The sequence below is a fragment of the Dromiciops gliroides genome, chromosome 6 (assembly GCF_019393635.1).
Source record: "Dromiciops gliroides isolate mDroGli1 chromosome 6, mDroGli1.pri, whole genome shotgun sequence".
Lineage (NCBI taxonomy): Eukaryota > Metazoa > Chordata > Mammalia > Microbiotheria > Microbiotheriidae > Dromiciops > Dromiciops gliroides.
In genome coordinates, this window is record NC_057866.1 from 145,551,737 (window position 1) to 145,695,915 (window position 144,179).

At 36.6% G+C, this 144,179-nt stretch overlaps 1 protein-coding gene and 1 long non-coding RNA gene across 6 annotated transcripts; one reads left to right on the forward strand and one right to left on the reverse strand.

Moving 5' to 3' along the window:
- Positions 1 to 6,147: 6,147 nt before the first annotated feature.
- On the reverse strand, positions 6,148 to 34,543 carry LOC122730719. 3 transcript variants are annotated; one of them, XR_006353532.1, is made up of 6 exons: positions 34,119 to 34,543; positions 28,059 to 28,110; positions 25,407 to 25,536; positions 18,137 to 18,344; positions 17,599 to 17,803; positions 6,148 to 8,163 (listed from the first exon to the last, which is right to left on the reverse strand). It is a non-coding gene; the product is annotated as an uncharacterized LOC122730719 (long non-coding RNA). The 3 variants fall into 3 exon arrangements; XR_006353531.1 differs by lacking the exon at positions 18,137 to 18,344 and having other exon boundaries at positions 6,148 to 7,222; positions 7,945 to 8,163; positions 34,119 to 34,537; XR_006353530.1 differs by lacking the exon at positions 18,137 to 18,344 and having other exon boundaries at positions 34,119 to 34,528.
- A 2,533-nt stretch (positions 34,544 to 37,076) lies between these two features.
- PCDH10 (protocadherin 10) lies at positions 37,077 to 117,682 on the forward strand. 3 transcript variants are annotated; one of them, XM_043970009.1, is made up of 5 exons: positions 37,077 to 40,647; positions 42,349 to 42,407; positions 43,007 to 43,113; positions 52,697 to 53,002; positions 117,552 to 117,682. In XM_043970009.1, exons 1-5 carry the CDS (start codon positions 37,999 to 38,001, stop codon positions 117,638 to 117,640), a joined length of 3,210 nt encoding a protein of 1,069 aa, XP_043825944.1. In that variant the 5' UTR covers positions 37,077 to 37,998; the 3' UTR covers positions 117,641 to 117,682. The 3 variants fall into 3 exon arrangements, with proteins under 3 accessions (XP_043825944.1, XP_043825946.1, XP_043825945.1); XM_043970011.1 differs by lacking the exon at positions 117,552 to 117,682 and adding an exon at positions 90,827 to 93,968; XM_043970010.1 differs by lacking the exon at positions 117,552 to 117,682 and adding an exon at positions 63,562 to 63,797.
- Positions 117,683 to 144,179: the final 26,497 nt, after the last annotated feature.

Sequence of the window (144,179 nt, forward strand, 5' to 3'; positions counted from 1 at the left end):
GGTGGTAATCTGCCACTGTCTTTGGCTGGGTACAAGGGGATTGGGGCAGGGCGCAGCTGTATGTACTCTGCTTGGCCTTGCCAGTTGCTTTTCCCCCCCTCTACTTCTGTGGTTCCCACCCCCCCACCCCCGCCCAGCCACACAGTGGAGGGATCCCTACTACTGGTACTCTCCTCGGTAGCTTTCTCAGGGGTTTTGGACAGAGTTGGATTCCTTATATAGCCCTTTTAGGTGGAGCTGCCGCCTTCTCTCTGAGTCACTGCTGCAATTGCTGCTGCTACTGTGATGGCTTTCACCAGCTTAGCCTTTGGCTAATTTGGAGGCTACCTTGACAGTTTTACCTGGTTTAGCTGGGGTGTTAACCGCTATCTTAGCTGTGGCGCAGGCTGGGGCTTTAATTGGTCTTTCCTTTCTGTGTTTTTGGTAGCTTCATCCTCAGCGTCAGGGTTGGAGTCGGTCAGATTCAGAGATGGAGCTTTCAGCTTTCTTAGGCTGGGCTGTTTGGGGAAAGTTTGGCTGCCACGGCTCCCTTCTGGGCAGGCTTCTTCTGGCTTTTGTTGTCTTCAGTGCTGGAATCCTCACAGCCACTATTCCTCCTATTCCTCTCTGCTGCTTTGGCAGGAATGGTTGATTTCCCAGACTGAGGGGAAGCACCAAGTGGCTCGATAGCTTTTGTCTAGAGGCTCTTTGGTCACTCCTTTGACTATCATCAGCAGAAACACTTGATTTCTTAGCCTTCTTTGTCACTGTTAGGCTGCAACTTCTGCCTTTGATTCTTGGAAAGCCTTTTGAGCTAGAAACATTAGATATCAAACAGGGAGGTTACAATGGGGTCTAGTTGGGAAGTTCCTGTAGTCTTAGCAAACTGGCTAGCTACCTCCAGAAACCATTTGTGGCACAAGATACTGAGCACAAAGGGGATTATCACTGGGTACTACATATGGGTAACACTTCCTGCTCTTCCATCCTCTAGGTTTGAAAGCATCACTGGTGTAACTTAGAGCTAGTACTATTTTTTTAAAAATCAATTATTGCCTAGAAGGAAGTTACTTGGAAGCCTAAATAAATTCAAGACCCAACCATCCAAGTTACTGCACAGAGAAGAATGGAAGCTTTTTAAGTACTAACGCTATTTTTTCATTTTTTCTTTGAAAAAGAAGAGTGAAGCTGAGAAGAAATGTCAAAAAATTGAGTATGTAACATATAATTGATAAGAATATTTTGACCCCATACATCCCAAATCTAATTTTTGATGGAGTGGTCTTGTATTTACCTAAGATTAGGTGAAAATGAGCTGTTTCATTCAATATTTTTTTTTTTTTTTGCGGGGCAATGGGGGTTAAGTGACTTGCCCGGGGTCACACAGCTAGTAAGTGTCAAGTTTCTGAGGCTGGATTTGAACTCAGGTACTCCTGAATCCAGGGCCAGTGCTTTATCCACTGTGCCACCTAGCTGCCCCCATTCAATAAAATTTGATGAAAGTTTTTATAACTTTTAATTATACAAAATTAATTTTTAAATTTAATTTAAAAAACTGCTCCTCTGAAATGCATTTCCCTTTACAAACCGATCATATTAAACGTTAGCCCAATTTCTCATAACTTTTGCTCTAAACACTAATATTACATTGTGATCCTGGATTTCAAGTCTAGCGATCAGTGTTTAAATATTGGTTCTGTCATTTGTCACTTATGTAGCAATCCATGAACAAATTATTTTGTCACTTCCATATTAGTAAATGCTGTGGGAGAAAATGGACTAGGGGACAGTGAGAGACTCAATGATTTCTAAATTCCTGTGTAGGTGTTTCTGTGGTATGTGGAAGGAGGAACCCCCATGCTATTGAAATGATATGGGGTTGTCAGGCCACTCACTGAATGTTTAGAATGCTATATCTGATGGCTATGCTTATGTTTTCATTCTCATACTCTGCTTTCACTTCTCTCTTCCCACTTTGTTCCTTCTAATCTGCTCTTTATTGTAATACAGGAAAATGAAGGTTACTATAGGGAACTAGATCTGATGACTGTAATTCAAGAGAGATATTAGATTAGTTCTTCACCCTAAAGAGCTGAACTAGGAACATTGGGGGGAAATTGCAGAGGCAAATCTAAAACTGATTAATGGAACATACAAATAATCAGAGCTATTCCAAATTAAAAGAAGCTGGCTAAAGATATGGTGGGTTCCCTCTCACCAGAGATTTTCAAGCAAAGCCTGGGTGATTAACTATTTTTTTGATATTTTATAAAAGGAATTTTCCTTCAAATTCAGGTTATACTAGATCTTTTCACACACTGTGGTCCAGGGGTCTCCTTAGACTTTTCAGGAGGGGTCTGCGAAGTCCAAACTATTTTAGATAATATTAATATGCCCACATTTCTTTTTTTTTCCTTTTTCTTTTTTTTTTTTTGGCCAGGCAATGAGGGTTAAGTGACTTACCCAGGGTCACGCAGCTAGTGTCAAGTGTCTGAGGCCGGATTTGAACTCAGGTCCTCCTGAATCCAGGGCAAAGTGCATTATCCACTGAGCCACTAGCTGCCTCCATGTCCACATTTCTAATACAGTAAATATTAGTTGATCAAACCCACATGAATAAAAACTCTTTTGGTCGAACCCTCAATTATTTTTAAGAGCTTAAAGGGATCTTGAGACCAAAAAGATTGAAAACTGCTTTGAAGTCCTTTCCAGTTTTGGGGGCTGTGATTCTATGTTGCCCATGAAACTTGTAATGAGTAAGGTTTGAAAGTAGAGGAAGTGGCAGAGTTGATGGTGGTGAAGGTAGGATTCAGTTCTTTTGGAGGTAAAGTTCTTTCCCTGCAAGTCCATAAAAACCCCTGGGTAATGTGGAAAGATACCACTAAAAGCATATAAGGAGATTGTATCTGTTTGGTTAAGCTTCAATCAATATGGAAGGTTGTTCTCCTTTGTTTTCAAATAGAACCAATGACAACATGGGGTGATGTCTTGACTTTCACATGAATCCGATTTAAGTGAGGCAGAGTTGAACAGAGTTGTCAGCCTCTCTCTCTCCTAGAGTTCTCAAAGTCCAGTGACAAGACAAATGTCAGAATGAATGGCAATGGCCTGTGATGCAGTAGTTAACCTTGGCCTCTTTGATGTCTGACCAAGCTCAAAGTGCTCCACAGTACCTGCTTTAGCCACCTTCATAGGAATTAGGACAAATCATTCTCATCTGCCCCTTCCCTGGGAAGCCCTCACATGCTTGGGGTAGGTATGGCTCCTACTTCACAGATAAGTTTGAGGCCTGTCAGTTACCCTCAACTTAGTTTAGTCCATCTGCCCCAGATAGTTTTACCTGAGTGTTACTGCTGTGCATACTACAGCTAAATGAGCCACAGGTGAGAGCTGGGGGAGAGGTGGATACCAAAGGTGGATGAGCAGCCCTGAAAAGGGCTCAGCAAACCCTTATACCAGAAGTGCTAGGCTTCCTTGAACATCCCGTATACCTCAATATGGGGAGCCTATTCTTCTTACACTTTTATTCAGTGATCTTTGGTTCCTCAAGTTGAAAAGAAACTTCAGTTGTGCGGGGGAAGAATGGGGAATTATAGTGTCTTTCTTAGTGCGTTAACTTGGGTGCAGAAAGATCCTTTTCACCTACACAAGGTCATTTTATTTACAGCTCTATATTAATAGGGTCTGGTCTGAAAGTTCTTTCTAGGTGTAAAGTAGGACGAATTTTATGATAGCTATTTCCTACTAGATTATAAGGTCATTGAAGTCAGGTTTAACATAATAACTTAAACATAGTAGGAGTTAAATCAGTATTTTTTCAATTGAATTCATTTTTCCATTTACTTCCATATTTTGTTTTGTATCCTGGATGGTTGATGTTAAAAACTGGCTGTGATTTAAGTGAGATGTGTAAAGAGTTCCTGAGATATTGATTTTTCTAGCTAAGGGTTTTAACACCTTTGTTTGCAGAGATTTGGGGGAAGGGTAGATATAGCCATCTATTATAACATCTATTTTTTTTTAACTAGATGGGGGCAGCTAGGTGGCTCAGTGGATAGAGCACCGGCCCTGAAGTCAGGAGGACCTGAGTTCAAATTCGGCCTCAGACACTTGACACTTACTAGCTGCGTGACCCTGGGCAAGTCACTTAACCCCAATTCCAGGACTGATTGACACTGGAACTTTAGCCTACTCTAATTTTCAACCTGGGCGGGTTTACCTTTCCTTAAGAAAGTCCTTTAAAAACAAAGCACTCACCATATTAATGAAGAATTCACTACAGACAACCTATTTGCACTGCCCTACTGCACCTCAGAACTTCCAAGCTCAAGAGATCCACCAGCCTCAGCCTTCCAGGTAGCTGGGATTACAGATGTGTACCATCATACCTACGTATAACATCTATTTTAATCTAGATGACAAGATGCTTTCTGGGATTGAAGAAAGTGATTGTTTAGCAAACATAGCAAGAGTTGACTTATTTAATGAACAGAGTAGAGAAATAATACATGGATGTCCAGCTGCATCAACTTGAGTAGTTTTCCCATACCCCAGAAATACAGAATTATATATACAGAATAAGTGAATCTCAGGCTATAAGGGCTTTGAGATACCATTTAACCCTCCTACCCCTCCCTGAATAAGAATATTCTCTGAATCATACCTGGCAAATGATCATTTAGCTTTTTCTTGAGATGACTCAGTTAAGGAGAACCTACCATCTCTAAAGAGAAGTCCATTATACTTTTGGTAGTTAAAATCAGTTGGAAAGCTTTCCCTACATTGTCCAGAAAGTATCATTGTGGGGGCCAGTTTGTCCCTTCTCTGTCTGTCTCTCTCCTTCTATCTTTCTCTCTCCCTCCCTCCCTCTGTTCCTCTTCCTTCCTCCCTCTCCTTTTTTCTCTCTCCCTCTCCCTTTTCTCTCCTACCCTCCCTTCATCTCTCTCCCCCTTTCTCTCTTGCCATCTCTCTCTTTCTCAGACAGACACACACACACACACATACATACCTCCCTCCCTCTTTCCCGCATTGTTTACTTCCTGCCTACTACCTACGGAATTAAGCCTAAATTCCACAAACTTTCCCAACATATGGAAATCACATTGGCATAATGGGAATTTTTTTTTTGGCCTATACAAATGCATATTCAAATTCTGTCTCTGTCTTGACTTTTTTTTTTTTTAGTCACCTGGAACAAATCACTTATTCTCCATGGCCTTCAGTTTCCTTGTCTATAAAATGAAGAGTTTGGACTGGTTGGCTTCTAATGCTCTGTATCTGATTTTTTTCCATTGCCCCACCCCACAACTACTTCCCCACTGATATAACTTTGCTCTAGTCAAATTAGACTACTGTCCTCCCTAATGCATCCCATGCTTGCCCTTCTCAGTGCCTTTGCTCATTGTTTCCTCCCCCCTAGAGTATTGTCCTTCACTATCTTTATTTGTCAAAATCCACTCTATCATGGTCTGTCTTAAATGCTACCTCCTTACACAGAGTAGCCCCTGAATAAATCATCAGTTAAATGCTGAGATTCTAGAAGATAAAGGTTTGAAGGCAAAATAAGGTATGATGATTTTTTTAAATAGAAAAATTCTTTGGCATATTCTTTTTCAACAATGTCTCAAGTAGAACAAGTGGTGAATTTAGGACTGTAGCTAATTAAGAGCTCAGATACATCAATAGGGAAATGTGAAATGCCCCTTCTATGACTATTTATGTCTGAATAGAACCACTGATGAATTATTTTAGTCTGGAGATGTTTCAGCAAGATTCATAAACACTAAGTTTATAGGAAGGACAAATTAACAGACCCACAAAAAAACATGTTTTCAAGACATTATATTGAGGTGGTATAAACATACCTTTGCTGAATCACTACATTTAATTTTTCTCTCCTCTAGCAATCCATTTTAATATTGTCAACTGTGACTTGATCAGATTTTTCACTATTAAAATGAAAATATTCAATAAATCTGAACATTCAATGTTCAGTTTGATAATACACTCTTTGATTCCCCATGGAAGATGAGAAGACTTGGTATATTTTTTGGCACTGGCTCATAGAATTAATTCCTCAGAATTCTGTTCCCATATAAGCAAGGGAAAGCTACAAAATGCAGATCTGATCCCTGCCATTATAATCAGGCCTCATAGCAAGGTGGGGGAAACAGGATGGAAATCCAATGAAGCAGTTATATCACAGATGTAAAAACAATAAGGTCTCAGCTTCAACCCCTTGTAGAATCAACTCAATTTTTATTTAGCCTGTTATCTAGTAATGCTTATTTATGCAAAGAAAAAAGGTTACAATACATTAACAAATAGTTCTCTGGTTATCATTAATTATACATGCCAGGAAGTTGTAAGTATCATTTTATTTTAAAAGTAAGTTCATTGCCTTCAACAGTTGAATAGCCCCTTTCCATTTGAGTGTAAAAGGCTTATTTCTTAAAAATTACCTCAACTTAAATCAACAAACATTTATTAACCACATACTAAGTGCCAGGGACTATTTTTTTAGCATTAGGGATACAATGACAAAAACAAAACAATCTCTGCTGTCAAGGATGTAGTATTCTACCAGTATCTCTTCTGATTGACACAGTACAGTGGAAATAGCAGTAGCTTTAGAGATAGGGGACTTGTGTTCAAATTCTACTGGAATCACTTATTACCTACGTGATATTGGATAAGTAATTAGCCTGGATAGGTCTCAATTTCCTCAGCTGTGAAATGAGGGGAGGGGGGAGTTATTTAGATAATATGATCTCTAAAGTCTCTTGTAGTCCTAAACTTAAGATCTGTAACTCTGGGTCTCAATTTAATCCTTTAAATGTAACCCCAGTCTTAAAGCCTTTTGGTAAGGGATTTTCTTCTTCTTCTTCTTCTTCTTTTTTTGCAGGGCAATGAGGGTTAAGTGACTTGCCTAGGGTCACACAGCTAGTAAGTGTCAAGTGTCTGAGGCTGGATTTGAACTCAGGTCTTCCTGAATCCAGGGCCAATGCTTTATCCACTGTGCCATCTAGCTGCCCTGATTCTCTCCTTTTTACATGGAGATCAATGTCCCCAGATTCTGTAAAGGGTGGGGTGGAGTTGGAAAGAGAGAGGAGAGGTCTTAAGTTCTTTCTTCCTTAGTCAGTCTTCACAATGCTTGATGTTTCATGCTCCGCAGTTGGTTCAGGTACTTCTGGCTTCCAGCTTGGAGAGGAAATATAGAAGCTGCCTACCCCACTTTAGCATGCTGAAAGAAAAGATTTTGGGAAGACATGAAAGGACTTAGCAGTCTTCATCATGTCCCTCTCCCCAGTTTATTACTCTAGAGACTTCTGGAAACTTCTTACTCCACTTTGTATCTGCTGCTCTGCCTGATTTCAATTCTAAGGAACAAGATCCTCCTCCCAGGATAAGCTCATTACTTCTAATCTTATCACCTTGCTGCTAACTCATGCCTTAATTGATGCCACCTTTCTCTACACCTTCTACCCTCTTTATAGGATGGTAAACATGGGAAGGTAGAATCCTACTGTACTTAACCCTTGTCAGATCAATAGGTACAAGTTGCAAAGAAACAGATTGAAAGGAAAAAAATTCCTAACAATTTAAATATGTATATATGCATATATATATGTATGTGTGTATGCATGCATGCATGTATATCACCCAAAGTAAAATGGGTTATATCAGGAGGCTGCATGTTTCTCCTCACTATAGATCTTCAAGCAAAGGTTGAATGGCCATTTGTTTGTTATATAATAAAGGAATTTCCTCTAAGGGTAGAGGTTGGCTTAAATGGCCTCTGAGGACATTAGTAACTCTGAGATTCTGTAATATTACTTCATTTTAACTTCTAAACTGGATTCTAGGCATAGAATGTCCTTGTTCTATAATTTACCAATAACTTTTCTTTCCTAAAGGCATATGCATTCTCTGTTAAACTGGTAGAGAATTGTGATTACTCTTTACCTCACCATGAAACCCCTACGATTTTTCACTGAAGCTTCTCACATGCCTAATTTTAAGATCATGCAAGAGAACTAGAAACCATAGATGCAAGTTGTCAAGCAACAGAATTGGGATATTTGTAGGGAAGAACTTCCTGTTGAAATCCTAACGTTGAGCAGGTTTCCTTGGGAGGTGGTAGGTTCTTGATCACTGGAGATTTTCAAATGAGGCTTGGTGTTCCTTGATAGAGAAAATGCAAAAGTAGCTTTTTAAAAAAATCCTCTAATTATCAATGTCAAGTAAAATAAGAAGCAAAGGACCAAGATTGTAAAAGATACTTATCACTATTAAGTGTCTGAGGCTAGATTTAAACTCAGGAAGATGAGTCTTCCTGACTTCAGGCCTGTGACTCTATCCACTGTGCAACCTAGCTGTCCTATTTAGTGAATACAATACAGTAAATATGATTTATTAAATTTTAAATGTAATTTGTATTTTATAAGGTAAAAATGTAACCATTAAAAAATAAAACTATTTCAAAATGTTAAAAAAACCACATTCTTAACTATGGAAAAACAGATGGAAGGTTAGATTTATCTTTCAAACCCTTCTCAAATTATCAGGTACATATATGTGTGTTTACATGTTTTATTCTACCAATAGAATATAAACTCCTTGAAGGCAATGTGGTATAGTAGAGAAGAGATCAGACTTAGAATCAAGAAGATCTGAGTTCAGTTCTCAATGCAGACCCTTATTAGCTATGCTACCTTGAACAAGCCATTTCTCTTTGAGTCTCAGGTTCTTTACTGGCAGTTAAGAGATAGAACTTAAAACCCTCTAAGATCCTTTTTCATTCTAAATGTGTTATCCAAAAAAGCAAGGACTGGGGTTTTTTTTTTCCCTTTTATATCTAGCACTGTTTATTTTTTTTTCTTTTCTTTTGTGGAGCTGTGATGTTGTAAGGAATTCTCAGTATAAAAAGCCCCTACACTGATGAAAATCAGCCACTCATCTGTGGCTTGTGATCCTATATAGTTTATTGGGGACACTGAGAAGTTATGACTTTTCTATGATTATACTTCAAGTAAGCAGAGGCAGGCCTTGAAACCATGTCTTCTAGACTAAAAGACCAGCGCACTACCCACTTTTGCCATGAAGTTTTCTAGCCTCATGCACAGGAAGCACTTTAAAAATGCTTGTTAGATTGAATATGAATAAGTAGATTTCAGTATATTACCAATGACTTAAATGTAAGAAGTGTTGCAAAATAGATAATAATAATAGTCATGATGATCATGATTTTAATGGATTTAAACCTAGAGTCACAATGACCTAGTTCAAATATAGTTTAAGGGGCAGGTAGATGGCACAGTGGATAAAGCACCAGCCCTGGATTCAGGAGGAGCTGAGTTCAGATCGGGCCTCAGACACTTGACACTAGCTAGCTACGTCAAGCCTGAGCAAGTCACTTAACCCTCATTGCCCCAGAAAAAACAACCAAACAAAAACAAACACCCCAATATAGTTTTAAATACTTGCTAGCTGTGTGACCATGGGTAAATCATTTAACCTTTCTCTGCCTCACTTTCTTGACCTGTAAAATGGGGCTAATAATGGCACTTACTTTCAGAGGTTTTGTGAGGATTGAACGAGATAATATTTGTGAATGGTTCTGAAAACATCAAAGAGATATAGTTATCATTATCATCATCTAAGACATCATTCTGATAAAGAAGCAGGGCCAGGCACGTAATAAAAGTGAGAGACAACAGGTAGTATGAGTGCTACATTATTACCTCCTAGAAAGCAGAAAGAGCTAGAGGAAGACTTTGGGGCATCAGGCAAATCTTCAGAATTTATACAATATATAGACATGAATTGCATAGAATATACAGACATGGATGGCTTTTATATGTATTGTTGGAAGGAATGCCCATATCACTGAGATCATAGGTCCACTGAAGTATTGAAGTCTTTAATTATAGTAAAAAGGTCAATGACAAATCTAAAATTGAACCTATATAATACAATAAAAGTTTCTGAGTGTAGTGAAACCTCTTAAGGACATATAAATTTAATGTAGAATTTCAGGAAGAATTAGTGAAAACAAGAGTTTCAAGAGTACTTCTATTTGTTTTTTTGTTTTGTTTTTTAGTGAGGCAATTGGGGTTAAGTGACTTGCCTAGGGTCACACAGCTAGTAAGTGTTAAGTGTCTGATGCCGGATTTGAACTCAGGTCCTCCTGACTCCAGGGCCGGTGCTCTATCCATTGAGCCATCTAGCTGCCCCTAGAGTACTTCTATTAAAAGAAGTTTGTTATATACTGCTAGAAACTATCTGCATACTAATGATCTCCTACATTGATATTTCTGTAAGAAAAAAAAAGACAAAAGGAAGAAAGGATGGAAAGGAAGGAAGGAAGGAAGGAAGGAAGGAAGGAAGGAAGGAAGGAAGGAAGGAAGGAAGGAAGGAAGGAAGGAAGGAAAGAAGGAAGGAAGGATGGAATGAAGGAAAGAAGGAAGGAAGGAAGGAAGGAGGGAAGGGAAGGGAAGAAGGAAAGGACAGAAGGAAGGAAGGAGGGAAGGGAAGAGAAGAAGGAAAGGACAGAAGGAAGGAAGGTCAGAAGGATGGAAGGAAGGAAGGTGTAACGATTGGAATGACGCCACCTGCTGGAGACTTCCTGTAGAAGAGTTCAGCCCATGAAGCGAAGGTCTTTGAGGGCAAGACCAGGAGTCTTTTCTTTGGTGTCAGGAAGTGATGTTGGCTAGTGGGAGGAAGAAGGAAGAGACTGGCGCTCTGTCTGGGGCTCTTTCCTTTGGACTCTGGTGGAGAGCAGAGCTAGAAATGTGCTCTCCCTTTAATAGATAGGAATGTAGGCCTTTCTCTCTCTCTTTACCAAATTCTTATTCTCCTTAATAAATGCTTAAAAGCCTAACTCTTGCTAAAGCTTATAATTTATTGGTGACCACTCATTAGATATTTTAGACAGACTAGTTATAATTTTAGCCCTTAACAAAGGAAAGAGAATGGGGGCAGCTAGGTGGCACAGTGGATAAAGCACTGGCCTTGGATGCAGGAAGACCCGAGTTCGATTCTGGCTTCAGACATTTGACACTTACTAGCTGTGTGACCCTGGGCAAGTCACTTAATCTACATTGCCCTGCAAAAAAAAAAAGAAAGAAAGAAAGAAAAAAAGAAGAAAAGAAAAGAAAAGAAAAAGAAAGAAAGAGAATGGATGAATGGATGTCTCGAGGGAGAGAGGGAAAACCAAGAACAAGAAATTAGATCTATCACAAAGATGGTGTATCATTTCAGCCACAAACCATGCCAACAGCTTTCCTAAAATGTATCTACATGGAGGTTTATTCTTCCCTTTCCTCATTGTTAGTCTTTTTTTCACATGGCCAGTAGCTCCACCTGGGTCAAGGTATCCACCACTTTTCCCCTTCAACTGCATACAAGCCCACTGCTCCTGACATCTACATGCCCAAATATTTAGTGTTAATCTTCTTCCTTACTCTTCGCCCCGAATCGTTTCCACAAGGCTCCGTGTTATATAAACTCAGCCACTCATCAGTAGGTGATGGCACTAAACTGACTTCTATAAAGAACACATTCTAGGAAAAACACTGGGAGCTGTGCATTCTGCTACCTCTGCAGGAGCTGGGATTAACGTTTATGTCTGTAAACTTCTTTTGTACAGCATCCGCATTTCTCCACAAATATCTGTTGAACAAAAAAATAATTAGTTTGAGGGAGGTAAACTCGACTTTAAGAATAATCCTGGGGCAGCTAGGTGACACAGCAGATAAAGCACTGGCCCTGGATTCAGGAGGACCCGAGTTCAAATGTGGCCTCAGACCCTTGACACTTACTAGCTGTGTGACCCTGGGCAAATCACTTAATCCTCACTGCCAGGCAAAAACAAAACAAAACAAAACAAAAACAGAATAATCCTAATTTTTAAGCCATTTTCAATTTTACAAAGCAATTTGTTCACAACCATGCTTTGTGGTTGTGTAAAGTATTGTCTTTATAGATGAGTAAACTGAGGCTTAGAGAGCTAAAATGATCTGGCCAGAACCACATCATTAATGAGTAATAGAGCCAGGGTTTGAATTTATCCATGTTGATTTCAGGTCCAGTGTTTTTTCTGTTGTATAGTGTCTCCTCTTTTATATTTCTTGGTGGGGTAAAATCTACTTGGGGGGGCACGGCTAGGTGGCGCAGTGGATAAAGCACCGGCCCTGGATTCAGGAGTACCTGAGTTCAAATCCGGCCTCATACACTTGACACTTACCAGCTGTGTGACCCTGGGCAAGTCACTTAACCCCCATTGACCCGGAAAAAAAAAATCTACTTAGGGAGTAAGGTATGAGAACCACCTTGGGTGGCAGCTAGCATTCTGAAAGTTGTTATCATTGTTTCCAGCTCTAGCACTAACATTTTGGGAAGGGTACTGATGAATTGGAGGGATCAACCAACATGGTGAGATTACTGGAAACCTTGTCATGTAAGGATCACTTGAAAGAACTTAGATATTTAGCTTGGAGAAGTCTTCAAAGAAACTTGACAGATATCTGTGAAAGCCTGTCTTGTGAAAGAGGGATTCAACTTGTTCCCATTGACCCTAGAAGGCAGAGCCAGGAGTACTGGTTAAAGATGGAAAAGAAGCAGCGTTCAGAGGTGATATAAGGACAATCATTCTAATAATTAAAGTCATCCAAAAATGTAATGAGCTGCCACCGGAGGCAGTGGTTTTCATATAATTAGAAATATTCAAGTGCAGGGTAGGTGACCATTCAGAAACTGATTTATTCAACAAATTTTTTTTCAGCATCTGATATTTTTAAATAACTATATTAACTACCTGAGACTCAAAGATATTTAGGCTTGCGGCAAGGAAAAAACTTCTAGAAATTTGCATTGTCCATAAATATAACAGCCTCTGTCAAGGAAAAGGTAGGCTGCCCTATAGCTGAGGTCTTTGAGCAAAATCTGCCTGACCCCTTTTCAGGTGTATTGTAGTGGGAATTCTTGTTGAGGTATAGGTTGACGTTGAAGTAGACGACTTTTGAGGTCCCTGCCCATTCTGGAATTCTGTGATTCTGAGAGAGAGAGAGAGAGACAGAGAGAAACAGCGACAGAGAGAGTGAGGGAGCCAGAGACAGAGAGACATACAGAAAAAGAGACAGAGAGATAGACAGAAAAGAGAGCCAGACAGAGACAAACACAGAAACAGACGCAGAGACAGAAACAGAGACAGACACAGAAAGGCAGATTGACAGACTGACAGAGACACATACACAGAGAAAGAAACAGAGAGACAGAGGGAGAGAGAGAAATGCTCCTTATCTTCAAATTTATATCCTCTTGACCACTTCTAGTTGGGGATATTGTAGAAAAGAATCATATTCAAGCAGAAGGTGGGCTAGATAACCTCTGAGGTCTCTATAAGACTAGAGTCTGTGATTTTGCCTTTCCACTTGCAACTGCCCAATACACTATCCCAAATTTCCAGTGGACAGATAGTTTCAGAGAAGAGATATACCTAGGCCTTTTTACACATGGTACAAGTGCCAGGTGTTGGGAAGGGGGTTAGGCACATCTGAGATGTGACTTCCAGTTAGAAAAGGCATACCTTGTGGGCATCACAAGGTTTTGAACCTACTGAAGAAGAAAATGCCTCAGGACAAAGTCATTTTTGCTACTTCCCTGGAAGTAGCAAGTGTGGTCATCATGTTTTATATTTTCTGCACTGGGGCAATGCCCCAGACACTCATCCCTTTTAATAGCCCTATCCCTTCATAATGTATCTCCTTTGAAGGATTTCATCACTCGGGAAAAGGGAGAGTGATTCAATGTGTATAATAACTAAATGTACTATGCTCTTCTTTTCTCTCCAGTATGTTTTCCCACAAAGATTTAAGGCTTTTTTGTTTGTTTTTTTCTGTCTATTGGTTTTCTGAGATCCTAAAGTAGCAATGGATGGACTAAAGACCTCCAAGAATTCTGGGCAGCTGGTCCTCCTTTAGGGATCTCACCAAACCATAAATTGAAGTTGTGTGTTTCCCCAGACACATTCTTAAATGCTGCTTGTTACCTCTGCCAAAACCCCCAAAAGCTATCCTCTATCAGCTGAGAATCTCCATCCAGCCACAATGAAGTTTTAAAAGCTTCCCTCTCCTCAGTCTGCCTGAAGCCAGAGCCACTTCCGTGGTCCTGCAGTGAAACCAAACCCTTCTGCTGAACTGTCTACTAGGAAGACTTTCAATTTAGTGGTTAATGGGAAATCTGCTTTAAATGGTGTTGCACTCCAGGACTGCCCAGCACAAAACAAAAGAAAACCAAAAGAGCTGAAGTTTCTGTTTTTTCTTTCAATGATGCAACAGCAACCACAACTTAACCTTTGAGAAAAAGCCCAAACAGTCTGAGGCACACACAAAATTTGTTCAAGTTTGACTTGCCTCCCAAAAAGATAGCAAATAAATTCTGCAAAAAGATAGCAAATAAATCAGAAGAATGCCAGATGTCAACAGCAACAGTTCAGAAGTCCTCAAAGTATATGGTGAATCCACTTACTAGTTATAGCCTTGGGAAGAATTTGAGCACTGGGTAGTTTGACAATGCTTCGTCCATTTATATTCTGTGAAGCAGGGAGCACCAACCTCTGGCATCTCCTACTAAGGTGGGACATGAAATGATCTTGCCCTTCTTAGGTCAACTAGACAGACAGACACACATGCACACAGAACCAGCTGGGAACTATGGATGTTTGTTCTTTAGGGGTTGTCTCTGGAGCCCAGCAGGGTAACACCAATAGGCTAAATTCTACAGGTCAGAGGCCATACTGAGCAAAAAAGAGGAACTCAAAGAGGCAGGAGGGGGTTTAAGTTTACAATCCTAAGAATTAGCTTCCAAGCTGTTCCATCTTTTAATAGGTTCATTCCTCCCTCCTACCATTTTAGCATCTACAGCTTCTCTAAAAATTCCAATTATTTCCACTCTTCCTTCCATGACACCCTGTATCACTAACCCATTTGGTTGTACAGATGGTGGCTCTCCATAATATACTCCTAATTTTGTTTAGGGGATCAACCATTAGCATATTTGGTGGATAATCTTTGTTTTTCATTTTCCCTGACCTTGAGATGACAAGAAATTGTTGAGCCAAAATGACTTTGAATGGTGTAGGTAGGTATTATAGGGGCATGAACTCTGAGAAGGAATTATGCTATACCCCAGAATAGCTGACTAGGTATCACAATGGATAATAATTCCATTAATTCTTTTTTTTGTAGGGGGCAATAAGGGTTAAGTGACTTGCCCAGGGTCACACAGCTAGTAAGTGTCAGTCCATTAATTCTTTTTTTTTTTTTTGTGAGTTATTTGGGGTTAAATGACTTGCCTAGGGTCACACAGCTAGTAAGTGTCAAGTGTCTGAGGCCAGATTTGAACTCAGGTCCTCCTGAATCAAAGGCCAGTGCTTTATCCACTGTGCCACCTAGCTGCCCTGGTCCATTAATTCTTAAGAATAATTCTGAATGGGGAGGGAGGAGAGCCAGTTCAGACTAGCAGCTCTGATATCTACTAGTAGTGCTACCATGTGCAAGTCACTGAAACTCTCTGAGGTTTAGTTTCCTCATAAATAGAGAAGGAATAATATTACTAGCACCACTTCTTTTACTGGATTGTTGTGAGAAGAGTTCATGGTGTGAGATTTAAAATTGGATACAAGAGCATTAAATTCCCTTTTAACCTTTCCCTTATTTATCTCCCAGACCAGTAAGTGGAAGAAGCCTCTGATCTCTAGTTAGAGCTTTTATTGTTTGGAAATTACAAGGTGATGTTGATTAGAGAGATAGGAAAGTAGAAATACAAACAGTCTTAAATCTAAGCTTAGTCTATATTCTGTATAGAACTCACCAAAAACCCAAGGCCACCTCTGAGGCTGAGAGCCGCATCAAGCACGTGCTGTTATGGAGAACCGGGCTGAGTTGAACCTGAGTCAGCGTCTGTGTGTCCAGAGCCAGCCAGCAGACAAGGAGAGTGGAAAAAAGAGCTCACTTCCGTTCTCTCCTTGCCTTTTAAGCTCGCACCCAGGAAGTGGAGTGCCTAGCAGACGGAGGTGGAATGCTTAACAAATGCGCGGCCGTCATGGTCTCCTTCCTGAAAGGGTGGTCCTTCAAAAACTGGCGTACTTTTGACCACATTCCCCCCTTTACTTCCTCAAGAAATGGAACGTTTCCTTGATGGAACAGTAAAAAAATAACAGAATATAATAACTATTGCTAACTAATAATATGTTAACAAAAATATAGAAAAGGAAGAGAGGAAAGTTTTGTCCAGAGGGGCGGTTTTTTGTCCTCATGAACTGACACTTGACTTTGGTCTTGCAAAGGGAGGACCTCTGCAGAGAGTACATGTTACAGATGGCATATAATAACAGAAAGGAGATAGTAAAAACTAACAAAACAAAACAATTCATATAAAGTCTCTGAGTTCTCTTGTCTTCTTGAAGTGGTAAGATGTCATCAGGAGGAAACTGGATTCTGGTCTGGAAAACTGGATTCTGGACTCTGGTCTGGATTCTGGTCTGGAAAAACTGATTTCTGGACTCTGGTCTGGAAAGCTGGATTCTCTTCTTTAACTGTTTGAATTGCTGCATTTTTACTAAATCTTAGCATAGCATTGTCAATGATCAAATTAATAAATTCCATTACAATGGTAAGCTATATAGCACAACCTCTCAAAGCTCAAGGTAACTTTCTAAATCTATAAACTGCTGAGAAGGTACCAGCTTGCATTAAAAGAGAGAGGTTCCTCATCTAGGAATTTTCTATATCAACAAAAGCACATGACCATATAAAATCCCCAAGATTTAATAGCTTAAAAGTACACTAAGGGGGCAGCTAGGTGGTGCAGTGGATAGAGCACCGGCCCTGTAGTCAGGAGGATCTGAGTTCAAATCCGGCCTCAGACACTTAACACTTACTAGCTGTGTGACCCTGGGCAAGTCACTTAACCCCAATTGCCTCACTAAAAAAAAAAAGTACACTAAGACTATTGGGAGACTGAATATAAATATGAATTTTCATTATGTGCATGTTATTATTGAATCATTATGGTGTTGTGGAACGGATAATGGCTTGGGAGTCAGGATGCCTGGGTTCTACTATGAATGTTGATTGTGGCTTTGGGCAAGTTATGTCACCTCTCTGGTTCTTGGTTTCTTTACCACTGGGATAAAGTGTTGGACTATGTGACCATTCATTTATTCATAATTTTCTGCCTATTCCAGGTGAATGTAAACTCTTCATAGGTAGAAACTTTCATTTTTTTCTTTGTATCTGCCATACACAATATTTTGTACCCATTTGCTTAAATGTTTGTTAGGACTGAATAATTCCCCTCACTTATTTTTAGAAGCTAAATATATCCAAAATGTCTGGGGGGAGAACATGAGTAGAGTTGCATGGGTAGATATGCTAATACATGTGGGTAGATATGATCATATAACATATCATATGATCTACCATCATTATAATTTTTCTATGTAATAGATTTTCATAGTATCCCAATTGGAGACCATCTATGTGGATGCTTTGGTAATGTTTCTAGATTCCAGGAACTATCAATAGATGTTTGTTTAATTGAATTGTGCCTACTTACACTATAGAGATGAGCCTCCTTTCATTCCAAGGCCCAAAACTAGAGTCTTCACTCACAGACTTTCCTTTTAACCTTGTGTCCATTTGTTGTGAGTTTTTCTTTTGCATTTCCCTGTATTCTCTCATCCTGAAGGCACCAAAGGGTCAAGAAACATGCGGTTTGTGCAGCCAGGAGTGTAAAAGTAAGCTTTTATCAACCAGGATCTCTGGGGAGAAAAAAAAAAATCTGAATGTGCATGGGATTTACTTTTATGTTTAATATACACTGTTAACATTTATATCATCACTTTGTCTAGACAATCAACAAAATAATAAATCAAGCTCTGATTTGTAGCATTTGCTTATTTCTGAGGTGTAAATAATCACAATGAAAATTTAACAATTGGCTGTCCAAGCCAGTTCAGACTTACTCTATAACATCCGTGTGTAGCCCTAACATTAACATGTCAAGACCTCAAAAAGATAAGGTTGTAAAAACAAAGGCAGATAATTGCCTTGCTGCAAACACCACAGAAGAGAATGTGAAATGGAAAGCTCACCTGTGTTTTAACATGAACAGTGAGAGTGCAGTGTAGTTTGAATGTTCATGTGGTTCAGGAAAGGAACAGGAGTGATATCTGAATGGTTATTGAGGTCTCCTAGTGATCACTGGACTCAAGGTGTAGCCTGGTGATTTTCCATAAAGCAAAAACTGAGTCTACCCGAAGCACTTGTTAGCTCTCTTCTTTAAATGGCCTATGGTGGTTGCTGTTGGGTAGGAGAGAGAACTAGATAGGAACAGGGTCTAAGACATTTTCGTAAAATACTGAAATGTTTTGACATTCTTTGTATTTTCAACCCTAGACTAAATGAAATGATATGACTAAGTGCTATGTATAATCCAAACTGATCTGATACTTCCATAGACAACACGATCTAGAAGCCTTGGTGTTTATAGCACCACTTGGTGGCTTGTGCAGAGATTGCACGCTGAGTAACTTTTAGCCCCAACAATCTTCTTTTCCACTTCTAATGTCCATTCAAAATAGCTGTTCCTGTGTAAGGGAAGATGCCTACAGGGAATTATTGTACCTCATATCACATTTGTAGAAGTTTGTTTAGAAGAATTCATAAACTGAAACAGTCCCAATTTCTTAGGCTAGTTAACGGTTGTAAAAATGAGTTGCTGTTTTGTGAATGTTTTATATATCAGTGTATTCATGATCTTATCAATGATGGTGATATCAGTATCAAAGAAGATCATAGCCTCTTGAAAGCTTCTTATTTTGGAAGAGTCTTTTCCATATCTTCCAATAAATTTTTCACAGAGGATTATATAACACCTGGAGAGTCTTCTTCAGGTTTGCATGTCCCTGTATAATAATAAGACTATCCATCTTTTTATCCTTTGTTCTAAATATATGAACAATCCTCACTTTTCCTGGTCACGCTTGCCCTTATTGATACCTTTTCCCTATTTTTCTTGAGGTCAAATTGCAAAAAAGTTATAGCCTACTTAATGTCTACTATGCCTCTTTCCATTACACAAGCCAAAAGGTATTAAATAAGAGGTATTTCTATTTTAATTTAACATTTGGGGTTTTATTCCAAGATAACTTTTGAAGGTACAGGTAACATTTTAAATATACACAATATGATTGATACTTCTAACTTGAAACAAAATGGTGAACCATAAGTTTTCAAGTGTGCCCCTTTTCTGTGATGGGAGTAACTCAGCTCTTGTGGTTTACAAGAGCAATTTATTCATTCAATGGATATTTTAAAATGTTTACAATACACAAAGAATTGTGCTAGAAACTATGGTATGGAGTGGAATAAAGAAGTATAAATCAGGAGTTAACCCCTACCAGTCTTCAGTCTAGTTGAAAAGCTAAAACCTGATTAGATGTGATACAAACAAATACATTAAATAGGCTATCTCAAGTGAGGCAGTATGGCATAGTAGGAGATGAAATGCTAGGCTTAGCATCAAGAAGACAGTTTCAAATCTTTCCACCGATTGCTTATGGATTATGTCAGCCTAGGTTATTCACTAAACATCTATGTTCCTCAGGTACCTTTCTAGGATTCATCAACTAATTCAGAGATAGTTTGTAATTTACAGTGGCTGAGGGAATTCCCACACTCTAAGTTTCCCTACACTGATGGAATACCAGATTTTTCATGTATTTTCATTATCTCAAGTGGTACTGAGAAAACAACAAACTGATTTTGATCAAAAAGCCTGACCCCAAAATGAGTTTGAAATTTAGCAATATATGAAAATGTACCTTCCTTACCAGAGTTATGACTATAGGGTTCAATTCAAGGAGGAATCAAGGAGCCATGGAATCAATAACAACCCCCTCTCCTTCTTTTACTATAATTTCCCAGTTACTTTCCTGAGTTAATACTCAGTTGTAAAATTAAGTCACATCAACACAACAAACTCAAGAAACCTTGCCTTCTTTTTCAATGATAATAACTATGATACCATGCTCCTGTCATGGCTAGAGGGACATTAAAGGTCATTCAGGAAAACTTCTAGTTAGCCAACTTCTGATGTTCAATCTGAGTAACTGAAGCGTGTGTGTGTCTCTCTGTGTGTATGCACAGAATTTTAGTGATCACTCTGTTACCACTTGAAACATTTTAACCTCGAGTGATTATTTCTGATTTGAGCTATTAAATCTGGCCTACCTTTAAGGTTTTATTTCCATATAAGCAAGAACCTATCAAGTCAGAGAAAAGAACAATAAACATTTCTAGATTATTTTCAGTTGCAACTAGAATTGTCATGAGATCCCAAAAGTGCAGATTAGTTTATTAACATGACTGGAATTCCAAGTGGTTTAAGATGGAGCTTTGGGATTTAAAGTGATTTGAGAACCTAGTGTCTACATACCCTAAAGTTCTTATTTTTACAAGAGGTAAAGTCTAACTTTACTAATGGCTACTCATATACAGAGATAGGGAAGCACAAAGCTGTGAAACATCTAAGGGCAATACCACTTGCCCTAATTTTCCCTGTTGAATTTTTGGCCAGAGGATCCTTGTATACCCATTTTCTGATCCTTTGAAATCTGTTCTCCCAAATTCTAAGAGGCATTTCAGAATGTGACAGTGTTTCTCTCTTCTCTATCTTAAATTCTAAGATGGAGCAGCCAATTCTCCACAAGGTTCTTATAATTTTTATTTCAGTGATCAGTACCTCCTTCTTGGTGAGAATCAGGTCTTGGAGAAAAGTTCTCTTTGCTTGCTCCATCTTTCAAAGGATAAAATTACCATAAAAGCAAGCCAAGAAATGATTAGTGGCTCTGCATTTGGCAGAGACAGAGCTTCAGCAGATGTCCAGATAATTGTAGATCCCATGACTACTATATCATGCCTCTATGTCAGGCTTGGGAGCTGTTTCTTAAACTCTTCATCTATTTTCCTCTTTCAGTTCAGGTGAATTTTCAAGTTTGGTAAGTGTCAATCTAGCCATTATCAAGCTAGCATGCCTCTCTTCAAATGAGAACATTTTTACACAGGGATAAAGACCTGGATTCTAGAAGGCAAAAATACATTACAAATCAGGTCATTTCTGCTTGATTACCTAATGTAGCACCATCTTTTCTTAACTTTTTCTTGCTTCTTCAGCTATGTGTATATGCCATGCTTTGCTGAATTAGGTTATCAATTAATGATCTAGAACATTTCCAATGCAGCCCAAGGACTGTGGTAATCCTGAAAAATCCAATTAGGAACTATACAGTGTTATTTCTTTTTGTGAATTTTTGGATCCTATAATTTGTGCTTATATGCATAATTTGACTTTTCATTATATAATTTTTAGGCATAATTCTCTTAAATGCAATACTTTCATATTGGATATTATGGCTTTAGAGAACAGTGATGCTACTTGTAAATTTCTCAGGAAATTAAAATGACATACCATCTTTGATTTAAAATCAGAAAATTCCATATTTTGTACTGGTTAGAAATCATGAAATGTTTGAAAGATTAATGCTTAAAATGAGAGAGAATGAGTATATGAAGGAGAAACTAGCATGAATCCTGGCCATCTTTGAAGAATTACAATGTCTCCACACCATTTTGCATCAGCTGTAACATACCTAAATTAAAAGGTCTCAAGGGTTTATTAAATATAAACACTAAACAAATCTCATTCATTAATTACACTTCATCAAGAACTTTTCCTATCATAAATATATCCATCCATTCATTCATTTAGTGCCACTCATTTTTAGGGAAAATATATTTTTAAATCCTTAAATAAAAATTTAAAAGGTTAAAAAGGGAATAGGGTGTTTATGACAGAAAATAAAGTTCTTAAATTAGGTAGGAGACTATCTCTTTCCACCTGATAATGCAGACCATAGTTTCAGCCCTCAACTTGTTAAAATATATGCATACACATATGTATGTATATATATATGTGTGTGTATGTATGTGTGTGTATATATACACACATATACATATAAGTACAGAATACATATACTAGACAGATATAAGGATCAATTTTACAAATTCTAGCTTAATAAATTAAAATTCCACTGAGGAAATAGTAAGATATAATATTCAACACTACTGGTACCAGATGATTTTGATATTCTTAATTTTCTATATTCTTTAGTTATTCTATTTTGACTAAGACTATGACACCATAGGTAACTGCTACCTACTTCATCCTCTATGCCACAAGGCATCATACAGAATACTGGAGTTAGAGTTAGGAAAAAATGGGTTCAAATCCTACCTTTTACTCTGACTAGTTGTGTGACCATGTAATTTAACCTCTTTGAGTCTCGATTTCCTTTTATGTAAACTGAGGATAATTAAGAAAAATAATAAAATTTAACAATAACAACAGTTAATGATGATAATGGTGGTGGTGATTTTTTGTCAGGCTCAAATGAGATAATGCATGGAAATAAATTTTTCCACCTTTAAAGAACACTATAAATGTCTATGGTCATTTATAATATATTGCTTGGGGCAGGGGGAGGAGTAAAAGACATGTAACCAGATAAAAGCATTAACTTCTAGGATGATCAGCAAAGGCTTCCTGTAGGAGGTGGCATATGAGTTGAATTTTGAATTACAGTGGGGATTCTCTGAATCAGAGGGAGAAAGGACAGCCTTCTAGGCATGGAATGGTGAAGGTATGCAGTAGGAAAATTATTTATATTTGCATATATTTAAATGACTGAGATCAAGGGTATGTTTTCACATGTCATTTAATTTTTCAAATCAGTTTAACTGAATAACTATCTTAAGCAAAAAATGTGTTAGCTTTGTATTCCTAGCAACCAGCACAGCACCTAGCATATAGTTGGTGTTTAACAAATGTTTTGTTTGTCAATGGATTAATTAAAATAAGGCTAAAAAAGGCAGATTTAAATCCAAATGTAGATGGTTTTGAAAGTAAAGTTAATGGCCATGGAAAGATTTTTGAGCAAGCCAGTACTTCAACCAGATCAGAACAGTAGGAAGATTGATTTGGCAGGTATGTGAAGGATGGATTGAAAAGTGGAGAGACTACAAACAGGGAAATGATGTAGGGTGAGGTTATGAAGAATGGTATGTATGAAGAGAAAGGACAATACAGACATTCTGAAAGTATAATTGAGTAGTTATGGGGTATAAGGAAAAGCCAAGAATGATTGATGAATAGCTTGGATGAGAATGGTTTCACCATAATAGTACTAATAGACACATAACACTTTGAAGTTTGTGGAGTGTCATTTGAGCCTTACATAATTCCCTTTTTACACATGTGAACACAGAGGTCCAAAGAATCCAAGGTTTTATAGCTAAATAGTAAGCTTCAGAGAGAGGATCTGAACTGAAGTTTTCCTAACTCCAGTTCCTTTACCTACTATGCTATGCTGCCTCTCCAATGGAGAGGGGGAACCTGGGAGGAGAGCAAGGCTTTGCAATAGTTGCAGATTACACAGCTATCTTTAGGTAATTGGTTTGGAAGAGTATCATTCACAAGGGGACCAGATAAAAGAATCTGGGATATGCTGAAATTCCTGGGGGAAAAAATGAAAGCATATAACCTATTAAGGGTAAATCAGTAGGAACCAACTTTGTATATGGTGGGCATTGCATTAGAGACAGCTTGGAAAATTGTTGAAATGCCTTCCTTCTAACTTAATCTTATGCTGAGAATGAGCATATCCCATAAACAAAGTGATATGAATTCACCTAGTCTCTATGCTACATCTTATTAGGGATTATCTAGTGTATTTATCTAATTTAAAATGCACAACAATTAGTTGGAGAAATGTTTTATCTCTATACTCTATAATCACTTTTTAAAAACCATGTAACATCTATGACTTTAAATTCATAAAATAAATTTATCACCAGTTTCCTAAAACCTGAAATATACCCCAATGGATCTGAGATTTCATTGGGAATGTTCCTGCCAATGATATAGTTTGTAACCCTTCTAAACTTATCCATTTTCAGGGCCTCCACAAATTCCTGTAAAATTTCCTTAGAAGGGTTTGCTCAGTGTAGTAGGTTTCTTTCCTTTGTTCTATTTAAATCTCAAGGATTCTGATAGCGCATAAGGGCTCTTCATCAGTTATCTCTCACTCTTACCATTTGTCTAACACATCTTTCATCTGAAATGGCTCAACAAAATTATATTCCCGTAAAACTGAGAACAAAGGAAATGAATGGTTATCCACAAAAGATATATAAAGTAATAAACAAGAAATTAAGATCTTAATCCAAATTCAGAAAGAGAAAAATATTGATACTAGTTGCCTGGAGTGAAGAACATTGTATACTAAAAGGTTTCTTTTATCTGTCATCTGGATAACAGTCAGGATTGGAAAATATCCCCTATGTCTATTTCCTACATGATTTTCCCAATTATGTGTCATTAAGTTTAGCTTAGAAGGAAAAGGTCCAAGCACAAAAATGTTTTAGTAGTTTAGGTAACTGTTCTGTGTTAATAGAAGTCCCTGATTTTCTAAACCAATTATTTCACAACCCAGGCCCTTACACCAGAAAATGTCAATGAAGCTTCAGTACCTTAATTCTGTTAAGGATTTAGTGATTTCTTTTTACCTAGGGACCTTTGCTGGTATTGTTCAATAAATGTGCCCCATGGGCCGAACTACACAAAATAAACACAGAGGATGGTATAACAAATGAAGCACTAGACTTGGAATTAGAAGACTTGGGTTAGAATTTGACTCAGACAGTTATGAGATGTGTCATCATGAGCAAATTATTTAACCTCTAAAAGTCTGTTTCCCTTTTTTGGGAAATAGTAATAATACTTACTTTACAATACTAATTGTTTTTTTTGGTGGGGCAATGAGGGTTAAGTGACTTGCCCAGGGTCACACAGCTAGCAAGTGTCAAGTGTCTGAGGCCAGATTTGAACTCAGGTCCTCCTGAGTCCAGGGCCAGTGCTTTATCCACTGCCCCTACAATACTAATAAAAGAAAGCACTACAGAAAATATAAATCACCATACCTGTATGTTCTTAAAGACTTAGTGCAGTTTTAAGCTATTAAAGATTTAAACTGCACTAAGATTTGAGGAAACCTTAGGTAAATGCATTATTATGACTGCGATTATTATGATTATAATTATTATAGGAAGACATATTAAAGGGATCATCAAATTCATGGACTCTCCAGAGAAATTCCTAGCCTAGGACAAACATATAGCACTATTGACAGGGACTGAAATAATGATAGTAGAATTTTTAACAATAATCCTTAAAAAGAAGGCACCTAATTATATTAGAAAGTAGAATAGAAATCCATACTTCTCCTCGGACCCAGTTGGACCTACCTTAACACAAGGTCATTTCACTTCCCAACTCAGAAAAGTAGACTTTTGGTGGTTCCTCTAGTTGCTCCTTTGCCTTGCAGAATAATGTTCACAGAGAAGGTATGAAGAATCCTCACAACTGTTCTATCCTCTAATACTCCAGAAGAGAAAAAGGTGGTGGGGAGGAAACAGAGAATATAAGGAATGCAAGAGAATGACCGATGGAACAAACATTTAGAAAACTTTTTTTTTCAACACTCTGCCAATTACTTTGAATTGAATTAAATAGTCTGCCCTTCATGTACCTTCTATTTTTTTTTGTGGAGCAATTAGGGTTAAGTGACTTGCCCAAGGTCACACAGCTAGTAACTGTCAAGTGTCTGAGGCCAGATTTGAACTCAGGTACTCCTGAATCCAGGGCCAGTGCTCTATCCACTGCACCACCTAGCTGCCCCTCATGTTCCTTCTTTTTAGCATCTAGGTTTGCCCAGCTTTTCCTTCATGGAAACCAGAGGAACATTTTACTTTGTACCTTCCAAACTACCATCTCTGAGCATCATTTGGAGGTAGCGTCTCTTTTCCAAAGAAGAAATACATTTTAAGTTAAGGGAATACTGCCTTATCCATAAACAGATAACTGTCCTCCTGATCATATCAACCTGAAAGGGGGCTAACTACTCTTTATTGAGACTTACTCTTCATTCCAAAGGAGAGGGGGGAGGTGAAGTTAGAGATGTTAAACAAATATGTCGCCCATTTCAAGAATCAAAAGGTAACTTGGTGTCAAATGATCATGCATGATATCAAGGAAAGCTGAATGGCAAGCTCCCAACACAGGATATGGTGGGATTTGCAGTAATGAGCACAAACTTGAAAGGAAGATATTCCTAAATTTTTTTGAAATTTGTCTTAATGTTTATTTTAAAACATAGTTGGGGCAGCTAGGTGGCACAGTAGATAGAGCACAGGCCCTGGATTCAAGAGAACCTGAGTTCAAATCTGGCCTTGGACACTTGACACTTAACTAGCTGTGTGACTCTGGGCAAGTCACTTAACCCTCATGGCCCCACAAAAACAAAAAACAAACAAAAAAAAACATAGTTAAGCAATGTCTAGATATTTTACAAAGATTCAAAATCACATACATTAATTTTATGGGAAAATATTTCAAAACTAACTTCTGATCATGAAGAAAGCTTCAAAAATAGGATCTCATATATAAGACTGATTTACTTAAACTTCAACAGGCCAAGTTTACAAACTGTTGGGCTCTATTTAAGTTTATGATTTAGCATCGGCCTTTAGTCCAAAAAAAGCTAAATGCTCCCAGTTTTCATTAATGAATATTGAACATAAATTCCCCCCAAATGCTCCAATCCTTTGCTGGTAAAATCCTTTCAGTTAAGTTCAATTGAAAAATGGTAGGTGGGCTGATACTAGGAATTTCAGGAACTAGGTATAAAAAAACCCCATCCTTGTTTCTCCCTTCTGGCTCATTTCAAGTGTCAGTTAAAATCCCATTTTCTGCAAGTAACCTTCCCTAATTCCCCCTTAATGTTACTGCCTTTCCTCTGAGATTATCTCCAATTAATCTTGTATATATCTTGTTTGTATGTTTTGCTGTTTGCATGGTGTCTATTCCACTAGGTGGTTAGCATTTTTCTTTCTTTGTAAATGCAGTGCTTATCACAGTCCCAGGCACATAGATAGCACTTAATGGCTTGTTGACTTGATTTGACTTGAATTCAAGATTCATTTTTCCCCTCTATCTCTAAAGCAAGTTGTTATACCTCAGCACAGCATTGTTTCTGTGAGTATAATGCCCCATATTTTCCTCCTCTCTCATAATCCATGTCCTTTATTAAAGAAAAAAACTAGTACTAACCAAAAGTAAGCTAGAATATGTCCATACGAAGGTAGTAGAGGAAGACCTCCATTCAGTAGAGGTCTTTCAGTAAGGATTGGATGATTTTGTTGGGTATGATATAAAGGGTATGCTTGCATAGGTATGGGTTTGCCTCTTCCAACTCTTGAGATTCATTGATTCTTTTATTCTGCTTCAAAACTTTTAATAAAACTTATCTCCTAGAATGTTGTGTTTCATTTTTGTTTTTAGATTTTCTTCAGTTTCTTGCATTTTCAACTAGAGTTAAAGGTTCTTAATGGAAAGATATATTATCTCTACCTCTTTTGTACTGCTCCCCACCCTCAATTGTTCCTAGGGCAGGGTTTATCCCATAACAAGCTCATTGTAGCTGTCCAGACATTGTCTCACTATTTATTAAGAATTCACTGGAAGTCATAATTAGGAGGAGCAGATGCCAGAGAGATGCCATCCAGAGAGAGATAAAAAAAGCAGGTTACATAGAAGAAGGAAAAGTCCCAGGGGCTAGTTGATAAATATCAATTATGTTAACATTTCTATTTTTCCTTGAAAAAAAATTGATAAGACTTTTGTATAACTTTGAGAATTTTAAGACACTGTTCAATTTTGAATGAACCTAGGGGTAAATGTTAAAACTTTTAAAAAATGTAATTTTTATCTGTATAGAATATAGAGATATGTAGTTCAAGTCTGAGATATAGAAAGAAAAGACAATATATTAAAATGAGAGAAGCCTTGTAGAGAAGTCAAAAGATTCAGGACTGAAATCAGCTTTGATATTGACTTACCTCTGTAACCCTAGACAATTCACTTTTCATTTCTGTGCTTAAGTTTTGTCACCTGTAAAATGAAGACATTTAGTTAGGTTATTTTTAAGTTTCCATGCATCTCTAAATCCAGTAAGTCTTTAAAAAAAAACAAAACAAAACAAACAATAATGACCTTGGTCCCATTTTTCCATATTTCTAAATAAGTAGGAATTTGTTACTGAAACTATACAAAGCATATATTTTTTTTGAGAAAGATTTATAGATGGGGTTCACCCAAATAGCAAAAAGAAACAGCACCTGAAAGAAATCAAAAGCATATTTTGATGTTTTATTATTACAATAGAAACCCAATCTTCTAAAAGGCTTTTGTAAAATGGAAAGTAGTCTAGAATCTAGATGGTTTTCACATTATATATTATTACAGATATGCCTTGTTTCTAGGTATGTTTTTATGGGTTTTTTTTTCCATGCAAAAGATTCTAAAAGATTACAAACTAATCTTTAGGGGGAACATACCCATTGATGAGATTCCAGAACCAATGGAGTATTTGAGTAACTAGAGCAGTGCTTCATGTTTAATAAATTATATCGGTGAATATGGATTATTCCAACAAAGAAAAGCAAATAAGGGGGAAAAGGAATGTCTCAAGGAACTTAGGAAATTTGCTTTCCTGGGCAACCTTTCAAAAGGAATGTTAAACCAGAAAGGAATGAGAAATTCTCACCCTATAGCTGGAAGCTGGAGGACCCCAAGGGTCAAATATTTCATATACTGACAGCAGGATTGGCATATTGCTTGTTTTTATTTAAAACAATAGATTGCCATGCTTTTCTTTGCTACAAAGCAGATTACAATTATGTGGTTGAGGTAGAAGAGTTAATATTCAGAAATGAAGGTGTAGAAAGGAAAAGCATTAATAAAAGCTTTTTCTAAGCAATGTTAACTTTCTCTTAACTGTAAAATGTAAAGATTCATGCTCAAATTGAAATACCAGAAAGCCACAATCAGCTTTCCATGTCCAACCTTTGGTTATTCCTCATCAATTATCTCCTGACTTGTGTTTTCCTTCTTTTTTTTTTTCTGCTGACAAGAGTGTCATGCAAATTTAATCATTCACTTTTTTTTTTTTTAAAGAAAACAAGCCGCCACCAAAGCACTCAACCTCTCAATTGCAGGCTAAATGGAAGTGAAAACAATAAAGGGCATTATATGAAGGATGATAAAGTGCTACTGTTTCCATTTTAAATGGAGGATCAATTCAGAAACTTACATGAATAAGAACAAAAAGGTGTATCTAATTTTTAAAAGCTGTAAGATCAGTTTACTTATTATTTTTTAAAACACTGTTGAATTGTTTAGGTTCAGTAGCCCTATCATAAGGATGTCTACCCGTCAAAGAAGCAGAAATATTTTCCCTTGGGTTCTGTTCTTTCTATTCATTGCCATCCATTCATAAAAATCCATTTTCCTCAGGATAAGCTCCTGGAAGGGAAGAAAATGTCCATATATAATTTCACTTATGCAAAGAACTTATGAAATCTAATGAACACCCTCACCAATTTTCCTATGCCCCCGTGATCAACTAACCAATTGTCACTAGGGTAAACTAGTGCTGCCCATTTCTTAGCATAGTATAAAATTAGCCTATAAAGAAAGCTAGAAAGGGCCTAAATTCTGTAATCATTAATTAAATATGGTTAATCCACCAAATTAAATGCAAGAAGTTCTTAAATAAAATGAGACTAAGATAAATGATTTTAGAAAATAGCACTTTGAAGTCAACATGTTAAGAAAACACACTGAAAGGAATGATTCCCTCTATGGAGAGTTAAGCCAACCATGCAATACAATAGAGATATCTAAATTCCTTATGAGGCAGCTGGGAAAAGCAGTCTTTGAATTCTTTAATGATGGGGAGTGGAGAGCCCTCCATCAAGCTGTTTCCAAACTATGAGTGATCATGTTTCCTAAAACTAAATGTTGCTGTTTATATAGTCAAAGCACTTTGCATACATTTTCTCATTTGTGTCTCATATGCCTGTGAAGTAGATTTTGTTATCTCCGTTTTACAGGTGAGGTTAAGAAAAGGTTAAGAAAAGCCTTTTATCAGAGCCAATTCAATGTCAATTCATGACAGAGAGGAAGTAGAACATAGTAGAGAGATAGCTGGCTTGAATAAGCACATCATGGGTTCAAATTCTATCTTCAATACATACTGACTGTGTGATCCTGGACAAGAAAGACACTTTAACCACTCAGTGTGCCAAACATCTTTCTAAGACTGTCTAGTCAATAAATAAAATAAAATAAAAATAAAAAAAGCCACTGTGTAAACAAAAATAGAAGGAAACACACACACACATATTGTTGGAATGTCTCCTTAAGGAGTCTACTCACAGCTAGTGAGTATTGGAAGTAGGATTATGAAACCAGGTCTTCATGACTTCAAGTCCAGCACTCTATTCACTACACCAGAAACCTCCAGAGTCCTACCAGGATTACAAGTGCCACCAGCACTGGCTGACAATATTATTTGGAGGCCCTTCTGAGCACAACTCTCTAACTTCTGCCCTGAGCCAGGACTTGCTAACTCTCTTGCTGTATTAGTCAAATCAAGGGGGCAGCCCCTTAGAGAAACAAGCAATTTCTGCTTTCCAACTAGACTAAACATGAGGGCTGCCCTCATTTTCTATCACTGGCAAATAAGAAGAAAACCCATGGGGGAGGAATAAAGAGACCTATCCGGGAAGCTTCCCTGGCACACAAATAAACTTCATCAGGCCTTGCAATTAATTTCAGAGATTGTTCTGTATCGACCTGGATGTTTGAAGCTGGATTTTCCGCCTCAGGGCTCCATTGGTAAAACCCACACATCTCCCCATTAGTAAAGGAGTTGGCTTTCTTCTTTGTAAATGGTGATGTCTTATAGTTCTTCTTTACAATCCTAATCACATCATTGATTTCAGTAATCTTTCAGTAACAATGCTTTTTAATGCTGCCAAAAGCAGGATTGAGTTGAGAGTTCCTTCTTATGTATATGAGAGTATGTGTTTGTAAACCCGGATAATTAAAAGTAAGCCAAGTAATGTGACTCTGGAGATAGCAGGATAAGAAGCTCCCAGATTAAGGTTTTCTTTAAAAGAGTGAAACTGTTAACTCTATTTAAAATAGTAAAGACCAAGAAATAACCTCTTAAGCAAGCCTTCCGAAATGGAAATTCAGGAGACCCATTTCAACAAAGTATATTGTATGACAAGGGATAGATAGTACTATATACATTTAGAGCTGTAAGAAACCTCAGAAGACACCCCCCCCCCCTTCACAAAGTTGAGGCCAAGGGAGAGGTTAAGTGCTCAAGGTCACACAAGTAGTAAACATCAGAGGTTGGATTTGAACCCAGGTTCCTTGTCTCCAGAGCCAATCTATTGCAATGTACTTTAAAATCCAAGTATCATATTAAACTCTTTGTGTGATTGATACTCCCACCATTCTTTTCAAAAACTGTGAAAGATCATTCATCATGTGAACCAAGTAAGGTTTCTGAATGTCTCACTATCTGAGGTGTGGGGATCTGCAACACTTTTAGGAATGTATGTAAGTAAATAACAAGAATGTTTCTTAAAATAATACAAGAACAAAGCATTAGATGGCTTCTGAAGTCCCTCCCAGTTCTAAATCTATGGGGTTATGCTAGCAAGATTAAAAGACAACAGACAATTTTAGAGAAGTCCGGATTTCTAATTCCTGCTAGTATAAGGATGACCAGCTAGGTGAGGTAGGCTAATGTGTTTTGTTGGTGGATGAGAGAAGCCCTGCTAGATAGGGGGTGGGGTGCGGTGGGGGGGAAATACCACCTTCTGAATTTAGGCATGTATATTTCTGAAGGATATTCTGGAGTAAAATGCATATGTCCTAAAGATCAACCTTCATTTATAAAGTAACTGCTACCTGAAGAAAGACTGTGTTTGGACAAGGGACCATTTTCATAAGTAGCCTAGGAGGAGTGGGGAGAAAGGAAGAGGGAGAGAAAAGAAAGGTAGCGGACAGAAAAACATCTACATCTGAGGCCAGCACCACAAACTAACAAACAAGGGAAAAACCAGGTAAATAAATAAATAAACAAATGCCCAATTTATAGATGGTCATGGACTTCTTATTAATCAATACCCCCTATTGAAGAGAACAGTGTACAGCAACCCAACCGAAACAGTATTATTAGAAAATGATATAGTGAGCATTAGGATGTATAATTCATGGTGCCTTCATTTGCTCAGACCATCGTGAAAAATCTATAAATCATTTTCTTGTGCATGTATCGCCTAAGTGCAATTTGTCATTTTGCATTAGAGGGCCGCTCCAAGTCGTCAGTGCTTTTAATTCACTGTTTAGAGTTTAACAAAATGCTGGCCCTGTCTGATGGACTGAAAGGGCAGAAAGATGGGAAGCTCTATCCTGGCACCAGTTTCCACAAAATGGAGATGTGAATTCCTCCTTGCAACATTTGGATAATAATGTAGTTATACCCCGTGAAGCAAGATCAAGTATCCTGTTCTCAAAGAACAAAAGCTAAACAATTCTAGGGTGATTTTAATTCAAAACAAAGCAGCAATTAAAATATCCATTTGAACCTAATGAGATTACCCTGCTTTGCTCAGTTCCAGAAACTTGTGAAAATATGATGGTTCATCCTGGACACACAAGATCCATATCCATTATCTGTGGCAGTGGCCCAGTAGGACAGTCAGTGCTTGCCCCTACTTTGTTATGTTTCACTGCTAAAAATAAGCATATTTCACGCTTCCCGACAAGAGATGCCCTTAGTATCCTGTCCTGATGAAATGCAGTTTAGATATCCTTCGGGTTGGCTCTCCTCTCTGTGCCTGCCTTTCAAGACGAATGCCAGGGGATCGCCTTTCCCAGTGGCTTGGGTGAATTTGACGTTTGAAAGACTGTTAATGGTCACTTCCAGACTTAATATAAATACATACATGTATGTATGCAGTATGTGTGTATGTACATATGTACACATACACGCACATATACACATATGTATTCGTTCAGTTACAACACCTCCCTCAAATCTCTCAACACACCTCAATAATAAAAGGATTCAGAAGCAAATTGCTTTCAAGTCGCGTTAAATTACAGCAAATACTCATTCATCGGTCCTCTAGCAGGTTAACTAGCTGCTCCCTCCTTTTCCTTCCAGCTCAAAGGGCTGGGAGCACAGAAATCCCACTCTGGTAGAGAAGTTTGAAACAATATATCTCAAATAAACATTTGTTGCATTTTGGTTATTTCCCCCACCCTTCTATTCTTTGTGACAGCAATTAGAAAGTCCAATGATAGTCCAATGCCCTCCCTCAGATCCACAAAGAATGCCTGGATGAAAAAATAGATTTCGAGAAATACTGTATCCTTGAAATGATTACAAACAAACAACTAGCTTCCTCAGCTGCAAGATTCCTGGTTTCCTTTGACTACTGTGGGCACTTTTACCGTTAGAGTCGTATGATCGCTGGGAGCTAACACACACCAGACCCGAGCTTCCCTGTCCCCTCCCCCCCATTTCCCCCCCCCCCCGCCCCACACACCTCCCAACTCCACCTTCATTAGAGCTCCCCAGGAAAAGCATTGCTAGGTTAGTTTTTCTGCCACTTCAAAGCGCGCCTCTGCCTCACCGCTTAGTGTAGTAGTTTACTTCAATCCGCGGAGGGGTGGTATGGTAGAGTTCGAGGCTGAGGAGGGAAGGGAATGCAAACAGCGCAGCAGGGAGAAAATAAGTAAACCATTTACATTTTACTAGGCACTGAAAAATGCACCCCCAAATGCAAAAAGCACCAGGTTTGGTTAGGGGGCAGGGGTTTAGGATTTCTCGGAAGGGGGGCAAGGGCAGGTTGCATCAGCAGTACAGCCCTCACATCCGGACCGTGGGTCAGGCATCAAGGACGCCAGCCAAAGCGGAAAAGCGGGATGTGCCTAGGTGAATCCAGGGGGAGGGGGTTTGGACGAGAGGGGAGGAAGAGGCTCTAGGGACCGCTTAAGTCCGCACTGCCGCCTCTTCCGAAAACACCCACCGTATAGTGGTTTGGCTCCAGCCTAGAAATAGCAGTGGAGACTTGGGGGGTCACAAAGAGCGTAGCTTCTTCCGGAAGCATATCGCCAATTTTCTTTCGCAAACGGCCAGATGATTCTCTTCAGAGGTCTTGAAAATCAGGAGAAAGAAGCAGATCCTGGAAAGAAGCGTCTTATCTTTCCCCAGCCAGAGCTCCTACCAGCAGAAACCTGCTTGCATTGAGCTCCTGAGGCCGCTAGGAGACGCTTGTAACCCATTTTTGCAAAGCGGGTTCCCCATTCAGCTACATCTGGTTAAGGCGGGAGTGGGGGGCGGGAAGAGAGAGAGAGAGCGAGCAGAGGAAGGCAGCTTAAGTGGATGCTGTGATTATTTACAGCCAGATCTGCCTATCTCGCCTCGAATTTGTCTCCACTCTGTATATTTGGGGGAGGGGGGGGCAATCAGTCCATGGGAACTTCGTTTGCATTTTGGGTAAGAAATCCTTTTCCCTGTCAATCAGCACTGCCATTCAGACGCATCTCTCTCTCTCTCTCTCTCTCTCTCTCTCTCTCTCTCTCTCTCTCTCTCTCTCTCTCTCTCTCTCTCTCTCTCTCTCTCTCACACACACACACACACACACACACACACACACACACACACTCATGCGCGCGCACACTGACACACACAAACACGCAGACACGTTCTTCACTACGTGGATGTACACACATTAGGAAAGGACTGTCAAAAGGGGAGAAAAAAATGCTACCGGATCTGATGACTCAGCTATAGGATCTCAAAATGTGTGTGTGTGTGTGTGTGTGTGTGTGTGTGTGTGTGTGTGTGTGTCCGCGAGCGTGTATGTATAGGGGAGTGAGGGGGCGATCGGAGAACTGTATTAATATTCAGACACACCATAATCGCCTTTTCATCGATCCACAGGTCCTTTTATAAACTGTAGCTCCTTTCTCAGCCTCAGACGTGACGCTGAAATCATTTCAGCTGCTGTGGTTGCCGCTGGGTTCTGGTCCCTTCTTAAATTTACTGCAGCTAGAAAAGGATTAGCCATTTTCCCCCCGGCATCCCATCCTTGTAAACTGCTTAAAGAGGAGACCTATTCCCAAGAAAAGAGTTAGGAACGACTGGAGGAAATGCAGAAGATATATACTAAATAAGAGCGTGCAAGTGCATAATCTTTTAAAAAGAAAGTGGGGGGAGAAATGCAGTGTCCTTAGCCCCTTAGTAGCAAATGCTCTTAAAATATCTGTCCACAGATGCTTTGCTTTTCTCGGCAAGAGACATGACCCCTTGACTATATAGTGTAGTAATATTTTTCCTGGGTCTTGTTCTACTCTGAAATCTTGAGAATTCTTTCTCATCTTCTGGAAAATGAAGAGGTGCAGGGTTTTTAAGTACATATGGGAACCAAATAATAGTTACAAACGACGCCTTCTTTTCTGTGAAGAGCTCCTACAATCCCTCTTCTCTGAACAGTCTCTCCAAGTGTTTCTTTAAGGAATGAAGAGTTCAGGGACTTAGGCGCACTATTTTAACTTTACATCACCTAGGTACAGAATGCTACAGTGATAAAGAATGGATTAGAGGCGTGTAAATTGGACTGTCCAAAGGCACTTTCCAGTGTAGAAACCTTCTCTTTAAGCTTAAGGCGTTAGCGCCAAACCCTTTAGATTCTCCGTAACACACACACACACACACACACACACACACACACACACACACACACACACACACACATACACACACACACACCTTTATTGATATAGCAGAAGTCAAGCTATGTGGCTCCTGTGTATATTTCTATAACCAGAACTCCCTGCTTCTGCTGCATTGGCTGTCTTTTTCTAGCGTAAAGTGGAATTTTCAATGCAAGGTTTACTGCATGGTGTTGAAAGCCTCCGCGTCCCATTTCAGCCCACCTTGGTTGCAGGGGGCTCTCTCCCGTTTAAATCAGGAAGAAAATAGCTAGCTTTCTCTTCCCTTTTCTAACCTTCTCTTTCTTTCCTTTCCCTCCGCCTACCGAGTTGCTGTACTACGCCGCGTGAGGCGTAGGGATATCTTAGGTGATTTACTGAGCCTTGATGTGCTAGGCATAGGAAGCTAAAAAAAGAGCATTTCAGCAAAGGATGGAGAGGTGTAGAGTATAGATACAGTAGTGAAACTACTCTGTCATTTATTAGAGGGCTCGCTTTCATTCCAGGTGCGGAAGGAAGTTAATCCATTCTGGCAGCATCATTTTATGCAAGTACCAATTATCTTTAAAAGAGCCGAGGCTGTCTGCACAAGCGGTTTGGCGGGAGTCTCTGGGCTTCCCAGAACCCTCCCCAATACCTTGCTCCCCGAACTCTTTAGCCTTCACCAGTGATCCCCGTTCAACCTCTTGTGTAAACCCACCTGCTTCATCTGAGATTAGGCACATCCCTGGCAGGAAAATTATTTGCATTTTTATTATTTCCCTTAGCTGCCCTCAATCACGAGACTACTAATTAACTTAATTCAGACAATCCATTGCAACTTTTTTTTTTTTTTGCCTTGAGGTGAAAACAACTATTTCTATGTCACGGAGGGAGATACAAAACGGGGAGCGGGGAGGCACAATTAGCATGCTAGGAATCACCTCTCCAAGGAGAGAACTCTGCTGTTTTTGTTATGATGCATTAGTGTTGCTGATGCAAATAGGGGAACCTCTATTCCCTATCCACTCTCTGCAGCAGGGGAATATTAAGTTTCCGAAGCAGAGATTCCCCTAGCAAGCGCTTCGGGATCTGCAGGGTTATTCTCGCTCTCACACTCACACACACATTCCCAGACCTGCTCTGGAACCAAGCTCGCCTCCTCCTCCCAGCCTAGTTGCCTTGTGACGCACCCTGCTTGACGTCCGGTCTATCCAATCAGCTCCCACCCCAGTGGGTGTTGCAGCTCGACAATTGGTTGGCAGATGGAGGGCGCTGCGCAAAAACAGAGAAGCCGAGCGCTCGGAGCTCAGAAACTGCCAGCAGAGATCCCAGAAGCTGCACCTAAGACTGAAGGAGGGAAGAAGAGAGGAGAGAGATAGGTTAGAGAGAGAGGTAGAGGGAAAGAGGTTAGGAAAAAACGGCAGGCAAGAAACTGCTCACTACATTTTTAAAGAGCAAGACTGAAGACAGTTAAGAAGAAAAGAGATTGGAAATGCCCCTGAATGAAAACAAGGGGAGAGAAATATCTAAGAAGAGAAATTCAACCAGAAAACCGAAGGGAATGAAAGTTTGATGCTGAAAAGCATTGGGGCTTTTTTTCTACATAAAATCACGCTGGTTACAAACATTTTTTTTGCTTGTGCTTTTTACCAGTGGTTTATTATTATTATTAATTAAGAGGCATGTTCAACGGTTCCAGCGGCATCTCTCCCTTCTGCTCCTTCTCTTCTTCTTCCTCATTCTGCTTTTCCTTCTCCTCCTTCTCCTCCTCCTCCTCTTCCTCCTCCTCCTCCTCCTCCTCCTCCTCCCATCAGCAGGAAGACAAACCGAGGACAGTCTTGAAATATCGAAATTTCCTCCTTGGGATTTGCCTGCACTGCTCTGCGCCAAGACTATCGGAATAAATAAAAGAAGCTGAAATACTGTATTATCATTATCTTATTAATTGGCCAGTGGTAAGATTACAGATGAGGAGCGGGGACGTCTGCCTTCCTTCGTGTGCCAAGCGCGAAAAAGGAGAGGCTGTATGGTGGGGGGTAGAACCCTAAAATGAAGCAAAAGGAATACTAAATCTTTCCAAGACACCCCAGCCCCGGCAGTCCTGCCACGTAGTGCACTTTTATTCATATTTTTTGGAGGATTTTGCTGGGGGGTGGGGTGCTTGGGGGGCTGTTGGCTGCGGAGAAACCTTTCCTTTTTTCCCTGTTGGAGATGATTGTGCTATTATTCTTTGCCTTCCTCTGGATGGTGGAGGGAGTCCTTGGCCAGCTGCACTACACGGTGCAGGAAGAGCAGGAGCATGGCACGTTCGTGGGCAATATCGCCGAAGATCTGGGCTTGGACATTACAAAACTTTCGGCTCGCCGTTTCCAGACGGTCCCCAATTCAAGGACCCCCTATTTGGACCTTAACCTGGAGACCGGGGTGCTGTACGTGAACGAGAAGATCGACCGCGAACAGATCTGTAAGCAGAGCCCTTCGTGCGTCCTGCACCTGGAGGTCTTCCTGGAAAACCCGCTGGAGCTGTTCCGGGTGGAGATCGAAGTATTGGACATAAATGACAACCCACCAGCCTTCCCAGAGCCGGACCTGACTGTGGAGATCTCAGAAAGCGCCACGCCGGGTACCCGTTTCCCACTGGAGAGCGCCTTCGACCCAGACGTGGGCACCAACTCCCTGCGCGACTACGAGATCACCCCCAACAGCTACTTTTCTCTTGATGTCCAGACCCAGGGCGATGGCAACCGCTTCGCCGAGCTAGTACTGGAGAAACCGCTGGACCGGGAGCAGCAGGCGGTGCACCGCTACGTGCTGACCGCCGTGGACGGGGGAGGTGGAGGAGAAGGAGGAGGGGCAGGAGGCGCCGGGGGAGGGGGCTCACCCCCACAGCAACAGCGCACGGGCACGGCCCTGCTCACTATCCGAGTGCTGGACTCCAACGACAATGTGCCCTCCTTCGACCAACCCGTTTACACAGTGTCCCTGCCTGAAAACTCGCCCCCAGGTACTCTGGTCATTCAGTTGAATGCCACGGACCCAGATGAGGGCCCGAACGGTGAGGTGGTGTACTCATTCAGCAGCCACATCTCACCGAGGGCGCGGGAGCTCTTCGGTCTGTCCCCGCGTACTGGCCGCCTGGAGGTGAGCGGGGAGCTGGACTATGAGGAGAGTCCAGTCTATCAGGTCTATGTACAAGCCAAGGACTTGGGGCCCAACGCCGTGCCGGCACACTGCAAGGTACTAGTGCGGGTGCTGGACGCCAATGACAACGCACCCGAAATCAGCTTCAGCACAGTCAAGGAAGCTGTGAGTGAGGGCGCGGCGCCGGGCACCGTGGTTGCTCTGTTCAGTGTGACTGACCGCGATTCCGAGGAGAACGGGCAGGTGCAGTGTGAGCTGCTGGGTGACGTGCCGTTCCGTCTCAAGTCCTCCTTCAAGAACTACTACACTATCGTGACCGAGACCCCGCTGGACCGGGAGGCAGGGGACTCGTACACTTTGACAGTGGTGGCCCGGGATCGCGGCGAGCCAGCATTGGCCACCAGCAAGTCCATCCAGGTGCAGGTGTCAGACGTGAACGACAACGCTCCGCGCTTCAGCCAGCCTGTCTACGACGTGTATGTGACCGAGAACAACGTGCCAGGCGCCTACATCTACGCTGTGAGCGCCACCGACCGAGACGAGGGGGCCAACGCCCAGCTCGCCTATTCCATCCTGGACTGTCAGATCCAGGGCATGAGCGTCTTCACTTACGTGTCCATCAACTCAGAGAATGGTTACTTGTACGCGCTGCGCTCCTTCGATTACGAGCAGCTGAAAGACTTTAGCTTCCAAGTGGAAGCCCGGGACGCAGGCAGCCCGCTGGCCCTCGCAGGCAACGCCACTGTCAACATCCTCATTGTAGACCAGAATGACAACGCTCCCGCCATCGTGGCGCCCCTGCCCGGGCGCAACGGGACTCCAGCGCGCGAGGTGCTACCTCGCTCAGCAGAACCTGGCTATCTTCTCACGCGGGTGGCGGCAGTGGACGCAGACGACGGAGAGAACGCCCGCCTCACTTACAGCATCGTGCGGGGCAATGAGATGAGTCTATTCCGCATGGACTGGCGCACGGGGGAGCTCCGCACCGCGCGCAGGGTGCCGGCCAAGCGCGACCCCCAGCGGCCTTACGAGCTGGTGATAGAGGTGAGGGACCACGGGCAGCCTCCGCTATCGTCCACCGCAACGCTGCAGGTGCAGCTGGTCGACGGAGCAGTGGAATCCTTGGGCGGCAGTGGTGGAGGCGGAGCAGGAGGGGGTCCTGGTGGAGAACACCAGCGCCCTAGCCGCTCAGGCGGCGGGGAGACCTCGCTGGATCTCACCCTCATTCTTATCATCGCCCTGGGCTCGGTGTCTTTTATCTTCCTACTGGCTATGATAGTGTTGGCAGTACGCTGCCAGAAGGAGAAAAAGCTTAACATATACACGTGCCTGGCCAGCGACTGCTGCCTTTGCTGCTGCTGCTGCTGTGGGGGTGCAGGCGGCGGGGGCTCTTCCTGCTGTAGCCGCCAAGCTCGGGCGCGCAAGAAGAAGCTCAGCAAGTCGGACATTATGTTGGTTCAGAGCTCCAATGTACCCAGCAACCCCGCGCAGGTACCAGTGGAGGAGTCCGGAGGGTTCGGTTCCCATCACCACAACCAGAACTACTGCTATCAGGTCTGCCTGACTCCAGAGTCTGCCAAGACCGACTTGATGTTCCTCAAGCCCTGCAGCCCTTCCCGGAGTACTGACACTGAGCACAACCCTTGCGGGGCCATCGTCACTGGCTACACTGACCAGCAGCCCGATATCATCTCCAACGGCAGCATACTGTCCAACGAGGTAAGGCTCAAGCGAAAGGACCACCATCTATCATCTCCTCCATCAGAAAGCCTCCTCTAGCCCGGCACATCCATCACTGGTGCACCGTACTCTCTCTCGCCTCAGCTGCCCTGTGTATTTATTTATTTATTTAATTTATTTATTTTTAGGATCTTAGCTTCCTTGTAATGTTGGGGAAGGAGGCTGGCACTCTCCTTCCTCCTTGTATAATCAGATGCTCCCAATTCTATGTGCACTCTCCTCTCCACAATTATTTTGATTGCCCCTCTCCTGTACCTTTTCCTCCACTTTTACTTTCCCCACTTCCTTCCCCTCTTTCTTTCCAACTCCCTTTCTGTCCATTAAGTTCCCAGCAAGCCAGTCTGGGGAGGAGGAAGAGGGAGGGATGGAGGAGAAGTGAATTCCTGCACACATTCAAACATCTTTCCTGCTCTCTGCGTCTGTCTGTCCCAGTGTTTAATAAAGTGGATTCTCATTTGCTTTGTTTATCAATGCTTTCAATCGCCTGTAAACAGAAGCTAAAGTGTGTTTTAACTCTACACAGTTGTCCAAACTCGAATGTACCTTTGATCGAATGAGTTATCAGCTCCCTTTCTTCTGAACTCCCATTGCAAAAACAGCCAGCCAGCAGTTCTCTACTCTGGACAGCAACACAGATGCTGTTGCAGCCACATGCCCACACCGTGTGAATTTGAATGAAGCTGGCCTGGCACTGCCCCTTGCTAGATTAGAATAAAGGAATGGTTTCACAATCACCAGTCCAACTATATTTCTCTAAGTCAATGACCACCCTCTTGCTTTTCTCACCACTCTTCTTAGATCTTTCATTGCTGTTAGCGTTCTTATTTAAAAAAAAAAGCATTTGGCCAAGTAATCCAGATTCAGTTAAAAAAAAAAAGATTTAGAAAGGGCAAAGAGCAAAAATGGAATAGGGTTGGAGTGGGGCAGAGAATGGAAAGTAAGTTGTTTTATGTACAAGAATGTGTGTGCCCCCAAAAGTGTGTATGCTGTGTGGGAAAAAAAAAAAAGAAAGGAGTGCAGTGGTTGAAAGGGAAAGAGACCTCTGGGGTTTTATGAACTCTTCTCTTGGCAGGTGCTTTACTCACTTTGAGAATTAGAGCTTATTAATTGACTTTTCATGACTATTTGTATTGCTCATTTGTATGGAAGCACATTTTGAAAATAAAGTGACAAAAAGAATTTCCATGAAAATATTCAAACTTTTTTTCTTATTAAAAGTGTGCTGTTTATTTTTATTGGTTTAACTAAGGATGCACTCCAACACATTTATTGGGCCAATGAAGAGAAACTATACATTTTTTAAAACAAGGTTAACATTAGCAGCTATGTATAGGGTGGTATATGCCTCATTTACAATTAAAATCACCTTTTAAATTTGAGGTCATTTAAAAATAGCCTTGCAAAGTCTAGCTTTATCCCCCTTTCATCTCCCAGGCTCCTCACCTTCAACAGGACAACAACAACAACAACAAAAAATACATCAGTTTCTAATGTCTGCATGTTTGTAAGTTTTCTACCTCCCTTTCACTTTTCCTCCGGGGATTAGTTTGATGTCTCAAAACAGCCTCTCTAAGTGTTCAGATATATAGCAATGGACACATCTGCTTTTGAGGCTATTGTTTTCTTTTTCTTTTTTTTTTAACATTTGGAGTTCAAATGCTTTTGATTTATTTTTTCTAGACTAAACATCAGCGAGCAGAGCTCAGTTATCTAGTTGACAGACCTCGTCGGGTAAACAGGTATGGAATCTTTGCTCCTAGAATGGTGTGTGGAGACTTTGTGACCTTCTTAGTGATAATACAATGTAGGAAGGGCAAAAAGAGGAATTTTTAAATTATAGAGTTAAGCCAAGATGGAATCACAAGTACACTGATGTTTAAGAATCAATTTAGTAACATAAATTGTATGTCTTTGCTTCAATTACACATAGATGGGTACATTGGTTTAGTTTTCTATAAATCCACATACCTTGGCAACTTCTAACATCAAATATTAACTGATCCAGGTGTAATTTTGTGTTAGGGGCAAGAGCAAATAATTTTAAAATATAGGTATTCTAGATGGCAATAATAATGGAAACGTGATTCAGTGAGATCAGCAAATGGACTATTATTAGTCATCATCATCGCTATTCATTATTATTATGATTATGATTATTAGTGCTGATTGCTTTTCAAGCTTAATTAAGAGTAAGAAAATCAGCATCCTGCAAAACTACATGCTACTAAAAGATCTCTGTACATGCAGCACCATCTGTGGCCATGTGATGGCAGAAGAATATTTTCCGAGTTTCCTCTTTATAATGTTTATTCTAATACTAACATTTTTGCACTTCTAGTTCTGCATTCCAGGAAGCTGACATAGTAAGCTCTAAGGACAGTGGACATGGAGACAGTGAGCAAGGAGACAGTGACCATGATGCCACCAACCGGGGTCAGTCTTCTGGTGAGTGAGACCTTAGGTGACTCAAAATGTCATACATACAAATATGTATATATGTATGTATGTACCATGGAGAAAGGCATATGTCAAGAGGTAATATGGTCCTCATTTGACAATCTTTGCATAAGATGTATAGAGCTTGACATACTTTGTAAAGGTATATATTTGTTGTAGCTTTTATTGAAGTAGATTTGATATATATATATATATTTTTTTTTGGGGGGGGGTAGTCTGTACTGGAATGGCTTAATCCTAGATCTAGAAGGGAACGGAAGCCAGTCATCTTTTTTTCAAGGAAAAAAAGGCATTAATTCTTCGTCCTATAGATCAAGTTTCTAAAGTTAGGGATGCCGAGGCTAAGGGACTTATCCAAGGTCACAAAGTCTATAAATGGTAGAGTGAGGGTAGAATCTACTCTTCTTTCTTCATGAAGCAATGAAATTGCCACTATATCAACTACTTGATAGGGCATGAGGAAAAACTAGCTATGCAGTGAATGCATATTTGAATATTTTTATTTTTAATACATTTTGGCAGTAAGTTTTGAGAAATGTGTTGTGATATTTTGTTTATGCTTATTTTTTCCTCTACATGATGTATTAATATTGTTTATCTTATAGTTTTCTAATCACTGATTTCTGTAGGGGTACAGATAAGAGATATTTCTACTTTAACATGATAGGGGAAATCACTGAAAGGCCTGGCTTTATTTTCAACTCAACATAATTTGAGATCTGAAACTTTTTTGGGGGTTGTACTTTTATATTTTGTAGAAAGAGAAACAAGACAGACAACACCATTCTTGTGACTACTAATAATATATGTCACTTGGCCATTCCTGTGCAGCAAAGTTTGAGATGAATACTTTGTCTTGTTTCATTTGGGACCATAGAATGGTAGAGCAGTCATTGTCTCTGTGTAAACTGTTATAGGGACTGCTCCCCCCCCCCCCCAATTCCCTGATAACCATCCCGTGTTCAGAATCACTGAGCAGTACTGGGGCAGTGTAGGAAAGGGTATTATACTCCTCCAGTTCTCTTGGCAGAGGTTGTTGCCACAGGCCTCCTACTTGGCTAATATGTAGTGTGTCTGCTGCTGCCCTTTGCCTTGGGAAACCCAGGCTGGAGGAAGGGAGAAAAAGGAGGGGCTGCTCAAGGGTCCTTTATGTTGCTGCAAGTCATTAATATGCAGACCTAATGAGACTTGAGAAGTGCCAAGAGTCCCTGGAGGTCCCTGCCCCTTGCGAGCCTTCACGCTAAGTGAACAGAGCATCTATTTAGTGTCTGGGAACCTGACAACAAACCAGATCTTGCCAGAAGTTTATATCTGAAGACAAAGTCCCTTTCATTTTTGGCCTATATACATGGGATATGATTTATTGTTTTCTTTTAAAAAGCCATGCATTTCAATTCCTCCCATTCCTTTAAAAACATTAGGGATTCTGATATAGCAATCAGCACTCTGGTTATTTTTATTATTTTTTAAAAAATTAAAATCAGTATCCTCTGTGAGTCACATGCATTTCTTTCTTTCTTTTTTTTTTTTGGTTACAATTTACCATACAACTCCTGTGTCAGTGGACATTTCTACCAGTTTAGTCCATCAAACATAATGAGCCATAATAACTTAACAGGAGAGGAAGCAATAAACAGCTGCAAAAAGGGCTGAATTTGAAAAATGGATGGGAATATAATCTTATTGTTGTATCTTCCCAGAAGCTATTTTATTCTAGAGGCACCAAGGATTGTCACTATGGTAATGTTTCTGACAAATTCTCCCTGAGACCTCAAAACATTTGAAAAAAAATTAAAATGATTCACTATGAACTTCTGGGACACATGACAAATTGAAGCTATTTATTCACTCTTTCTTTTTTTTCTCTCTTTTTCTTTCTCTTTTCCTCAACATAAAATTTCTATTATAAAATAATTTGATTCAAAATTATTGTTCTAAAATATATTTATTCATTTTGTGGAATTCAGTGGATATCTACAAAATACCTGGTGTAATATTAAATATTAATGGTCAGAAGTAAAATACTTATATTATGCTATAAATATGTTTTTAATGAGATATAACCATCCAATAATAGTTTTTACTTTTGAAGAAAAGCAAATAGCTGCTCCGATATATTGAGGGACATTGGAGATTAGTGGATAGAAAGCTAAGGCCATGGGGACAGCTAGGTGGCACAGTGAATAAAGCAATGGCCCTAGATTCAGGAGGACCCGAGTTTAAATCTGACCTTGGACACTTGACACTTACTGGCTGTGTGACTCTGGGCAAGTCACTTAACCCTCATTGCCCTACAAAAGGAAAAAAGAAAGAAAGAAAGCTAAGGCCACCTGGGTTCCAGTCCTACTTCTGACACATAGTGGTTGTGTCATTCCTGGCAAGTCACCTAACTTCTCAGTGCTCAAGGCAATTTTCCAGGACTAGTAGTGTAAGAGGAAATTCAGGCTTCTGCTGTATAAGTTGAGAAAGTTTTCTCACCTGGAATTTTCCTATACTGGTGAAATCACAGATCCATTCTATCATTTACATATGAAATATTAAAATTATTTTCTTTTAAAAGCTTATGATAAGCTGTTATCATAGAATATATTGCAAACCACCATATTTGCTAAACTGTCTCAAAAAATAAGATGAAAATATCCTATTGATAATTTCCTTTAGAAAAATCCTATTCCCTTCTTTTAATTCAAGGATAAATACTAAAGATATTGCAGAGGTGTAACATGAGGAAACACATGGTCTCTAGGGAATCTACATATTTTCAGAGTAAGAAAAGAAAATATTTAATGAAATTTAGACACTTTCCTTAATCCACATTTGATGCAGTTAACCAGATTACAGAGTGAAGATATATTATTACATGGGTATATTTATACTTTAGTTCTCAAATACATTCTTTCTTATATACCAACCATTAACTGACTTTTTTGTGATTATTCTTTCTTTCCTTCTTTGATTAAGAATTTCCCCATTTCTATATTGATACATGTGTACGTATATGTATATATATATATGTACATACAGAGAGAGAGCGAAAACTATTCATCTGTATTTGTCTATCTATCTATCTATCTATCTATCTATCTATCTATCTATCTATCTATCTATCTATCTATCTATCTATCTATCTATCTATCATCTATGTTCTTGGTTGAGCATTTCCTCCCTTTCCTTCCCTCCTCCTGAGGGAGGCCCCTCATAGCCACAGATTATCACCAATCTTTTGCACAGAGGAGCTTCACACAAGCTGGCAGCTGCAGAGAGAATCACATGAGCTTTGTCAGTTTCCCTCTGCACCTGGCCCCATGTGGGGAAACTCTTCTGCTTGATCAGTGCTCTGTGGCACTTTCTGTCTGTAGCCTTGTCAAGGTGCTTCCCGAGGTTTTCAGTGTGCTATTGATGTATTGCTTAGGTATGGCAAGGAGCCAGGGAAATGTGGTAGGTTCATGCATAAGCAGCACTAGGGAAAATCCAAATTAACTGTACTTAAAATCACTAAGATATTCACTGCATTTAAAAATACTTTGAAATGATTTGCCATTTGAGAAAATGTCAAATGACTTGAAGAAATGAGGCTTTTGTTGATTTACAAAGCTAATAAAGTGTCCTGGGATAGTGAGGCCCCAAACATCCCCAGTATTGTTGCTTTACCTGAGATTATCTAATATCATTCATGGATTGCATCTTAACTATGTATCATTTAGCACTGGGCTAAGTGATGAAGTTATATTTCTTAGTACATTATGGGAAAAATTTGAAATGATAATCTCTAGTAAAGATATATACTGGTATAAGTAGTTTTCAGTGTCACTATGTACTGATGCATGAGCAACTGGGATCATACCAACTAATTTTATATGGCATCCTAGCAAGTGATCAGTTATTTGTGGATTTTGCAACCTTGAGTTTTAACTTCAGTTTCATCAGATTGCTTCACTCATTAACTTCAAAGCCTGTCTTTCAGGAAACTGAGAGAATATTGGCAGATATTCCAGGAAGTATGTCTGTTATGTGAAATAATGAGGAGATGCTGACTTTTGGTACTGCTATAGTAGTAAAATGAAACATGCCCTTTGCATTGAAATCAGTTAATTTAAATGAAAATAATTACTAAGAAAGTTTAGTTTTTTGTTGCCTAATAAAACATTTAATTAAAAAACTCCTTCCCCCAAATTGCAAATAAACAAATAAAGCAAGTTTTATGTTATATTTTCATTTGAATACTTGTGACATACAATTTCAAACAAACAAAAACAAAAAAATGATTCAGGTTAAGACCCAGAGACATTTTCCTTTTTCCCATTCCCTTCAAAATATGGATGCAGGCAAATCACCTTCCTTGTTATTACAAGGAAAAGACATGTTGCATCTGGTCCACTGTGTGGAAAGGTTGCTTTCTGGTTTTTGGTGAAGTGCTGTGCTACAAATTGGTATGAGGAAGAGAACTGTAAATGAAAAAAATGATGAAGTGTTGGGAGAGGTCAGGATAAAAAAAAAATTATCCTTCTAGATTTTGTAATTTATGATAAATCTAGAGAGAGAACAATTACAGTTTCCTTGAAGACTTAAGTGTTTTAATGTTGATATGTACAAAAGTAGTGTGGAAAGAGATTTTTCATCTTCAATTTGAATTTGTTTTATGTTTTTTTAAATACATATTTGCTTTCCAACTAATATCTGATTTCTTTAAAGAAATAAAATGCCTAAAAGTAAAACTGGAGATGGACAAGAAAAATGAAAGATGTTGATCTTCTTGCTATTTATTTAAACAATTCAAAGACTGTATATTATCTGCGTGTGAAAGCCCTTTGCATGATAAAATGATATGCATAATTTTGTGAAATTAGATTCAATTGAAAATAGCATAAATTGCAGGGAAATTGTCACATTTTAGAAATCACGATTTGTTTTCAGTTGTGATTTTCTATTTTTCCCTAACCTTGATAAGAGAAGAGCTACTCTCTAGTTGAAAAAATAGATATTTTAAATTTTGACTAAAGATATCTTTGCATAACAGGCAGTCTATCACATCAGCTGTCATGCATCTTGGTAGAAATTATTTCTGAATGGTGAAGAAAATAAATATCTAGGGAAACAGATTTAAAGGAAGAGATATATCCAGAAATCTTTTTTTCTTAAATGATCAGAATTTTGAGAAATCAATATATTTTTGGCATGTCACCTCACCTGGTTTTTACAAACTAAGGATATAGATAAGGATTAAGTAGCAAGTATCAAATTAAGCTCTCTTTTCCTCCTGTTTTTTTTTCATTCGAGGTCAAATTTAAGGAAAAAATAGATTTTTAAAGTGTCAGGATATTTATTATCTGTCTGTAAAGCATGCTATACTAGTACTAATAAACCTGTGCATAAGTAATGTGTATTTAGAATTCACAGGCAGAAAATAACATGATACTGTGTATTTGTTAATTGAGATAGCCAATGCCAGTATATCCGTGGGCTGAATAATTTCTGGTGTATTGTTTAGGTTTTTATACTTTGATTTTTTAAAAATCTGGAATGCTCACAATGTATCTAGATAGTTTTCTCTTAAAAATCAGAGTCTTTGCTTACACAGCCATTCTAGTTGTTTGCTTTTCCTTGCTGTGCTCTAAAGACTGTTACTTCCCCAAAGAAAAATAAACAGAGGGTTTTTCTCTGCTTATTGAAACATTCAATCTCATCTATTTATAGTCACTTGAACTAATTTTGTAGCAGAATTTCAGAGTTTCCAAAAGAAAGGTTATTTTAGAAGGTCAAGGGAAATTTTTATCCTTAAACTAGAGTGGTGATATGAACATATTGAAGAATACTACAAAATTTAAAAAAGAAAAAAAAAAGGGCCAATGAGCTTTCTAGACATTGCTTTCTCTGACCACATACTCTGTTCACTGTAGAAGCAAAGGATTTTTACCATATATGGTAGAATCACAGGTCCATTCCATGGTATTATGAACTTTCCATTTTTATACCAAATGTGAATTTTTGAATAGATTCACTTTAAAATGTAATTTGGAAATCCTTATAGAAAACAATACCTGTTTTTAACAACAAGAAAAACAACAGTGTTGGTAGTAATGGATAACATTCATATTATACTTTAAGGTTTGCTAAGCTCTCTCTCTCTCTCTCTCTCCCCTCTACACACACACACACACACACACACACACACACACACACACACACACACACAATCTCATTTGGTCTTTGCAACAACCCTGTGAAGAATGGTGTTATATTACTATTTTATAATTGAAGAAACTGAGGTAGAACTTAAATGACTTTCCCAGGTTCACACAGCTATTGCCTGAGGTGGCAGTCAAACTGCCCTGTCTCCAAGTCCACTTCTCTATCCACAAATAAATAAGCCCACACATAACACATTTTCTATTCCTTTATCTTTTAAAGGCACAGTTAATATTTTCTTCAGCTAATATTAACTGATAACTTTCTTAATCTAGACCTACAGATATTAAGGAGACTTTCAGGTGCATATGAAAGGCAAAGGATGAAAAATGATTCATCCTCAATAGAAAATATTAAATACAAGAATACAGATGGATAGAAAATAATGGGGAGGCAAAACTAGTACACAGAAAAAGAAAAGATGGTAATTAAAAACCTATAATGCTATCATTGAGATTAATACTTCATTTTATTATTAGAATTACTGTTTAATGTGCTAGAGGCTACATTCATTTTTCTTCAAAAAGGAAATTCAGCAAAGATATAAGGGCAGCCCAGGAAAAAAGGCAGAGATTAGAAGCTAACATCAAAGTAGCTCTTTAAAAATGTCTAATTGTCATTGAGAAAAAAAAATCAAAATGAAAAGCCTATTGATTTTAAATATTTTTAAAATTATTTTGTTTTGGAGAAAACCAACAAAACTTTAGAGAGGTGTGTGTGTGTGTGTGTGTGTGTGTGTATGTGTGTGTTTACACATGCAAATCCTCAATAGTTCTGCAACTTGCAGTTTTAAAGATATGCCTGGATCATTGAAAGATTAAGTGCCTTGCCCATGGCCACCCAGATAATACAAGTCAGAGGCTGGATTTGAATGTAGTCCTCCTAACTCCAGGGCTGGGCCTCTTGCCATTACACCACATGGCTAAATATTAGCAATTTCCTCATCTTGACATGAAATTGGTCACACGTAAAATGTCTTTTTGTTAGAGGCCGACTTAATTAAAATAATTTCCTTAGTAGAGTTTGAAAATATCATTTATGTGACCTTGTGAATGAAAACTACCAGTTTTGTTTGACACTTGCCTATTCCTTTTGATCTTAATGCCTCATATGGTAAAATAACAGTTTCTTGTCCTGCCCAGGTGGCTAGGAGTTATATTAGGGGGACTGGCATTTTCAGTAGTACTATGTATATCAAAAAGTGACTTATGATCCTTCTTAGCTTCTATAGGAATTTCAGTTGAAGAATATAAAGGTACACCAGGGAGATTCAATTCTTCTTTTCTTCTTTTTCTTAATTAATTAAACTTATTTCCCCTCTTTTTTCCCCTTTGTTTTTCTTTTCTCCTGATACAAGTAGGTATACAAGACTGAGCTTGTCAAGGGTCTTCTGTACAATTTTGAGTTTCTTTATGCTATTTCTAGTTTGCTTCTATAATCCAAGCTTCAGTTCACATTTGCATTCCTCAACAGCTGACTGCTCACTAATTTATTTCCAGACTTCTGCATACCAATTATCAATGGAACGTTAGAATTGGAGGCAGACTTGGTTCCGTACATAGCTTAATTTAAAATAAAGAAAAGCCATTAGAAAGTGAGATTAATATGTGATAAGAACCCTGGATTTTCTTCCTTTTAAAAAACCAGTTTCCTAAATAACTGCTCTTATCTCCTGAGGACTTGTGGAGAGTACAGAAGGGTTCTATATTACTGGGAGCAAAAAAAATGTGTTTTTCTATAATGCAAGATAATACCTTTTCCCATATAATACAATTTATAATGCAAGATAGGTTAAAATTTTAAATAATAATAATGGCTTAAGAGCTTAGGTTAGTTAATACCTGATTATTTAATTAGAGACAATCATGTAGTCATTTAAAGTAAACCTTTGTTTTACTTTCTTGTTGTTTTCTTGTTGTTTTCATTTGGAAAATGGGCTATATTCCATTATACCCCATATGGGAATTACTAATAGTCTAATAATTAAAATTGAGTTCTCATTCTGAAACATTTCCTGAATGCATGTCCACACAACAGAAGCACAAAATGGAATTTTTTTTTTGTCATTCCATTTTGGGAGTTAAATGATAAACGGTGTTTTATAGTATCAGAGACAAAAATAGGATTTTTTTTCCTGGTGAGGCAAGTATCACAAATCATACCTGGACACAGGACATGAAACTGTGTTCACAGGGAAGTAAGGATAGGTAGGACAAGACAGAAGTAGAGCTTCCCACACCTGTGGTCTGGGAGATACCTATTTTAAACTAAAGGTAAGTTCCAGCTATATACTAACCTCTATTGATGTGCCTGCCCTCTAAATTTGACCCTAGGGAAAAGCTTCATTCTCCCCTATCCCCAACTTAGACTTGTATGCCATTCAAGAAAGAATGTTCCCCTTACTTAATCTCATGTATTTACCTGAACTCTCAAATAGAAACTATTTGGCATTATGCTATTCAGAAGAAGTCCATGGGAATGACATTTACATTTGAAACCTTAATAGCATTAAAGTATTTGTAAATAAACAGCATTGGCTTGTCTGTAACAAATGTTTGCCAGTATAGAACAAGTAATAACCTATTTGTCAATAGGATCTACAGCTGGGTCACTCTGTACTTTGGTGACCGAAGGTCACTAATTACAGTAATTTGCTATAGGATTCTTTCCAGGTAGTGAGTTGTAATTACTTGGTGATAATATGGGCTACTATCATGTCATCAAGCACAACCTCTTAAAGTGTTATTAAGTAGAAGTAAAAATGGATTTTCCCCTGTTAAGAAATTGAATTTCATTTAGATATTTCAGTTGACCAAGGCATGTTAATTTTCCTGATCTATCTATGAGGTTCTCATTTTGTTCCATGTCAGAATTTCAGAATATACTTTAAAAAACCCAACATATGACTACCTTTTAAATCCTTCCCTTCCCCATATTAAAAATAACAGTAGAAAATAATGTTCAGTAATCAACATTTAAAACTTAGAAAGGTCTTACATCTGAGTTATGTCATTCTGACATTTCACAGAGAATTGTGGTTGGTCTATCCTGACACCCCCCACCCCCATTCTGATAATTCCCATACTTGTTCCAAATAGTATCAACCCAATTTCTTCTTTCAGGGACCATAAGGAAATGAACCATGCTTTCTCAGTGGTCTGCCTACCAGAAGTTGCTTTTCCCTCTTGTGTATATATTACTATGTGAACTTTAGTGATGACCCACATAATTCCGTGATCCAAGCAGTATTGCATTTATCTCATTTGAGAGTTCATGAAGATTCTACTAGTCCCTCTCTATGCTTCCTTTGTTCTAGCACCTCTCTCGGGGCCACTGGTCATACTTAAGCTGCTATTTACAATTTGTATCCTTTTCCTACTTGTAGGCATGGATCTCTTCTCCAACTGTACTGAGGAGTGTAAAGCTTTGGGCCACTCGGATCGATGCTGGATGCCTTCCTTTGTCCCCTCAGATGGACGCCAGGCAGCAGATTACCGCAGCAATCTGCATGTTCCCGGGATGGACTCTGTGCCAGATACTGAAGTGTTTGAAACACCAGAAGCCCAGCCTGGGGCAGAGAGGTCTTTCTCCACCTTTGGTAAAGAGAAGGCCCTTCACAGCACTCTGGAGAGGAAGGAGCTGGATGGACTGCTGTCTAATACACGAGCGCCTTACAAACCACCATATTTGAGTAAGTACTATGCCAAAGGCTATGTCAAAGTATTCTTTTTGGAGAAACTAGTGTAGATTATTCAGAGACAATGGAGAAAAATAACTCTTCACATATTCAGGTACTATTGAAAAGGAAAATGATCAGAAATATAGGTTTCAGATATTAGGATACAATAGAAATATGCCAAAGCTTATATCCATAAATCCATAGAAGCATACTTTGTAGTTTTGTCAAAGAAGGGGCTTCCAATTGTCTTTCACAATCTTTTTGGAAATTACTTTCATGTTTGTTTGAGCTCATGCTTTTGATGGAGTAAATTAAATTAGAAGAAAGTTTTTTTTAATTAACATTTTAATGGCTTGGTGACTCTTATTTCCTTTCTTGCAATTGAGATATTTTCAATCTTCCATAGTGACATTAGTCACCTTGGACAATTTTGGGGAGGTGGGGCAAGAATCATTTGTCCTTTAGGTGCTATCATTTTTGACTATTCTAATGATACATTTTTATCTATCCTGTCTAGCTAACTTCTTAGCAATCATGGGAAGTCAAGTATCTGATTATAGTCGTCATGGTCGAAGTAGTGTGATTGGGAGTGAGTGGATATAGGAAAGTCTTTCGTGTATTCCTTAGAGTTCTTCTGTCTTTGAGATGTTTTTAAAATCATAGTTGGCCCTATGATTCTAAGGACTGTTCTCTAGATATTAGTATTTTCTAGCTGGACCATGAAAAGTAAAAAATGCCTTATGCTTAAATGTCAGCTTTCATCTGAGTATTTCAAATAATTTTACACATAGAACCCATTTGGTCTCAAAAGTATCCATTGTCAGAGAAGGAAGAAGACAAGTTATAGCATTATTTCCTTTTAGCTAATGAACAAATGTCAGAAGGAAGTCAAATGTCTTGGTCAAGTCTGCAAGAAACAGTATTTGAGCAAGATAAAACCTTTAACTTCTTGATGAAAAGGTGATGACATTTTTCCCTATAGAGCAAATTCACTCCATGAGAATTCTCTTGGAAGACTCACTGAATGTCTTCCATTAGAAGAATGTTCCAGAACAGAAACTGGATATATAAGTGCTGTTTTCTTAAAGAAACAAGTTATTTTAAGAAAGCTCAAATGAGATGAAAGGGAGGGGAAACAAAAACCTTGGAATGTGGGAAAAGTAAAAGAAAAATATGTCCTAACTTATTATGAAATTAGAGAACAAAAGGGTATTACATCTGATGCTTCAAGTCTACTGCTATCTAGAGTACTGAAATGGCAAAGGAAATGTGTGCTTTCTAGTTTGAACACAAATGTGGAAACCAGAATACTTCCTGTAATTGTCAAGGGGGTGTCTTTTTCCCTATTACTTTTCTATTCAGAATCATTGATGCCAGTCTTTATCAGATGGTCAACTATTTATCAGAATCGCATATGGCATATTTGGACCAAATGACCACTGCTAATTTAAGCCAGATTTAACCTTTGTGTTGTCTTTCAATACATAGTAACATAATAACTATATTTATATGAGTAATATGAAATTTGAGGAATAATAAGTTGATGCATTCCATTTTTCTATCCTACAAAAATTTCTATTGATCATTTCCTGGGCTCCAGAAGAACATTTCAAATTTCAAAAATTAGAGACAATTTGGCTTAGTGACTGGATGGCCGCCATGGAGTCTGAATGATCTCTGATACCTACTGGCTGGATGACCCTTCTCAAGTTACATTGTCAAATTTATAAAGGAAATTTCCTTATAATGAGCTCCTTACACAATAAAATCATAAGTCAAGTTCAAAACAAAAGCGAATTTCAAACAATTATTTTGTAGGATTTGGATTTTTAGTAGCTCATCTGTTGGCTTATTAGTGGAATATATCATTTGACCAATAGGATAATGATTCATTTTGACTATAATTTGCATATAAAACAGATTATGTGAATGATGATGAAAATCATGATATTGATAAGTAAATAGTTATTTAGAACACAAAGAAATTTAGGGAATTGAGTCAAACATTTTTTATTCTCAAATTTCATACTAGATTAAGAAGGTATAATTTTTCTTTTGTCTGAGTATTATCAGAGTTGCATAAATATAAATTTTTCTTTTGCTATTATTAGATATTGAGATACCTACAATTTAAACATAGACTTTTCTATTTTTTATTTTGAGGAATATTTTGGCATAAGCATATAATTTCCTATTATTTACTCTCCTGGTAAACTGCAGTAAGTATAGTTGTGGGGTCATAAGCATTGTTTTTTGTGTCATGGACCATGTTAGCCATTGGTGAATTCTAGGAATCTCCTCTCAGAATAATGTTTTAAATGAAATTAAATACATAGAACTACAAAGGATGCCAATTGTATTAAAATACAGTTAACAAAATATATTTTTTAAAAAACCCAATATTATAGACTCCAGGTTAAGAACCCCTGATAAAGCCATGTCAAGTCAAACAATAAAAAAGGGAAATTCTATAATATTAATTTGATCATAGGATATAGGTTGTGGTGGACAAAATGAAATTTGGTCTTTGTAGTTTATTTTACATAAAAAAACTAAACCTCTAGACCATGTGAAATCTTATTTCCTTTGTACTTCTATGCTTACACTAAAGGTTTGAATTAAAGAATTTGATTAGACTTTCTTTTTTTGGTCTTTTGGAGGGGAACCCACTTGGCATATGATGCAAAAAAATTAAAAACATATTTCCAAGTTGGTGTGCATAGCTTTTTACCATCTTTTGAAGTATTTTTTGAGTAGTAAATTGCACTTGCCAAGTGTTTCATAGGTAATCACAGAAGCACAAATACTTTCTAGCCCTGGCTAAGTTGGAATTTAAAATTCATAGTGCAAATGATACCTCACCAGTTATTTTTTCTTAATCTTATGATCAAATGCCACTTGTGCTTTTTAGATGATGAAGGAAACCTTCTTTCTGTTCTAATGCTCAATACCATCTTATAATGCAAATGTGCCTCTAAAGTGGTAAAGTGGTATGAAGTATGAATATGAAAAATAGTTTGACCTTTATCCAAAATAATTCCTCAGTACAATTATCATTGGGATTATGTTTGTTATATGTAGTTATATTTCTTTTGACACCTACTTGTGTGATTATGGGAAAGCCCTTTACCTTCCTGGTACCCTCAAACTCTCTAAGACAATAAATTGCAGAAAAGCTTCCAATCTATATTGGTGGAGTGATATTTCTCAATTGCAGCAATGAAATTCCAGATCCAGATTTTTTAAAAAAGTACTTTCTTTAAGAAAGCTAGACATTGTCATTAAAGCTATTATTTCATTCATTTTCATCAAAAAAAGTGTTAGGAACTAACACAATAGGAACACAATAAGTATTTCTGTTTCTACAGTTCTATCTTTATCTTTATTTTACAACAGCCCCTGCCCTCAAGAAGCTCTCTGCGTGTGCATGCGTGTGTGTGCGTGTGTGTGTGTGTGTGTGTGTGTGTGTGTGTGTGTGTGTGCAATCATTAACAATAGGGCAGATCAGGAAAAACCTTAGGTAGGAGATAAGACTTGAGCTGTCTTTAAGGGAGCAAAGGATTCCAGAAGGTTGTTGTGAGGAGAGAGAAAAAAACCCAGAGGTAGATAATGGAAAGCTGTTTATGGGAAACTGAGATTAACTGAAACATACTGTGTGAGACAGACGAATGTGAAATAAGTCTAGTCTTCAAATTCAGGTTGGAGCCAGGTTGGGAATGCCCTTTAAATATATAACAGGACTTTACTATACGGCTAACAAAAGTGGAATGTATTTCTCTTCTTATTTGAAAAGGAACTTGAAAATGGACACTCACGACAATTAATCTGAATGATAAAGTTTTGAGTGTGGTAGTAAGAATTTTCTTGGAATAGAAAATTAATTTGTAAAGAAGGAAATAACTAACATCTTGATAATTTAGTTTTTTTTTGTGAAGCACTGCCCAAACTTACACTGAGGTCTCTATATGCACCCGATTCCTCATCTATAAAATGAAGGGGTAAGCCTATATCTTGTATAATACTAATTCTAAATATGATCCAGATCATAGATTATTTCTAAGATACTGACAGAGAATCATCGTATGAATTCTGTTCAGTTATTGAAATAGGAATATTGACTACAGGGATTTTTCTGCGCACAGCACTAAAATGTAAATCCAAATTATCATCTAAATTTGCTTGCATACAGTATTTACTTCTATAAAAAGCTGGGTATTTAGGCATATGATTTTCTCTGTAAAAAAGTGATTTTTAAAAATTAAATTAAATTAAAGGCATTGGGAATTTTACATATATACATATGCATATATGATATAAATGATAAAAGAATTATAATACATACTAAATGATGTTATATTTTACCTTATTATGACCAAATAGTGGGTGGTTTTGAATTCATTAATTATTATTTTCCAGATACTCATAAGAAACTCATGAAAAGGTTTTTGGTCTCAAGTTTAATATAATTTTTCAAATTCATAAAATAAAGACAGGTTAATATTCAGGTCCAGCGAAAATTGATCCACCCAAATAGTCAGAATAGAAAGCAAAAATATTTAGATAGTAGGTTGATAATCAAATGATCTTTCAACTCACTATAAAATTATAGTGAGTTTTAATTATATTTCTTCCATGGAAATTAATTGTTTTCTTACTGTTATGTAGTAAAGGGGGAAAGTAAAAATAAATCTTTACTTTTCTTCTTTTGAAAATAATTGTTTAATTCAAATGAAAAAACGATAGGATACAAAATATGACTCTAAGTATAGCATAGGACAAACCTAAAACATAAAGAGCAGGGTAACAAAATTTTGCTTTTTAAAAAAAGAATTAAATGACTTTTATTTCACCCAGAAAAATTTGAAAGATATATTTGATATATGTACACTATACAGTTTAAAACATTTTACTACTCAAAATGATGTGGTGGTGGCTTGGGAATTGAACTATTTTCACAATATGACAATATTAATTTAATGACAGGGATGCAATTATCAAAAGATATAATTTGGAAAGAACACACTGGATAAAATACCCTTCATTAGTAGGATTTCCTGCAATAATATAGAATCAAGATTTCTCTTTTATAACCACGTAGCCTCTAAAGTTCAACTTTTCCTTTAAGGAGCAAGCAGTCAAATATGATAGGGTATAGTGCTGGAGGGGACAATAGACATGATTTGGTCGAACTCCCTTCTTTTATAAATGAGGAAACTTTTATACATGAGGACTAGAAGAATGAAGTGACTTACCCCAAATTGTAGTGATACTAATTAGCATAATTGGAATTTAAACCTGAGGTCTCTGATTCCAAAACCACTGAACTTTCCACTACACCACAGGGGTTAATTCGACTTCTATACATCCTGGACATGATAGAACTGCAGAAATTGATTGGGAACAGTGTTAATTGTACATGAACTTCTCACTGAAGATGGGGAGAGTGAGACGTAAAAGATTTAGGAAATAACTATAAATGATATCTTATTTGAGGCAATATTAAAAAGAACAGGGAAAATAAAATAGAATGGGAGCCAATCTGTTTCCTTTTTTGGTTGATTTTTGTTTTTTAAAGGAAGGTAGGGTGGAGAATAGTAGAATGTAGGAAGTATTGGGATCAAAATCACATCTAAATTCTAAAAATTGTAATGATGGTAACTATAAAACAATGATGATGACGATGATAATAATGATAGTAACTGAGATACTTGTAGTAGAAGATGAGCTCATGGGGGCAGCTAGGTGGCTCAGTGGATAGAGCACCAGCCCTGGAGTCAGGAGTACCTGAGTTCAAATCCGGCCTCAGACACTTAACACTTACTAGCTGTGTGACCCTGGGCAAGTCACTTAACCCCAATTGCCTCACTAAAAATTAAAAAAAAAAAAAAAGAAGATGAGCTCACATTCTGATACTTATATTGAACTACAAAAGCAGTGATCCTCCCCTGTCACATTCCAATAGTTTACAGAACATTAGATATAAAATAATGGCAACTTTTCCCTGGACCATTTCTATATGAAATTCATTGCAAAGATGATAGTTTTTGTATAACAACAGCAACAATGCTAGATCACCATAGTGGCTATGTTGTAGAGGATATTTTGGTCTAATTATAGGTGGGACTCCATATCCTCAGAGGCTCTCAAATTTCAGACTCTGTAACAAGATGCATTTTACTAGGAATATGTGTCAAGTTCTGAATTTCAGTTTAAAAAATTTTAGCGGATTGCAAACTTGTATATTGACAGTGAAATGATGCTATCCCAAACCAAACCAAACCAAACCAAACAAAACCCAAAAGCAAAACAAACAAACAAACAAGCAACAACAACTACCACAACAAAACCTAATACAATCTGGGTGCAGTTACTGTCTCCAAAGCTCAAGAAACAAAAGTCACCCTATTTTCTGTTTTTGTCAGAGCACTCACTTCTCTGAAATGAAGGGAGTTGAGCTCGAAGATCTCTAAAATTCCTTCTAGCTTTAAACATTCCATAGTTCTTTGAGCTACCAGAACTTATGGAACTCATTTTATTGCTCTAAACTGTGGAACTTATATGTAGAGTAAGCGAGTTAAATTAGATGTAATTCTTGGCCCCATTCTCTCCAAAATTTTGCAACTTGAAATGGCTGAATTTCAGATATAATAAGTATAAAACAGACATAATTCTAATATTTTTAAATTACCTGGGTAAAACCAAAAATTCTTCTCTTAAGTATTTAAAGGAATAAAATGTTAAACAGTAACTGACTAAACCAAATTATGCTAACATAATTCTGTTTATTTGATAAAGGACATCAGCTATATGTCTTATTTAATCAAAGGAAGTTAGAATTTAGGATGGGAATAACTGAAGGTGTGTGTGTGTGTGTGTGTGTGATTCTAAATCTATTGCTGTTTTCATAGACTCGTACGACTAGAAGGGACAATCTAAGGGGGAACCTTATGCCACTCCTATGTTTATCAACAGATTGAGAAGACTTTAAGTTCACATGCACATAATGAACAGAGATAGAATAGTTCTTTCTACACACTATGTCCCCTCTCCCTATCATCCTTCCCCTTACTCAAATATGCAGCTTTCCACAAGCAAACAGACTCATTTCAAAGCTGATGATTATTATAGTTACTTCAATGGATCTTGTTTTCCAACTTTTTAGTGAAGTTCTGTATTTCTCTTCTGGGTGCTTTCTTTTGCACTCTTAGTTTTTACAACCCAGTAAGACAGTCTGATATTGATAGCGTTCCTAATAGAAAAGGAGATTGCATTGTCTAATGCCATTTCTTCACCATACTTGGATGTTTGTTCTGTGCTGGTCATCCTCTTACCTATCCAAAATAGAAAATACTGGTGTTTGTGTTCTTGGATGCTTTTATTGTTTGCTTCAATGGAAAAAAAAGAAACCTTAATTTCATTAATTTCAATTGGATTTTTGGATATTTCAATTCAGCTAAATTTATATTTATTTTTAAAAGCCTACTATGTGCCAGGCACTGTTTCTTGTTTTCTGAATAAGTTGTTTCATTAAATGAACATCTGTTTCTTGTGCTTTTTTAAAACATTAAATGCTCTAGGTTTTTAAAAAATCTTTTTTTGTTGTTCAATACTCTCTCATAGTTTTTCCATGTTTCTACATTTTTAGTTCTGTTTCTTTTCTTTGTGAGAGTGTATCCTAATTTGTAATAATAACAATCTTCCTCCTTGAAAAAGTTTATCAGAACCAAATTATATTTGACCTTAGCAGTCTTAATGCCATGATGTCTACAGTAAAATCTCTTAACCCAGAATATAAACCACAAAAAGTCAGATAATAAAAATTGTTCATGCATTTTATTTTTATAGAAGACAAATACTGATAGAGGAGTCAGTATAATTTCTAATCGATCTTCTCTACCTTCTCTTATCTTTAGAATTATATAATGATTATTAAAGCTGCTAATGACAATCCTAGGGAGGGAAAAAAATCCCCCAATTTCCCCTAAAGTTATCCAAGAAAGGTGAAGTTATATCAAGTAGGGATTTTTTCTGCTTTAACCAATGCAAAATTATCTTTCGTTATGTCTGTAGATAATATTGTGAAATTAGCTAGTTAAATAATACAATCGATCTCTTTCCATTTGAGGAAGAAACACCAATTTTTCTTTTCATAAATGTCTTCTATCTTTATAGTTTTCTAACCTATTTCAAGCACTATTTAAGATGACAGACTATTAAATAATTTGTCAACCTATTTGGCCTAACTTGGAGGAGGGTCCAAAACATTTTTATTTTATTATGGATCCTTTTGATAGTCTGGTGATCCACTATGGATCCCTTCTCAGAATAATGTTTTTAAATGAATAAAATAAAGTGCTTAGTATTACAAAGGAAACAAATTACATTGCAATACTTAGCAACATATTAAACACACAAAGATTTATGGAACACTAGTTAGAATTTTATTTAAATTCTATGCAGTATGTATCATGTAGAAAGTGTGCTGGGCTTTAGGTGATATAACCTGACTTCAAATCCTGTCTCTAACACAAACTAACTGGATGAAATGCTAAACAAACTCTAAAGGAAGCACTCACGTGTGTGCACTCACACACACATGCTAGTGACTTTTGTTTGCATTTTATTTTTATTCTGAACTTAAATACCAGATAGAATGGGCATTTTCATATATATGCATGTATATACACATATATAACATATGCTACATACATATATATATACATACACATATGTGAGTAGTAGTAGTAGAGAGTAAAAGGATTTTGCATGAAATAGCAGATTTCTGTTATAGTTGGCTTTCCAAATATATGTATATATATATACATATATATATGTATATGTATATGTATACATATATATATGTATGTGTGTTTAACCTATAGTTGCCCTGCTTAATTATGCTACTCTCTTGCCTTTATTCTATTATACTTTCTGCATTAAAAAGATGCCTCAATTATCTCCTTCCTTCCTTTTTTACTTCCTTATTTCCCTACCTCATTCTATTCCTTTTCATCCTCCCACCCTTGACCCATTTAGGGAAAAAAAAAGGAAAAACAAAGCCCTTGTAAGAAATACTATAGTAACACACAAAGAATTCCCACATTGTCTATGTCCAATATATGTTTTATTTTGCATTTTGAATCCATCCCCTCTCTGTTAAAGGGTGCATAACTTCATTCTTCATCTTCTAAAATCATAGTTGGTCATTGAATTGATCAGTGTTCAAGTCATTCAAAGTTGTCTTTATAATGTTGTTATTGTGTAAATTGTTCTCCTAGTTCTACTCACTTCTCTCTAAATCATTTGATACAAATCTTTTCAGGTTTTTCCAAAGCCATCCATTGCATCATTTTTCACAGTACAAATTCAAGTAATTTAACTTAACATTTTTACAATCTATTCTCACAGAGTATGCAACTATCAGCTCCATTTATCCTAATTTATTTTGGATTCCTGAAAGTAGACTCATCACTTAATCCATATTGCATGCTGATGGGATGGTAAATTCATTACTGAGGCTGCCCTTTCCCTTGCATCATGTACAGTCACTGACTGGTAGAAATTTCCCTTTTTCAGTTTTTATTTATGTCTGTTTCAGAATTCAATTTCTTATATCAAGATTTTGCATAGCAGAGCTAGAGAAATGGTGAAAGTAGATTCTTCAATAATATTTAATCATAGTGCTTTACAGGATTCTATTCACTTTGTCAGGACTTGGGTATTACTTTCCTTTCTATTAAATAACATTAAATATAATAAACAAATTTTCTCTGGTGGACCTGTTTCACATTCAAAAATTTACTTTTTTATTCTTCCTCAACTCTTTCAAAGTTATCATACCACATTTCCTACTCTTCTACTTCTTTGTACTATGAATCTAATTTTATCCAAGTCACTCTGTAGAGCAGAGGGTATGAGTTCTAACACCGGCTTTGATAGTTATTACTTCTGTTATCCTTAGTAAGCACCTTGACTTCTGTATGTCTCAAGGCACTCCCTAGGACTGAACTTCTAATCATAGAAAAATAATCTCATAATCTAATCGATAATTAACCTAATAGACAGGATCTACGTTACTTGATGGAGTTTCTATACCAATAGTTCCTCACTCTGATGAAACCACAGAAATCAGAGATCTTTCACATTCCCTGGTTGCAAGTTCTTTCTCATTTTGTTTCTTTCTTTCTTTGTGTATTTGTTTGCAGATGACTCTTTCTAAATAAGAGATTGCTATAGTTCTATCTGGTTGTATTCATTAGCTATCTTTGACTATTCCAAAAAATTAATATGAACAATCATTTCATTTCACATTTTGACTCATACTCTTATCCATAGAGATACAGGATTGTACAAAGTCATGATGAACACTGGCACACAATCATAGTCTAAAGAGAGAAGATTTAACTGATGAACATTGTTTATATATTTGATAATTTTTCTTTTACCATATCACTCTTTTATAGGCATCTCTACATTCTATATCAAGGATATTATTTCTCATACCCTGAATTTTAATATGCTAGACATTAATCACCCAATAATGTTTGTATATTCCTCATTTTATGTTGCAGATCATTTCCATCCTCTTTCTTGTTTTGTATATTGGAAATAAACACACATTGACATTCTGACCCTCAAATGACTCTTAACAACGAAGATTCTCAATTAAAGTGGGGATAAAAGGATAATTCAAAGAAAAGAGTTACACCAGTTGATTATGTCTTTGATGCATCTTACAGAAGAATTCTGGCTCCACAAATAAATTAATTCATGAAGACATTGTATAGCAGGCTGAAGCAACACTTCTGGGTCTCATAACAATATTATTAAATATTACCTAATTGTTTTTTCGTGCAAGACTATTTTTGGGTGGATGAAGTGCATGCATGGAAAGATGTTTCCAGATTTATAATGGGATTCGTGTGGCATCATCTTAGGTAAATATCCAAGTAGGGAGAGGCAGCATAGCCTTGTGAATAGGGTAGACTTAGAGTCAGGAAAACATAGGTTCAAATCCTACCTCTGGTACTTCTTAACTTTGTTGTTCTGGGCAAGTCATTTCAGCTCCTTGACTCTCAGGCTCTGAAACTTATTCATTAAATTAAAGATAGGTTGGGATCTGATTTAGTGGAAGGAGTTCTTGCTGCCAAAGAAATCATAGATCCTTCACATATTGACATCTCCTGGTATATAAATCCTGTGTGAGAGGTGCATGGGCCAAGAAAAAAAAAAAAACAACAACAAACAAGCTTTTGGGGTTGAAGGACAGTGAATAAATTGGATAATGAATGGAATGGAAATAAAATATAGAAAATAGTGCGACAGGTGAATGCAATATTTCTTAGTCTGTTTAATCATTTTTCAGTCATGTCCATCTTTTATGACACCTTTTTGGGTTTTCTGAGCATACTGGAATGGTTTAGCATTTCCTTCTCCAGCTCATTTTTAGATATGAGGAAACTGAGTGACTTGCCCAGGGTCACAAAGCTGGTAAATGTTTGCAACTGGATTTGAACTCAGGAAGAGGAGTCTTTCTGATTCCAGGCCCAATTCTATCCAACTACACAGCTTTGCTGCCCCAGAGTACAAGTCCTGCTTGAGCCCCCTGTAATTTATGTAGGAGAGATAATAGAGGGCTCCTTCTGACAATTAAAGTTGCTTTTCTGAAGTCTGGTGGTGTTATAGGCATTAAAGACAAAAGAATAGCATATACATACCCTTAAAAGTGATTCATGTAATTCAATTAGCTATCCAAGGTGACAAGGTAGAAAAAAAGTTTAGAATAACCAGAGCTTGATTGATTTTGTTACATGGGTTTTATTTTTATCTAGTCACTAACTCTTACTATTTCCCAGGACTCTTTTGGCCTCCAATGATGTGCAGATTAAAAATTAACGTGTGGGTGTTTAGATTATAGAAGACGTAGAATAAATAGAAAAAATTTACATAATTCTTTAAAAGTTTATATAGCAATTCAAGGCAGGGTGTGTAATTTGAATGAATAATCACTGTTTTCAAAGATTTGGCTTCAATAAGGGACTAAAACATGGTTTTGTTATTTAGTTAGTGATATATATGTATGTATGTGCATATATCGATACATTCTTTATCTCTATGTGTATATTTTAAATATATACATATATCAACACATTTTTTAGCTAAATCCATATATATGTATATAAAAAGAAGACACTATCTTGAATTAGCTAACATCAAGGAGAAAAAATATAGACTATGTGTTAAGATATATTCTTAACTTAATGCTTTCTTTATTTAAATTATAGATGCTTTATAAAAAGGAACTGATAACACATCAAAATGATATATGGTAAGCTTAGCCAAATTGTGCATTAGGCTTCTGTTTAGCCTTTAGCTCCTAAGGTTAATTATTGTTGTCCTTTTACTTGTCATTTTGAGATCATGATCTCCAGTGTTTAGGTAATAACATTAATAGGTAGGTTCCTATTTACCAGGAAAACAGGAGTTTGACCTCAGTGTTTGCTTGTACATCGGAGGCTCCAACAGTTGCTTTGGTTGTAGATGTGTTAGCTTTAATGACAAGCAATTTATTAATTACTTAGCATGTAATCATTTTTACTTTGTTCTTTACTTTGATATAACACACGTTAGAATTTCCCAGTTGGATCTAACTTTTTTTTTTTAAAGTGAGGCAATTGGGGTTAAATGACTTGCCCAGGGTCACACGGCTAGTAAGTGTTAAGTGTCTGAGGCCGGATTTGAACTCAGGTACTCCTGACTCCAGGGCCAGTGCTCTATCCACTGCACCACCTAGCTTTCCCCTGGATCTAACTTTATATAGTGTTTGTCCATAATAATTCATAGGGAATAGGGATAGGAACTGACTTGTGATTTCAAAAGTATAGGAAATTCAGTTGAGGAAATTCCTACTAATAGTGCAAGTTGGCAAATTCTCTGCACCTTATATTAGACAGTTGCTTAAATCACTGAGTACTTAAGTGATTTGTTCAGTCACATTTCAGAGGCAGGACTTGAATCCAAGTCTCCCTGTCTGGCCTTCCACTATATACTCCTAACCATTATGTTATATATGGTGACACATAGGAAATTAGAATTTTCCTTTATCATTAAATATACTTAAGGGTTATATCATATTAGATACAAAAAGTTAAGATAATATTATTGCTTATAATTTTTTTGGCCCAGAGTTATGATTTCATTAGTGCAGAAACTCCCTTAATGAATATAAATCAGCATCTACTGGAGAACTTATATTCTTTTTTGTGTGTGGGGGGGGCAGTGAGGGTTAAGTGACTTGCCTTGGGTCACACAGCTAGTAAGTGTCAAGTGTGTGAGGCTGGATTTGAACTCAGGTCTTCTTGAATCCAGGGCCGGTGCTTTATCCACTGCACCACCTAGCTGCCCCCAAGAACTTATATTCTTAAAAAATTCCTGAGACCTGGGAAGTTAAATGACTTGGTGAGGGCAATTGAGCCAAGATGTTCCAGGGATAAGACCTGGACTCAGGTCTTCCTGACTCAGTGGCCAGGCTGCTTCTCATTATACTATTCTACCTCTGGAATATTACATCAAAGTGTTAAAAAAATCTTTGCAGTATTTTCTCAACTATTTCTTTATGTTAGTATAGTTGATTGAATGTCACCTAGAATGTCACCTTTATTTATCTCCCCTTAAGTCTGGGGCAGACAAGTTGTAAATAAATCAGCCTTCTACTTTTCTTCCCTAATATTAGTCATAAATCACCCTAAAATACAGTCTAACATTTTTATAAAGTGGATGTCAAGAGCAAAACCCACATTAGTGACAGATATTATCAGGGCTTTAATGTAAATAAATTCGAAGTAATGATTGATTCCTCAGCATATAGTTTTGGGGAACACAGGTTGAATCTGTACTTTTGGAAAAAACAAGATAATTTATGTGAAGTATAAGCTGTAGAAAGGCAGATACATGCTCCCTAGGGGGAACACACACACACACACACACACACACACACACACACACGCACACATGTGCAGAGTTAGAGTCTGAATGTAGTAGGCACTTAATAAAGATGTGTTGGATTGAACTTAATTGATATAACACTTTATATTTATGGGGGGGGTAATTGGAGAGACTTGGAGAAGAATAGCACAAGCTGAAATTATATTGGTGGCATGGTGATTCAAACCACTGGCACTGGAAAACGAATCATATCAAAAAGATCATGGAAATAGGAAGAACTAGCTTCATATAAGCTAAAACTCTGTTATTGTAGTGATTGGCCTCTGAAGAGTACAACACCAGGTTTATAAATGAAGAAAAAATAACATTAGGTCAATGGTTTCTCTCTAAAGGTTATGTCATCTACAGAATGAGGGAATTTTATGACTTATGTTTCTTCCAACTCTAAAATTCCTTGACATATTAATTTGTTTGTTCTCTCTCTCTCTCTCTCTCTCTCTCTCTCTCTCTCTCTCTCTCTCCATTTTTCTGCCTCAGTCTCTGTCTCATCAGTCTCATTCACTGGGACTCTTTATGTACATGGATTCTCAGTGATGACATGTAGCCTTTCAGGGATGTCATAGAAAGAACCATATATTTAAAACTTGAAAGGACCTTGGAGTCTGTCTAGTCCATTCTACTCCTTTTACACTTGAGGAAACTGAGTTCCAAGGAGGCAAAATGATTTATTCATGATTACATAGGGAACAAGCTATAGAGGCAGGATTTGAACCAATGCCCTCTGATTGAGTCAATGCTTTTCCATTTACACCATATTGCTTCTCAGTCTGTTTCTGATCTATCTTTATTATCTCCTTCCTGAAGAAGGTTATTCATCGAGTAACATAGTAATGTTGTTATAGAAACACATATTCAAATGTATAAACACATTTCAGCCTATAATCAGATGAAGAAAAATTGAGGTTTGCATATATATATTTCCTGGATGGCCATGGTCAAAGAATCATCACATTTTACTAATGATGATCAACCTTCTCCATACTTAGTTTGATTTTGGGTTTGAACACTATGGTTAATTTCATAGTCTTATATCAAACTCCATGTAGAAAAAAAAATGAGAAATTAGGAGAATAAAACCTATGAATAAATATGAAAGGAAATGAAGAGAGACTTAAGACGTGACAAGAGACTTAACACAGATATATTGTAAAGTAGTTATTCAATGACTATGAAAACAGCCTGATTCTAGGTAGAGAGACAAATAGATGTGTTACCAAGTAAAATGAAAGCTTCTTTTCTCAAAAGCTTTTAGAGTAACCAGGAGACTCATGATGGTTTGGGTAGAAATCCATTTTATTGTGAAAAGATAGACTAGAGAGCCTCTTCTTGTCCCTTCCAGCACTGTGCTTCTGCCTTTTTATCTTCTGAGTGTACTTCTCTTTTAACTCCATTACTGTCTGAGGAGGGAAATGAAGGAGCCCATTTGAATTCCCCTTTTAAAAAAAGAAAGAAAACTGAAAGTAAGGGGAGGTACAAAAGTAAATCTTATGCCTTATCTCCCTTTGTGCCTTGTGTGTCTCTATTTAAAAACTTTCTGTGTCTTTTCTCTCTCATTGTCACGGTCTCTTACTGACCTTGATTCAAAAGGGTGCTTCCTAGGATCAAATCCTGCGACTAATCCTTGCTGTGTAAATCACATAATTTTTCTGATTCTCAATTTTTTCACCTGTAAAATGGAGATAATAATGCCTGCAATAACTACTTCTCTTGTCTATTGTGAGGTCCAGTGAGATACACACACATATACATACATACATACACACACACACACACACACACACACACATATATATATATATATATTTATGAAGTGTATTGCACTATATGTCAATTATTAGAACAATTGTTATTTCAATAGCACATATAGTCTGTAGGGCGAGAAGTTGGTTTCATGAATACTTTCTTGTCATTCCTTGAATTGCATTGGAGTATGAATGTCACAGAGGGGAAACCAAAGAATCAGAAATCTGATAGGACTTCTAGCTGAGGTGGTCTATAACAGCAGGTGAAACTGTGTTTCAATTCAATTCAAATCAATTAGCAAACATTGCTTTCCCAGTTATTATTTGTAGGTATCGTGTTTCGTATTAAGGCTTAAAAGACAAAGTGAAACAATCCCTGGCCCCATGGAACCCACATCTTATAGGTGGAGAAATAGAATATATACCAAATAAGTACTGTAAAAGAATAATTGAGAGAGAGAAAGAGAATGATAATAACTGGGTGGATCAGGGAAGATGTAGCATCTAATCTGAGCCTTAGAAATCAAATATTCTGAGATGTGGAGATGAAGAGAAGAATGTCCAGAAATGGGGCATTGCTTGTATGAATGCACAGGTAGCAAAAGGAATGTGTAGCTGTAGAAGAAGTGAATCAAATCTAGTTTGGCTGGAATGAAGAGATTCCCGGAAAGGAAGGGTGAGTGGCCCTCAGATAATAGAGGTCACAGGGGAAGTATTTTACCTTATAGGCAGTGGGGATTATTTTGGCAGTGATATAGAATATAGGTTGCAGCCTTTTTGTATAAAAATGCTTTTGTAGGTTCTATTTTTCAGATGAATATAGCAAGAGTATGCACTGTTTTTAATATGGGTGATAAATTATCAGTGTGAAGGCTTAAACTATTTTCTGTATAAAATAAACTCGCAATAAGAATAATAATGATGATTAATAATATATTATCGTAGGTAAGCCAGATAATTATAGATTAAGTGCCTAGTACCATGTTTCTCCAGCACTGTAGCCTTCCTGGCAGTGAGCAGACCTGTTTCTCTTACGGTGAGATTTCTACTTCTGGGATCATAATGTTTTCCTCTGTGTAACTTTTAGAAACCTCTTTGGTGCCAGCTGCTAACAGAATGGCTGCTCAATTGACTAAATATGCAACAGAGTAACTATTAATGATTCAAGGTCAAGTTGGGAAGGGCACAGCAAGTCCTATTCTGAAACCTATTACGAGCTCATACTTTTATACTCATTTTGGAAGATGTAGTGGAGAGTATGATAATTACATTTTGGGAATAACAGCTACTTTTTGAGAATAAATTAAAATGTAGTCAGGCCTTGATCATTTGGAGGCCTGGGTTAAGAGTAGACTCAAAAGGGGCAGATAGGTGGCACAGTGGTAGAGCACTGGCCCTGGAGTCAGGGTACCTGAGTTCAAAATCCGGCCTCAGACACTTAACACTTACTAGTGTGTGGACCCTGGGCAAGTCACTTAACCCAATTGCTTCAATTTAAAAGAGTAGATCAATAAAAATAATAATGATAAAGATGTATTTCCATCTAGGAAAGAATAATCTATTCTATAAACACTGATTTGGAAGGTGCTAAACAAAAACTGTAATGACAGAGAGAACCATTCCAGAATTCTAGGACTGGATAGATGGAATGTAAACAGTGTGACACTGTCCCTGAAGATACAGCTTGTTCATAAATGTTACATGAAAAACAAGGGAAGAGCAATAGATTGCATTCTTCTTCTTAAGTCTCAGGGCACTCAGTCATTGGTATATTGTATTAATATTTGGAGATGCTTTAAAAAAAAGATGTAGGCAGATTGTGGAAGGACAAAAAAAGAGCTATGAAAGAAGCAAGATAATAGGAGTAAAACATGCCCATCTTAGAGGAAGTAAGAGAGAGGAAAGATACCATTTTTATAAATTCCTGTAGGCTTGCTGTCACACTGAGTCCATCATCCTTATAAGTCAAGGAACAAAAAATAAGACTGAATATTCTTAGGATCTATCCCAAGAATATTATAATGAGTCATAGAAAAAAAATGATTAAAATTGCCAGTGTAAACAATCTATCCGTACACAACATAAGATCATAGATTTAGAGAAGAAGAACCTTTAAGATCATTATTTCAAACCCCCCATTGTGCAGATAAAGTAACCTACACTCAGAAAAATGGAGTGATTTGCCCAAGATCATGCAGATAGCAAATATCAGAAACTAAGATTGAAAAGAACCAGGTCTTTACACTCTAAATCCAGTCCTCATTCCACTGTACTGTAGGACTACAGAAGTTGGAAAGGAACTTTCCAATCATCTAGGCCACCCCCCCCCCATTTTTTCACAAGAGAAAAGTGTAGCTTCAGTCATGATTCGTTATAATGGATTCCAATCCCTTAAGAATAATCTATGAATAAAAATTGGGCCAGCTCTTCTTACCACATTACTCCATGGTATTAAGGTTATTCCCCAGGCAGATAAAACCTAAAATATTGAATCCTACTGCAATGGCCTGGGGCAGATAATCTTTTTAAAGATTCCATCTTTAATGAAATTGATTTAAGGAAATATTTAACTTTGAATTATCCCATTTTAATTTCTTCCATATTAAACATAAACTGGAGAATACATTAAAATTAGTGACTGAACATTTGCCTTTCCAAAAATTCATGTTTACAAAGGTGAACTGCTTTTAAAAGATAACAACCTGATACAGCCTCCTAAAATGGCTGACTGAAATAATGGAGAAAGAGATCAAATTCTTTCTCTCAACTCAAAGTGATCTGTTAAATAATCACTAATTTGTAAAATGGACTGTATGGTTTTGAAGATAATTTTAATGCATACCCATTTACCTTTTTATGCGAGACCAGAATCATCTCTGGTCCCAGAAGTGGCCATCATATCCTACTTTTTTTTTCCTTTTTAACAGTTTATGTGAATCTAACTCATCCCAAATTCTGGACGAATTAATGTAAGGATTTCCAGTGCTATGCCATCTGCTTTTTGTCTTTGAATACTAATTTAAATCAGGTTCCTCCTTCACAAGAGGAAAATCAAACTCAGTTTTGGGAGAGGATCTACAATATGGGTAGGATTCTATTTTATATGTCTTAAGATAATAGGATCGCAGATGTAGAAATGTACGAGACCAGAGAGGACTAATAGAATGTAAGCTTCTTGAGAGCAGAGACCTCTTTTTTTGTGTGTTTTCCCAGCACCTGTCACAGTGCATGGTGTGCAGTAGGTAGTAATGTAACCACATCACCAGGTTAGTGTGAAGCTGAAATTCAATAGTGTGTGTACTATGTTTGCAAAACTTTAAAGTACTATGTAAATTATAAATATATGTAGAAGAGGATTGCTCAAGTTCATGTAGGTATTAAATGGCAGAGCTGGAATACAAATGTTGGTCTCCTGACTATCCAGGCTCTTTCCATTTTATCAGACGTATGTCACTATTTCCCAGCTTTCTACTTTTGAAATCTGGGAACCGTAATATATAAATATGCTGATACTTATTTTAAAAAGCACAAGATTTCTCTTGTATTTTATTTTTTATTTCGGTTGACTGGAATGTTTTGAAAACTTTTGGCTCAGTGCAGATCCTCAAACAATGGAAATATCAAATCTAGTAATCATTGAGGTGTGTGTGTGTGTGTGTGTGTGTGTGTGTGTGTGTGTGTGTGTGTGTGAGTATGTGAATCTTAGAACACCCTATATATATGTGCACATATGCTATTATCTGATTACCAAAGGCCCTAGAATCATTAACAAAATGAGGAAAGGTTTAGAGATTTATCTCTTGGTATCCGTTTAATAATTAGTATCCTACAACTCCTTACTTCCCTTCCTTTATTTTGTGAATTCCTAAGTTTTAAAAAAAACCTACAATAATGGAAATAATTTGATGATCCCCCAACAAACAGAGCATGTCTATTCCTCCTAGTAACTAATGCTACCTGAAGCCTATTAACTGAATGTGATTCATAGTACAATGAAGAGAAACAGCAAATAAGGATTGTGCTAATGGGAGGAGAAGGAATAGTTCTTTCTATTTAAATAACAAGAATGTAAATATCCAAAAGTTTCAGGTTAATTCCTAGGTCTATACTAAGCTGTCTCTTCATGATACACAAACTGTATTCTTGCCACTGGGTCAGCCAGATTAGCCTCAATTTGGACAGAAAAATTGAATTGTGGAGTTTAAGCAGGTTGGGCCTAAATTAAGGTTGTCTGGTCTGTGTTCTTAGCATGTTGTAGAAAAACAAAACATCTCCTTTCATGTTTTATTTTTGTGTTTGTCATCTTCTTTTTGACAGAAGGGGAATATCCCTTCAAAAGTCCTACCCCAGCCTCTGCAGATTTTATCTAAGAATTCAGAATCTGTCTATAATCCCAACTCTTTTAAATGACCCACACCAATCTCTTCTGGCTCAATCCCAGAAATTAGTTTAAAGAGGTTTTCTGGTAAAGAAATGATCACTGAGGTCTTCCCCTAAAATATCCTGAAGAGTATCAACCTACCCCAGTGAATGTCACAGAGGAAGGATATTGACGTGTAAAAAGATGGCAAACGAGGAATCTTTTTTCTTCCTTTTTGTTTCTTTCCTAAAATCCCTCTAATCTTGTAAACCCAATTCATTCAGACATCAGATTTGCATTTTTATCTTTGCCCTTTAAGAAACTGACAAATCATAAAGCTTCCAAGGTCCCTGAAAAAATAGCTCAAACTTAATTTTCTTCTGAAGGTTTCATTTTTGGAATTACCATGTCATTTCCAAGTTTAGAGTCTTCCCGTGTGCTTTGTACCTTCTCTGCTAAAGAAACTCTCCTTTGTATAATCTATTTAGACAACTTAAAATATGCTTGTCTATTACTACACTTTCAGAATGTCTGATGGACCTAACAATTTCTTCCCAATGGCTCCACTCCACTTTAGAATCACCTGAAATCATAGCCTCTGCTTCCTTCTTAGATTTCTGCTCAATTTTTTTTTCCTTTTGAAATAACTGTCATTTTAAATGAAATCCTGAATCTTGTTGCTCCCTATCTTCTATCCCCACCCTCACTAAGTACAAAAAATGAAGTTTTGGAGGCAGACTTTTTTTTTTTTCACTCTAGGTTTATCAGAGTATAAGAAGCAATTGCATATTTGAATTTCCTGTGGTTCTCTTTCAAAATATGTAACTTCTAAATGATATAATATTGTGCTTAGTTCCTTAGTTACAGGCAGCTACTTGAATAAGTAGGTTAAAAAATAATTATCGTCAATTATTTTTCCATGCAAAAAATAACCTCCCATTTATTGTACGAAATAAAAGAATCAAATGTTACCACTATGGTGGGATGACTGGGGCTTTTCAAAAGGAATTAACACCTCCACGGGGGACCTACATCTTCATACAATATGTTTTTTCACCAGATTTATGTTTTTTTAGTCATTCAGTCATGTCTTACTCTTTGTGACCATGTGTATCATAGGACACCAATATTGTCCATGGGTTTTATTGGCAAAGATGCCAGAGTGGTTTGACTCTTCCTCCTTCAGTGGATTTAGGCGATCAGAGGCTAAGTGATTTGCCCAGGGTCACATAGATAGTAACTATCTGAGGCCAGATTTGAAATCAGGTCTTCCTGATCCCAGGCCCAGCACTCTATCCACAGAGCCATCTAGCAGCTTGTGGGTCTTGTACCATATAGTGATACTATTAGGGTCCTGTTTTTATTCTAGCACCATCTTTCCCCACCACCTTGCTCCTTTTCTACCACTTTCCCCCCTCTGCTTACTTCCTTCTCAGAGATGTGGCTCTTAGTTATTTAGTGGGGACTTCATCTTGACTTTCTAGGGTATAGGCCATCCCCTCTTCCAGGACAGTTTTACCAAACTAGAGTTGACTGGCCTGGGGCATTCCCCTGCTCCCAGTGAAATTTGCCCCAGTCACCAGAATTCCTAGTTAATATTCCTACTAGATATGGTAGTTCCTTTGGAAGATAAATTTGACAGCACTGTGTAAACTGGATTAAAGGGTAAAAGCTGAGGCAGGAATACTAATTAGAAGGATTTTGAAAAAGAATAGAGCTTTTAGATAGTAATTGTTGGGTATATCAGACTTAGTAACTTCTAAGAGGCAAACAATTAATTTTGTCCAAGATTATGAAAAGGAGAGTTTCTGTTAATAAAACCCAAAACACACACACACAAAAAGACCACAGAGAGCTTACATTGATAAAAAACCATTGGATTTTGTCATTAACCATCTTTGGAGGGCTTTTTCAGTTTATAGTGAAGTCAGAAGCCAGATCTTAAAGGGTAAAGGAAGAGAGTCAGTGGGGAAAGCTAGGTGGCGCAGTGGATAAAGCACTGGCCCTGGATTGAGAAGTACTGAGTTCAAATCCGGCCCCAGACACTTGACACTTACTAGCTGTGTGACCCTGGGCAAGTCACTTAACCCCCATTGCCCCCACAAAAAAAAAAAAAAAGGAAAAGAGTCAGTTTTGAAATAGGGTAGCAATGTTAATATAGACTATTCCTTATAGGACTTTGATTGTGGAAGGAGATAGTAGAGAAGCCTTAACAAGGGGGAAACAAGCTTCACAGAATCCTTTTTTTTTTAATATAGAGATCACCATATGTGTGTAGACAGAGAAAAAGTACCAAAATAAAATAATCAAAATGAAATTTAAAGATTTGTTTGAGCTTCAGAGCCAGAGGACCCTTTAACTTTCAAAATCTGGCCTAATACCACAAAGTAAATGTTTTTTTTTAAATTTCCTGAATTCTTGGTATCTCTGTGAGTTCATTTCTAAATAGGCAGGTTATGGTACCTTTGGAGAGAAATTTGTGTGACACATTATGGGAGGAGGAGAGTGACTCATTCCTTTTTATTTAGGACAGAAAAAAATCCCAAATATTGAAGTTGCCTCATTTTAATTGAGAATCAGTAGGAATAGCTTCCTATGTTAATGGAATCTGAGAAAAAAAAGAATCACACAGTCTATTATGGACATGATTATTAATTTTAGTCATTGCCTTTTCATTTTCTGTATGTTAATATACACAAAGCATCTGTGACAACCTTAGCATGGAATTCCTGTTGTGTGTATTCTCTCTATTAATGCAGATACCTTATTAAATAAGTCCTAGGGGTTTATCTAAAGCAAAGCTTCTTATACCATAGGTTGCAAACCCACATGGGGGTCACATAACTGAATGTGGGGACCATTAAAAATTGGCAACAGTAAAAAGTTATGGATACCTATTTTCTTTATATATCTGGGCTCACATAAACATTTCTCAGGAGAAAAGGGGGAAAAGTTTAAGAAGCCCTGATCTAAAGCACAGAGTGGTTACAGCTTGCTCTTAGTTACAAAGATATTGTGTCAAAGGTGAAATTTGAACCCAGATCTTCTGATTTGGTTTACTTTTATTTGTTAGAAATTGTGAGGCAGCTAGGTGGCACAGTGGATAGAGCACTGGCCCTGGATTCAGGAGGACCACAGTTCAAATCTAGCCTCAGACACTTGACACTTACTAGCTGTGTGACCCTGGGCAAGTCACTTAATCCCAAATGCTTCACACACACACAGAAAAAGAAATTGTGATTAAATTTCAGGAGATTCTATATCAGGCTCCTGAATCCTTTTACTACCATTATAGGAGATTCTTTGGGGTGAGGCTGATTTTCTATTTTCTCCCGGTTCTTTACATAGTGCTCTGTATGGAATAGGTACTTAGCCAGTATTGGAGAATATAAACAATTGCTTTACACAGCCCCTAGAATAGGCATTAGCTTGTCATTGGGGACCTTTGGAAGAAAATGTCCATATGAGCTAAAAGGTCAGAAGCCAGATGGCATGAAAGAGGGATCCAATTCCTAAGGTATCAGCTATATATAGATAGTTAAGTGACAAATACATATAACAGGTGTTAACACATACATATTGTTAAAATTCTCTCTTGGTCAACTCATTTCATGACCACAAGCCTTCCTAGTCTAAATAATTCTAAAGCTTTGGTACTCCAGATGACTAGATTCTCATTCTATAGTTGTATATATTTCTTTCACATAGATACATATCTCTTAAGTTGTTAGAACCCTTTTAGAAGCAGGGGACCTTGCCTGGCCTTTGATTTTCCTTTCTCTCTTTCTGCTTGGTAGAATATCATCTCTGAACTCCCCACCCCCTCCCTTTTTTTTTTCCTTCTTTTTCTGGCTTTAGTTAGGTCAATCTTCCTGCTTTTTGTTTTGTTTTGTTTCATTTCTTAATTTATTTCTTGCACCTGTCAGTTTTGCTTCTTTCACTCTGCTTCTCTGGTTCATCACAAAAGAAATGACCCTCAGTCATATAATACCTCTATGCTTTAGTCTCCTCACCTATAAAATGAGTGTGGTGGACTCAATGGTCTTTAAGGTTCCTGTCAGCTCTAAAATTCTTTCTGCTTTTATCTTATTTTTGAATCTATCTATCTATATATCTATATATATATGGAAGCCCTATCTATAATAAAGAATAAACAACTAATGGGAAGGGAGCTATTTATTACCTTTGTGAATAATTATAATCCAAGTGTTAAATGAGGTAAATTGTTTTTAATAAGTCTGATTCAAAATAATAAGTACATTCATTCACATTTGCCTAGTGCTTTAGAGTTACAAGAGAGAGAGTTTAGCATAATAGATAACATGCTGGAGCATAGGAACAGCTGGATTAAAATCTTGTATCTGAGAGTAATGAGCTAGATGACCAAGAGAAAGTCTCATTGTACTCTCATTCTCAGGTAACTCTCTAATACGTATCTAGCAAATCACAGTAGGGTTGAGATCTGTATTAGGTAGAGGGATTCCAACACCAATGAAATAAGATCCTTGATGTATTGTTATTAGAGTTATAAACAATTTCATAAATAACATTGTATACCTGAATGGGGTTTGGGGATATGGGGAATGAGACTTAAATTCCAGCATCACAATTTAGTGTCTTTGTGACCTTGAGTAAGTTATTTCTCATTTCTAAGATTCACAGCTCTCATCTGTAAAATGAAGGAGGTTGGACTAGATGTTCTCTAAATATCCCTCCTGCTTTCAAGTCTGTCATCTACCTATGGTATTATTGACTCTCATATCCCTCACATCCTGTAATGTAAGTAGTGTACAAATATAATATTCCCACTTTACAGATGAGAAAACTGATGTCTAGGGAAAAAAAAGTGATTTTATCCAAGGTCACATCTCAATGATCTATATTATTATTATTTTGGGGGGGTTGTTTTTTCTTTGTTTGCTGGCTTTTTGAGTTAGGTGGGGGAGATGATCAGGGATGAATAATATCCAGGTTTATATTTGAATGGAAAGAAGCATGATGCAGTGGGGAAAAATAAAATTAGAGGGCCTGGATTACAATTTTGGCTTTGCTAATTACTACCCAAATGATGTTGAATTAAATCACTTAAGATTTATGAATGTCAGTCTCCTTAGCTGAAAAAGAATGTGTTAGACTAAGTTTTCTAATATCCTGCTGAAAAAGAAAACTGAAAATTAAATTTAATCTTTTAACAAATGAAACATCCTTTTTTCAGAATCTTAGTGTTGCTGCGATTCAAGGTAAACAATAAAATTGATGTTATTTGTTGATCAGGAATCACATTTTTAATTATTTAGAGCAGTTTAAACAAAATGGTATGAGAGTAGACCCTCAAAATTTCAAGGACCTGGCTCAGGCAGAATGGTTATTCTTGGTACAACCTATTCAGTGTTCACATTTTGTAATATGAAAGGAATGGATTATTGGCTTTATGTGGGTTATTTTAGGGAAATCTTTTTTGGCCTTTATCTAGAAGTCTAGGCCCAGTCAATGAAGTAATGAAATGAATTGATGCATTGGTGTTACATCAGTTACACGTTCGAAAGATGGTGTAGTCAGTGGAAAGATAACTTGTTTTACGTGAGGGTACCTGGTTTCAAATCTTGTCTTTGTTTCTTGATAGAACTCTGTAACTTGGGGCAAATCATTTCCCTCAGTTTCTTCCTCTGTAACTGGGGAGTGGGGTATACTAAACGATCTGTAAAGTCCCTTCCAACTCTAAGGTTGAAATAGATTATTTCATTTCAATGAACTTTTCCAGTTGATTTTTCACTTTAATTGCTCAAACTTTGAAAATGTTGATGCAACATATGTTTTTAAATTGTATCATCCACTTCAACAAATTTTACAATAGGTAACAGAAGACAATTTAATCATTTTCTTGGTTACTTAGTTCATCATGATGAACATCAATTATTCAATTATATATTCATTCATTCTTTCATTCAACAAATCAATCAATAACATGAATTTATTAAGCATTTATTATGTCCTATTATGTGTCTCAGGATACAGATAGAACAGAGTCTTTGTCTTGAAGGCACTTTTCTTTTCCTTTTTTAAGTGTCTAGTGTATGCAAGAAAATCTGTTAGGTATTGAGGAAGATACTAAAATAACTAATATATACATATGTATGCATATATAAAGGGTGTGGTAATTCCTATGTCCCCCTCTCCAACTCTCAACTCAGTTATCTAGCCACAGGATTCAGTCACAGACATGAGATTTTAATGCAGCTATAACACGTACTAAGCTAACTGTAAAATTGTATCACCCTATGTGAGTCAAGTTCAAGTCCTTGGAATGAAATAAAAGGCTCAGCCAATGATTGAGTTGAACAGAAAACCCATGTTTAATGCTTCTGAGTGTCATGAAAAGGCTTTGTTACTAACTGTATGGGTGGTTCCAAGCCAGGGGCCAAAAGCAGAAGAATTGGTTCCTGAGAGAGCATTGCTCTCAGGAGGGAGGAAACAATTTTTTCCTCTCTCTCTTCCTCCCATTCCCCATCCAATTTGATTTGAAGCAAGGATGTTTAAGCATAGGAAACATCACAGTCAGGGCAGAACAGAAACACATACTCCAGACAGATACATGGAGAGTGACAATCACTCAAGGAAGTGAGCAGCTTCATGGACCATAATCCCTGGAAGCATAGAGGAGAGCCAAATATAGACCCATGAGAGAGATAGCTTTGGTAATCAAGGTCTATGCTACAGAGAATAATCCCAGAGAAGAGAAATTACTTCCAGATTTTGCAGTAGCAGAATTATGAGTTGATTGACATGAATGCTTCTTACCTGTGTGTCTCAAAGTCATTATAGTTAAAATGTGTGCTTCTTCCTACAAATGTTGTGTACATTTGTGGAGAGACTGCCCCAGGTTTATAGAAAGTTTTGCAGCCGCTTTTTACTATGCCATCTTTGCTAATGCCTTGTTACAAGATGAAAAATGTGTCTACTGGTTAACTGTTACTGACAAGCACACCAGTGTTAGGTACATTAGGTATAGTTTTAGAAGTAGGTATTTGCAGGGTACCCCCTGAACCTGGGAGTAATGGTTGCCTGCTTGGGGATCCCATCTTCCAGGGAGAGTAGAATGATTCTCTTAGTTGCTACTGAGATGCATAGAGCTGTTTGCTTTTATCTTTAGTCTTTTTCTGTCTCCTGCATAACTTGTCAACTGTCACTTCTCAGTCACTTCCTTTGTTTTTCAATTATTTGATATAACATAAAAGGAAAAGGATTTTCTAGAGGAAAGAAAATAACCCAAGTATTAAAAAATCTTGATTTTTATCTATAATTCTAAGTCAGAAAGACTTCAGCTTGAGGAATCAGTGGCCAAGATATTGGATCATTTATTTATCTAAAGTCACAATTCTTCTTCTTCTACTACTACTACTACAAGTATAGGGAGTGAACCTGTGATTTAGAATAGGGAAAGCCCTAATGAGGAAAGTCCCTCTACCAATGCAAGTCACCACCTTCTTGGCAATCTATAGTCTTAGAGAGTTGCTGAAGGCATTGATTCTCCATGTCTCTCATACTGTAAAATGCCTGACCTCTGTTACGCCTTTGTTGTGTGTTTGTATGTTGGCAAATCAGCTATACCTTTCAATTATTTCCAGGTTCTTGATTGTATTTTAGGTAATAATAGGTGCCATTCATATATCATTTTACATATATTATCTCTTTGGAGGCTCAAAACCACTTTACAGGCATAATTGTTGTTTATAAATTAAGAAATGAAACTATAAAAAGGTTTAATGACTTATGCCTGGTCATACATCTAGTTCAGAGCTAGATTTGATCGGTTTTCCTGATCCCCAAATTTAGTGTATTATCTATTAGCAATGCTGGGTTTCCTTTAGGTTTTCAGAAGACTGACTACTTACACCCATCATTTGTCCTCTTGGGGTTTTTAATTCTTCAGAAACTATGGCATTCCATGATTTTATAGCCATATCAGTATCACCAGAAAAGGATTGAGGTTTTAAAACAACGTTTTTTCTTTTTTCATGGAGAAGCTTGGGGTCATTAAAACTACTGATAATTTCCTAAAGGCAATGCAAACCCATTCTCTTCTTCCTGTTGATTCTGGGCTTGGCTTATTGTGCATGGGCAGTGTATCCAAGATTCATGCATCAATGAACCAACTCTATAAATTGTTGATCCAGCTGAATTTCCATAGGCTGGGGTAATTAGTATTCTTTACACAAATATTAGCTGTCTCCCTAACTGCTACCCCACCCCCACTTCCCCCTACCATAGACAGTTAGTTTGAACACTTTGGAGTAATTATGGATATCATTTAGGAGACTCTGAAACATTCTAAGATTTGATGTAATCAAGTGAAATTGTTCACAAATAAGATCACCTGAAAATTTCCATTTTTAAGGAACCTCTGTTCCATGTGGACCCTATACTAGATCACTGGATAAGTGGGCTTTTTGTTGTTGTTGTTGATGTTGTTCAGTTGTTTCATTTCTGACTTCATGACCGAATTTGTGGTTTTCTTGGCAAATATATTGGAGGTGTTTTGCCATTTCCTTCCCTAACTCATTTTACAGATGCAAAAACTGAGGCCAACATGGCTAAGTGATTTGCTTAGGGTTACACAGCTAATAAATGTCTAAGGCCAGATTTGAACTCAGGTCTGCCTGACTCCATGCCCAGCACTCTATTTCTTGCTCTTCCCTACGCTACACTAATGGGCTTTTATTGTACCATAAATTAGATATATGTTTATATATTTTAGGAGTCCAACAACTAATCCTTTTTTCCTCTTTGCTCATATTCTACGTTACTGTAATTCAGTTTTGACTTTTCTGTAGTTGTTCAAATTATGTGTGTTGTAATTAGTTAGATTTCAGGTATTGAGCAAAATAAAAATCATGATAGTACTCAAATTGATCTGTGATCTCAATCAAAATAGGTATTCAATAGTGATATATATGGATATGTGTATATATGTGTATGTATGTATTATGTTTGCTTAAATACATATACATGCACACACATATATATATGTGTGTGTGTGTGTGTGTGTGTGTGTGTATAAAATAAGACTAGCTATGCTGAGTCTCTTCCATATCCTCCTGTATGGTTTACCATAGGAGGTCCACTTCAATATATTTATCACCAGTGTGCTAGCCACTTACCAATAAAAATTTTTAACCATGGCACCCTATGGAATTAAAAAAAGTTACAACTTCTGTGCATAGCCCAAAGGGATTCCTATATTTATTTTCAGGGACAAATGAGCTCTTGTATGGCTTTTTTTCAGTATCAGGTGATTTGAGGTCTAATGGTTTTTCCCTCTGGGAATGGTCCTAGACTTTCCTTGAAATGAGTGAACTATCCTTATGAGTTCAAAATCAGGAGTGAAAAGATTTTACTAAACCACAGTTGACAAAATTCTTAGCAATCCTAATAAGGCATGAGGATATATTTTCAGGCACTCACATCCTCACACCATTTAAGTTATTTTGCCTTCTGCAGACTTCAGCTTTTTCCAGACTTCTTTTATTAGGATTTACATATGGCATAGTTTGGAAACAATTTTAAAAAACAACAGGAAATCAAAACTGTTTCTGCCCTGGCAATGTACCACATATATTTTGTAGATTGTCCAGAGCAGTCATTGATCTATGTGTTTCATTGACTAATTGGCAAAAATACCTGAAAACTACTCAGTGATGTTTGGCAAATAAAAAAAAAACACAAAAAACCCACCTTCCTCTGTAGAAAATACTCTTAATCCCAGAGGTCCTCTCCACCCCCAGAATATTTATATTACTTGGTTGATGTAAAATCCCAGGGTTTATAAATCACTTCACATCCAGTAAACATATATTTCTAGTTTTAGAACATTACTAAAAAGATATTGATACATTTCAGAGCTTCTGTACTTGGAAATTAGCATTAGTGTATACAGTGTTACATGCAGAGTAAGGAAGATCTGAGTTCAAGTACTGTCTTGAGACACCTAATACCTGTGTGACCCTAGGCAAGTCATGTAGCCTCTCTCAGACCTCAGTTTTCTCATCTGTACAATGGGGGTCATAACAGCACCTAAATCATAGGGTTATTTTGAGAATCAGATGAGATCATGCATGTGATGAGCTTTGAAACATTTCAAGTACAATACAAATGATAGATTGGAATATTTCTTCTGGGAGACACAGTACAGAATATTCAATAGAGAGCTGGACTCATAGCCAGAAAGATCCAAGTTTCTCCCATGTATTCAGAAATTCTCTTAAAGCTATAGATGGCCCAGAAGGTGGTGACCTTGCAATGGTAGAGCGACTTTCCCCATTAGGGTTTTTTCCTGTACTAAATCACAGGTCCATTCCCTTTTTTATTTATAGTAGTGGAATTAGTTCTTTGTTCTGGCTCTACCATGATTGTTGTGACTTGAGATAAATGACTTAATCTCTTGGCCACTGTTTCCTTATTTGTAAAACTAGATGAGATGCCCTACAGGGTTGCTGCCAGTTCTACAATTCCATAATACAAAATGTCTCCATAGTATTTTTAATTCATAAGATTTCATAATTGGAGAGGGTCCAACCCATTGGTGAATATGAGTCCTCTCTATAATGTACCTGACAAGTTGGGGAGGATCCAGATTTTGCTTAAAGACTTGAAATCTTCAAGGAGCTGGTCCACTTTTGAACAACTCTGATTCTTACAGGAAGCCTAAATTTGCCCCTTTACAACTTTCATCTCCTACTAGTTCTTACCTGTGGGTCAGAGCAGAACAAGTCCAATCTCTCTTCTGCCTTGAAGACTGCTATCCTATCTCCTCTCAGTCTTCTTATGATTTCACCAGAAAAACCATTAACAAATTTTGGAATCTTCTAACCTTTCACTTTGTTGTTGATAGTCCCTTTGTCAATGTGCGTTAAGGGTGATGAATACTTAAATCCCCTTCAAGGATATTTAGTAATTGATAGCTATTGTCATCTTAAAGAAGTTGATAAATAGACATCACATAAGCTTGAGTTCATCCAAATTCTTAAAGAGAGATTCAAAAAGTTAAATCTGTTATCTATATTTGTAATTATTAAATGCCTTTCCTAAGAAGAGTATTGGAGGAATAGAACGCTATTGTCCTAACACATAGGAAAGTTGGACTTTCAAAAAACAAAAACGTTTTCTGCTTGAGGCCATTTTTTGAGGGTCTCTGGGCAGCTGATTCTGTAAAAAGAACATACCTGGCAACATTTTGTCAAGGAGATTTTCAGTCCCTAGCCATTCATACCTAATCTTGCCTGAAACTGCTTATGTGTAGTTTATAGTCTCCTTATCTGTGTTGCATCCCCAGGGAACATAGAAACATAATCCTTAAGGATGCTAACCCCACACTTCTGAATAGCAAAAGGGATTGAATTGTGTCTTCTCTGTGCCCAGGTCTTTTCCTGGTAGTAAATTAGGTGCTTAGTATATTGAATCACCTCCTTCTGACCCAAGAATAAAGTGTGTAAATTGGGATTCTTCCTTAGTGTACAGCATTCTTGGTGGAAGAATTGGGTCAAATTTGTTTTCACTCAAAAACTGCAAATCACTGGTAGATATTCTTTTACCAATGGGTAACTGCTTGGGTTCGGTGATGCTTTGAAAATACTGCTGTATCATCTGATTAAATTGATTATTTTGGTGAATATGCCATGTATAATGGGTTCTTCATCTCTTTCCTAAAAGGGAAAATGGGATTCCTTTATTCATTCCCATGCTGAATGTAACTTACTAGACACTCATGCTACTTCCTAGTATTGGCAGAAAAGTGGCTGGATTTGGAGTCAAAGGACCTGACCTTGCTATTTCCTGACTGCTGGTGTGACCTTGGGCAAGTCACTTACCTTCTCTGGGCCTTAGTGTCTTCATCTAGAAGTTGAGGATGCCAGTATTAGATGATTTCTAAGATTTATTTATCTCTAGCTCTAGGTTCTAAAATTCTTTCTTTATATATTTCTGTCTCCCTCTCTCCCTTCCTTCCTTTCTTTCCTTCCTTCCTCCTTCCCTGCCTCCCTCCATCCCTCTCTCTCTCCCTCCCTTCCTTCTTTTCTTCCTCCCTCCCTCTTTAGCATAATCAATTTATGTGGTGTTTTTTTTGGGAGGGGCCATGAGACCTGGGTATTTGATATGCTCTGCTTTCTGAAATTATTTTCTTTTCAATATCTGTCAGAAGGAATACACTATAAGGAATACACTATAAGGAAACCATGAGGAATCAAAGAGAATTTAGAAGAGAGATGCAAACATAATTAGAAGTTCAGAAAGTGAAAGGTTAAGTAAGTGGAGCCTGAAGAATAGATACTGAGGGACAATTTAAAAATCATCCTTGAGTTTATTTAGAGTTATTGCACAGATGATGATGAGCAGCTGTTGCCCACCTCCACTGAGGACTAAAAGAAATGAGGAAATAGGCTTAAATTACTGCATGCTACATTGAGTTTACACATAAAGAAGCTTCCTGACCATCACGGTCATTAAACATGTGAATGGGTTCCTTAAGGAGGTTAGAAGACCTTACTCTTTGAAAGTTTAAAAAAAATAGACCAAGACATAGTTGAAGGATGCACATTTTTAGAGGCAAGATAATATCCAAGGTAGCTTTCAAAGCTAACTTCTTTAATTTATGATGTGATAAAGCTTAAAACCTTATAGGAGAGGCAGTTGACCTGGTAGTTGGAGTGCTGTACTTGAAATTTAAGAAGGCCTGGTTCTGAATCCTGTTTTTGCTATTTCTTAGCTGTGTGATCATAGGAAACTTACTTCAACTTTCTTGTGCCTCAGTTTCTTCATTTATCAAAAGGGAATAATATGTGTAGTAGCAACCTGAAACAGGTTATGTGTCTGAAATAGGATAATGTATATATGGTATATATATAATTTAAGCTTTCTACCATGCAAATAAGATAATGGAAACATTCAGGCATCTAAAGCACTTTCCCTTTTAGCCAAGTCTTTAAACTTCCTTTGCCCTAGGCCCTTAATGTATGGTTGTACTCCTTGGGATAATGTTATTTTGGCTAATTATGTTACCAATATGCATAATCCAAAGTCATTTTTTATCACATGGGTAATTAATCAGTATTTCTTTCCCATAGGTTAATTTCACAGTTTTTAAATTATTAAAGGTGATTAAAGGATTTCACAACTTAAGAAAAGTTCAATGTGAATGATGGAACTCTTGTAAAATTATCTGTAGGATAAATTATGAGAGACTACATAGTCATGCCTTTCATTTTGTTTGATCTTTTAGACCGTTTTCAGGCATTGAGGGAAATGATTTAAGTATGCCATTTACACTGATTATCTTAGTGAATAATAATAATAATAATAATAATAATGATTATTCCTTTCCCACTATGAGAGTTTTCTTTTTATTTTATTTTGCAGAAATATATTATTCATGTGAGTGACCTTATATAAGTTGATTAGAGTTGTAACCCAGGGTCGCACAAACTGGGATTATGGAAAATATCGTGTAACTTGTCCTCAAATTACCTTTTTAAAGATGAGATGCAAGCTCCCCCCCCTCCCCCTATTGTTTGGATACCTGGGACATTTGAGGCTGCTGCTGGAAAGGGGTGTAATTAGGTAGGGCTGATCCGATAGTTTCTTATATTAACTAATTTTCCTTGAATTAGGTAGTTTACACAAGAGTGCTAACCTCTCTTATTTTTAAGCTGATTAGGATAGCAAGTCTCCCCTAAAATTCTATATGTCTAGGATAAAGTCCTTATTGTCAAGCCCTAGTTATATTTCAGAAGGTGACTATGGCTGGATAATGATGCATGACAGTGAAGATACAGAGTCAGATTTCAACCAAAGTCCTTTAATAATAGTCAAACACCCATTTTGACTGACCTTGAATTGTTAATGTTTAGTTACAATTAGATCATAGAAATTTATGAAAATAATTATGCATGAAAATGATTCTAAAATGCAATTACATGTATTCTTCATTTGTATGATAATATGTATGGGACCCAGTATTAACACAGGTAGTCCAGAAAGAACGGTCAACTAGAATGTTTAATCATGCATTTTCAGCTGGAAGGGACTTTAGAGATTATCTATTACAGTCCTCTCATTTTATAGATGAAGAAACTGAGGCTCAAGTAGGTTATGTCACACAGATAAACATCAGAGGCAAGATTTGGACCCAGGTCTTCATACTCCGGTCAGTGGTTCCTTTTATGTTACACTGTGCCCTTGACTATTTAGAGTTCAAACATATCTTCACAAAGCCCCGAAATACAAAGTGCTCATAATTTTTGTCATACATACTCCCGCTCAAGCTTACTTAGCAGGGGTGTTGCAGAAGTTCTTCCATAGCATATGATCTTAAAATACTAGATTTAGAAATGTAAGTGACCTCAATAAAATCCTCTCATTTTACAGATGGAGAAACTGAGTTCCAGAAAGGTTAAGGACCCAGAACACTCCTCTGTATCCTGTACCACACTATTTTTTGTTTAGCTCTTTCCATCCCCAGCTCAGTTCTATCAACTCTATATTTATATGTCTGGATTCACAAATAGAAGGTAGCTTTCGTGTTAAAAAAGAAAGGTAACTTCACTCTCTCTAAAGTGATCAGAATATGAAGTAATAAGGGCACAGTAGATGGATCCCTGAAAGTCAAATAAAATATGCCTTTTGGGGGGCTTTAGTTACCTTTTATATAAGTTTGTTATATAGTGTGCTGAACTTCTGGGTTTTTATATTATGAATCATTTGAGTACTACAATTAGGCAGTGCAGTCAGACAAAATTAAATGAACACATCATATCTATGCTAATAGCTTCTCCCAAAGGTAATCTTCTGACTTAATTGTGAATGATATTCTACTAATTTAAAACATGTGCTAGATTGACTAATCTCTGTATTTAGACTAGGATGTGGGCTTTCCAGGATGCTCTTTTTTTTTTTTTTTGCACATATATGCAATGAATTTGTAGTTCAAGTTTGTTAACTTATGAGTTTCTTTCACATTTGATCCGGATCAGCTTTTATTTCAATAACATAAAATGTATAATTTATAAAATAATTCAAATGAAATTTATGAAAAAAGACTATCTTTAACTCCAATACAGACTTTCCTTTGGAAAAATGTTTTTAACATGGGTAGTGTGCCCTTTAATGTTGCCTAAGTATGTAGGGTTTTTTTTTTTATGATGTTTTCCTGATGCTGTTTTTAAAACCATCGTTCATTTCCAAATGCCACCCACCCCAGCAGATCTCTTCCTGGTAACAAATAGTAATAAATGACATTTATTTAGTACTTTAAAGTTTTCAAAGCTTTTTTCATGTGTTTATCTCATTTGAGCTTAACAGTAGTTCTGTGAGGTGGGCTCTATGGTTATTATTATTACCATTTTAAAGATGAAGAAACTGAAACTCAGAAGGGTTAAAAGTTTTGTTTAAGGTCACACAGCTAATGAGGGTCGAAGTCATAACTGTGCTTATGTGCTCACTCACACTGCAGTATCCATTTCCATTGGTCTTCTCCTCCTCAGGGAAATATGTGGTGCCTCAATGTTACTGTGACTTACTGTTCTGCTACTGAATATTTGTATAGCTTTCTAGGCAATTCTGAGGTCATAGTTAGGATTAGAAGTCAGGTTTTCTTGAAAATTCTCTATCCACTATGCACTGCTGCTTTCCTGTATAACAAAGAATTAGCATTAAACAAACTAAGCACACATTGACAGATTATATTGCATCTTTCGAGATCTGTAGCCTACTTATCTGCTAAGAGGAGATAGATATGTTTCATTATCAGTCCTTTGACATCCATATTGACTCTTTTGTTTTTCATTGATCTAAGTTCTAATGTTATTTACTGTTTTTTCACTTTATATTATTTCCATTATCAGGTAAATTATTATCTTGTTTCTGCTTACTTCTTTCTGCATTAGTTCTTAGGAATCTTTCTGCTTTTCAGAATGCTTATGTCTTAGTATTCTTGTTTGCTAAAGGATTTTTATATCCACTGTATTTTCCAGAACATTGGAATGAAGGGAAGTGGATTTGGAGAAAGTTTGAGCTTATTTTTATTACAACAAAAGAAGAGTATGTAAGCAAATAAAATAATAAAATCTCCTAGAATGCATGTAAGAATAAAAATTTGCTTCTTGGGGAATATTTCCAATTTCTAGGTTCTGTGGCTCCCCATCCAGTGTTTCTGCCACATTTTAAGACCAAAGCAATAATTTTTAATGTTTTTCTTTTTCTGCCAGACTGAAATGCAGTGTATAGGAGAATACCTATAGCATTGGTTTTGAAATCATGCAACAAACTAGATTAAATAAGCTTATACAAGGAACAAAAGGAATCATTGAACCCAAAGGTATCTGTAAAGCTGTTATGTTATGATATATAGGCCTGACTTACTGTCCGTTAAATTAGCATGAAGAATTTTGGAATGAGTTTATAAAACAGGCAAGAAAATCTTCATAGATTACTCAAAAGATCACAGTTATGGAATTTAAAGTTCCCTTTTGCTCATAGCACCATTTAGGGGGTTTAGTTGTCCTGGGACCACAGAGAGATGACTGATAAATTTGCTATCAAGGCCACTTGATACTTTATTTTCCATTGCTTAGTTGGCAGAAATAGGATGGAATTAATACCTGTTGAAGTTGCCAGGAATCCACCTGTGTGATTCTGTTGAGGTTCACCTCAAGGATCTGAACGCATATAGTAACATTTTGACTTCATTTATGGATACAAATAGGGTGGTAATTATTATAACTCAATTTATGGAATTTAATTTCCTATGTTCCTGAACATTTATGAAAATATGGATTCAGAGTCAGAAGACCTGAGTGTGAATCTTAGTTCTGTTGTTTACCAGTCTGTGACTCTGGATAAGTCATTTAACCTCGCTTGGTATCCTCAGTTTGTTCTTGTTGTTCAGTCATTTCAGTTGGGTCCAACTCTTCATGACCCATTTGGGGTTTTCTTGGCAAAGATCCACTTCTTGCTATAGCTCAATTTACAGATAAGGAAACTAAGGCAACAGGTCAAGTCACTTGCCCAGGGTCACACAGCTAGTAATTTTCTGGGGCCAAATGTGAACTCATGTGTATGAGTCTTCCTATTGCAGGCCCAGAACGCTATCCACTGAGATACCTAGCTGCCCAGTTTCCTCTTCTCTGAAGTGGAGTTTGTAGTATGTGGCCTCTGACATTCTTTCCAGCTGCAAAACTAGATCCGTCAATCCTTTTTGAGCCCAAATTGCTCAAGAAATCTTCCCTTCCCATATATGAATATGAATGTGAAAATGATGGCATATGAGTAGATAACAAGGTTTGAAAGTTAATATAGCAAAGCATTTTGAAAATTTTAAAGCACTGTATAAATATATAAGACCACGTATTATGGCAAGTTACGGAAGGATTACGTTTACTGAAAATGACATTAATATTAACAGACATGTCTATAAGGCTTCACAGTTTGCAAAAGTGCTTTCAATCACAATGACACTCTGAGGTTAATAGAATACAAGCATTATTATCCCATCTCCATTTTCCTGATGAAGAAACAAAGGTCTAGGAAGTAGTATTAAGGTACTTTTATAAAATAAGGATCTTAAAAGAGCCTTTGTGGTACCCAAGCTTTGTTTGTTTATCCACCAAATAAACAAGGCTAAAATAAAGAACAAGAGCCACTTTTTTTTTCTGAGTATTTTCTTTCTGTCTCTCTTTCCCGCAGCACGGAAAAGGATATGCTAGTCAATTCTACAGAACTTACCTGACGCAGCATGATTTGCACAAAAAGTCAACCAACAAAAGCATCAACTTTTCAACTTCATTATCTTGGCCATCCAGTTCTGTGTAACTGAGAATTCGATTGCTGTTGGAGTCACCAGGGCCCACAATCAGACAGAATTGCTCTCAGCAGGCCTGAGAAATGAGTTGAAATGTGCAGAACTGTAGAACCTTCAGAGGCAACTGACCTTGCTTCTCTGATCAGTGTGTGCCTGTTTACAGCACTATATATCTTTCTCTCTCCAAAATGTCACTGAGCCCTCTAGATGTTTATATTCACCACAAGAAGCCAATCGTACAAGATAAAGGAAATTTGTGCATTATAAATGCAATATCACTGTTTTAAACTTGACTGTTTTATATTATTTTTGTGTGATCAAGTGTTCCCTCCAAACTATTCCAACTTTACAAGAGAGATTGTGATCATGTTCTTTTTCACCTGTGGGTCATCGAAATGTTGTTCCTCCGAAGACCCACAAAATATCAAAGACATTCTCTGTAGTTTATACACCGTGTTGCAAAGTGTTTACTGTAATATTTCAAAGCTTCTAAATAAATATAAAAATATATATATTATATTATATTATATATAATTTTCCTGAAAATGTGGTACAATTTAGTTGGTTTTTAAATGGATTAATAGAGTTCACAGCATACACTCAAGCAAAAAGGTAATTCAGGGTCCCAAAGCTAACCTTACTAAGACAAAAAAACATCTTTAATGGCATTTCCCCAGTTTTCATAATCTTGATCAATCCTGTTTTTTCTTGTTTTTTTTTTTTTAAACTCTAAGCAACAAAATTTTGTCTAAAACTTGTACTGAATTTTCAATGCCAAAGACACAGCTGTCAACGTTACCAGGCTGAACACTGACTATGTTGTCAAAGGATTGAACATTTACATTCTTTTGCTCCTATTTCTATGGTGTTTAATTTAGGATCATGTAGAATTTTGTATAAGGGAATCTATAAATTCACCTGTATATGTTGTGAAAAATGGAAACTAAAAAAAAAAAATTGGGTGTCTGTACATTTTGCTATGTAAAATATGTAGCTGAAAAATACTATTTTAAGAAACTCCTCCCAAATCATATAAATCACACAGACCTTTATTTTACAAAGCTTTGTGGAAACCTAACTATATAGAAAGAAAGTAAACTTTTTATAAATCTCTTTATGTGACATATAGAGAGATATATAAATATTATTTTGTCCTGTTAAAACAACAAATAAGTTAGGAAGACTTCAATTAAAATTAATACATATGGAATTATGGACATGGTTCATTAAAATTTCACTTATAGTTTAAACGTATTTGGAATGTTTTATTAATGAGATTAATGAGAAAAGTCTTCATGAAACCAAGCCTTGCAAAGTAAAGCTTGCCTTACTTTTATGTCATCAGAGTTAATGATTAAATTTAGTGAGATTCATTTTCCTCTGTTTTACATATTTTATTGTTGTTTTCCTATGGCTGTTTATTATGTGTTAAAACACATTACAAAAAGCGTCTGTGTTATCAGCAGATATGTTTAGAAAAGCAATTAACAGGAGGAGAAATTAGTCCTATTAGTCTGTGACATGATCTTTCAAGGAAGGGTAGAAGCCTCATTCCTCACCTCTAGCCTTTAATTTCCTGTGCCCATGCAGAATTTTAGAAATGTTTCGAAAATATTTAACTTTAAATTTAACTGGCATCATATCTGGTGCTTTGGCTAATAGTTCATTCATTTAGAGACAAACTGACTATGAACACCATGTATTTTGAAATAATTAGCATATCTTACAAGCTCATTTTGAGACCCATTTTAGTTAAACCTAAAACCATGGGTAAAATGATTCTTCTACCCCTAAAGCTCAGAAATGTATAAATGATTTGGACACCTATAACAACCATATTTATTTGTATATATTCACTTGGGCATCTTTAACAGAACTATAACATTACTATTTATATTTATTTAGGATTAAGTAGTTTGATGAGTTGTGTATCTCAGTTTCTTAAAGGATACACTTAATAAGGTTTGCAGTCTATTTCATTTTTTAGGAAGCTGCCCGTGTGCTGTCATTGCTTATAAGGAAAGAATATGATATTTGTCATTGAAAATCTCTATTTTACTTTCAGGTCTTCCATGCATTAGGATCATTTTACCTCCATGGAGAAAAAAACACAAATCTTTTTTTTTTTCCTTTATTACAGGTTCATTAAATTATATTTTATCTCCTTTTTATTTATTCAACACATCTACTCCATGAAATTTGAAAGAAATCAAAATCATTTTTTAATTATTTGACCTCCTCATGAACAAATTATTCTCTCCTGGGCCTAAGTCTGTGTAAATCTATTTATATTTTATTTATTTATCTTACATGATGCCTTAGGGATTTATTCTCTTAGGTTGGACTTTAATAATTGAATTCTGCCATGAATCTTAAAAAAAAAAGACTTCCAACAAATTATATATAGAATTTCATGATATAGAGAATAAAATGACATAATTATGCCCCCTAATCAACTGGCTATTTAAAGAAAGCATGAGCTAGAAGTCATTGCATTTCATAGAAAGTGAGGAATGAAGTCAATTGGCTTCAAAGTTAGCAGTGAGCAGAAGGGAAATGAAACTCAACTGATGAAAATTTAAGAGTTTTGGTTTGCTATTTGTATTTCCTGAATTGATATATAGGACATTTATACATATGTGTGTGTATATATATGCATATATGTGTACATGTGTGTATAACACATTAATGCATATGTATTATATTTAAATATGGCTATCCCATCAATCAGATTATCCTTTTTCAAAATTCTCCCCTATATCTAGTAATCAAATAAAAATATTCTCAGATAATTGAACAAAGTCTTCCATCAAATGAAATATTCAGAAGGGAAATATAAAAAAAATCCAGTTATTCATTTCATCCCCTCCTAGCTAACATGTATAGTCTTTAGCGCAGTAAGGAATCAACAGATTTTCCTGTGGAAATAATGTCTTAATGTTTCAAAAGTATGTCAAATGACAATTTAAAAATATGTTTCATCATTGGTAAACATTCCTAATTATAACATGGGAATCACATTGATGGAGACATGTAAATTAAACACTGGAATTTACAACTGGAGTTTCTTTACAGGCATAGATGATGACTAATATACATAGTAAAATGTTCTTTCCTTCCTGGGGGCAGGGTGAGACAGTACGTAGCTATTGGTTGGTGATGATATTAAACACAAAATCCTTTATCAATACACTATTCTAAATGAAAAAAAAAAATTTGAAGACAGGACTGACCTGGTAAATTGGAGGGCCTCACTGTTTCGGGTCTGAATCTGACCCTTTGAAATGTTAGAGGTATAAAAAAATCCATGGTAGCTCCAACACGGGAAAAACAAAACATGGATCAGAGGACCTGGGTTTTAAAATTCTAGCTTTGCCACTTTTTTAGCCGTTGTGATTTTTGGCAAAGTCACATCACACTCACTGGGCCTACCTATTTTCCATTTCAAAAAGAGGAGCATGATTGGAGTAGATGGCCTTGCCAAAGGTCCTTTTTAGCTCTGGATCTAGAATCCTGAGAATAAAGATTCCTCATCTTTCTCCGTGACTTACCAGGGCTTTTCCTACATAGGCTTACTTCTACTTTTAACTTCTGAAGATAAACATCGACATGAATGGTATTTTAAGTTAATTAAGCACTCAAATATATTGTGTTATTTCTAATTATGACAAATTAGTCAGGTTCTTGACTGCTGATGACCATACACTAGCACGTTTATTATCACTGTACATTATTCTATTAAATTTCCAGATGGTTCTAAAAATTGAATATTCCTACATCATTATTTTAAAAGTATCATATATTTGTTCTGCAGTTTATTGGGTTCTTGAAATTAACAAATGTATTTTCAGTGATGAAGGTTTTGTAGTTAGCATCCTTGTTTTGTTTTAATTGTCCTTTTACACTTAATTAAAAAAAAATATCATATTTGGACCACCATGAAATAGACTATAAATTTTCATGTATTTAAACTTCAGCCCTCTGATAGACAAAAAAATTCTTACATAGTAGATGATGAAGCTGTTTAAGATAATTTTTTTTCTTCCACAACTTGGCAAAGATTTAAAATTCTAGCATTCTATAAGAATGCTGAAAGATGGGTGCCACTAGAGTATTGCAGGCAATAACATGACTAAAATCTTAATAATTTTAGTGTGCATGCATGACTTTCTAATCACTGTTCTTATTTTTTAAGTATTTGTAAATTTAGAAAAATGACTTTTATTTCTTAAGAGTTAGTCATATTCTAAGTTTGAAGTTTTATAGTCCAGATGTTTTTGAGTGATGTGCAAATACTGCATTGACAATACAAAAAAAATTCTTTCACATTTGGCTCCAAAAATTCTTGAATAAATAGAACTCAAACTTTCAACACATTAAAACAAAATTCACCCTTGAGCTGAAAGCAAGCAGGGATATTGTCAGCTCTAACACATTTTTGAGACAGTTATCTGTGAGTGAAAACAGGGTATCTAATGAAAGATGAGTTTTAATTCTAACTATAGTGTTTGTTACTGTGAATGTCTATAATACATAAATAAAAATGAGTGTAAATGTAATATATTATTTTATACCGCTGTATATATATATGTAATAAAATAAAAGTAGGATACATATTCTGCCATTCTTCCATGAATGGGTTTTCCACTGCCTCCTGCAGGGCACTGAATAAAAACCAGTGGCACGGATATAGTCCCAAGAAGTAAAAACAAACAAGAAGTAACTTTTCATTAGTAATTTCAGCCTCAATGGTCATAGCCCTAGGGTAACATTGACTTGTGATGAACTACTTTTGGAGAAGCACAACATAAGTTTGTTGAAAGCAAATTTACTTAGCAATAAATTTGAAGACTGGGTAATGTCTCTGCATACCAGACACTCAAACTTTAGAGCTCTTTCTCCATGCAATCGTTCCTTTTCATTCTTTGCCTTTGTTTTGCATCGATATAAAAAGGGTACACAGATGTGAATACAAATGTTTTCATTCCAAGAATATCTAGATTCAAAAATCATGAATTTAAGACAGAAAAAAAACAACCTTTCTCTTATCCAGATTTCTAGAAAGAAAAGCTTTCAAATCTAATGTCAATTTGACATAGGAGGCTGGGGTTGGGAGAGGGGAAACAAAGCAGACAATATTCCTGCCAGAAGTCTTGATATTCTAGCTGCTGGAAAAGCTTTCTGAGGGAAGATGGAGAAAAGACTGTGGAGGTCATAGAGAATCTTGATTTACTCCAAACTGAAGGAATTGCCCCCCTGCCCCCCTTCCTATTCACTCTATATTTCCACAAATCCCAAGTTGTAATCTGACACTTTAAATCTCAGGAATGGACTTTTTAAAAGGTAATCATTAAGTGATAGTAATCCTAGACTGAAAATGGACTGCTGGCAATAATTTGTAAAGAAATTTAGGCTAAAAATCTACATTAAAAATGATAAAAAATTCATTGTCCTTCCACATTCCTATGTGGTTTATCTTACTGACTGTTCTTTAGCTCCCAGAGTATAGGTTCCATCTCCCATATGTCTTGGATTCAATATCAGACCTTATTTTGACCAGACAATAATCCCCAAGCATTTTGGGCCTGCCCCATAAGTTATCCCTCCTCTGTTAGCACTCTAAACAATCACATTTCACTAACTCTTCAGCTAGGCAACTATGACAATAAATAATAGCAATAATGGTAACTAATGTTTATTTTGGAAATTAGATATACTCTCTCACACTTGAATATTTTATTCATGAATATCAGTATTACATTTATGAATTGTATGATCCTGTCCCTTTGTTTCTTAGTGAGGGATCTTCATGAGTTATTTTGGTCAAAATAAATCTATCAGATTATGATTCAATGAGCATTTCCAGTTGGTCGAAACCTTTCCAGAATTTGTTTATTGCTGGCATAGACTTCAAGCACCAATAGCCCAACTCAAGTCCTTGTGAGGCAAGGAAAAAGGGCATGCAAATAGGACTGAGATTTAGACTCCTGAGGAGGCTTTTCCAGGAGTTTGTTGATCTAAATGAATTCTTAATTGTTAGTACTTGCTTTGAATAAGAGGTGTTTTGTGCATAAAACCTTCTATGTGCTTCTGTATACTAAGTACTTCCCTTCTAACCAACAACATCTCTCACCCAACACACAAGCATGACTTCCAGGGGAATTTGGGATATAAATCAATCCCTTTTTCTTTTCATCTTTAAGTTTAAGAAATGGACTCAATACAAAAAAATCCCACGTAAGTTAGATCAAATGAGTTGTCTCCACAAACTGCATATATGTGCAACCACATATATTTAGAATACATGAGAGGGGTAGTTCTATACTTAGAATCAATAAAGTAAATGAGAACTGAAGGACTAATTAATCCTAACTTTAGCACCTATTGGTGTAGTACCCTACACATCATGAAATACTACATTTCTTATAAGAATTGAAAATTACTATGATACAGGTGTAATGGCGAGATAGAACCAAGGGATATTATAAGACTTTCATACTTCATAAATAAGGGATTATGAAGTATAATAAAATCACAGTGTCAATTCACAGTGTTTTAAAAACTAAAACAATGGTGAGATTGAAAATGTTTTATGCATAATGTATATATGCATATACATATGCATATGCATAATGTGCATGTATAGAAATCTATTAAGTAATACAATCACATACATAATATTATATATATATATAGAGAGAGAGAGAGAGAGAGAATAGCTCAAGAAAAAACAAGTTATTTATTACCAAATAATAATCCACACAGAAAAAATGTATAGGGAAAATGTAAAATACCATGGAGTGGTGAAAAGACCAGGAGCAAATAATAAAGTAAAAAGGATTGATTAAATTAAAACATTTTGTGTAAAAAAAGGCAATAAAACCAATCTTTTTTCCTTAAGATAGCTATTTAGATGACTATTGAAGTCTGATACCTGAGATCCTTCACAGTAATGATAATAATAATAATAATAATAAGAACAACAACAACAACAACAACAATAATAAGTAACAACAACAATGGCAGGAAATAGCAAAAAAAGGACCAGGCATGGATACTGACAATGCATGGGTTTAAGTCAGAACTATATTGGCATTTCATAAAGCTCTTACCTATTGGCACTGGAAACTGCCTCTTCTTATGAGAGGGTTTAGGTTCTGTCTAGAGAAGGTGAATATCAAAGCTATTAGGAATTGTGGGAATAAAGGTTTGGAAGGTTGGAATAGAGAAAGAAAAAATTTGTCATTGCCTTAAGTATAGCTATGCCTACTATTAGATGAGAGAGTAATAGTAAAAGAGTGCAAGATGTGAATATTTAAACAATTACAGCCTATTTAAACTGAAAAAAAAGGTTTGTTTTCTTGGGCATAAATATAACAAAAACAATACAGTAAACATTTATTAAGTACCTACTATGTTCAGAGAGTGGAGGCACCTAGGTGGCTCTGTAGATAGTGCTGGACCTGGAATCAAGGAGACCTATGTTCAAATCCTGCCTCAGACATTAACTGCCTGTGTGACCTTGGGCAAGTCACCCTCTGTTTGCCTTAATTCACTGGAGAAGGAAGTGGTAAATCATTCCAGTAACTTTGCTAAGAAAACCCCATTGATAGGTTTGGCATGCTATGGTCTACAGGGTCACAAAGCATTAGACATGACTGAATGACTGAACAACAATGTTCAGAAAACTGTGATAGAAGATGCACAGTTTAGGTAAAACAAAAATAAATAAACAAACAACCCCCCCCAAACCTTTCTTTGCTTTCAAAGATATTTAAGTCCAATAGAAGAATAAGACACCAAGATCAAGAGTAGACACCATTCCATAATAATTGTATTAGCTGTTCATAGAAGTAAAAGTAATGGAAAGTGCTACATAAGTGACAATAATTATGAACTTCCATGAAAGAAAATGTAAATGGATATAAACTTAATTTCCCCCCAAATACTTACAGAGCTATATGCAATGCTTATAGAACACTTTGTGGAGGAAAAAAAATACCTTTCCATAAATTTGTTTTTTTGTTTGTTTGTTTTTTGCAGGCAATGGGGGTTAAGTGACTTGCCCAGGGTCACACAGCTAGTAAGTGTCAAGTGTCTGAGGCCGGATTTGAACTCAGGTACTCCTGAATCCAGGGCCGGTGCTTTAACCACTGCGCCATCTAGCTGCCCCCATAAATTTGTTTTTAAGAAATCAATCCCATAGAAGAATTTAAGTGTGGAGTGCTATGGCTAATTTCATTTTTGGAGGGGGTGTTTTGGGATGAATATTTTTCATTTAGTGTTTTTAAAACCAATAAAAGAGGGTTCATTTTCCTATGCTACATTAATTCCAATTAATATGCACACACATATTTTGGAATTATATAGAATAATCAATGTATGCATAGGCACATCCACACAGAGTCCCTGCATGCATAGGTCAGTAGAGATCATAGATTGTTTCCCTGTATATACAATCCCCCCACTTCTTCATAGACATCATGAATCAGTTATTAACATTCTTACAAAACAATTTTTGTTTTAAAATAGGTTACTTTTTTATAAATACAGATCATGAGATAAAATGACTGGATAAATCCCTTTTCAATGTAGGAAATTGTGTACTTCATTCTGAAATGTCTTCTTTATACTATTCTTACACATCCCAGTGGAATTCAACTTCCTGGTAGGCAAGGGGTATTGTCATTTTTGTCTTTATATCTCCAGTGCATGACACATAGTAAGAGCTTAATAAATTTTTTTAACTCGATTTTCTTATAATAGCTAGTGTTTATATAATGCCTAAAGTTTGCAAAATGCTTTACAAACTATATCTCATTTTATCCTAATAACAAACCTGTCAAGTAGGTGTTATGATATCCATTTTACAGATGAAGAAACTGAAACACACAAAAGTATAGTGACTTGCACAGGGTCACACAGCTGGTAAGTGAGTGAAGCTGTATTTGAACTCAGATCTTCCTGACTTCAGGTTCATTGCTCTGTCCACTGTGCCACTAAGTTACCAGAAATGACATCATAGAAATATTTTAATTTTTTTTTTTTGTGGGGCAATGGGGGTTAAGTGACTTGCCCAGGGTCACACAGCTAGTAAGTGTCAAGTGTCTGAGGCCGGATTTGAACTCAGGAACTCCTGAATCCAGGACCGGTGCTTTATCCACTGCGCCACCTAGCTGCCCCATAGAAATATTTTATAAGAAAGAGAAAATATCTTGTTTCAATTCTTCTTCTGTTCTTAGTGGAATCACTGCTGCCCATTGACTTTTATTTAATCGGTAATCCTTATTATAATGCTTAATATTTAATAGCTTGTAACATCAAAAACGTTAACAATAACTGAAATTTATATGGTACTTTAAAATTTGCAAAGTATTTTACAGAAATGAACCCATTTTATTTTCAAAGTGACACTGTAAACTAATAATGCATTTAGCATTCTAAGGTTTGCAGAGGACTTCACATGAATTATTTTAATTGATCTTCACAACAATCTTGTGTGGCAAATATTATTATTTCCATTTTACAGAAGAGTAAATTGAGACTAACAGAGGTTAAATAACTTGCCAAAGGTAACACAGGTAGGAAGTGGTGGTGCTACTGTTATTGAACCTACAAAGGAAGCTTACATCCTAATACTTTTATTCAACTATGAAATAACAATAATTTTATTCCCCTGTGCAAAAATCTATCAAATATTGTTGTTGGTGTTGTTTGTCCTTCATTCTCGAAGAGGACCATGACATGAGGGTGATGTCATGATTTGCACTGAACTGGATTTAAGTGAGGGAGGGCTGTGCAAGGTCACCAATTTCACTCTCTCCTCCAGAGCTACCTGGGTCCAGTTGCAATATATACTGCAGGATGATGGCCTTGGGTGTTTTAAGGCAATTGAGGTTAAGTGACTTACCCAGGATCACATAGCTAGTAAGTGTCTGAGGTGACATTTGAACTCAGGTCCTCCCGACTCCAAGGCCAGCACTCTATCCACTGGGACACCTAGTCGTCTCTATCAAATATCAAACCTTAAATGGATAGTAGGGGAAAAGCAATTTGTTTCAAGGCCATTGCTATTTGTACTCCTTCAAAGAGATGAGAAGAATAAAATAAATAACAATAACCCTAATTAATATCATAATGCTGTAAAAAGTTTTGCAAGATGCTCATTTGGTACTAGAGTGACACTGTGAAGTCTGTACTCTATTATCATATCAATTTTGTATTGTGGAGGAAGTTGCATGAGAACTCCATGCAGAAAGTAGCAAGCAGGTTGTGGGGACACAATGTGTGTATGAGGAAAACAGCAACTCCTGAAAGAGTAGCTCTGAAGTTTAGGGTTGCTCTCTATCTACTCTGAGGAAGGAAGAAGTAATCCTATTCAGAGAATGATAGAATTCTAGCTAGAATAGATGTCACAGGACATCTAGTTCAAGACTCCCATTTAACAGTTTAACTCCCATTTAACTGAGATCCAGGGAAATAAAGTGATTTATTCAAGGTCACTTGGTACGTGCCAGAGGCAAGATTTAAACCAACATCCTTTGACTCCTGAGCCAATGCTTATTTTCCATTATAACATATTGGCTAATGTCCTCCCCACTCCCAAAGTATAACTGGGCCTTGTGTGAATATCAGGGTCAGCGTTGGAAATAGACAAGATAAGCAGCCATTTTGACTACATTCTGGATAAGTGGACACAGCAGGAAACATTTGGCAGACAGTAGGTGCTTAATAAATGCTTTTTTGTTCGATTGATCCAAAGTTCCATTCAGGCTCAGATAGAGCCCTGGCTTATCACTTTTGGTTTTGCTAGACCTCATGGGATGTTCACACTTATAGTTCTAAGCTGAAATTTTAAAAAAAGATATTGATTGTAAGATCTCCTGCCTAATAAGTTCCTCTGTAAAAGCCTTGCTGTCATAATGGCAAAGATTTCCCAAACAATGAACATAATTAATATAGAAGTTCAAAAGAATGGGAATTTATCCTCAAGAATTTTCCAATTGAGCATAAAAATAAGTTTCACTAGGACTTTTTTCCTCTGTTCAGATATGTAATTTCATTGGCATATGGAATTCCTCAGCAATTTTTTAATGATTTACACTCTTAGAGAGTTGCCTATATCATTGAGAAGTTAAGTGAATATCAGCTGTGGTCTTACGGTCTGTATGTTAGACTTGAATTCAGGTCTTCCTGACCCTAAGGATAGTCTGCTCTCTGCCCCTGGCCATCTCCTCCCACCAAGAATCTTAACCTAGGACTCTAGAGATTTGACTTTCCAGCTAGGGCATTTAATCCACTCGGTTTTGGTGGACAGAAAAGACAGGATAAGACAGAGCTGCCTGAATTCAAGGATGAGTAAAATGATTCTCATCTCAGTTGCTTCCATTCATCTTAGGGCATGTTGATCCCATGTGGTCATATGCTAAATCGCCAGGTCATAGCCAGCAGGCCATTTTGTTATCTGTCCCTTGCTGCATGCATACTCCTTTCCCTCTTTTACTCCTCTCAGTTACCTCAGGAAATAATAACTAAATCAATATTATTACTGCTCCTAGAAAGGACACACAGTCTTCTGCTACAGTATCTGCTTTTTGGCTCTCCTTAAAATCTCTGTGACTACCTAGGAAAGTCCTCTTCCCTGGCCACCAGTGGTTCTAAGGCAGGGATTCTGAACCTGGGCTTCTTGCACAGATATCAGGGAATCCATGACTTTATATGGAAAAAAAATGCATCTGTATTTTCACTAACCTCTTACCGAAATTTAGCATTTCCTCTAATTATTAAAAAAAAACATTGTTCTGGAAAAGAGTCTATAACCATTACCAAACTTCCAAAAGGTTCCAGGACCCAAAAGAAGTGAAGAATGCCTGCCCTAGAGAATATGATATATGTCCCTAAGCTTCTTCAAGGGAGAGGGTAACTAACTTTTTAAAAATAGTTCTATCCTTAGTATCTAGCACAGTGACTGGCACATAGAGATATGGAATGGACCTGTGATTCCTTTGGTATGGAGAATTCTTGATAAGAGAGCTTTCTCTGTTAATGTAGGCTATTGCCTTTTCTGCAATGTATAATGTCAGAGAATTGCTTAGAGCAATGCGAGGTTAAGTGAGTTGCCTAGGATTACACAGCCCATATACTGTCAGAAGTGGGACTTAAACCTAAATCTTCCTGGTTCCCAGTATACCTATGACAACCATATCCACCATTGTATTGCCTTTTGCCTGGCACACCACGTCGTAGGTGGTTAATATATACTTAACTGGTACACTATGTCATACATTAGAGAGAGTGTGGTAAAGTAAAAGAGACAATGAGGAAGACCAAGGGTGTGCTTGAACTAGCTTATCTGACTCATGAGTACAGATTGTCAAATTTTCAGTGTGAGAATTTTGCCTCAGAAATCAGCAAATGCTACTAATCAGTGTTTGATTTATTGTTTGTTTATTGTCTAGGCTTAAGAAAGGGATGGAAAAATGCTGAGAATTCATATTAAACTTAAAAGTGTACTGAGAGTACTTTTTTTTTCTCTAGAGAAATGGTTGGTAAACATACAACTGGAAAGAAGCTGAATAAAAATCCACCTTTGAACTAGGATCATGGTTACAATCATTGACCTTTTTGATCTCAGGTTTCCTGTATAGAGCTAACAATGGTATTTTAAATCTACAGTAGTTTGTCAAAATTGAGAAAACTATATAGGAATCACTGGCTCCACAAACATATACTAAATAACTACTATGTAACCAGGCCCCTCTGCTAGAAATTGCACAGTATCTTGGGGGGAAAAAAATCTTGACTATAAGATCTCCAGCCTAAGTCTGTTCACTTGGCCTGACAGTGGAAAAAAATTATCCAGACAATGAAGATGTAAATTGTATGGAAGTTCAAAAAAATGGGAACTTATCTGTAGGGATTTTCCAGTTGAGTATAAAAGTTATGGGGAAAAGGAGCGATCTATCCATCCATCTATCTATCTATCTATCTATCTATCTATCTATCTATCTATCTATCTATCTGTCTGTCTGTCTGTCTGTCTGTCTGTCTGTCTGTCTGTCTGTCTGTCTGTCTATCTATCCACCAATCTATCTATCCATTGATCTATCTAGCTATATGTATATGTCTTTATGCATATATACATATCTTATGCCCTCAAGGAGCTTACATTCTATCAAAATAAATAAATAAATACATATATAAGTAAAGAAGAATGGAGACAAAATAGATACAAAGTAATTGAGAAGTAATGGAAGGTGAGGGATAGGCAGACAAGAGAAGCTGGGTCTTGGAAGTGGCCTCATGTAGAAGGGAGAGTTTGGGGGCGGCTATGTCGGCGAAGTGGATAAAGCACCAGCCCTGCATCTCAGGAGTTCCTGAGTTAAAATCCAGCCTCAGACACTTACTGGCTGTGTGACCCTGGGCAAGTCACTTAACCCCCATTGCCCCGGAAAAAAAAAAAAAAAAAAGAAGGTAGAGTTTGAGCTGAGTCTTGTAAGGGAACCAAGGATTCTAAGGGTAGAAGTGAGGAAGGGGTGCATTCCAGATGTGTGAGCAGTAAGTTGCAAAGTAATGCTTTTTACATCTTTTCCAATGTAGACAGTAAATGAAAAACAAATATACATTATGTAGATGCTCAAAATCATTGCAATTCTTTACATTTTAAAAATTCTAACTTGATATCATGCTTGATAGGCAATGAAGAAATCAAACAGCTGTGTTAAATCAGACTACATATGTACCAGTCATCCTGGAGCAGAAGAGAGCTTATCTCTTTCATTGTCCTTTAGGTCATTAATATATATGAAAGTACAATTTGACGTTAGCTGGAGTCTTTCTTCCCCTCATTACACTGGGTGATTCACCAAATGATGCTAGTGTGATTAGTGCCTGAAACTTGTGTCCAAATCCGCTCAGGCTGCTCCGGCTTCCGTGGCTGAGGTCAATTTAATTACATTGTGCAGGACAGAAACCAGGCCGCATGGGCATTGCCTTTGCCACCAGCAATTGACACCTGAGTGTTAATGAGCTGGTAATTAAGAGTTGGCACAGACAGACACATTTTCCTGTTTGGGACTAGGGTTACCATATGTTGCTACACGGCTCTGTGTGAAATGCCTTTAGTTCACTTCTAGAATGTATGACTAGCATTAAAAAAAAAAAGACCTTAAGATTTTCTTCAAAATACTTTTAAAAGCCCCACACAACTGCTTTAGTGACCAAAAGAAATGATCTTTCTTACTGTACAAGGAATTATATGTGTATATATAATATACATTATATATACATACACACACATATATATACATATATACACATATAAATGTATATATGTGTATATACATATATAAGCTAGCAATGATATCTTTGCAGTATAATGTGTATTTCAGAAAATTCCAGACTTGTTCAATGTTACTATTTATAATACTAGACCATAATTTTTTAGGGTCTTTGTTTTGGGAAGAGGAAAAAAGTTTTCTGTCAATTATTTTATACATTGTTGTCAGGAAAGCATATATTTGAGTGAGAAGCCTTGTTGCCTATTCGTTTTAGAATAGTTAGTACTGATGTGGGCAGCAGCCTGGCATAGTGACAAAAATACTGCTTCTGGAGTTAGAAATATTGCAGTCAAATCCCAGTTCTACCATTTACAACCTATGTGATATTGGGCAAGTAATTTAACCTCTCTAGGCCCTCAGTATCTCAAAGAAAAAATATATGTGCATGCATGTATGTGTGTATACATGCATACACAAAGTACATAATGCTAACACATGTGTACAATACATGTATATATTAACAGACAACACACGTATATACACACATTTACATGATACATCTGGATTGCTAGATGTGTTCACATATATACATACATATATACACACCTATATGTGTATGCATATATGTATATGTCTTTATATAATGTATATAGGTATGCATGAGAATATATACACATAGCTACAAACAAGCATGCATGCATATCTATATATCTCTATCTCTCTCTCTATATATCTATGTCTGTATGTAGTCCTTGTGATCACCTTCCATTCTTCTGTGCCTATCTACTTCCAGTTACTCCCCCCCCCCCAAAAAAAAAACCTGCCTCCGACTGACCTTTGACTTGGTTAATCTTCCGCTGGCTTTGCCAACACTTAGACTGTTCTCATCAGATGAAAAAATGTATTAACTTCCCTGAATCTTAGTTGTGGGATTTACTTCTCATTTTCTTCTTTGAAAGACTTTGCTTTTTCTATGGAGCCCTCTGTAGGACATATAGCCTTTTATATGCAGATTGCTGTAATTATGCTTTGAAATAGCTTTAAATTCCCAATAGCTTAAACTGAGAACATGAAAGGGCAAATGTTATATTGAGCTGAAGGATATAAAAGTGGCACGTACATCAATCCGAAATGAGATATCGAAATGAACAGCTCTTTACACAGTGATGTCAGTTTTTGACAGTTATTGAAGGCCCTTTCCAACTACAGCGGCTGCTTTGGGTAGTGTGAAAATTCTGCCTGGGGACAGCCTTATCGGTTTGTATTTTTTTTTCCTTTTTAATACCAAAAGGTGAGTAGATGTTAAGTGAAACAAGAGAAATCCACTCTGACAAAAAAAGCTTTAACTCCCTTCCCCGAAGAGTGACACCTGGCCCCAAGTGGTAGAACAGGGCTGGAATCTGATGATGGAATCATCTTCTCCATCTGTCAAGCAAGGACTGGCAGCAGGGATGAGGAGACTACATCTGAGGGAGGAGATAGAAACCCCAGGCCGCAACCTTCACATCCGCAGAGAGCTGCCTGACAGGCGTGGGGCTCCTTTGCACAGGAGGGGAGCTCATAGTTTGCCTGACAGATGTGGCAAGGCTTTGCTTAATGCGTCCACATTCTCCCTTATCACAGGAAGGAAGATAAAAGGGAAACAGAGGAGATTCTTGTCTGTTCCAAACCATAAAGTCCAATGCTATTAAAAACAGCCTGGAAATTCAACAACTTTACACTGAAAGAGTATCTCTTGTCATGCAATAAAAGAATACCATTTTAAAAAGCATTTAAGATAATAAAGCAATAACATTGAAAGGTGGCTCTTGAACAATTCTGTGAAGATGCATGTACAAAGTGAGGCTGGAGAGGGAAGTTCATTTGTTCACCTCAAGCAACTGAGGGGGGTAAAAAAATCTCTTACCAGGTTGTCTAGGAACCTGGGTTGTAGTCCCACCTCTGTACTAACTTCCAGTGTGACCTGGGGCAAATCACTTAAATTTCTTTGTACCTGAGATTCCTTCATTGGCAAAATGAGGGGTTTGGATTCAAGCAAGTGTTCTTAACATGAGATCTGGCAACTTGTGTTCATTTTAAAAAATGATACCTCTATTTCACTATAATTCAGTTTGTAATCCTATGTATTTTATTTTATGTCTTTAAAAACAGTTTGGATTAGAGGCTCTAAAAGGTCTTTCAAGCTCTTATATTCTAGAAGTCTTTATTATATCAGTGATCTGTGGTTTAGTTAGTGTGAACAATGCTCTCTACCAAGCCGAAGGGAACCTGCCCGATAATTTAGTATATGGTTTTAGGAGAAGGGGGTTCTTAGTCTTATAGGATCACAAAGAATTAAGTTGAACCAATTATGTAGAAATAAGTTATCTACATTTATATTTTATTTTCTTTCTTCCTTCCTTTTTATTTTTTATTTTTAATTCATGGCTTCCAGTTTAAGGACTCCTGCTGAGAGTTGCCTGGGATTCAAGAAAAAAAGGGTTTAATCCAAGGTCATACAGCTCCTAAATGTTAGAGCACAAATCTAGAACTCAGAGTTCCTCATTTCACCTCCACTCTATTCACTCTGTCACTATATGCTCTGTGAGTCTATTTTCAAGATTTTAAAAATCAAAATACAAAATAAATTGCAAAATACGAAAATCACACAAGTTCATTCAGAAATGGGCGGTGTAGGAACTATTATTTCACAAAGATATCCCTCATATCAGGTGATTTTAAAACACACAATTATCAAACAGGAATGGCTTTAGTTTCAATGCAGCAAGGCACTTTTTGATATGGAGGACATATAAATAGTCAATTTTGGAAGAATCAGGTAAGAAATGATCATTAATCAGAATTTAAGTAGTAAAGGTTAAAGATGTTTAAAAGTTAAATATTTGGTCTTTTGTCAAGTTTTCTGTTTGTTAAGTTGCAGAAGCTTATGAGTAATGAGTAACTATGTTCTAGCCTCAATTGAAAAAAAAGGAGCAAATTTAGTCATTCGAAGGTATACTGTAGAGAAGGGTAGCACTGCATAGTACAGTTTTGTCAAACAGGAGCACAGTCTGAACCAAATTAAAATGTAATTGAGAAATATTTTACAAAATAAATAAAAATACAAAAAAACCCATAAATAATGTTTATATATATTTTTCTAAGTCAATATATGTAGCCTGGAAGGATCTTTATGAATGGCTTAGTGGTCCATTTCTATTGGGGTTTGTTATCATTGGTGGAGTGGATAAAAAACTGGCCCTGAAGTCAAGTAGACTTTAGCTCAATTCCCACCCCTCACAACTACTGGCTAATAATCCTGGATAAGTCACTTGACTTCTCAATATTCTCCATAACTTTCAAAGATTATAAATTGAATTGTAAACCAAGTGCATTGGTAGATGGAGCTCCTTCATCAAGAGTTTCATATAACAAAGAAATCATAGAACCAGTCCCCATGGATATTATAGTTTTTGAGTAGCACACTAACAGACTAAAAATGCCTCCATTTAAAAAAAGGATTTCAGTGAATTCCATTTATCATTACAAATCTTTCATTTTTAGAACTTTTCAGATCTATGCATTTGCTTAGCACCTATCACCATAAAAGTTCATCACTCAAGAAAATGGACCAGAGTTTAAATGAAATATGTATACTTACCAACTGTATTATACAGCCAGAGATGGGTAATTTAGTTAGTTGGATTCCAAATGACGAAAACAGAACCTCCTGCTTCCCTCTTCCAATTTGTCAGAGATTCAGGATTCGTCAGTGGAGTCAGACACTTCTGATGCATGCACATACATTTTATTTTTCTTCTTCTGAAACTAGTCTTGTATTAACTATGCCAAATGAGCACATATATTGCATGGAAATTTGGTTGAAGTTTCTCATTCATTCACTCAAAGCACATTTATTAAGCTCCTTATATGGACCAGGTCTTATCCAATAATAACGTCTACAGCAGCTTCCTCATTATCTAGTGCTATGGGCACATCCTAATGCTAGTTATTAGTAACTTCATGATAAGTCAGGACAATAATAAATCCATGAAGGGGGCAGCTAGGTGGCACAGTGGATAAAGCACCAGCGCTGGATTCAGGGGTACCTGAGGTCAAATCCAGCCTCAGACACTTGACACTTTCTAGCTGCGTGACCCTGGACAAGCCACTTAACCCTCATTGCCCTGAAAATAAACAAACAAATAAACAAAATAATTACTTAATTAATCAATCAATTAATTGATTGATTGATCCATAAAGAGGTAATGACTGCTACTCAGGGGACAATCAATTTGGTAACCTTAAAATGATGAATGTTAGATATAGAAGGGAACTTAGAGGAGTCCAACCTCTTCACCTTGCAGGTGGCTGAGATTGAGAGAAGTGAATTGACTTTAACCAAAGTTGCTCAGTAGAAGTTAGATCTTGGGGCAGCTACGTGGAGCAGTGGATAGAGTACCGGCCCTGGATTAAGGAGTACCTGAGTTCAAATCTGCCCTCAGACACTTAACACTTACTAGCTGTGTGACCCTGGGCAAGTCACTTAATCCCCATTGCCCCGCAAAAAAAAAAAAAAAAAGGGGTCTTCTTGCTTCAGGCAGGGTTTTTGTTTTTTTCCCCCTGTACTAGACTATATCCTTGAAGAAATTTTCCTTAAAATAAAACTCAAGACAAGATGCTCATGAAGACCCAGTCAAATGAAATTTATTTGTAGGAACACAATTAACTAATCAATACATATTTTTATGTACCTCTACAGAATTGTTCATTCTGGGAATAGTTCATCCTTTGTTTTTAGAGAGAAGCAGTGACATCATGGGGCAATGTTTTGACTTGCAGATGATTTGGTTTTAAGTGAGGCAGCATTGCACAAAATCATTAGCTTCAGTCTCTCTTCCGAGTCATTGGAATCCAGTGGCAAGACAAAAGTCAGGATGAGTAGAAATGGCCCAAGATGCATTTGATGTCTTTAATGACTGATCAAGCCTTAAGTACCCTATAGCACCTGCTTCAGCAGCCTCCATGGCCTTTGGAATGAATTGTTCTCATCTCCCCATCCTACCAGGAGAAGTCTTCACATGCTTGGGGTAAACATCCCAAACTCACTGATGGGTTTGAGGTCGATTAGTTACTCTCAACCTGGTTTTATCGGGGTATAGCCACTGTGTATGACAACTTCTTAGAGCCACAGGTGAGAATTGGTTGAAATATGGACAGCAAAGGTGGATGAGCAGCCCTGAAAAAGACTGGCCAAGCCTTCACACTAAAGGTGCTAGTCCCAACTGAACACTTCACACACAGACACTGGGAATATGAATATAATGAATGAAATGATGCATTCTTACAGATAGTTTATAATGGCAACAACAAAAATTTTCCAGGCTCCTCCATTTTATAAAAGACTAAGGAAAAGAGTAACTCAATCTAGATCAGTGGAATGAAAACATTCTAAGTGAACAGTCAGAGCTTTCCTACATTGGCTCAAATGCTCTTCAGTACTTACTTAGGCTACAGGAGACTTAGAAGCATACCCTAGTCCATCATCCAGTGTTAAGGCAGAATTCCACACAACTGAACAGTTGGACCTCAGCAAAGGAAATTTCAAAATGTATCTCTGCTGTCCATTCTTTTTATTTTGTGTTAAACAACTGGTTTAGGTCATAGGGACAAAAGACTGCTTATAGAGTGATTCCAGAAGATATTATCTCATTGTGCAAACAATATGGCCACTCTTTAAGAGATACTGGTATCACAAGTGAAGGGATCTCACTACCTATTTGGGCAGTCCAGTCCTCTCATGAATAATATGTAGAAAGATTATTCTATTTCTGCCCTTTGGGAGGCAAGTAAAAAAAGTCTAATCCACCATCTGGATGATAGCTCTTCAAATATTTGAAGACAACTATCATGTCCTTGCTAAGCTCTCTCTTCTCCAAGCAAAATATACCCATCTACTTCAATGAATCACATTCCATGGCCTCAAAGGCCCTTCTCCTTCTTGGATGCTCTCCAATTTATCATTGTCATTCATAAAATGAAGTTGTGCTAAGCTTTTCTCTTTTCCAAATAAAACATCCCTAATTTCTTGAGGTAATTTTTACCTGAGATGGCCTTGAAGACCCTTATGCTTCTGGTATGATTTCCAGTTTATCATTGTCATTCCTAAAATGAGGAATGGAGAATGAAACATAATATCCAAGAATACTTTTCCAAACCCCTCAAACACTAGTACCCTATTTTTGAAATGACCTTGTATTTAACAATTTTATATTTATTATCTTTATATTTATATAAGGGCAACTGGGTGGCACAGTGGATAGAGTGCTAGGACTGGAGTCAAGAATACCTGAATTCAAATCCAGCCTCAGACACTTAATAGCTTTGTGATTCTAGGCAAGTCACTTGACCTTTTTGCCTCAGTTTCCTCATTTATAAAATGACCTGGAGAAGGAGATGGTAAATCACTCCAGTATCTTTGCTAAGAAACCACTAAATGGGGTAATGAAGAGTCAGACACAACTGAAATGACTGAAAAACAATAAATACTTACATAAGTACTTAATGTCTTTCTCATTGTAAGTTCCTTGGGGTGGGGGGGATTGTTTCATTTTTTTGTATTTGTATCCCCATAGAACAGTATTTGGCTCATACTAGATACTTAATAAATGCTAGTTGTTCAATTGATTGATTGATTGATTGATATTGTCTAACCAGAGCTGATTAGAGAAGAGCCATCCCTATCTAATCCTGGACACTGTGCCTCTCTTAATGAAGACTTAGATTACATTGGTTTTGTCTGTCATATTACACTGTTGACTCAAGATTGCAATATACTTTTTCAGTCAAACTGGTATTTTATTAGAGTCTGGCTCATTTTCTAGCCTGTCAAGATCTTTTTGGATCCTGACTCTGTCATACAGCATATTAGGTATTTTTCCAAGTCTTGTAAAACTTGAAAATTTGAAAAGCATAGTGTCTCTGCCTTTAACCAATTCATTCTCAAGTCACTGATAAAGAAATAAATACAAACACACAAATGCACACACACATATGTATGTGCATATTATATAGGTATACCTATCATCTATCAATTATCTATCTATCTATCTATCTATCTATCTATCTATCTATCTATCTATCTATCTATCTATCTATCTATCTACCTTTAAAAGAAGATAAGGCCAAGCATAATTCCCTATGGTACCCTAAATAGATACCCCCACCCTCTACTAGAGACCTCCTTCTAAGTCAATATCACACCATTATGACAACTTTTATCTGTATCTGTCCATTTAAGTTCTATTAATTCACTCCTCCCTTCGGTCTAGCTTCTGACCTCATCTTTGTACTGAAATTGCTTTCTCTAAGTTCACCAAAAATTCCTTATTTTCACCCTCCTTGACCTTTATGCATCATTTGACACCGTCATCTTAGATGATCTCTTCCTTTGGTTCTTGGGTTACCTTTTTTTTTCTTCTTTGTACTATTCCAACTTTGTCCCTATCAATGATTCACAATCCTCCTCTTTCCCCTTAAGGAGTAGGGTTACATAAAGCTATGTACTCATTCCTCTTCACTTCTCTCCCTTTTTGCTTTTTCCCTTAGAAATTTCATCTATTCCTATGAGTTCAGGTAGTGGCTCTATACAGATTTCTACCAAATCAAAAAGTTTAGCCCTAATATACTATCTAAGCTTCAGTCCCACATCTTTGACTAGCTACAAATACACTCCAGCCACTATTTTAAAATTATTCTGTCCAACAATGAGTTCATCATCTTTTTCCTAAACATTCTACTCCTTTCAAACTGCATATTGTCTACCAATATCATGATCTTTTCAGTCGGTCATGTTCTAATTCTTACTGTTATCTTTGTTATTCTCTTCTCACCCCTGAAATCCAGCAAGTAACCCAGTCCTATCAATTCTACTCCCACAATATCTCTCACATATGTCACTCTTTTTCCAGTCTTAAGGCCACCAGCCTACTTCAGGCCCAAGGCTCTTTCCACCTGAACTAATGGAATATTTTTTTCACTTGTTTCTCTATTTTCATCTACTCCTTTTTCCCTGATAATCCTTTATATACCTGCTAAAATTATCTTCCTGTTATTCTGATTTGTTACCTTCCAATTCAACATCTTTCACTAATCATCTCTTGCCTAAAGGATAAAATAAAGGTTCCTTTGTTTGACATATAAGGCCTTCCACAATATCTCTCCAAACTACATTTCCAGTCTCAATTCATATCAATCCCCTTCATACATTTAACCTTCTAATCAAATTGTACCACAACCTACTCCCTCATTTCCTTTTACTATTCCTTGCATCTGTCCATTTGCCCAGGTTGCTTCCATGCCGGAATACATTTCATATTCATCTTATATCATTAATATCTTTTCTTATCCTTCAATCTAGGTTCAAGTACTATCTTCTCCATAACAGAGCCCTGATCGATTTTCAGTAGAAAGTGATTTCTGCCTCCTCAAAATACCCCTCCAGTTCTTTGTAACTCTCTTTGCCTTCAATCACACTAACCTTCTGTTATACTTTATTTTTATTCATGTTTCACACTAGTTGTTAAGGTATATGCTATATTGGCATGTCTAGATTATATCATATTACTATTACGAAATGACTGAGAAGTCACTGTAAGAATATTAGCACAGAGATGCATTTCAGAAAAGAAAGCTTGGCCTAGTCATATAACAAGTGGGGTATTCCATTGGTATAAGTGCAATGTCAACAGATATAGATAGAAGTCCTCAGTATTTTGGGTGGACCTAATGGGGGGTATTAAAGGACATGGATAGGTCACATAGAGTGAGCAAGTATATAGATGGGTTGTGATATATACTACTGGATGTTTCATTTTTGCTCCCCCAGAAGATGGAACAGTTCTAGCACTTTCTCTTGATAGATGGCCACTCTATCTTATTTCTCACATATATTTCTTTTATGACATTTTTACCCTTGTTATCCTTCATAATTGCTTGTTTGAAAATGTGTTGTCATATATACCTTGGAGCAATGATGGAAATTGAAAAGAGGCAAATTAAGATTTGATATAAAAATGATCTTCCTAACAAACAGAACTGTTCAAAAGTATAATGGGATACACTAATCATTTTGGAGAACTTTAAGCAAAGCTATATGACCATTTGTGGTTTTTAGAGAAGGAATTCTTATGAAAGTATGGGTTACATTGGTTAGGCTCTGAATTTCCTTCCAATACTTAGTTCTTACTAAATCAGAAATTCTCTAAATAAAAAGGAACAGATTTTGCTTCTATTTTCTATAGCTTGGCATGAATTTTTTTTTTACCCAACTTGCAAATCATTTATAAGAACCACTTCATGACATACTGTTTATGAAAGTACAATGCGAGTCCATATGCATGCATAATTCATTTAGATAAAGAATGCTATGCATTTTTACATCAACATATTATAACTGTCTTAGATTCTACAACAAGGCATAAAATAACAAATGTATTTTTAATTAGAAGGCTGATATACCATTTTTTGATGGGAAAGTAATTTTGCTTCTTTACACATTTAACCTAGTGGCAATATTAGTAAATATTGATATTTATCCCCTTCTAGGAGAATGGAAGATATTCCTTATTTAAAAAGATTATCAGTTACCTTCCTGTATGTAATACATTTCAATAAGGAATTATTTAAGGAGTTAACAAATTATTCTGATGATTGTTCTTGATGAAAAGAAGTTTGAATAAATAGGCTCATAGTTTCTTATGTAAAGGTTATGGTACTTTCTCTAACATTTTCCCTTCATTTTTTAAAAGTGAATTTTATTTTTAAAATTTAATTAATTAATTATTTTTGGGGGGCAGGGCAATGAGGGTTAAGTGACTTGCCCAGGGTCACACAGCCAGTAAGTGTCAAGTGTCTGAGGTTGGATTTGAACTCAGGTCCTCCTGAATCCAGGACCAGTGCTTTATACACTGCACCACCTAGCTGCCCCTTCCCTTCATCTTTTACCCCCCAAAAAATTTCCATCATTTTCCCTTGATCATACTAATTAATTATAACTATGAAGCATATCAATTCATGTACCTAGTCCTCAATCTCTGAAAAGTTAATTCAAATATGGAGTCTGGTGCAATTCAATTGAAAATGGAATTTGATAATTCCCAGGAAAGGAGCCACTTGAATTTTTTTTTTTTTTAGTGAGGTGATTGGGGTTAAGTGACTTGCCCAGGGTCACACAGCTAGTAAGTGTTAAGTGTCTGAGGCCGGATTTGAACTCAGGTCCTCCTGACTCTAGGGCCAGTGCTCTATCCACTGCACCACCTAGCTGCCCCGAGCCACTTGAATTTAAAGGATTCTGTCCATAGAACAATGTTATTTTTTGTTTGTTTTGGTTTTAGTTTGTTTTATAAGAAGCATTCTAATCTTATCATTTGGTAAAAAATAATATGTCAAAATTTAGGCACTGTCATATTAATCATTATGTAGGGTAAAAAAGATCTTGAGAGATTATCCAAACTAATACTGCTGACTTGCCCGGACCGTCTCCACACTGTGGTGAGCTGTGGTGCACTGCACCTCCCTTTTGCCTGAGTGAGACCGACCTTTCCTGAAGTTTTCTAAATTATCTTTGCTTGGAAGACTGTGTCTTTCTGTCTCTTTGCAGGTCCTGTAGTTTCAGAATCCATCCAGAGGCTTGATTTAATGTTCTTTTTGAGGGAACCGAAGGAGAGTTCAGGCAACTCGCTGGCTTCTCTCTGCCATCTTGGCTCCGCCCTTTTTCTAATACACTTTTAAAAGAGATTCTTAAGTCTTTGATGGATTATGACATCTTTAGTTTGGACACCATAACATTTTATTGTTTGTAACAGAGGGTTGTGATTTCTGCTTTGAGAGATAGTTAATCTAGATGGAGAAGTCAAATATAGACACGTATGAAAAAGACAAAGGACATAAAATATGGAAAAATATTGCTATTTTATATACTTTTTTCTAATTGCTTTATAATTATTTTCATGGTTTGTGTGTTCCTGTGTTTTCTCATGCATATATTAAGTAGTTATTAAAATCATGTAGATTATTAGGTATATCAGAGTGATGGAGTATGTTGGTGATGGAGAATTTTGGATTTGAAGTGGGGGAATATAAACTTCTAAATTATCCATGGGTAGATTATTTAAGTCATACCAAATTTATCTTTTTCCCCCTCATTAAAGACTGTGGTGAGAAATAATTACTTAGAAGCCTCAAGGTATAGTGGATAGAATGTTGGCTTTGGAGTCAGGAGAATCCGTGTTCAAATCTCCCTCTCATATGCAGTACATACTAGCTGAGCATCTCTCTGTAAAACATTTAATCTCTTTGACACTCAGTAAAATGGGGATCATAAGAGCACCTATTTTAAGGGGTTGTTGTGAAGATGAAATATATGTAAAGCACCTTAAATATCTTAAAGGATTATAAGTGCTTGCTATTGTTTTAACATCTTTCTTTTATTTAACAGCTTTGTTGTAATTGAGTTGTCAATCATTTATTTTTTATATTAGGCCACATAATCACATATAAAATCCAACTAAGTGAAAAGCCAAAAATCCTATTTTAAGCCACCAGTTTTTGCCCATTTGTAGCCTCTACCTAATAGCTTCACCAAAAATGGGATAAGGGGGTAGATAACTTGGTGAGGCTCTCCGGTATAGGCTACAAATGGGCAAATGGTTGCTTAATAGGATTTTTGAAAAAAATTAATTTTCGCACAAATATTAAGACTAAATCACCTAATGAAAGTTGTAGGATCATGCTCGGCTTATATGTGAATTGTTGAATGTTTAAAGCAACACATTTTTTGAAAGTATTAAAAACTGGGGAAATATGAGTACAAATAAATACAGTTTAAGCACACAAATGGTTTGGAGGACCATGTTAGGAAATTTGAGCTTCAGGCCATTATGGTCCCTCAGCTCAGTTACATATAAATATTTAATAACTAACAAGAGTAAAGCTTTTAAAAAAGTCATCACATATACCTTTTGTTATGGTAAATTACACATAGGACATGAAAGAAGGGTTTTTCTGGTGTGTGTGTGTGTGTGTGTGTGTGTGTGTGTGTGTGTGAGGTTGTACTGAAAAGGAACCAAAGACATTTTTATTGATAAATAGAATTGACTCCCTCAAAATTAGGGGGGGGGATCTGCCATGTGAATTGTGTGTCTCTTAGATTCTCTGTGTAAAGAATGAATTAAACAGCACTATTAAAGAGAAAGGAACTTGATAAGTAGAGAGCTGGAGTCGCTTCCCTCAGAATAAGTTAATTTAGTAGCCTTTGACAAATTTCCTTTCTTCTGTTCCATTTCTTTGGCAGGTTCAAGAGGCCGTATCTGTCCTTACCTCCCCCGAAGGACCAGGATGAAGGTGTTGTTTGAAGGAAAGTTATACTCATGTGTTACCTGAAAGGAGGAGCTCAGAAAACATTTTTTGTTGTTGTTGTTGTTGTTCAGTCTTGTCCAACTCTTTGTGACATCATTTGGGGCTTTCTTGGCAAAAATATTGGAGTGGTTTGCCATTCCTTCTTCCAGCTCATTTTACAGATGAGAAAACTGAGGCAAACAGGGTTAAATGACTCACCCAGGATCACAAAGCTATATCATTGGAGGTAATAATCAATCAATGACATCACAAATCCATTTTAATATTAGAATATTGGAGTAGGTATAGCCTCCATAAGAACTCAGGCTCAAACATATTAGGAATCTAAAAAATAAAATAGCATTTGGTTCCTTTTCCATACCTGGGTTTACTAACAGAAAAAAAGAACTTTTATTTGAAACCTCTTTATTTCCAAGGAAGATGTGTTATGTGAACATTAATGTGATAAAGAAGAAAGCTCTCTGTTCAGTTTAGTTCCAGCTAATGCTTTGTATCCATCTGTGAAACAATACCATTTCCCCTTAGCATGGAAAGGAAGAAGAAAAAAAATAATTTGGGGGCAAGATGGGAAATCTGGAAACCTTTCCAAATTCTCCTAATTGGTTCTTCACGGTGAACCTTCATTATTTTATTTGAAGTGAATTTTCAAGACCATCAGATGCTGCCTGTAGAGAAAATTGTACAATAATATAAATGTTTAAAATTATTTCTACTATATTTTGATATGTTTGGGATTGTACATTGGTATTTAAAAGAAAAAAAATATCAATTGTATTTTTCCTCAATTCATGGAAAGTTTCTTCAACATTTCAGCCACGAGCTAATCCTTTGTTCCCTCTTTCTCTCACAAGATTGTCTTCTTTCTGTATTTAGTGTATTTTCTTTAAATATAGTCATTTAAATGTGTAAATATAATAATGCCTACTATCCACATAGCAATTTAAGGTTTATAAAGCATTTTACATGTGTTATCACATTTGGTCATCACAACAACGTTTGCAGATAGGCACTATTATTAGCCCCATTTTACAGATGTGGAAATTGATGCTAAAATAAATTGTTACTTGCCCAGAGTCACACAGTAAGTGTTTGAGACAGGATTCAAACTCTGCCCTTCTGGAATCCAAGTTCAAAACTAAATAAACACTGTATCTTATAGCTGTCTTTAGAGAGGAATAGATTGATAGCAAGAACTACCTTTAATAATAAACATATGTATACAGGTCCCATGTGTTATTCCCCTACTCAAAAACTTTCTGTGGCTATTTAAAGCCCCTAGAATAAAATTTATACTCCTCAGACTGGCTTTCAAGATCCTCCTAAATACAGCTGCAACCTACCTTTCAAAGCTCATTTCATATTATTCTCTTTGACTTACTCTACATTCATTTTAGAAATAATTACAAATTACTTTTGTATTACTCCAATTTATTAAATTAGGTAATGGAGATAGCTGAATTGTATTTTACTTCATCTAAGGATCTCAACATACAATTCTTGCTGACCTTTCATACTAACCCTTTTTTCTTTCCTCTTTTTTTTTCATAGAAATTTCACATTTTAAATTAGATCTGCTAAGCTAGAGAGTAAGAGGTGAAAATGAGATCATGCAAGTGTTCTCATAATTTTTCAGTTAGAGCCCTTTAAGGAGAGGGAGGTTAAACATCTTGTCCAAAGCCAGAGACTCAATTGTCACTGCCATTTTCCTCTGCTTCTTTTTATGTGGTTAAGGCAGAAAAATGAAACAAGGACTATCTTTTGTCTCAGTTACTTAGAAAATTTCATCAATTCTTTGTTCCCCTTGAACTGTGGAGTTTTGACCAGGGCATAGAAGTTTCACATCTGTGAAAAATCCCAGCTGCCTTTTCTGTGTCATACTCACTATGTAACATAGCTACTTATTTTAAAAAATAGGGCAGTGAAATTTGGGTAAATGACCTATTTAAACATAAAGTTACATTGAATATTTGATAAATTAGGGATCTATTAGGTGGTATGTAATTATTGTAATACCCAATGAAAAGAAATTATTTGACCCTATTATTTCTCCAACAGTGTGCTGCATTGAGACCAATTCTACAACTCACATTAGGTACAGCAACACATTTTTTCTATGTAGTTTTTCATTTGTGCTTATAAAAATATGAGTTACAAGTGTCAATATAAGGATATTATTATAAGCCATTTTCTTTCAAGGACATAATAGGAAGCCCATTTATTGGGGGAAAATGTCTCATGAAATATTTGGCTACATTATCCCCTCAATCCAAGAGTGTCATATTCAAGATGATCGGGGATCCATTGTTTCAATTAAATTTTAAGACAATTAAACAAATAACTTCCCATGTGTAATGCACTGCATTAAATATTAGGATAAAATATGATAAAATATAAGATGAAAGTGATATGGTTTCAGCCCTAGGGAAGCTTATATCCTGCTGGGGAGCTATACAAAATGTGTATCAGTAAGCAAAAACAAGATGCATACATAAAACGTAATACAAACTAGAGTTGAGGGACAGGTTGCTAATAGCTGGAGGGAATGAGGAAAGTCATTGTGGAAGAGGTGTCACATGAGATAGATTTTGAAGGAAGTTAGAGATACTACAGGTTAGAGGTAAGGAGAGGATGGACACATTTCCTATATGGAACCCAATTGAATATGGAAGAGGGATGAAATGTCATAGCATGGTGTGAATGAAGGGGAATGATGCTAAGACTGAGAAGAGTTGGTGGGACTGTTGTTCATATAAGTCATTTTTTTTAAAGTAATACACTGGGGGGCAGCTAGATGGCGCAGTGGTTAAAGCACTGGACCTGGATTCAGGAGTACCTGAGTTCAAATCCGGCCTCAGACACTTGACACGTACTAGCTGTGTGACCCTGGGCAAGTCACTTAACCCCCATTGCCTGCAAAAAACAAAACAAAACAAACAAAAAAAGTAATACACTGTACTTTAAAAAAATACTTAGTGCTCCACTGAGTTATTTAAAGTCATGGTCACTGAAGAGTTTTCATTTAATTTGTCTCAATTGTTTCATCTAAAAATAGATGAAAAATTCTTAACCTACTTAATTAGACTTTTTGCGTAATTAATGAAATTTGCAAAGCACAGAGTTTTCCCTTAAGTACTAATCTAACTTACAGAAATCTAAAGATCTGTCTTTTTCTCAGTTTAAGGATGGGGCCTTCCAGTGTGGAAATTCCTTTTTATCAATGCTGTATAGTTCTAGAACTTAGTCCTATAGAATTGTATGAGACTTAGAAAATTTAAAGTACTCAACTTGCCAAGAGTCAAAAATACTTAGTGTCAATCTACCTTAAACTAAAGGAATATGAATGCTTTACGTTTCAGTCCTTGAAGTTCACATCTGACCCTCTTATTATACTAGTATCTGGTTTGTTTCCAAAACAGTGGTGGGGGTGGTTGGTTTCTTCTTCCACTAACGCACATTTTCATTATGTATTTTTAAAAATGTAATGAAAACATTTCTATTTTTATTAGGCTCGCTGACAACACCTTTTTCACATTATTTTATTTTTAGCTGGCTAAGTTTAGACTTGACAATGTGCCTTTTAAAATTCAAAGCCAAATAATCAGACCTCTTTCTTCTCATTTTCGATTAGCTAGAGGTTTTGTTACTTTGAGTAGAGCAAAATAGAATCAATACTAGCTAAATGCAGTCCTGCTCAGGCCATCCTTGAAGAGCTACCTTTCCTATCTGGCAGCATTGCAAATCCCCCATGAATTTGGCCAGAGAGGAGACACCTTTTTCATCCAAGGATCTGTCACTCAGCTAACAGTTAATTTTCATAAAAGGAAGAAAAATAATAAAGCAAAAATCCTTCATTCTGAAAGGTAATTTTCATCTTCTTAGGATATATCATTCTATTGGGCTACAACCGTTCTATGCACATTGAAGCAAGATATTTTGCTGCTCTGATTGTAAAAAGGACCTCTGTAGTCATTACAGAGGGCCGGCAAATCTTAGTGGAAAAAGCACAGAGTCTGTCTTCCTGGTTTGACTCCTGGCTCCAGTACTTTCTATTTATGTGATGATAGGGAAATATGACCCCATCTTACCATCATTAGGGAGGAGTCAAATGCTGATGTGATTTCTGCCTGAACCAGGAGGTAACCCTCTCCAGCAGTTTGACTTTGCTGTTGTCAAGCAGAGTTACACAAGTTATGCTCCTTTGCTATCTTTATCCAAAAAGTCAGAATATACAATACTTGAACAACCTTTCTCATGGGGTTGTTGTACAAAAAGAGGCTCATTAACCTCAAAGTGCAAAAGTAATAGGACTTCTTGTTATTAATGTCTGGATTATTAAGGCTAAGAAAAACCTTTACGTCCGTTATAAAATAATCTAGGGAATTATGTATTTACTTTAGTAATAGCCACGATACCTTATTCTTTCCTTAATATAGGTATTAGGGTGGGCACCGAATGTGTATTAAAAGAGAGAGAATGTTCAATTCTCACCTCTGCCCATACTGCTTTAGTGCTTCTGGGCAAGTTAATGAAACCTCCAAGGCCATGAATGACAGAGTAAGGGCTGATTCACACTGAGAGTGGAAATTCTTTTGCCAGGAATTTACTATACCAATACAATCATGTCTTCCCCTCCAACATCTGGACCCCTCCAATTCATAATTACTCTAATTCTAATGGAATCTGTTGTAATTGGGGAAAAACCTATGTTTTTTAGGCCTAGTCTTTCTTGGGATAACTACTTCAGTTTGATGCAATAGGATCCTTTCCCTTGCCTGGTATATTCACCTTTTCTGAACTCTTCCAGAAACCTTCCATTCTAGAAACTTCCATTCGTTTTGAAAACTCAGTGATTTTTGTTTCATACTATTTTTTCTGCTTCACCTCTTGCTGGTTTTGTTATTGAGATGCTATTTGCCCCATGAAAGGCCTTTGGTATAAATATTATATACCTCTATTTTAAAGAATGGTTTTGTTAATATATGTTTAACTAAATAGGTGTGTGTTGTGTGTGCGTTTGTGTACTAAGGACTGACTTTTATATGTTATTTTGTTGTCCTTGTCTTTAATATCATTGTTTTTTCTATAATTTATAATTTACCAGTTCAATACTGAGGATATCTTTAAAGAACTACCATTTAGGGCTAAATATTTTGCATATATTTGATTTATTACTAATTTTATTGTATTGATGTCTATACAGAATATGCTCATTCATTCTTCCTTTTTCATTTATGATTCTCTTATATCCTAGTATATAATTGATTTTTTTTTTTTTAGTGAGGCAATTGGGGTTAAGTGACTTGCCCAGGGTCACACAGCTATTAAGTGTTAAGCGTCTGAGGCCGGATTTGAACTCGGGTACTCCTGACTCCAGGGCCGGTGCTCTATCCACTGCGACATCTAGCTGTCCCTATAATTGATTTTTATAAAGGTACAGAAAATAGCTGAGAATTTTGATATTCTAAAATATTCTTATTTGGATTTTGATCACCTCATTATTTGGGAACCCTTGTCTAATTCTTCCCTTTTTCTAATCAAGAAATGATATTGTCTAATATTCTTACACCTATATTACTGATTTGTAAAGGATAGGATGATTTTTTTTTCACCTCAAATCATCACCTTCACCTATTTTTCTTCTCTTTTTTTCCCTCCCCATCTTATTACTCATTAGATTCTTTATCTCATTGGTACTCTATGCCATCTCACTATCATGCAGACAATATGTAGTTTTATTCTCAAAGATAAAATAGCAGCAGCAGCATCTACAACAGTCTCCTCCCATACCCTATTCATGTCCTTGTATAGTCCTATGTACGAGAAAAATACATTTAATTTCTTAGCCTTTATTTACCCCCTAAAAGTATTTATATTTCTTGTCTTTGTTAATTTTTTTAATATACTGCTGACCTTCAGCTTCATTTGAAGATATGACTCCAATTGTTTGCTTTGATATTAAGATTTTTTTCTCATTGCTTCACTTTAGTATTTAAATGTGGCTTCTAGCACATTAGTTTTTTGTTTGTTTGTTTTTTTGTGGGGCTATGGGGATTAAGTGACTTGCCCAGGGTCACACAGCTAGCAAGTGTCAAGTGCCTGAGGCTGGATTTGAACTCAGGTACTCCTGAATCCAGGGCCCGTGCTTTATCCACTGCACCCACATTAGTTTTTTCTTTCATTTTATTGTTCTGAAATTTAGCTATAAAGCTTGTGGGTTATTTGAATTCATGGTTTCTGTCTGTTGGTGTTTTGTGGATTCTCTTGGTCTGGATTTTGGTGCATGATTTCAAAATTTCTGGATGATGTTTCCGTATTATTTCCTGGAGCATAGAATCTGAGATTTTTTTTCTTGTTTTGTGGACCTCACATAGTTTTCTAATCTTATATTATTTTAAAATATCATTCCATTACTTTTTCTTCTGGGTTGCATTTTTTTTCTCTTCTTTTTCTTTGTCTTTCTTCAGATATATCTTTATCTTTTATTCTAAACTCACTTATCTTTAGGTCAGCTTGCTGACTTCTTCCTAAGTCAAATTCCAACTTCTATCCTGATATCTTCTATATTTTCAATGAATTCTTTGTTTTCTTTTTAGTGATTAAAGAATTACTTTCAGTTGTTTCATTGTCATGTCAGCAGCTTTAGGTGAATTTGTTATAATAGCTTAATCCCAGTGTATTGTGACTCAATTACTTATGTTACAAAGTATTGTAACTCTTCATTGAGATGGCTCTTTTGTTCTGTTCTTGTCAGTCAAATTTTATTCATCTTAATCACTCAAGGCTTTACTATGGTGTCTTTATTGAAAATGCGTTTCCTACCAATCCTTTTTTGGAGGTCTAACATTGTTGGTTCTATCCTTAAGTTCTTGTTGTCCATAATTTGCTTTCTTATGCCATCAGAGAAAGCAATATTTCTTTCCCACAGAGAGTGAGGGGTTCTTAGTTGAAATATTACTATATAAATACTTTGATTGGCCATGATTATAAGGCATATTCTTTACTTGTACTAATCACATGCTTATGAGGTCTACTGTCCTCTTTCCAACTCAATTTATTCAGTCTCAAATCTAGTCTCTGGAAGCTGGTAGGTAATAAAGGAACTAGAGAATTCTTTTAGATGTTGTGGAGAGGTGATACTTTGAGAATCCTTTTTACATGGGCATCTTTTTCTCCTTTTTTCAATTGGCTACCTTTCTTCCAGTTTTGAATTATTCAGAATTATTTCCTTCAGTTCTGAATTGTTATAACATCTGATTTTCTCCTGCATCTACTTTCTTATTCTCTTTCTCTACATTCATCTCTTCTTTTCTCCTCAAATCTTGTGGCTGTTTCTTATTATTTGGCCTCAGTTTAGCCTGGTGATGGAGTTCTCCTTAGTTCAAGTTAATTATAAAAGCCAATTTCCAAAAATTGTCTCAGACACATGTCTATTCCATTAGTAGGCCAATTGCATTAGAGGTGGGGATTCTGAGGAAGGAATACACAGAAAGAGCATTCCATTCACACTGAGGAAGAAGATTCCTTGGGTAGATTACTGATGGATTATTTCTCTTAAATACCAATAGGTACTTAATATGTGCCAAACACTGTGCTAAGCATTAGGGGGTATAAAAAAAGGAAATTAAAAAAAAACCCATAGTCTCTCCTCTCAAGGGACCCAGAATCTAATGCAGGAGACATATGTTAAAGAATACATACAGTGTAAATGGGAGGTAATTGCAGAAGGTGGCACTGGCAGGGGAGGACTAGAGTAAATCCTCTTGTAGAAGGTAGGTTTTGAGATTAATCTTGAATGAGATCAGAGAAGCCAGGAGGAGGAGGTGAGGAGGGAGCATATTTCAGGTGTGGGGCAGAGCCTAGAGTTGAGATATGGAGGGATTGAGTTGGGAGATGAATCATCTTTTGAGAACAGCAAGAAGGCCAACAGGGAAGAGACTAAAGTATAAGGCTCGAGAGGTAGGAAAGAGTCAGGTTGTAAAGGGATTTCAAAGAAAAAAATATATTTTATTTGGTCTTACTTGTAATAAGAAACCACTAGAATTTGTTAAGTGGAGGGTGTATGTCAGGGTCATACCCACACTTTACTAAGATTACCTTGGCACCTGAAAGAAGGATAGAATAGAATGAAAAGATATTTTCTCAAATTACTGCAGCCATAGGCATCATAATATCTTCCTGGATGGTTATGTTTTCTGTCAGCACAGGTGAAGACTAGTATGTTTCTGTCAGTTGTAGATGACCATGGATCAGGTGAAGACTAGGTACAGAATTTCAGGAGAAGATAGGGTGCAGAAATGGGGAGAACACCAGACTGATAAGTTGATTTTTATATAAGAATTACTTTGTAGTTCACTTTATTTCACTTTTTTCTTCTTTATTTATTTTCCAAAAATGTGTGGCTTATTACATTTACTATGGGCAGCTAGGTGTTGCAGTAGATGGAATGCTTTGTCTGAAATTAAGTAGACTCAACTTTGTGCGTTCAAATCTGACCTCTGATACTAGCTGCATGACCCTGGGCTGGTCCCTTAACCCTGTTTGCCTTGGTTTCTCATTCAAAAATGATCTGGAGAAGAAAATGGAAAAGAACTCTAGTAGCTCTGCCAAGAAAACCCCAAATGGGGTCACAGAGAGTCGGACAGGACTGAAAAAAGACTTAACGACAACATGTACTATTTGGATGTTGGGGGTGGGGAGAGTGCAGATATTTTCCTAAGATAGCTCTCATTTTACCATCTTCCTACATAATTTAAACAGAAGTGTTTTTTTTTTGTTGGAATCAAACTATTATTAAGAGAACTACATGTCACTTTATGATGACAATACCATACTTATTATTAATTGCACATCTACTTGGCGGAGAAAACTTTACTAATTAGTTTAAAATTTTCCCAAAGTTTAAAAAGTACCAAATCTTGCTAGCAGAAATCAGTTAATTAGATTAGCTGAATCATCCTTCATACAGGCACTTAATCCCCTGAACTGAGATTTACCCTGAACATTCCCAATGAAAGAGAACAGGTTCAGAGTATACTCTATAATTAGATTACTTATCTACCTGTATGTCATCTTTAATATTTATTTCAAAGGGTTTTCATCTTGTTTATGCTTTTATATGTTGTATTTTCTAGAAGTATATGACCTTTCACATTAACTAAAGCAAATTAAATATAGGAAGAAAACCCAGTCCAATAAAATAACTTTTTCCCAAATGAGACAATCTCATTAATATCAGAGAACTAGAGAATAATTCTATAGAATATTCAATTTGGTATGGCCTTTAGAGATAATTTTGTCTAACCTTCTACCCAGTGCCAAAAAAACTACCTTTTCCAATTTGGGTTGATGGCTATCAAACCTCTGCTGTACTTCTGTGATGGAGAGTACACTATTAATGATCGAGCTCATTCCACTAATAATTTATATAGTGAACTGAAATATGTCTTCTTTCTTTTATACTTTTCCTCTCCAATGCTTTTTTTTTTTTAGTGAGGCAATTGGGGTTAAGTGACTTTCCAAGGGTCACACAGCTAGTAAGTGTTAAGTGTCTGAGGCCAGATTTGAACTCAGGCACTCCTGACTCCAGGGTCGGTGCTCTATCCACTGTGCCATCTTGCTGCCCCACTAATGCTTCTTTATAATTTGGTGATGCCTCTAAATAATTGATGACTAGTCCAGTGGAACTAGCAGAAACATGTATGGAAAGTTTTTTGATTATGGAAGCACCGTTGAACTCTGTTTACCCTTGGTGGGATCAGTTTAGCTGTCTGGTGAGACTCATCTTATTGACAGCAAGGTGATCATTTTTCAGCCACATTTCAAAGTTTGGGAGAAGTGCAGGGTTGTAATCTGTAATAGTAGAGAGAATATTGACACTGAAGATGAAAGTGGGGCTTGTTAAAGTATTAAAACAGAAGATAACTTCTACCCATCAAAATGATTTCTGCTCTAGGGAACAACAATGTATATAAGGGCACTTCTGAAACTTCTACATGCTAGTCCTTCAATTATCTGAAAACAACGACATTATTTCCTTTTAGTCTTTCCTTTGTTCTGAGTAAACAACCCTAGTCCCTCTAATTATTCCACATATGATATGGTTTCTACCATCCAGGTTTCCATTTCCTGTCTGTACTTTCATTTGTCAATGTCTCTTATAATGTGGTGCCCAGAGGTAATCATCATACTCCAAATATGTGTGCTGAATACAGTGCTGAATACATGTGCTGAGAACAGAGAACTTTACATTAATAATGCAATTGGAGTTTAATTACAAACAAAAGTTTATTACCCTACATATTATTCTAAGGAATGACTCTGAACCAGTCAAATAATATAAAAACTAAGGATGTTTCAGAAAGCACTCATTTTGAAATACTCTTGCTTCCTGAAGGAGAGCACACAAAAGGTACTCTTTCTTAAAAGGGAATTCTGCCACAAGGTATATTAGATAACTAGTAATTAGGCATACCACTATCCAAAAGAGAATTATTTGGCAAACTACAAACTAAATTATAAATGCCCTGAGATTGTATGTTCCCTTGAGTGTGGAAACTATCTTGTTCGTATCCCTCACATAACTAACAGAATGCTTTACACAGGGAATGTGATCGGTAAATATTTGAAGAAAGATGAAAAGGAAGGAGAGAAGGAAGGAAGAAAGGAATGAGGGAAGGAAGAAGGAAGGAAAAAAGGAAGGCAGGAATGAAGACTCATAGGATGATAAATTGTCTTGTTAGGAAATATTCTTCCTCTCGTTAAACATTTTGGAACCAAAATACCACGTTTGAGGATAAGAGGGAAAATGATCCTATGTTTCAGCTGTTTATGGTTCCATCGAGATATCCATACGTGTAAAGATTGCCATAGAAGAGGTTATACAATGTCTTCCATGAATATATCATTACCTGTACCATTTCAAAGGGAATTAATCTTCATTTGAGACAAAGCAAACAAAAATCACTTGCATGTTGTTTCCTTTGATGTTTGGATCCATGGCTATACCCAAATGCAATTTTATGATTTTTTTTTTTTGCCAGAATGATTAACAGGTTCCAGAGAGCAAATTTCTATTGACTCTCTGGATCACATTTCAGTTTCTAAACCTATTCATTTTTTTTTTTTACCTCTGTTCAAGTTTGGCCATAAACCTGACAATTAGTGCCATTCTTTTCAGAAAATGATGATAATGATAATGTGCACTTACCTTTGGGTTGGCAGCCCTACCTAGTGGTTAGATCTGAAAGTGAAGTCTTCTGTGTTCTATTCATGATTTCTGAAGGCGATTAGCATCTCATCTAAAATAAGCTCTTACATAATGAGACATTAATGAGTACCATTTAGTACATTACTGTTACAAGGCATAAAATAGTAGCCTAGTCTCCTGGAAGAGGGAATGTGCCTCCCTGAGTCCCCGACTTGCTTCTAGGGAGTGATTTAAATCCTAGGGAGACTAGAGTACTTTATGGAATGAATTTCCATACATGTTCTAGATTGTTCCAAGGCATCACTGTGTGAAGCCTGAAATTTGCCTGGCAGCAGCAAATTTCTGTTTATTCTGAACTAGTTCAGTAGAGAAGGGACTTGATAGAGACTGTTTCACTACAGAAATAAAGAAAATGAAGCCTCTTTCTTTTTCTGATAACATGTTAGGTAACCAGCTCCTTTTTGCTATCGTGTAACTAGAATAAAAACCTTCACATTTTATTACTTGAGTTATTACTACTTTCAATCCAGTTTTCAGTGATTGGCACTAATTACTAATAATTATTATATAACAACTTCATTGCTTTATTGTACCTTTTAATCCATTTACATGGAGGTACAAAGACATTTCAGATTTCTTTCATTTGCAAACTTTATGTTTCTAACTTTCTTATACTTGATTAAGTAAATGTTTCACAAAATAGAAAAGTCCCTTATCACCTAAATTCACAAGCATTTATTAAAGGGTTATTATATGTAAGTCACAGAGGATATGCTAGGAATGAAATGTTGCCTGCCTTCAAGAAACTGACTTGCTACTGTATGTTATATGTGTACGCAGAAGAGGAAAAACATTGTAAATACAAAGAGTTTTTCTTTCCTTTTCTTTTCTTTTTCTTCTTCTTTTTTTTTTTTTTGAGGGGAAGTAGGTGAGTGTATTAACAACTGGGTGAATGAAGAGACTTCCTGGGTTAGAAATAGCTTCCTGGGGTAGCTAGGTGGCGCAGTGGATAGAGCACTGGCCCTGGATTCAGGAGGACCTGAGTTCAAATCCAGCCTCAGACACTTGACACTTACTAGCTGTGTGACCCTAGGCAAGTCACTTAACCCCAACTGCCTCACCAAAAAAAAAAGAAAAAAAAAGAAATAGCTTCCTAATAAGACTCTTGGATTCCAGTCTGCCTGCTCTCTAATCTATCCTCCACATAGGTAGCAAGATAATCTGTTTAAAGCTCATAACGACTATGTTCCTTCCTGGCTTGGGACCTTCTTTGGCTTACTATTGCCTCTAGAAGAAAATGAAAACTACTCAGATTTTCATTTGATACCTTCATAATTTGGTTTCTGCCTATATTCCCAGGCTTATTTAGTAATTTTCATGTTCCTACAATCAGCATTCCTATTCAAGTATCAAAGATGCTAGTTCCTTGAACTTCCCGTTCAACCTAATTTGAGCCTTTTCCATAGGCCTAGAGCTTTACCTCTTCAGCTCTGCTTATTAAAAGGCAGCTAGGTGGAGCAGTGGATAAAGCACTGGCCTTGGATTCAGGAGTTCCTGAGTTCAAATTTGGCCTCAGACACTTGACACTTACTAGCTGTGTGACCTTGGGCAAGTCACTTAATCCCCATTGCCCAGCCAAAAAAAAAAAGTCATAGTTTCCTTAAAGACAGCTCATGAGTCATCTTCTGTAGGAAATCTTTTTTGCCCCCAATTAGGGCTCTCAACCCAAATGATTGCAACTGTACACAAGAATTTATATGTCCTATTTCCCTGTTAAATGTAAACTCTTTTAGGAAAGAGGCTATTTTTCATTTTGCGTTTGTGTCTGCAAGGCCTAGAATATATTTAGCACTTAATAAATGCCTGTTGGTTTAGTTCTCTTAGAATTCTTCCACAATACATCCTTGTTCTACTTTTGTGGGAGCTAATGTCTCCTAGCAAGCAGAAATTCAGATTATCGTGTTTAGTGCCTACATTTGTGATCTTGAAATTGAGTTAAGATTTTTTTCATCTTTTTTTCTATTGTGAAATAGGATTACAACCATTCCAAATGATAGAATCATTGATTTAAAACTAGAAGAAGGCTTACAGGATTTCCGCTCTAACCTCTTATTTTGTGAATGAGGAAACTGAAACCTGGTATTGTTAAATGATTTTCCCAGAGGCATACAAGTCTTATGTGGCAGAACTATAATTTGAACCCAGGTCTTCTGACTCCAAATTCAATTATCTTTCTTTTAAAACAAAACTAGAGAATTGCAGAGCACCCCATCCTCTCCAAAACTGTGGATAAAAATATAAATTTATAGAAGTCTAGGGAGACAAAGTATGTATTTTAAAAATGCAGATCCCACAGCAAAAGAGTGTTCCAATTCTTTTCTTGCTAGCAATTACACAATGAACTCCTTATTGATAAATATTCAACAAGTTAAACGCCATCAAGTATTGATGGGAAATGCATGTTTCAACAAGTTTAGAAATAAACCATTCTTTTTTTGAACTTGTTATAAAATGTCTTTTTTGTGTGTTCCCATTTTGCCTTTCAAATTCCTTTCTAAAGTGAGAAGATGCAAATAATTTATTAGTTTCAATTTAATAATGTGATGATACATTTTGTTTTATGTGTGAACTTTTTTTTTTTGGTTTGCTGTATTATTCAGAAATGTGGTAGAGTGGAAAGAACTCTGGGCTGAATGTAAAGAAAACTGGTTTTGATAATTGTTATTGATGTGATTCTGCACTATTCATGTAACTTCCCTGAGCCTCAGTTGTCTCATATGTAAATTAGCATAAGGATAAGAATTCTTTTACTTTTTTATTTGTATCCCTATTATGCCAGGCCCTTAGCAAATGCTTGCTAAATGCTTGTCCATTGACTAGACTTTCTTGGTTTTCAGTTGTCTCCTGTGTAAATGGGTAAAAGAGCAGGGATTTCCAATTTTATATTTGTATCCCCAAGTCTTAACACTGTGCCAAGCTTGTAGCAGATGCTTAAAAAAGTGTATGATTGACTAGTTGGTTTTGTCAACAAAGCACTGAATGAATCACAAAATATAGAAACAAAAATATGGAATAATAATAAAAAGAAAAACAGAATAAAAAGAAAAAGAAAAACAGAAATTTGTGAGCTGTTATGAACAATTGGGAGCAGCTGTAACCTTCAGGAGGTAAGTATTTATTCATCCTAGTATAGAAGTGGCTATGTGGGTTCTTAAAAGCAGTCCCCATAGATTACTATCTCAGGCACTTCCTGCCGGGCTGTAAATAATATGAGTAGGTGAAGAACCCTATATTTGTCTGTCATTCAGGAACCAGGCTTCCTCAGTCTGGAAAGACTCATCACTAGTTGGTACTGTAATGATTGGAATGATGCCACCTACTGGAGACTTGCTGTGGGAAAGCTCTGCCATGAGGAAAATGCCTCAGAGGGCAAGGCCATGTGGCTTTTCCTTGGCGTCAGGAAATGACGTTTGCTCATGGGTGCTGTCTATCAAGGCTATCACCCAATCAACTTGAGGAGCCTCCTATTTTCTGGGAGGAGACAGGAAGGAGGAAAGAGAGCCTGTGTGGAGAGCTCTTGCTCTTTTTGGTTCCTGACTTGATGGTGGTCGTGGCGGCAGAGGACTTCACAGGAAATTTGAGGAAAGATAGGAACGCCAGGCTGTTGGAATTGTGTTCTCAATCTTTTTCTTTCTATTTTTCAATAAACCCTTGAAAACCTAAACTCGTTTTATCAGTGATTTTAGTCAGTTTCCCCCAAAACTGGGGGAACAGATTAGAATCCACATTTAGAATCTTAAATTACACAGTACACTGAGTTAAATTCTTTTGGCCACAATAACTAACAAAGACCATCTACTAGGTCACAGAATAGATATCATCTATTTTTTAGAAGCAACATCTCACATGGCTAAAATTCTGTTTTTTTATTCCTGTTAAAGGATGAGCTATAAAACAACATAATTTCTTACCTTCCTTAGTTCTAAAGGCAATTTGAAATGAAATATTTTAAAATTTTCAAACCTAAGTTTTTCTGTCCTCGCCCACCCCCAAAGCACTATCAGATATATTTTTAGAGATTAAAAAAAAATCACTGAATATAAACAATAGAAACTGAAATAAAAAAGTAAAAAGTGAGCAATCTGAAAAGGAGAATGGTGCAATGAAAAGATAAAAACATAAATAAGTATAAAGGAAATATATACAAATATATTGAAAAAATTTAAATACAAATTAGCTTGTAAGAGTACTAGGTGTTGTTGGGATAGGAAAAGACATCCTTCAGAAAATTATGTCTGATTCATCTACATTTAGAGATCTTCTCATCTCATGTATTCCTTTTTTAGATGAATAAAATGAGTTCAGAGATGTTTACATGAGTTATCCATTATCATCCAGATTCTAAGTAGCAGAGCTAGGATATGACTCCAAGGCTTCTGATTCCACACCCAGTACTATTTCCCCTGTCCTATGCAGCTTTGAGTTCCAAAGCAAGTGACTTTTTTTTTTTTTTGTGGGGCAATGATGATTAAGTGACTTGCCCAGGGTCACATACGTAGTAAGTGTCAAGTGTCTGAAGTTAGATTTGAACTCAGGTCCTCCTGAATCCAGGGCTGGTGCTTTATCCAATGTGCCACCTAACTGCCCCCAACAAATGATAATTTCTAGAGACAACTACACCAGTGAATGTCTCAGAATTATTCTTATTGACTTCAATATGGAACTAAAATTAAAAAAAAATCAGCTCCTCCTTTTGCCTAGATAGTAAAAAACAAAAACAAAAACAAAAATAACAAACCTCACAATAATAGGTTGTTTTTTTTTTGGTGCCAAATTTCTATATTTATTTTTCTTCATTAATTTACAGTTTTAAAAAAGAGTTTTGCTTGTTTCCATGACCACTGGCCATAGCTAATCCTAACCTTCTGAGCTGAAAGAACCTTTTAAGCAAAATCTCATAACCTGAGGGTAAACTGCTACAGGCCTCCAGATGACAACAACCTGGCCCATTAAGCAAAAAAAAAAAATGCTGTAACCAAAAGACTTAAAAATATTTCATGAATATTAAATCACATACTAATAAAACAAAAAGTAAAAATGCCATTAAGAAATCTTTCAAGTTTGGAAAGAAAATGGCCTTGAAGAAACTGGCCTAATTTTGTATGGAGAGATGTTGACCAGAGAATACAAGGTGGAGGACCACAACAGAAAGCACAGCAGCAGTGGTTTTCACAGGAACAAAGGAACAAAGACTTCCTTTTCCCTGTGTTGGTGTTCTGGAACAAAGGCCTGTTTAACTCCAATGCTAGTTACAGCTACAATAGAAAAAGTAAAAAAGAAGAAATCAGGTAAGGTGCCAAGTATGATTCCATGAATTAGTCATTATGCCAGGCTTTTGAAATTCCATTTTCATACTGTGAGAAAAGTATTTATACCATTGATGCCAAAAGTATTATGTATCTATAGTCATTTCTCCAATGTGTATGCCTCCCTTCTCTGTATCTATGGTCATGTAGTTGAGTTCTATTTTGACATGTCTTATAAGCCAGTGACTGTGTATATAGCCATCCTAAAAGCCTTTTTTTCTCCCTTCCATTCTCCCTATAAATCAAAATAATACTTACTGTCATTTGTTCAAAATCAGCATGAATATTATAATTAAAATTCAATGAAAGCTGCAGCCATAGGTAGGAGATGTGAATGATGAACAATTCATACTTAACAGGGAAATTTAAGCATATTCTATCTTAATTATTCCTTAAGATGAAGAAATTTGAAATCAGTTCTTCACTTAGACCTTCATGGAAAGTCCACTCTTAGAAGTGCTAGGTAGAAAGCAGCTAGAAAATTGAGGTTCATGAACTCTCCTTTCAGGATAAGCAGGAGTATCTCACAAAGCCTTTCTCTTTCTTTCTGCTTCTAGGAATGGAAGATTAGAGAAGGAATAAATTCTGCCTTCCTCTCCTTTCCTTTACTCTTATTCTGTAAGTCTAAGGAGGGACTGAACCATTTCATGGATAGTTTTTATAAACTACGGGCAAAGAGCAGTTCTTCAGACAAGATTTCATCTCTCCTACCCACCCTTAACCCCACCTCCCTTAATAGCCAATCGTCTCATTGAATTAGTCAAAGTCATGAGGACAAAGCAGGAATTACCTAAGCCCTCTCAGCAAGATTCTAGGATATCATCTATCTATCTATCTACCTATCTTCTGTATATCTACATACATACATACATACATGTATACACACACAACACACACACGTGTGTGTGTGTGTGTGTTGTGTGTGTGTGTGTGTATTTCCTGTTGAGGGTACCCTTCTGACAAAGGTCCATACTCTGTAATCTCATCAGGTTGATGAGAGAACTCATAAAATCAATCAAAGACTGCTAAATACTTCTTGTCCCAGCAAATGAACTGGAACATCTTGTAGGATAATGGTCCAGCTATCCAATTCCAGATCATTCTCTGGGACTGCTTTACAAGCTGCTGCTTGTTCTCCAACTTCTTGGAGTCAGAGATGAGAATTGGGTGATAGGGTGAATGAGCAGCCCTGAAAAAGCTCAGCAAGCCCTTACACCAGAGGTGCTTGTCCTCACTGAACACCCCATATACCTCCCCCCAAGATATGTAAACCCTCCCCAAAAGGTATAAGATTGATTGAAAATCAACCCTGTGAATCTTGGATGGGCTCCAAAATGTTATTCATGGCCCAGGATGCTCATCTGAGTGATTTCATCCTCAAAGCCCAGCTGGCAATGAATACCTCCCCCATAAAGCCTTCAAAGTTTAGAGGGGGCACTGCTCTACTTTCAAATAATAATTGTCTGTCACTCATATGGTGTTTAAAATATACTGCCTTATATACCCCTGAAGAGATCAAGACAGAAACAAAGTTCTATATGCTAATATATATATATATATATATATAATTAGTAACATTTTTATTCATATTACCACTATTTTGGGGAAGAAAAATACAGGTAACCATTTTTTCCAGTCATTGTAATGTATCATTCTGTAATATGAAACAACGAATCTGACTGTAGCAGGGTTTTACTAACTCACATGTAGTGATTCTACATATAAAAATTCTTGTGGAGTATGGGGATGATGCAGGGTACAGCAGTACTCTGGCAAGTTATCTTGGCATTAATCCCCACCCCAACCCAAAATATACAAAATTTATCCTGTTACTGAGTTCAGACCCTAACTAAAGGATATGAATGAGAATTATCTCAAAGAGTACTTCAACATTAAAATATTACATGAATTAATTTCTTTCATTAATTAGCTCTGATACCCATTCGCAGTTAACTTTTACTTTATTCTTTTCCCAATATGACTTTTTCTCTCCTTCTGTTTCTCTTTTCTCTCTGTCTCAAATCCCAGACTAAGACCAGTATAAATGTTACAAGTCATATAATTTATTAATAATAACAAATACTCCAAGAAATATATAAATATTTCAACTATGTATTGGCTGGGAAAAAGGTCACAGCTAGCATCACCTCTGTGCTCTTCTAAAATAAGCAAAAAGAAATTTTAGACTAAAAATCTCACCATTTGCTACAGTTACTGACTGAAAAAAAATCCATAAACTATCGTCTAACAATTCAAATTTTTTCTGGATGTTAGTATCTTCCCCTAGGAATTCTCCATAGAAAGTCTTCTGAGAATGAGTCAAACTTGGTTCTCTGAAAATATCTCTCTAGATTAATTTGAAAATGACAATTCTCTACATGTTTCTTCAGGAAAGAAGTTCTTAGTTTTCTCTTACTCTTGCATTTCGCCTATCAAAAATGATAGTTAAAAGGTGAATCGCCAGGATTCTCTATTTAAGGGATCATGACCAGAACCAAAGTTTCTTTGTTAGGAGCTATTTAAACTAGTGTTACTTGAATGAGTCAGAGAAATATTGGAAAAGTTTTAAGTATCAATTCAGAATGAGGTAAACAGAAATAGGAAAATAATATACAGTATAAATATACAAGTAAATAATGTGGATTGGACAAAAAACCAATAAAGTGAAATCAAATGCTGTTGAATCATAATAACCAACCTTGTACCTGGAGAAGAAATGAGGAAATGAACTACTCTCTTTTAGTTGAAGACATAAGAAATGATGATTGAAAAAAATGTAATATTTACATATTATCAGACACATTAGTTCTTTTGGTTGATTTTGCTCAGACTTTTTTCCCTTTTTCAAAAAGGCCAAGGCTCTTCAGCATAGGTTCAAGGAAGAGGAAAATATGTAGAAATGGCTGTGATGTAAAAACAAAAGGCCTTAAAAGACCTTTACAAGTCAGCCGTCAATAAGGGTGGGTAACTTCTTCCCAAAGTACTGGGACTTCATACTACATCTCCATTCTGGACCCCACCATCTTTGATAGGTGATTAAAATGAGCATGTTGTGAAACCACATAGACCTTTCCTTCATTGGAACTTCAATTTTGAAATCACAAAGGACTGGAATTGCAGAGACACTTCCTTAACTTGTAGAGCAATTTAAATTCTTAACTAAATGAAAAAAGGCAAATAGTAAGATGTTTGCCCATCTCTGATTTTCCTCCTACCTTCCTATATTGGAAATCAAAATATTTAAAGGGTGCCTATTTTATGCTATGTCCAATGAGTGCATGTGTGATTAAAACATGTTTCTACATGAACCTAGAGGAAATTGCCTAATTTATTATTTCTAACTTAATTTATCCTTGCTGATATATGAATTTACTTATGACAGGCAGTGTTGCATAGTGGGTAAAATGATGAACAAAGAGAAAGAAAAATCTGGGTTTGAAAACTGGAGTCAGAATGACCTGAGTTTAAAACCTGTCTATGATCTTTCTGATTTGGTGAGCCTGGTCAAGTCATTCAACCTCTCCTAACCTCAATTTCCACACTATAAAATGGGGATAATAATAGTATCTATACCACAGGGTTGTTGTGAGAAATGCATAGGATAGTTTATATAAAATACTTTGCAAACCATAGAGCTTTAAGGTCTAATGATGTTTTAGGTAATCCACTTAATCTTTCTGAACTTCAGTTTCTTCATCTGTGAAACAGAGACAACTATAACAGGGTTCTTATAATATTTTAATGAAATAAAGTATAAAAAAGTTACAAACCTTACAGTGGTATTGAAATACCAGTTTTATTTTTTATAACAATATAACAATTGGGACTAATAAAATGAGGAAACTTTTCCATAAAACTGGATTCATGTGGCCCTATGTCCCATTGAAATACTAATATAAAAATGATATTTGCCACAATGTGGACAAAAATAAGGTGCCTTTAAGTAAAACATGAATTTGGATTTTCATATTTGAAAAAAAATTCTAGGATCTGTATAAACCAAATAAGTTAGAATGAGTTCAAATATAGTATCAATGACATTCCATTCTGTATAGAAATAAAAGGCTAAGTAACTTTCCCACAGGATGTTGGTGGCATCCTTATGACTATAAAGCCTCACCCACTTTGCCTATCCCATCCATTCTTTGAAAATCAACAAAAATACCACCCTCTCCAGGAAATTTTCCAAGCTCCTGTTGTGTTATAAACAAAATTCAAAGTAAAAAAAAATCCCCACTCTTTCAGAACTTACAAAGCATTTTATTTTATAGCTCTAATATGCTTCTTATGAAATAGTGTGTTATAGCTGTTTCAGGTGGTGTCTTTTACCCCTTATTTGGACTGTAATATCCTTGAAGGGAAGGATTATGTCTTCTTGAAACTTTGAATATCAATCATTGACTAGTATAGTGTTGTGCATACTTATGGAATGACTTGCAACTCTGTTCATTAGGGGTTAATCTCTCAACTGACCTAGAATTCAGTCATTGTGTAATGTAATAGATAGTCTTTGGAAGTTGCTGTGACTGCTGTCGCTCACACAGATACCCTGCCATTCCAGGCTTCCCAACATTCAGCCTCTCATCTCTTTTCTGGGCTGCTGTGATCTCTTCCTAATTGTTCTCATTGCTTTTTGGCTCCCTCCTCATCAATCTACCCTCCACATGATACTTCTAAAGCAAAGTCTGTCAGTATAACTTCCTGCTCAAAAAGCTTAAGTGGCTCCCTATTGCCTCTAAAATAAGATGAAAATTTCCATTTGGCTTTAAAGCTATGTATCTTCATTCTTCCTTTACAAATGTATTACAAATGACTTCCTCTCATGCAATTTACTTTATTTACAAACTGGATTACTTGATGTGTGTTCCTTGTACATAACATTCTATCTCCCATGTAGTTTGTTCTCTATGCCTACAATGATCTGCCTCCTCTTCCTCTCTAGAAACTCCCAAATTATCTTGTATTTGCTCTGTATATATCTTGTATTTACTTATATGTGTCCATGTTGTATCCTCTGATTGAATGGAAACTCCATGCCTTTAGTATAGTAGTTACTTAATAAATACTTGTTAAAATGACTTGAACAACCAAAAGTTTAATCACATGACAATGACAGTGTCCAGCCTCTCTGAAATTTGTCGGCCTTATCATCAATCAACAGACATGCAATTCATCATCTGGTAGAATTGGAAGCTTATGGGATGATAGGAGCTGCCAGAGCTGGTGCTCTACTGGACCAACTTTTAAGGATACAAGACCACATCCATGTCACCATGAGACTTCAGGTTGGGTTTTCAGTCTAGCACTCTTCACACTATAGACAACTATTGTTTGTTGTTGACTCATTGATTGATTAAGGCATCTTATAGGTGCCTTTATCACTTTGGATTTTATTGGATTGGGGATCTAAAACCTGAAGGGGCCTCATCATCTTGTTCCACTCTCATTTACAGATGAAACTCAGGTCATCAGAAGTTAAGTGACTTGTGTCAGCTCACACTGGTTGTAAATAACAGTGTTAGAATTTGAACCCAGCTATTCTGATTCCAAATCTCATATTCTTTTCCGTTTTGCTATACTGCCTTTCAGTTTCTTTACCAGTAAAAAGAAAGGATTTGGTAAAATAAAAATCGAAGGTCTCCCTGTGCTCCAAAGTTCTGTGGGGCTATCATTCCATTGAAAGGAAAAGCTGCTTCAGCTACATTAGTTTTTTCATGTCCACAGGGTATTATTTTGTAAGTTGCTGAAAGTAAGACACTTTTTAGAAGCTGGACTAACTTGCATATAAGTAAGGAACTAAACCCGGTCAGGAAATCTTGCTCAGTGTGTGGCTAACTTAAAAACAACATTTTCTCTGAGTATTGGCTATAACCAGAATATAACATAATTTTTACAGTGCCCCAGTCATCAATGCAAGACTCCTCTAAGTTATTCTGACATCCATTAATTAGGCAAAAAGAACCAGAAGCAAATAGGCACTTGAAATATTTGAATGGCATATTAAAATGGCAAGCAATTAAATGGCATTGACCCCAAAGTCTGACCTATCAGCTTTGACTATTGTTGTTTCACAATTCTTATTCTTAAAAATGGTATTCACTGAAGGGAAGCAGTAGTAAATTCAACAGAATATCTGAGAAGCATTGCTTTGTTCAACTTGGAAACAATCATTCTGTCAGATAAAATGAGAAATTTAATTGGTAGAGAAAGCAGTCTCAGTAAAAGTAAAAAAAGAAAACTTGAAGTTGTGATGCAAAAGGAGGAAAGGATATAAGTAGGTATTTATTAATGTTAATACCATTTAATTCAACTGAATAAACAATTATTAAGTGACTACCACATGCCAGGCATTATGCTAGGTGCTAGAAATAGAAATACAAGTCTAGAAGCAGAGTCAGGAAAAAAAAAATCTCTACTCTCAAGAAACTTACATTCTCCTGGGAGTTCCAGGAGGAAAGGATGGTAGAATATGTACACAGAAAAGGAGACAGTCTAATAGAAGGCAAAGGCTCTGAACATAGAATAAGAAAAATTCTAGCTGTGTGACTTTAGGCAAGCCACGTAATATCTCTGTGTGCCTCAGTTTTCTCAACTGTAAAATGAATCGGTTATACTAATAACACCATAAAACCTAGCTCTCAGGGTTGTGATAATCAAATGAAGTAGCACATGTAAAGTGTACTGAAAACCTGAAAGTCCTTTATAAATGTTATTTGTTATTTGTACACTAAACATAAAATAAATATATAAGCATATAGTAACAATAATGACACATTTCTGAAGTGCAATAAAGTTTATAAAATGTTTTTCTGACAACTCTGTGAGATAGGAGCAGATATATTAGATACTTATTCACCCCATTCTTTAAGAGATGAGAAAACAGAATAAGAAAGGAAAATTGACTTACCTGGGGTTAAATAATGTTAGAATCAAGTTTAGAAAACATACCTCTCTTTCCTCTAGGTCCAGTTCATTCTACTATACCCTGGTTTGTCTTAGCAAGAGCAAAACAGATGTTTGTTTATTGAATGAATGGACACATGCCAGAATGGACACAGCTTCCTAGGCCTCTTTTAATCTCATAATTATATGATTGGATCGCAAAATTTAGAGAACATTTTAAAAGCTTTGAATTGATAAATTAAATTTTTTAACTATAAAGGAGTTATGAACAATATTGACAGATGCTTAAATATATAAACAAAGCAAGAAAATGTGTCACTATGATATATAGAAAGGATGATGGTGGTGGTGGTGGTGGTGGTGGTGATGGTGATGATGTTGGTTAGGTTGTTTGTTTCTGTTTTTCCAACATTTTTTAGTCATGTCTGACTCTTTGTGATACCATTTGGGTTTTTCTTGGCAAAGATACTGGAGTGGTTTGCAATCTCCTTCTCCAGTTTATTTTCCATATGAGGAAACTGAGGCAAACAGGGTCAAGTGATTTGCTCAGAGTCACACAGCTAGTAAGTGTCTAATGCCAGATTAGAACTCAAGAAGGTGAGTCTTCCTGACTCCAAGCCTGGTGCTCTATCCATTGTGACACCTAGCTTCCCTTGGGAAAGGTATCCATACCAAGTATTTCCTTAACAAAATAGTAATAATAATAATTGCTGACATTTATATAGTGTATTAAAGTTTGCAAAGTGTTATCTGTGTTATCTCATTCGAACCTAATAGCCAATCTGTGCAATGGATGACATTGTTATTCACGTTTTACAGATGAGTAAAATGATGCTCAGAGGAGTTAAATGGCTCGTCCAGTCACTTAGCTAATGTGTCTGAAGAAGGATTTGAATCCAGTTCAGTATATTACCCTGTCTATACAATGCTGCTTCTCTAGGGGAAAATGTGTGTAAACTGTCTTCAAGTTTTAGCTCTGTATATCTGTAATTTAATAACGTTGCCTTGGAACTACATTTCGAGTTTACATGGCTATGCTGCCTCTTATAGGAAGAATATCACCTTGAAAATTGTGTTATCTTACTTGAAATGGCTTGTAATATTAACAATTTGATTTTTATTTTTCTTTCCTTTAAGTCTCCACACATTCTTAGTGATTCTTTTGGTGGTAGAGTATGAATAAGAACCATAACTGAAATTATATAGCAACTTAAGGTTTGTAAAGCACATTCCATACATTATCTGACTGTTGCTCACAAGAACCCCAAAAGGTAGATTCCTAATATATTAGCTACTTTTAGTTCTATTCAGCAGATGAGAAAACTGAGACTGAGTACTTAAAAGACAGCTACTCAGTGTCAGAGGAAGGGTATGAATTCAAGTTATGCCAACTCCAAGTCCAGTATACTAAACTTCCTCTTTGTAATAAAATACTAAGAAATTGGTTTTCTATTTCCATTTTATAAAAGTGGCTTTAGTTATGAAGTCTAGGAGGAAATACATTTACACAGCCATTATTTCACAATAGTATGGTAATTTCTTTTAGAATGAATGAGTCCATAGGCAAATTTTTATGGGTTCTAAGATATGGAAAGATGAAAACATAAATAAGAAACAGAAGACAGAGGACAGTTTAAAAAACTTCTTGCTTACTACAACCTAAAGGAAACCTGTCAAGGTTAGGAGAATTTCAAGGGGTCTTTGCTCTGTACAAGCTACAGTCTGTAGAAAGTAAGGCATTAGCATGCAGGAATTTTATGTTACACTCCTGGTTTTCAACTCTGAAACCAATTTTCCCTTTGGTACTAATTATACATCCTCTTGGACACATATAAACCCTGACTGTATAACTGTAGGGTACAGAGAGGAAGAGAATTGGGCCAAGTATGTAAAGAAATGAATCTTCAGGGGATATGGGAAACACAATAAAATTCCTGCCAAAACATGAACATGCTACATTTTTACTGCTCTTATACCAGAAATAATTCTATTGATCTAAGACGTTTTACTAAAATATGTTAAAAGCTCCAGGTAGAAAACTCCATGATTAAACTTTTTTCCCCCAGGTTTCAAGATGCATATTCAGTTTATATACAATAGATGAATATTATAAGGGAAGGTGTTATGTCTGTCTGCTATAATCTGCCAGGACACCCTTTTCTCAACTTGAATTAAATTCTAGAAAATTATAAACAGGGTGCCAGGCACAGAACCATCACTAACTGAAGGCTGAGTTCCGTTCTGACCTTTATCTTTTAAAGTGATAACTCTCCAAAATTGTGAAAAGGTTAACTAATCCCTTCAAAGGTCATCTGTCTTTAAACAAGTTCCAGTATATAAAGTCTTTTTTTGGTCATTGTAGAACAATTCATCAATAACTCATTGTAATACCACTGTTTCTTCTTTAGGCTTTAATGTTTTCTTTTCAGATTAATTTCCTTTTATTTTTCCTTACTATAAAAATCAATTTATTTTCAAGTCAATGAAAAGATTATTAGAAAGTGTTGTGGGGTGATAATGAGAGGCCCTAATCAATTTGATGAGAGTGCAGGGCATTGACCTTTGGTGGTAGGCTCCCCTCAAGGAGGTATGCATGCATTTGCTCCCCTTCCCCCGTCCTACTAGGAGAAGAAAATGGAGACTGGAAGGAGACTTTGTGTGTTGCCCATACAAGCTCAGGTGACCCGAAGGGGGAACTAACAGATTGTCACTTCCTTTCTAACCTTCTCCCTAGCTGCTTTTTTTTTTTTTCCTGAACAGAAGTAAGGACACAAACATCTCTGAGAAGGAAGATTCACTGCAAATTTTAGTATTCTCAAAAGAGTTCCTTAGTTTAAGAGTGAGACACCGGCCTACTAAAAAGTGAAAATTCCTCAAAAGCTATTTCTTGGAACAGAAAGAGGATCCTCAGGAGACTTTGCTGGAACGAGAGGACTAAAGCCATACCATGGGACAGAGAAGGAGGGCAAGAGGAGAATAAGGGATTAGGACTTTATCTGCTTTACTGTTTCCATGAAATTGTTTGGAAAATGCAGACCTCAAGTGAAAGGAGCCTATCTGTTCATCAGTCCTCTCTAGGGCCTTCACC

Excerpts from the sequence above, each read along its gene's own strand:
- PCDH10 (XM_043970009.1), top strand. The coding sequence starts at position 37,999 with ATGATTGTGCTATTATTCTTTGCCTTCCTCTGGATGGTGGAGGGAGTC. Across the intron at positions 42,408-43,006 it reads AGACCTCGTCGGGTAAACAG|TTCTGCATTCCAGGAAGCTG; the intron begins GTATGGAATCTT and ends TTGCACTTCTAG. Across the intron at positions 43,114-52,696 it reads CAACCGGGGTCAGTCTTCTG|GCATGGATCTCTTCTCCAAC; the intron begins GTGAGTGAGACC and ends TCCTACTTGTAG.